Source organism: Lissotriton vulgaris, unplaced genomic scaffold (assembly GCF_964263255.1).
Source record: "Lissotriton vulgaris unplaced genomic scaffold, aLisVul1.2 SCAFFOLD_2896, whole genome shotgun sequence".
Classification (NCBI taxonomy): Eukaryota; Metazoa; Chordata; class Amphibia; order Caudata; family Salamandridae; genus Lissotriton; species Lissotriton vulgaris.
In genome coordinates, this window is record NW_028244074.1 from 4301 (window position 1) to 148479 (window position 144179).

General features: G+C 42.1%; 1 long non-coding RNA gene across 1 annotated transcript; it reads right to left on the reverse strand.

Annotated features, from left to right (window-relative positions):
- Positions 1 to 1282: 1282 nt before the first annotated feature.
- On the reverse strand, positions 1283 to 62766 carry LOC147668162 (uncharacterized). The gene is made up of 3 exons (XR_015304150.1): positions 62469 to 62766; positions 51929 to 52048; positions 1283 to 1422 (listed from the first exon to the last, which is right to left on the reverse strand). It is a non-coding gene; the product is annotated as an uncharacterized LOC147668162 (long non-coding RNA).
- Positions 62767 to 144179: the final 81413 nt, after the last annotated feature.

A 144179-nucleotide genomic window follows, 5' to 3' on the forward strand; every position in this document is an offset into this window, starting at 1 on the left:
ATGTTGCAAAATCCTTCCATTCACTATTGTTTACCATTTCACTTTTTGTATATAAATCCACTAACTCAGTCTGATTCTTATAATAAGTCCGTCGACAACACACACAAGTGAAATTAGGCCTCTCACTTGATTTCACCATAAAAGTGGAAATTTCCTTGTGAAACTTATCTGTACTGAAAATCTGTACAGTCTCTTCCACATTACCTTCTTCTACTGGGTCAATTTCAACATTGTTCTCTTTACTAGCAAAGTAACAAAACTCAATTTCTTCACAAATATTCTTCACATCTACTTCAGAAACATGCAAAAGAGCAGTACTTAATTGTTTAAGCATAATTGCTGGACTCTTAGCATAATACAACATTCTAACTAATTTCCTCACTTTATTATGATGCACTGCTAGCATCCTGAAATGATGAAAAACACTCTGGCATACTATTCTGGAAAGACAAGCCAGTGAATGACCATGCAAACCTGTCACTTCTCTCACTCTGCAAGGATGTAATTCTTACAACAACTTCATTTTCTGTTTTAAACTTTTCTTATTAAATGCCCGTACAAAATCACAAAGCAAATTGATGGAATCCTGTTGCACACTGAAAATACTACTACACTTCCAGGTGTACGCTGGTCCCTTAGGACGTCTTCCTAAAACTTCATTACCTAACACCTCTTCTGCCTCTGTTGACACAAGTTTTTCTTTTTCAACCGGACAACCGTCTTTCACCTCATAAGCTCAACCACTGGTGTCAACTGCATGCACCAAATCATTGTCCTGGAAATAACTCTCCTCATTAAAAAATGCCTCACAACTTGAACTATGCATCCATTCTCCTGAAAAAACTTCACAAAAATTACTACGATTAACTGTTCTCTTCCATCTACTATTTGATTTGAAATCATAAATTGCCTTGTTTAGTTTCCTAATTCTATTGATTATCAAAATAAATAACTTTCGCTTAATTTCAAAAGCCTGATCAATAATTTTCTCTACATTTTTCTTTCTCCTATAAAAAGCCACTTTCTGTTGACCTTTCTTAATATTTTTTAACAAATTGCCAATTATCCTGTTGCGGAACATTCGTCTACGAATGTCTCTAAACAGATTTCTCCTTCTACTACCATGCACAGAGTTATCTCCTGCTCTAGCAGTAACATTTTTGAGGGGCTTTTCCTTCCCGTTTAAATTGGCTCTCTTTTTCTGAAGTAAAACATGTTCTGTAGTGATACTTTTTCGTCTGCAAATGTTTTTTAAAAAAGATTTTGTTGTCTTACCCGGAATTGTTTTGGTGACTTGACAAGTTTTTATTGTAGAGGACTGCTGCAATGCTTTACCAAGGTGGGGTATAAGTCGCTTTGCTTCTTTTCTTCTCCTTTGCCTTGAGGGCATGTTTGAATTTTTCAAAAAATCTTGAGTTGAATCTGTGGTAAATTTTAAAAAAATTTTTATTAAATACTATTACCAAACAGTAAATCAATAACAGTAAGCAAACAATTAACACACTAGATGTCAATTCTACCTATGGTAATTTAGCAGCATAGAAAGAATATGTACTGCTAGAATTTCATAGCCAGTATGGGGCATATTTACAAAGCCTTTGAGCCATTTTAAGTCAAAAAACACATTTTTAAAACACATCAAGTAAGTAAATTATTCTCCCAGATTCATGGGGAAGTGACTTAAAATGCCCTAACACACATGAGGGCATATTTACAAGGCCCTTGCACCACTTTTGCGTCACTTTTAACATGAGGAAAATGACGTGAAAGTGGCTTCAAGTCCTTATAAATATGCCCCATGCTGACTATGAAACTCTAGCAATACATATCAAGAAACCTAAAGTGCTTGAAGAAACATTTTTAAACACATCAAGTAAGCAAATTATTCTCCCAGATTCATGGGGAAGTGACTTAAAATGCCCTAACACACATGGGGACGTATTTACAAGGCCCTTGCACCACTTATGCGTCACTTTTAACATGGGGAAAATAATGTGAAAGTGACTCAAAGTCCTTGTAAATATGCCCCATGTTGGCTATGAAACTCTAGCAGTACATATCAAGACACCTAAATGACTTCAAGAAACGTTTTTAAACACATCAAGTAAACAAATTATTCTCCCTGATTCATGGGGCAAGTGACTTAAATTGGCCTAACACACATGGGGGCGTATTTACAAGGCCCTTGCACCACTTTTGCAACACTTTTAACATGGGGAAAATGACGTGAAAGTGGCTTCAAGTCCTTATAAATATGCCCCATGCTGGCTATGAAACTCTAGCAGTACATATCAAGAAACCTAAATGACTTTAAGAATCGTTTTTAAACACATCAAGTAAGCAAATTATTCTCCCTGATTCATGGGGCAAGTGACTTAAAATGCCCTAACACACATGGGAGCATATTTACAAAGCCCTTGCACCACTTTTGCGTCACTTTTAACATGGAGAAAATAACGTGAAAGTGGCTCAAAGGCCTTGTAAATATGCCCCATGCTGGCTATGAAACTCTAGCAGTACATATCAAAAAACCTAAATGAATTCAAGAAACGTTTTTAAACACATCAAGTAAGAAAATTATTCTCCCAGATTCATGGAGAAGTGACTTAAAATGCCCTAACACACATGAGGGCGTATTTACAAGGCCCTTGCACCACTTTTGCGTCACTTTTAACATGGGGAAAATAACGTGAAAGTGGCTCAAAGTCCTTATAAATATGTCCCATGCTGACTATGAAACTCTAGCAGTACATATCAAGAAACCTAAATGACTTCAAGAAACGTTTTTAAACACATCAAGTAAGCAAATTATTCTCCCCCATTCATGGGGAAGTGACTTAAAATGCCCTAACACACATGAGGGCGTATTTACAAGGCATACTAGTCTCTATCTAAATTAAATGAATCTTTCCTCTCCCTAGCAAATGCTGCTTGAATTTCAAAACAGTCTCAGACACACACCAATTTTTCTTTAGCAGAGCAAAGGGTATACACTCCAGAGGCTACAACCAGATTATTCTCCCAGATTCATGGAGAAGTGACTTAAAATGCCCTAACACACATGAGGGCGTATTTACAAGGCCCTTGCACCACTTTTGCGTCACTTTTAACATGGGGAAAATAACGTGAAAGTGGCTCAAAGTCCTTATAAATATGTCCCATGCTGACTATAAAACTCTAGCAGTACATATCAAGAAACCTAAATGACTTCAAGAAACGTTTTTAAACACATCAAGTAAGCAAATTATTCTCCCCCATTCATGGGGAAGTGACTTAAAATGCCCTAACACACATGAGGGCGTATTAACAAGGCATACTAGTCTCTATCTAAATTAAATGAATCTTTTCTCTCCTTAGCAAATGCTTTTTGAATTTCAAAACAGTCTCAGACACACACCAATTTTTCTTTAGCAGAGCAAAGGGTATACACTCCAGAGGCTGCAACCAGATTGTTCTCCCAGATTCATGAAGAAGTGACTTAAAATGCCCTAACACACATGAGGGCGGATTTACAAGGCCCTTGCACCACTTTTGCGTCACTTTTAACATGGGGAAAATAACGTGAAAGTGGCTCAAAGTACTTATAAATATGCCCCATGCTGACTATGAAACTCTAGCAGTACATATCAAGAAACCTAAATGACTTCAAGAAACGTTTTTAAACACATCAAGTAAGCAAATTATTCAACCCCATTCATGGGGAAGTGACTTAAAATGCCCTAACACACATGAGGGCATATTTACAAGGCATTCTAGTCTCTATCTAAATTAAATGAATCTTTTCTCTCCTTAGCAAATGCTTTTTGAATTTCAAAACAGTCTCAGACACACGCCAATTTTTCTTTAGCAGAGCAAAGGGTATACACTCCAGAGGCTGCAACCAGATTATTCTCCCAGATTCATGGAGAAGTGACTTAAAATGCCCTAACACATATGAGGGCGGATTTACAAGGCCCTTGCACCACTTTTGCGTCACTTTTAACATGGGGAAAATAACGTGAAAGTGGCTCAAAGGCCTTGTAAATATGCCCCATGCTGGCTATGAAACTCTAGCCGTACATATCAAGAAACCCAAATGACTTCAAGAAACGTTTTTAAACACATCAAGTAAGCAAATTATTCTCCCTGAATCACGGGGCAAGTGAAATATTTGTTTAAAGAAGCAGACACCATTTTTTCCTTCTCTTAAATTTAAAAAGCATTGCTTTTCCATAAAAACGATTTTCAAGTCAAAATTTGAAAACACAGCACAGCTCCTATGTATAAGCACACCCTGTCAGTACTAAAACTTCAATTTATCTCTAATTACAATTTCTCAAAGAAACAAAATCTTTTTGTAAAACATTTGACACAAAGCAACATTTTAAATACACAACTTTCTTCCTAATTTTCTCCCTAAAGCATACTAGTCTCTATCTAAATAAATGAATCTTTTCTCACCTTAGCAAATGCTTTTTGATTTTCAAAACAGTCTCAGACACACACCAATTTTTCTTTAGCAGAGCAAAGAGTATGCACTCCAGAGGCTGCAACCAACAATGCCACAGAAATGCTGTAATTCATCACACATATCTCTCATGTCACCCAATCAAAACTCTTCCCTCACTTATTTCAAATCAACACCCTTCCCCCTCTGCCCTTTCTGCTTTTTTTCCATAGCAACTACCTCCTGAAAGACCTCTCATGTTTACAAGTTCACACAACAATGTTTCAAATGAACTCTGAACTCTCAGTACACCTGCTTATCCAGTGCAATGTTTCTTAAAATGATTTTTTCTTAACCATTCGAATTACATCTTTCAAAGAACACATCCATGCACCCTAACTTTCTGTTTTCAGCAATCAAAATCCACCAATCACTGCTACTGAATCATTAGCACTAAAACTCCACAGTTTTTTTCATTACAAACTCCTACTGTTCCAACTGCCATTTAATTCCCACACTTCATCTAACTGCAGCAGAACCGCCTTTCACAATGTTTTCTGTCTGGATTCTTGGACATAGCTACACCCACTGGGTTCACAGGTATGCTGATAACAGAAATTTACACAACCTCAATTTACAAAATGTGGAAATCAAATGGATTGGCCAGAGAGGATTGAAATGTCACCAATTGATACCTTTGGTGAAAACCTTTTTGCATTTGCCAAACCCTGACCTCATAATAGTGCACTGTCGAGGAAATGATTTGGGCACTTTGACTGGGGTAGGTCTGGAAATGCTTTTAAAGGACACCTTTGAGCAATTGATGGCACTTTTTCCTTAAACTGCCTTGTATATTCCAATATATGCCAAAGACAGAAATGGAGGTGGTCCAATCAATTTTGTCCACAAATTGAGAAAGCGAGGAAGCATGTAAATAAGTCTGTTTCAGCTTACATGAGAGACCATGGAATGGGCTCCATCTACAACAATAACTTGCGTTACTAGATGCAAGATATCTACAGAGAAGATGGTGTGCACTTCACAGATGAGGGGAACAGAGTTTTCATCCAGAATTTAAGACTGTGTATTGGTACATACTTATAAGTACCTAAATCTTCCACAGACCCAAAAGCTCTTTTCAGAGCTACCCTAACTATGATTACTCTATATAAATTTTAAATGTAACTTTTTTTTTACTAATTTTCGCGATTTACGCTTTCCGGAGCGCTACATCGGGCGCTAACCGCGCGAAAATTAGAATTTTTTTTTTTAGACATATATGAGCCTCTTCATCCACCCTCACAAAACCTAGGGCGTCAGGATATGTCTCCCTTGCCCCCTTTTACACAAACCCAGCATTGTTTATCATCCATCTTGTGTCCAAATTAGACCCTAACGCAAGATGGCGGACTCCCGTTACACTACCGGTAAGCTACCCGGTTCGCGTACTGGGTAGCGCTTCCACCGCAAAAAATCGAATTTTTTATTTTTTTAATTTTTTGTCCGCGGGGCCCTTTAATAGCCCCCACATCAATCCTAGGGGGTCAAGAGGGGTCTACCTTGCACCCTTCAATTCATTTCCCCCTTCGTTTATTTCCACCTCTTGTCTCTCGATCCTACCGAGAGACAAGATGGCGGCCGCTCCGAACTGTTTAGAATGTTCACAGTCACCAGGGAGCCAATCCGCTTCTCCACGCGAAGTTCCGTTACACGTCTGGTACGCGAAATGGGGTGCTAACCGGGACGCTGTCACAGATATATATATTTTCTTGAACGTTAATTTCTCAAAATCCACTGGAGCACATATCTTGAGACCTAGCAAAGGCACATCGGGCTACCAGTCCCTACAATTTTGCCAAGTTTCATAAAAATCCATTCAGCCGTTCGAGCTAAAAGTGAGTCCAACCGCCCTATGGAAATTAACATGGGGAAAACACGTTTTTAGACCCCCTTTTTACTCGGCCCCCACTTCACGAAACCCCCCCAAACTTTCAGGGGACGCTCAGAAACAAAATGTGCCATTTTCCTGAAACTTTCAGCCAACTCCGTCTTTCAACGCCAAAGTTATTCAACATAGAATTTTCAGAAATCCCTATTCAAAAAAATCCTAACTATATATACCTACTGGCGACCGCCAGTAGGTATATATATATATATATATATATATATATATATATATATATATATATATATATATATATATATATATATATTACCTACTGGCGGTCGCCAGTAGGTATATATAGTTAGGATTTTTTCTCTATGGGATTTTTGAAAATTCTATGTCTAATAACTTTGGCGTTTGTGGACGGAATTGGCTGAAATTTTCAGGAAAATGGAACATTTTGTTTCTGAGCAGCCCCTGACAATTTGGGGGGGTTTCATCAAGGGGGGGCCGAGAAAAAAGAGGGGTCTCAAAACACGTTTTTCCCATGTTAATTTCCATAGGGCGGTTGGCCTCACTTTTAGCTCGAACGGCTGAATGGATTTGCACGAAACTTGGCAAAATTGTAGGGACTGTTAGCCCGATGTGCCTTTGCTAGGTCTCAATATATGTGCTCCAGTGGATTTTGAGTAATTTAGGTTAAAAAAAAGATATATATCTGGGCGGAGCCTAACCACACATCTGATCTGATTGGCTGTCAGCACTTCATCCAAGAAGTGTTGGCAGCCATCTTGGGACCAATATACATGATAGCACCTCATTAAAAAGCATTGTAGTTAATAGAGGGTTTTAGGACTTTAGTTACATTATAAATCATTTGTTGATGGTACCATACTCGTTTTAGGAATTGTGGTGGGTTCTAAGGTGATTTTACCATGTGAAAAAACCTTCTGCTGTGATATCATGAATATTGTTTGAAAGAAAACTAATATCTCATGATTTTCCCACAGTGGTTTGGAAGGGGATCTATAAGCTAAACTGAAAGCATATTTTCTGTAAATTCACATTATCTTTCTCAGTCATGTGAAAATGAAGTCTGACATTCTCAGTAAAACATGTACATCCAACAAGGACAGAGACTGTCAGTTGATTCCTTTGTGTTCTACTGCAGCCTCCTAGAGTGTTCTAAAGAACAACTAGAGCGCTAACAGTCCTACTTATTACAAAGGTATGGCACACCTGAAGCCATCTTCATTGGAATAAAGTGGTAACTCTTAAAACATTTAATTTAAAAAAAAACAACATGAGGGGGTATATTTTGCCATAGAAAGTATGATTAGTGCTGCAGAATGAAAAATTAGGGCACATTTTGAGTGACTTCTCAAATCCTTTTCTATTTCATTAAAACATTCTGACATGCAGTCTCCCAAAATGGCCACCAGAGACAAAAGAGCCCAAATGTAGCCCAAATATCACCCAGATGTAGCCCAAGTATAGCCCAATGACAGAATGTCCCAGAGTGTTCTAAAGAACAACTAGAGCGCTAACAGTCCTACTTATTACAAAGGTATAGCACACCTAGAGCCATCGTGATGGGAATAAAGTGGTAACTCTTAAAACATTTAATTTAAAAAGGAACAAAATGAGGGGGTATATTATGCAATAGAAGGTATTATTAGTGCTGCAGAAAGAAAAATTAGGGCACATTTTGAGTGACTTTTCAAATCCTCTTCTATTTCATTAAAAAATTCTGACATGCAGACTCCCAAAATGGCCACCAGAGACAAAAGAGCCCAAATGCAGCCCAAATATCACCCAGATGTAGCCCAAGTATAGCCCAATGACAGAATGTCCCAGAGTGTTCTAAAGAACAACTAGAGCGCTAACAGTCCTACTTATTACAAAGGTATGGCACACCTGAAGCCATCTTGATTGGAATAAAGTGGTAACTCTTAAAACATTTAATTTAAAAAGGAACAAAATGAGGGGGTATATTTTGCCATATGAATTATGATTAGTGCTGCAGAAAGAAAAATTAGGGCACATTTTGAGTGACTTCTCAAACCCTCTTCAATTTCATTAAAAATTTCTGACATACAGTCTCCCAAGATGGCCACCAGAGACAAAAGAGCTCAAATGTAGCCCAAATATCACCCAGATGTACCCCAAGTATAGCCCAATGACAGAATGTCCCAGAGTGTTCTAAAGAACAACTAGAGCGCTAACAGTCTTACTTATGACAAAAGTATGGCACACCAGAAGCCATCTTGATTGGAATGAAGTGGTAAGTCTGAAAACACTCAATTTAAAAAGGAACAACATGAGGGGGTTAATTTTGCCATAGAAAGTATGATTAGTGCTTCAGAAAGAAAAATTAGGGATCATTTTGAGTGACTTCTCAAATCCTCTTCTATTTCATTAAAAAAATTCTGACATGCAGACTGAAACATGCACTTTGAATACCAGCAGCAGACGTCCCTGGTGAGCAGTAGCTTTACTACAGTGATCTAATGTGCAACTAGAGTGCTAACATTCAGAATTTATGGCAAATGTGTGACACATCTGAATGCCTTCTTGATGGAACCAAAGTAAACAAGCATTGAAAATGCAATAGATCTCGCCCTCGTTTAAGTTAAAGCCACTCTGTTTGTAATGAGGTGGCTTTTTAGCTTTGCTTTTATTAGTGTTTTTTCAACTTTCATGTAAATAACATGCATCTGTATGCATATAAGTATATGTATGCATGCATTTATGTTTGTATTTATATAGATATACAGATGATATATGTTTATATATGTATGTATATATATATATTCACTGAAAAAACCATAGGCTATAGACCATATATAGTTAGGAATTAGCATTTACAAAACCTTGAAAATTCACTGAAAAAACCATAGGTTATAGACCATATATAGTTAGGAATTCGCATTTACAAAACCTTATTTTACTCACACAAAACCATTGAAATTCGATATATAGTTAGTTGCACTAACTATATATTGCGCACCCGCAATCCACTGCTGATGATGTCACATATTACATCATTCATGACATGGTCAGTGACATCACTGATGACATCACTGATGACATCTCAAATGACATCACTGATGACATCTCAAATGACATCACTGATGACATCACTGATGACATCTCATTTGACATTACTGATCACATCACTGATGATATCATTCATGTGATAATACGATGAACCTCTTCAGACTCTAATATAACCTTAGATACAATCAGTGTAAACAGACACTCACAGACTGTCACTCATCCATGGAGTTACTCACACACCTAGTCAGTCATGCAAAGAATCAATCACACCTCCATTTCCTCAACTATACAGTTATACAAACTTTACTTATTCAAACATATACTAACACATATTTACTCTCTTATACAATCCCTGATACAAGTTCACAATGATCCATACAGCCACTCATACATTCACTGGATCTTATGCACAGTTATTTATATATGTCAACTCTCACATGTACTGTGTTTTACATATGTACTTACTTTGACATGTAGCACTGAGATATCCATTCACTCACCAATACACTCATGCACACAGTCAACCGCCCATACAGCTGTTTCCACATGCACTTTTGAAACCATACATCTAGTGAATCAACTGCTCACACATCTATGCACAGAGTCATACACCTCCCAGCCACCCACACACACTCAGTCTCCCATACAAATACTTGGGCAACCAATCAATAACCCATATAGTTACTCATATAGCTACCAACACATGCAACAGTTTACAGAACAACAGACATAATGATGCACAAATTAAGACAGTTTAGTCACTAACCCATGCACTCAGTGAGACACATTTAATCACTCACTCATACAGTCAGTCATGCACCTACTAAATCCTTCATCCAGACACTTATACATCCACTCATTCTTCAATATGTAAGACATATTTTAACTTTACAGAAACATACAGTCACTGGATGTTGTCATCAGTGATGTCATCAGTGATGTCATTTGAGATGTCATCAGTGATGTCATCAGTGATGTCACTGACCATGTCATGAATGATGTAATATGTGACATCATCAGCAGTGGATTGCGGGTGCGCGATATATAGTTAGTGCAACTAACTATATATCGAATTTCAATGGTTTTGTGTGAGTAAAATAAGGTTTTGTAAATGCGAATTCCTAACTATATATGGTCTATAACCTATGGTTTTTTCAGTGAATATATATATATATATCTGAGGATTCCCACAGGGGGAAATGAAAACGCACTCTCTCGTTTCAATTCAGTGATAGCGGTTTATTTAGTAACCAGTACCCAACGCGTTTTGCTTCTTACAAAGCTTGCTCACGGGATGTTGAGCCAGTTTCTAAGTCCTCCTTTTAAAAACCAGGTCATGTGACTTCCTGTGTTGTTGTTACATGCATGCTGGTTAATGTAGTTCCAATACATTTTAGTGTTTCCCACTCTTGTTTTGGGTTCTCTTGTGCCTCAGTTCTCCTGAAAAAACAAGATGGTGGCCAACACTTCCTGGTTCGGGCTGTAGCCGTATCTAAAGGTCCCATAGAAAATGCTGTTTGAAAAATTTCTAATTAAATTTTCTCAAGAACTACTAGAGGGATGTTCACCAAACATAGCAAAGGCACATCTGCATACCAGTCCCTACCATTTTGCCAAATCTGGTATAATTCCGTTCAGCCGTTCGAGCTGTAGCCTTGTCAGAATGTCCCTATTTAAATTAACATGGGAAAAACACATTTTGGGACCCCCCTTTTTTCTCGGCCCCCACTTGACCAATTCCCCCAAAACCTTCAGGGAAGGAGCGGAGCGCAGCGAGGCAAATTTAAGGAAAATTACAGGCAGATCCCTCAATCGGCGCCAAAGTTATTCATCAGTGATGTCATTTGAGATGTCATCAGTGATGTCTTCAGTGATGTCACTGACCATGCCATAAATAATGTAATTTGTGACATCATCAGCAGAGGATTGCGGGTGCGCGAAATATAGTTAGTACAACTAACTATATAGGAGCAATTTCAATGGTTTTTTAAATGCTAATTCCTAACTATATAAGGCCTGGAACCTATATATATATATATATATATATATATATATATATATATATATATATATATATATATATATATATATATATATATATATATATATATATATATATATATATATATATATATATATATATATAACCTACTGGCGTGTTGCCAGTCGGTATATATAGTTAGGATTATTTGTCTATGGAACTTTTGAAAATTCTATGTCTAATAACTTTGGCGTTTGTGGACGGAATCGGCTGAAATTTTCAGGAAAATGGCACATTTTGTTTCTGAGCAGCCCCTGAAAATTCGGGGGGGTTTCATCAAGGGGGGGCTGAGAAAAAAGGGGGTCCCAAAACATGTTTTTCCCATTCATTTTTCCATAGGGCCTTTGGCCTCACTTTTAGCTCGAACGGCTGAATGGATTTGCACGAAACTTGGCAAAATTGTAGGGACTGTTAGCCCGATGTGCCTTTGCTAGGTCTCAATATATGTGCTCCAGTGGTTTTTGATAAATTAACGTTTTAAAACAAGATATATATCTGTAACAGCGCTCCGGGCTGCGCTCCGGTCCGCTTACTTTTCGCGAAACGGAACTTTGCGCGCAGAAAGCTGATTGGCTCTCCGGTGTCTGTCAACATTCTAAACAGTCCGGAGCGGCCGCCATCTTATCTCTCGGTAGGATCGAGAGAGAAGAAGAGGTGAAAAACGAAGGGGGAATTTAATGAAAGGGGGCAAGGTATACCCCTCTTGACCCCCTAGGAATGATGTTGGGGTTAATAAAGGGTCCCGTGGGGAAAATAAAAAAAAAATTATTTTTCACGGTAGAAGCGCTTCCCGGGCCGCGAACTGGGCCGCAAACTGGTAGCGAAACGGGAATTCGCCATTTTGTGTTTCATTTTAATTAAATTACTAGGTATAAGGGGGTGCCGGAGACGTATCCTGACCCCTTATGTTTTCTGAGGGTGGCTGAGGAGGCTCATATATGTTGATACATGTCTTCCAGCGGCTGTGCGTGAGCTTTTTTTTTTTTTTTGCTGCGTGACGTCTGTTAACGTTCGATTCGATGGAAATCAGGAAGTGTTGACCACCATTTTGTCACTGCGAGTAAATATTTTGTTATAAATGAATCCTTATTGATAAACATTGTCTGCGCCATCTTGCCTTTTTGTCCAATGCCACAATTTTGTCGTGCACGGCAGCCATTTTAGATGCCTTGACCAGACCCACTCTCTGCACGCCGTCGATTCTCAGCACGGCTCCCCACCCTCGCAAGCATCTCCTCCACGCACTGGTCACCCCCGCTCTCTCTCTCATGCATGGGCCATATACTTCCCCCCATCTGCGCTGCTCTTCCCTGAGAATCACACCCTGTGCCCGCCCGACACCTCCCTTTCACCCTATTCACTACCGCACCCTCTGACACTCTTCTTCCTCTGTGTCCGATTGTCCAGGCCGGACCCAGGCTATCACCTAGCCCTGCGGATGTAGTTTATGGCCCCAGCTGTAGAGAATCCAGACATACCAATCCTCCCGATTCAGGCGTGAGACTACTGATTTCAGTGCTAGTCTTCCGCCTCCCGATTCCTGCAAGGAAAAACCCGGGGGCATATTACCAACAACTAGCGATAATTTTTGTCTCTAACTTGTTTAGAGACAAAAATTATCGCCGCACATCGGCGAATTTTATCGCAGATAAACCTTGCTATTAGCAAGGTTTATCGCAAATGCGATAAAAAACGGCCGCAATGCATTATTATCGCTGAAAAGTCAGCGATATTCATGCATTATCCAGCAAATGCTCTTAGCCATGTTATCCACCTTCCATTGGATAACATGGCTAAAAACTGCTCAGGGCAGGTGTTAGCTTTTGGAGATATTCGCGCTTAGCGCGAATATCTCCAAAAGTTGGTAATAGGAGATAGCGATGTTAGGGACTGTTTCCAGTCGCTAACATCTTGGCACGCCCACTTTGCATGTCATTAGTGATAAATATCACTGACATGCAAAGCGGGGCCCAAGATGGTCACTATCTCCTTTTAGCTGTCACTAACTGGTGTTAGCGACAGCTTGGTAATAGGGAGATAATTTTATCTCCTTTTTTTTGGCTTTTAAAGCCAAAAAAGCGGAAATAAACCCCCTTGATAATATGCCCCACGATTCCTCGGGGGTTTCAGCTGACAGGGCTTGGTATTGTGTTATGTGCTAATTCTTCCAGGAAACGTCAGAGGGTCGATGCAGGGGTTCTAGAAGGGGTGATAAACCATTTAAGCCTCATGAACAAGCGCATGGTCTTTTAAAGATTTGTGAAGTACTCGGGGCAGCGGTGTGTGTGTGCACTCTTTCAGGAGCGGGCGGGGGGGGGGGCACTGCCAGCAACTTGCCAGGCCAGGCAGTGTTCAACACGTGCATCACCCTTTGTCTGCCTGCTATTGCGCTCCATGCTTCGGAAAGGTAAGAAAAAGAACGTGCATTTGAGTTTGAAATGTCCGATCCTGTAGCAGTACACTTGCAAAGCCCACACATGACAATAACCTGATTCAAGGCCCCATTCACCCGATTTTAAAAAAAAATATAGTACTCCAAGAAAGTAGGATTATAAAACTTTATTAACTTTTAAATATAACGAACGCAACAAAAACTGTAAATATATTTAAACATTTTTTGATTAAAAAAAACAACAATGGTCAGAAGCTGTCTTTTGTGCGAATAGTCCCAAGGCAGCACAACGTGCTGAGTTGTGGAAGGCACCCAGGTGAAGAACCATCCCTTCTTTAAACCCCATGGTGACCAACTATAGTTTCAATGAGTGCTATGTCCCAGGTTTTACATAAAGTAGTGTTTACCTAGAGTGGTGCTGTGTAGGACACTCTGAATGGAAATTAACCAGAACTATAACGATAACAACAACAACAACAATAATATAACTTTTATGCCCAAATTACGCAAACATTTAGCTAATCTGCTAAAGGGGGGAGTCGCCATATCTTTTGATAATTTATTCACCCATCCGTAGCCTCTCTAATCTCCATTACAATGTGTTTCTTGCTGAAATTAACCAGAACTATAACCATAACAACAACAACAACAATAATATAACTTTAATGTCCAAATTACGCAAAGATTTAGCTAATCTGCTAAAGGGGGGAGTCGCCATTTCTTTGGATAATTTATTCATCCATCCGTAGCCTCTCTTATCTCCATTACAATATGTTTCTTGCTGTCGCTAGCTGATGAAAAAACTAAAGTGATAACTTCCTCATCCATATTTTGTCTTTCTTTGTTCCTTAAGATGTTATCTGTGTCAACCTCTTCCGAGAATGCTGATGCGTTAGGGATTTCCTTGTGTTTCTTAATAGCATTGGTGTCTGCACACTTCTTTGTCAATTCTGTGAACATGATAACTGCTTCATAAACAGACGATATCTTTGTTAAGTCATTAGTGTTAAGTGTGTCTGAAACTACAGTGCCCTTCTGTTTTTCTTTCTTCAGGCTCTACAGAGTTTTGTGTGTTGTTCTTTTGAGCGACAATTATTCCAGAGGTTTCAGGTTCACTTGTTTTGTCCTGCAGTGAGTTAACAGCTTTAGAGACTTCATGTTTATTTGCTATGTCCTGCTGTGCGTCAACTGCTTCAGAGACGTCAGCCTCATTTGTTATGTTTGACTAGATCCTGGACCTGCCCGGCCGCGCCCAAAATGGCGCCGGTGTAAATGGGACTCGTAACTGCTTGTTGTGTACTGGTTGCCCAACTTTGATATCACGAGATACGTATGCAGTTTTGAAGCACATGGCGGAGGCTCGTCTGCTGTAGTGGGGTGCCCCTTTATCGTTTCAGTTGCCATTCCGCCCGCTTTTGCTACACTGTGCCTTTTCCGCCATTCAGCTGTTTACCACCCGCTCTTACGGCTACAGCGTCTCGCTCACCATGTAGTTGAGTTGCTCCCACTCTTGCGGTGCAGCGATAGGCGGCTGCCACAGGACTCTTAAAATGGCGGCCGGCTCTTCGGATTTGGGCCTGGTCCAGTAAAATGGCCCTGGGACACCTTGGAACTCAGACGCTTGTCTGCCAGGGCTTGGGTCCCATTCTCGAAAGCGTCCCCTCAGCCTTGAAGATTCTACAAAAGTCTTGGGGGCCCTCGACTCCCGCAGGCTTCCGGTGGGGAGCGGCTGCCATGATTGCTTGCGGAATGGCCACGACGGAGCTACGAGATGGTGGTGCTCTCATGGTGACGCCAGCTTCAGTCTGAAACATCCAGAAACAAGGTGGGGCTTTCATCGTTTGGGAAAAAAAATGTTTTAATCCAATGAAAAGTGTTATTTTTAGGTCACATGACCTAGTCTTACATCATTAGGAAAACAAAAGTAAAATGAACCAATGAAAAGTTTTATTAACAAGTCACATGACCTGTTATGCTTACGTTACGCGCTGCGCGGCGCGCTCTGGATCGTTTCCGGGAAGCTGCGCCTTGCGCACCAGAGCACTTCCGGGTGCGCTAACGCGGCGCGTCATATGACGCATTACGCGACAACGCAGGTCCAGAATATAGTCAAAATGTCTCCACCAACCAGCGGTCGGAATACAACCGCTTTCAGCAGTCCAAAAAGTTCTGTTAAATCTTAAGAGCGGGAGCAACTCAACTACATGGTGAGCGAGACGCTGTAGTCGCAAGAGCGGGCGGTAAACAGCTGAATGGCGGAAGAGGCACAGAGTACCAAAAGCGGGCGGAATTTCAACTAAAACGGTAAAGGGGCGCCCCACTACAGCGTGTCTTCAGGTCAAACGGATTGTGGGACAAGGTCCAGAATGGAAGAGTCATCAAAAGGCAAAAAATTCCGCCGGACCCCGGGAGCCGGCCGCCTATGTCGGGGGCGATCTCAGGCCACACCAGGGCAACACGACTTGGGGAGGGGGCAGGAGCCAAGCGCCCCCTCCCAGTCCGCGCCATCTCACCGCCCCTCGGGGGCCTCCGTCAAGCGGTTTAGGGAGGCACCGTATCACATTGTTTTCCAATGCAGTCAGGTCCACAAACGGACCCCACTTACTTTGAATAGTGAAGCTGCAGCAGGTGCAAATAAGGTTTAGACAGTGTTACAAGCGCTGCTTAGAACTCTGAAGTATGGCACTCAACATCCAGGACTTATGCATTTTGTGTAAGGCAGTGACATCGAAGCAACTCAGGGACCAAAAGCATGAACGAACACTCACGTATGAAAATCTTATTTGGGGAAGGGGCAGGATCCAAACGCCCCCTCTCAGTTCGCGCCACTACACCGTATGTAGAAAATCTGAAGCCATCGTTCTACAAACTCTCAACGCTTGCTATCAGTGCATGAGTTTTATGCTCGATCGATTGAGCTAGCCGGATCGGGCAACAAAAAGTATAAAATAGTTATGTAAATAGTTATTTAATAAAATGTTTTACCCTGTTTCTTTGCTGGTGTGTTGTCTATATTTATAATATTTGCATAGGGTTTGTCGTTATTTTGGGCGGGGTGGGTGGCGGAGTCGAGCTGTCTTGCAGCCCTCATGGTGTGGAGCTCAGTTCATTTCACTATTTTCGTATTTCTCATGAAGGGTTGTTCCTAATGTTTGTATTTTAGCGAGGTCAAAAAGAGATCCAATTAGTGGTCTACTGATTTTGCTCGATTACTTTTATTTTTTACACGATTTTTCACTATCTGCAAAGACTAAACAGAGTATTGCGACTTTGTGCTTGGTTGTAAATAGAGAATGATCCAAAGAGAACCAATTCTAAAACAGTAAATGCTTGGATAACAATCAATCAAATGGAGAGACAAGCAGGTACGACGGATTACAACGGGGGTAAAGGTCTGCGTTAACTACCCTTCACTATCTGCAAAGAGAGAGTACTACTAAGAGAAAAGAGGGGAGGGGGGGCAGCGTTCAAAGCACATCAGCGTGCATAAACACGAAAACGTTTTTACCTATCACGTACTTGACATTTGACAGCTTTTGATATTTGCTATTAAAAAACCATTGAAATTCACAGAAAAAACCATAGGTTATAGTCCATATATAGTTAGGAATTTGCATTTACAAAACCTTGAAAATTCAATGAAAAAACCATTGGTTATAGAACATATATAGTTAGGAATTTGCATTTACAAAACCTTATTTTACTCGCATAAAACCATTGAAATTCCATATATAGTTAGATGCGCTAACTATATATCGCGCACCCGCAATCCACTGCTGATGATGTCACATATTACATCATTCATGACATGGTTAGTGACATCACTGATGACATCACTGATGACATCTCAAATGACATCACTGATAAAATCACTGATAACATCTCATTTGACATTACTGATCACATCACTGATGATATCATTCATGTGATAATACCATGAACCTCTTCAGACTCTAATATAACCTTAGATACAATCAGTGTAAACAGACAGTCACAGACTGTCACTCATCCATGGAGTTACTTACACACCTAGTCAGTCATGCAAACAATCAATCACACTTCCATTTCCTCAACTATACAGTTATACACACCTTACTTATTCAAACATATACTAACACATATTTACTCTGTTATACAATCCCTGATACAAGTTCACAATTATCCATACAGCCACTCACACATTCACTGGCTCTTCTGCACAGTTATTTATATATGTCAACTCTCACATGTACTGTGTTTTACATATGTACTTACTTTGACATGTAGCACTGAGATATCCATTCACTCACTAATACACTGATGCACACAGTCATCCGCCCATACAGCTGTTTCCACATGCAGTTTTGAACCCATACATATAGTGAATCAACTACTCACACATCTATGTACAGAGTCACACACCTCCCAGCTACCCATACACACACACTCAGTGTCCCATACAAATACTTGGACAACCAATCAATAACCCATACAGTTATTCATATAGCTACTGATCAACACATGCAGCAGTTTGTAGAACAACAGATATAATGATGCACAAATTAAGATAGTTTAGTCACTAACCCATGCACTCATTAAGACACATTTAATCATTCTCTCATACAGTCAGTCATGCACCTACTAAATCCTTCTTCCAGACACTTATACATCCACTCATTCTTCAATATGTAAGACACATTTTAACTTTACAGAAACATACAGTCACTGGATGTTGTCATCAGTGATGTCATTTGAGATGTCATCAGTGATGTCATCAGTGATGTCACTAACCATGTCATGAATGATGTAATATGTGACATCATCAGCAGTGGATTGCGGGTGCGCGATATATAGTTAGCGCATCTAACTATATATGGAATTTCAATGGTTTTATGCGAGTAAAATAAGGTTTTGTAAATGCAAATTCCTAACTATATATGTTCTATAACCAATGGTTTTTTCATTGAATATATATATATATATATATATATATATATATATATATATATATATTCACTGAAAAAACCATAGGTTATAGACCATATATAGTTAGGAATTAGCATTTACAAAACCTTGAACATTCACTGAAAAAACGATGGGTTATAGACCATATATAGTTAGGAATTAGCATTTACAAAACCTTATTTTACTCACACAAAACCATTGAAATTTCATATATAGTTAGTTGCACTAACTATATATCGCGCACCCGCAATCCACTGCTGATCATGTCACATATTACATCATTCATGACATGATCAGTGACATCACTGATGACATCACTGATGACATCTCAAATGACATCACTGATGACATCACTGATGACATCTCAAATGACATCACTGATGACATCACTGATGACAACATCCAGTGACTGTATGTTTCTGAAAAGTCAAAATATGTCTTACATATTGAAGAATGAGTGGATGTATAAGTGTCTGGATGAAGGATTTAGTAGGTGCATGACTGACTGTATGAGTGAGTGATTAAATGTGTCTCACTGAGTGCATGGGTTAGTGACTAAACTGTCTTAATTTGTGCATCATTATATCTGTTGTTCTGTAAACTGCTGCATGTGTTGATTAGTAGCTTTATGATTAAGTATATGGGTTATTGATTGGTTGCCCAAGTATTTGTATGGGAGAGTGAGTGTGTGTGTGGGTGGCTGTGATGTGTGTGACTATGTGCATAGATGTGTGAGCAGTTGATTCACTAGATGTATGGGTTCAAAAGTGCATGTGGAAACAGCTGTATGGGCGGTTGACTGTGTGCATTAGTGTATTAGTGAGTGAATGGATATCTCAGTGCTATATGTCAAAGTAAGTACATATGTAAAACATAGTACATGTGAGAGTTGACATATATAAATAACTGTGCATAAGAGCCAGTGAACGTGTGAGTGGCTGTATGGATCACTGTGAACTTGTATCAGGGATTGTATAACAGAGTAAATATGTGTTAGTATATGTTTGAATAAGTAAGGTGTGTATAACTGTATAGTTGAGGAAATGGAAGTGTGATTGATTCTTTGCATGACTGACTAGGTGTGTGAGCAACTCCATGGATGAGTGACAGTATGTGTGTGTCTGTTTACTCTGAGTGTATCTAAGATTATATTAGAGTCTGAAGAGGTTCACCGTATTATCACATGAATGATGTCATCAGTGATGTGATCAGTAATGTCAAATGAGATGTCATCAGTGATGTCATCAGTGATGTCATCAGTGATGTCATTTGAGATGTCATCAGTGATGTCATCAGTGATGTCATTTGAGATGTCATCAGTGATGTCATCAGTGATGTCATCAGTGATGTCACTGATAATGTCATGAATGATGTAATATGTGACATGATCAGCAGTGGATTGCGGGTGCGCGACAAATAGTTAGTGCAACTAACTATATATGAAATTTCAATGGTTTTGTGTGAGTAAAATAAGGTTTTGTAAATGCTAATTCCTAACTATATATGGTCTATAACCCATGGTTTTTTCAGTGAATTTTCAAGGTTTTGTAAATTCTAATTCCTAACTATATATGGTCTATAACCTATGGTTTTTTCAGTGAATTTCAATGGTTTTTTAATAGCAAATATCAAAAGCTTTAAAATGTCAAGTACGTGGTAGGTAAAAACATTTTCGTGTTTATGCACGCTGATGTGCTTTGAACGCTGCCCCACCTTTTTTTTCTTTTAGGAGTATTCTCTCTTTGCAGATAGTGAAAGGTAGGTAACGAAGGCCTTTGCCCCCGTTGTAATCCGTCGTGCCTGCTTCCCTCTCCATTTGATTGATTGTTATCCTAGCATTTATTGTTTTTGGAATTGGTTCTCTTTGGTTCATTCTCTATTTACAAACAAGCACAGAGTCGCAATACTCTGTTTAGTCTTTGCAGATAGTGAAAAATCGTTAAAAAAACAAAAGGAATCAAGCAAAATCAGTAGGCGACTAATGGGATCTCTTTTTGACCTCGCTAAAATAGAAACATTATGAACAACCCCTCATGAGAAATACGAAACTAGTGAGAGGAACTGAGCTCGACATCATGATGGCTGCAAGACAGCTCAGCTCCGCCGCCCACCCCACCCAAAATAACGACAAACCCTATGCAAATATTATAAATATATACAACACACCAGCAAAGTAACAGGGTAAAACATTTTATTAAATAACTATTTACATGGCAGCCTGCTGCAACATCGATCCAAACAAGCCTTTGTATTTGGGGCTCCAAATCAACAAGTAACAGGGTAAAACGTTTTATTAAATAACTATTTACATAGCAGCCTGCTGCAACATCGATCCAAACAAGCCTTTGTATTTGGGGCTCAAAATCAACCAGCAATAGTAAGATTTTCATAGGTGAGTGTAGGTTCATGGTTTTCTATCCACAGACTAAAAGCCTGGAGTGGGAGTGAAAGAACAATAACTAGGTAAGAAGGAAGGCAGAGGCTGTGGGAAGGACTCTGGATATGGTATGTTGCTTGCTCCCTGAGATGCTTCGATGTCACTGCCTTGCACAAATGGCATAAGTCCTGGATGTTGGGTGCCATAGTTGAGGGTTCCGAGCAGCGCTTGGAACACTGTCTGAAGCTTATTTCCACCTGCTGCAGCTTCACTATTCTCAAAGTAAGTGGGGGCTGTTTGTGGACCTGACTGCATTGGAAAACAATGTGATGCGGTGCCTCCCTGAACTGCTTGACGGAGGCCCCCGAGGAGCGGTGTGATGGCGCGGACTCGGAGGGGGCGCTTGGCTCCTGCCCCCTCCCCAAGTCTTGTTGCCCTGGTGTGGCCTAAGACCGCCCCCGACATAGGCGGCCGGCTCCCGGGGTCAGGCGGAACTTTTTGCCTTTTAGTGACTCTTCCATTCTGGACCTTGTCCCACAATCCGTTTGACCTGAAGACACGTCCTGCAGTGCCCTAGTCCGACCATCACATATTCCTGCACCGGGAGACGGCGTGGGGTGCACTAGAAGGGAGAGGTGGCGCGAATGAGCCTCCCCCACCTCCCCTGGTGGAGGTTTCTCAGCAACACCCCAGCGCTTCACTCAACCAGCTGACTTGCGCCCACTCTTGCGACACAGTGCCTCGCTCGGCCAGCTGAATTGCGCCTGCTCTTGCTATTACAGCGTCTCACCCGCCATCCAACGGAATTGCACCCAATCTTGCGGTTCAGCAACAGGCGGCTGCTACGGAGCTCAGGAAATGGCGGTCGGCTCCACAGACTTGGGCCTGGCCTGCAAGGATGGCTCTGGGCAACCGTGGAACTCAGACGCTTGGCTGCTAGGGCATGGGCCCCATTCCCAAAAGAGTCCCCTCAGCCTTGAAGATTCTACAACAGTCACCGGGACCTCCCACTTCCGCAGACTTCCGGTGCAGAGCGACTGCCATGATTGCTCGCGGAATGGCCACGACGTAGCCACGGGGTGCTCTCATGCTGACGCCAGCTTCAGTCTGAAACATCCAGAAACACTGTAGACTACCAATTCGATCAGTTCTGGTGGAGCCCCAACGTGACCCGGTAAAGAAGAACTTGCCCTCCCCTCTTTGACTGATGGTTCTTGTTGCCTGTCCCTTCTGTTGTCATCTAACGGAACCTTTTTGGACTGCCGAGTGAGAAAAAAAAAGGTGGGGCTTTCATCATTTGGGAAAACATTTTTTTCCAATCCAATGAAAAGTGTTATTTTTAGGTCATATGATCAAGCCTTCCATCATTAGGAAACCAAAAGTAAAATGAACCAATGAAAAGTTTTCTAAACAAGTCACATGACCTGTTATGCGGCTTGGGGCTATAAAAAGCCTACAAAATCCGTTGGCCTGTGAGGCGGCGTCAGTAGCGGACCGATGTGCGAATAGGCCGAAGGCAACACAATGCGCCGAGATCCGGATGGCACCGAGGTGGTGTCCAGCAAGTTGCACTGGTGTGGCCATCCTACAATGCTGCGCTGAAAGACGGCGTGGGGTGCCCCGGGGGGGGGAGGCGGCGCGAACTGGCCTCTCCCGCCTCCCCAGGTGGAGGCTCCTCAGCTGCAGTGGGGCGCCCCTTGGCGTTTCAGTCGCTATCCAGCTGAGTTGCGCCCGCACTTGCGGCTACAGTGCCTCACCCGCCATCCAGCTGAGTTCCGCCCCTCAACACTTCCTGATTTCCTTCGAATCGAACGTTAACAGACGTCACGCAGCAAAAAAAAAAAATCAGCTCACGCCCAGCCGCTGCAAGACATGTATCAACATATATGAGCATCCTCAGAAAACATAGGGGGTCAGGATACGTCTCCCGTACCCCCTTATACCTATTTCCCACATTGTTTTTCCTCCATCTTGTAATTTAATTGAAACAAAACACAAAATGGTGAATTCCCGTTTTGCTACCGGTTCGCGACCCGGTTCGCGAACCGGGAAGCGCTTCTACCGCGAAAAATCAAATTTTTTAAATTTGCCCCACGGGACCCTTTAATAACGCCAACATCATTCCTAGGGGGTCAAGAGGGGTCTACCTTGCCCCCTTTCATTAAATTTCCCCTTCGTTTTTCTCCTCCTCTTGTCTCTCGATCCTACTGAGAGACAAGATGGTGGCCATTCCGGACTGTTTAGAATGTTGACAGACACCGGAGAGCCAATGAGCTTCGCTTCGCAAAGTTCCGTTACGCGAAAAGTACGCGAACCGGAGCGCTACCCGGGACGGTGTCACAGATATATCTGTTTTTTAAAACGTTAATTTCTCAAAATCCACTGGAGCACATATATTGAGACCTAGCAAAGGCACATCGGGCTAACAGTCCCTACAATTTTGCCAAGTTTCGTGCAAATCCATTCAGCCGTTCGAGCTAAAAGTGAGGCCAACCGCCCTATGGAAAAATGAATGGGAAAAACGCGTTTTGGGACCCCCCTTTTTTCTCGGCCCCCCCTTGACGAAACCCCCCCAAATTATCAGGGGCTGCTCAGAAACAAAATGTGCCGTTTTCCTGAAACTTTCAGCCGATTCCGTCCACAAACGCCAAAGTTATTAGACATAGAATTTTCAAAAGTCCCATAGAGAAAAAATCCTAACTATATATACCTACTGGCGACCGCCAGTAGGTAATATATATATATATATTCACTGAAAAAAACATAGGTTTCAGGCCTAATATAGTTAGGAATTAGCTTTTAAAAAACCTTTGAAATTCACTCAAAAAACTATAAGTTTTAGGGGTGTTATAGTTAGCTGGACATTTCACTCATACAAAACCATTGAAATTGCTCCTATATAGTTAGTTCTACCAACTATATTTCACGCACCCGCAATGCACTGCTGATGATGTCACATATTACATCATTCATGACATGGTCAGTGACATCACTGATGACATCTCAAATGACATCACTGATTACATCACTGATGACATCATCCAGTGAATGTGGTTTGCTTCGTTATTTAAATATGAATTATATATATAGCAATTTGCATTGAAGAATGAGTGGATATATATATAAATAAATATTTGGATGGAGGATTAGTAGCTGTGTAATTGACTGCTTACTTGACCAATTTATAGTGTCTCACTAAATAAAGTGGATAGGGATTAAACTGTGTGAATATCTGTATCACTTTGTCAGTTGTTGTGTAAACTGGTTCTACAGTTGGTTACTAGCTATCTGAAAGTCTATAATAGTTATTGATTAGATAACTGAGTATTTGTATAAGAGAGTGAAAGTGTGTGTGGTTCGGTGGGATGTGTGTGACTGTCCACAGATGTGTGAATAGTTGATTCAGTAGAAATATGAAGTTACAATTACATGTTCTAACAGTTTGGGTGAGTGAATCTCTTTATGGGTGTGGTGATGAGCAAATATATTTCTCAATGGTACATGTCTAACAAACTAGAAAAATAAAAGGCAGTGTATGTGTCAGTTGTATATAAATAAGTATACACTAGACTCACTGATTGTGTGAGTGACTGTATGGATAACTATATACTTGTAATAATGATTTTATAATTCACTAAGTATGACTTACTATCTAAATGAATAGATGAAGTGGTGTTTGTATAAGTGTGTAGTTAAGTAAATATGTAAGTATGATCCATTGTTTTCATAAGTGAGTAGGATGACTTCATATGTGAATAGGATGTGTGCTGTTGTTTAATGTCGATATAGGTGTATAAGTATTTTTAGTAGTGTTCTATTGTTCATTGACAGCATGTATGATTGAATCTACAGGTAAGTGATTAGATGTGTGTATACATCTATGAATCACTGAGTGGGTTTTTAGATACTTGTATTGCTGTGTCAATGGATTCAATTATGATACTCTGTATTTTACAAAGAGTGATGAAAGATTTTACTAGTGTATGAAAAGGTGTATGTGATTGTCACGTGGATGATGTCATCAGTGATGTCATCAGTGATATCATTTGAGATGTCATCAGTGATGTCACTGACCATGCCATGAATGATCTAATATGTGACATTATCAGCAGTGCATTGCGGGTGTGCAAAATATAGTTAGTACAACTAACTATATAGGAGCAATTTCAATGGTTTTGTATGAGTGAAATGTCCAGCTAACTATAACACCCCTAAAACTTATAGTTTTTTGAGTGAATTTCAAAGGTTTTTTAAAAGCCAATTCCTAACTATATAAGGCCTGAAACCTATGGTTTTTTCAGTGAATTTCAAAGGTTTTTGTAATGCTAATTCCTAACTATATAAGGCCTGAAACCTCTGGTTTTTTCAGTGAATTTGCAAGGTTTTTTTAATGCTAATTGCTAACTATATAAGGCCTGAAACCTATGTTTTTTTCAATGAATTTCAAAGGTTTTTTAAATGCTAATTCCTAACTATATAAGTCATGAAACCTATGGTTTTTTCAGTGAATTTCAATGGTTTTTTATATGCTAATTCCTAACTATATAAGGCCTGAAACCTATGGTTTTTTCAGTGAATTTCAAAGGTTTTTGTAATGCTAATTCCTAACTATATAAGGCCTGAAACCTCTGGTTTTTTCAGTGAATTTGCAAGGTTTTTTTAATGCTAATTCCTAACTATATAAGGCCTGAAACCTATGGTTTTTTCAATGAATTTCAAAGGTTTTTTAAATGCTAATTTCTAACTATATAAGTCATGAAACCTATGGTTTTTTCAGTGAATTTCAATGGTTTTTTATATGCTAATTCCTAACTATATAAGGCCTGAAACCTATGTTTTTTTCAGTGAGTTTGCAAGTTTTTTTAATGCTAATTCCTAACTATATAAGGCCTGAAACATATGTTTTTTTCAGTGAATTCGCAAGGTTTTTTAAATGCTATTTCTATTAGCGGATAACGTTTAAATATGTTAATATCCTTGTGGGACCACCTGAGCAGCCCTAGGGGGTCAGGTTGTTTCTACCCTGCCCCAACACTTTCAAACTCACATAATCTTCAACCTACACCCACTGCTCTCTATCTATTACCATACTAACTCTCCAGAAAACACCTATCTAAACTTAAAGGTGAAAAAGTCACCACTCAATATTACACTTAACCAACATCTAAACACTCAAACTTGTTATTTAAATGTATTTTTTTCTCTTTTTAGACCACCGTCCATGCACGGTGCGCAGACCCTGCAATATATTTTTTTTGGGAACTTCGGGTCCTTTAGAGACCCCATGACAAAACCTAGGGGGGTCAGGAATCTCTACCCTGCCCCCTTTTCAAGTACTAGTCTTCTGTTTACAGCTACCTTCTGCCACAAAAACAAGATGGCGGACAGCACTTCCTCATCTTGACTGAATGGAATGTTGACAGACGTCCAAAAGCTAATCAGAATTCCGCTCGCACACGCTAGGGTCAGCGCACAGTGCAAGGACCGTGCATGAACTGTGCGCGGCCGGTCTCCCGCCCATAGATATATAATTTGGGAAAATTAAATTTTCTCAACAACTACTGGAGCGATTTTCACCAAATATAAAAAAGGCACTACTGCATACCAGTCCCTACCATTTTGCCAAGTTTGGTGTAATTCCATTCAGCCGTTCGGGCTGTAGCCGTGTCAAAAGGTCCTATGGAAAATTGCATTGGGCTACATTTCACATTACATTTTTACGAAAACTCCTGGAGGGATTTTCACCAAACATAGAAAAGGCACATCTCCATACCAGTCACTACCATTTTGCCAAGTTTGGTGTAATTCCATTCAGCCGTTCGGGCTGTAGCCGTGTCTAAAGTTTCCTGCGTAAATTAACATGGGCAAAACGCGTTTTGTCACCCTCCTTTTTTCTGGGCCCCGCTAGACGAATCCCCCCGAAACTTTCAGGGAAGGAGCGGAGCGAGGCAATTTTAAGGAAAATTACACACAGATTCCTCAATCGGCGCCACTAGAATGTTGGGGATTTCCTATGGTAACTAGGTCCTAACTATATATACCTACTGGCTATCGCCAGTAGGTAATATAGATATGTGTATATATATATATATATATATATAAAAAAAAATATATATATATATATATATATATATATATATATATATATATATATATATATATATATATATATATATATATATATATATATATATATATATATATATGTTGGGGATTTCCTATGGTAACTAGGTCCTAACTATATATACCTACTGGCTATCGCCAGTAGGTAATATAGATATGTGTACATATATATATATATATATATATATTAAAAAAATATATATATATATATATATATATATATATATATATATATATATATATATATATATATATATATATATATATATATATTTTTTTTTATATATATATATATATATACACATATCTATATTACCTACTGGCGATAGCCAGTAGGTATATATAGTTAGGACCTAGTTACCATAGGAAATCCCCAACATTCTAGTGGCGCCGATTGAGTGCTGGTCCCATAATGCCTTGTGACAAATTATGCCCAGCTGATGGCGATAAAATGGCGAAATAGCGGACTGGTTGCCTTCGCATCTGCCCGTATGCATGCTGTCCCGTGAACAAGCGGCAGGAGCTGCGAAACGCATTGGGAATGCAGAAAGAAATATTCCTTGGGGCATGCCGGTTTTTGCTGAAAATAAAGGACTTTTCCTAGTCTGGCCGGGTCTTTCCTGTCATTGGGTGTGCTCTCGCACGGAGGGTGTCATAACGGAACATATTACCGGCCTGCCCAGGTCGGGAGAGTTGCACCACCACGCTGAAGAAATGTGGGCTGTTGATTCCAAAAACTACGGAGTCAAACGGAATGACAGGGTTGCATGTAATCGAAACTGACTGCACTTTGGGAGGCTCGTCAAGAGTTTTATAAAACTGTGTGCAAGGCAGAACCAAACATTGGTCGTATTGCAGCGAAGGAACTACTGGTCCCATAATGCCTTGTGACAAATTATGCCCAGCTGATGGCGATAAAATGGTGAAATAGCGGACTGGTTGCCTTCGCATCTGCCCGTATGCATGCTGTTCCGTGAACAAGCGGCAGGAACTGTGAAACGCGTTGGGAATGCAGAAAGAAATATTCCTTGGGGCATGCCGGTTTTTGCTGAAAATAAAGGACTTTTCCTAGTCTGGCCGGGTCCTTCCTGTCATTGGGTGTGCTCTCGCACGGAGGGTGTCATAACGGAATATATATATATATATATCAGGAACACCTCCTCCCACCGTTCGTGAAGCAGCAGAGGCCAACACGGGGACATTGGAGGAAGCACTTTATTTGACTTCAGGAATAATGCATTTCGGCCAAGGCGTGGCCTTCCTCAGATGCGTTCAAATTACTTTCTGGTGATTCAGTCCTTCATTTAAATCTCACTGCCACAGCCTCATTGGATGCAGATCGTCACACCCCCTCATTGGAATACAGCACTCTGTTTGGGATTCGACGGAACTACACACCCCAGAATCCATTGTACATGTAGGTTTTGCTAGTGGTGTGTCCTTATGGATTGCGACATTGTGGCAGTTTTCCTGAAGGCCGACAGTCCATATATATATATATATATTCACTGAAAAAAACATAGGTTTCAGGGACGTTATAGTTAGTTGGACATTTCACTTATACTAAACCATAGAACTTCCGCTGTTATAGTTACTTGAGCTAACTATAGCTCACGCTCCCGCAATGCACTGCTGATGACGTCACATATTACATCATTCATGACATGGTCAGTGACCTCACTGATGACATCACTGATGACATCATCCAAGAAATGTGTTTTTCTTTCAAATTTAAATATTTATTATATAAATAACAAGCTGTATTGAAGAATGTGTGGATGTTTAAGTGTCTGGATGGAGGATTTAGTAGATGTGTGACTCACTGTTTAAGTGAGTGAATAAATGTGACTTACTGAATACATGAGTTAATGACTAAACTGTGTGAATGTATGTATAAGTCTGTCTGTTGTTGTCTAACCTGCTGCATCAGTTGGTCAGTAGCTCCATGGTTGTTTTTATGGATTATTGATTAATTGCCTAAGTAATTGTATAGGAGACCAGGGGGCCCATTAGGATGGCGGGCGAATTGCCCCCCCAGGCCAGCGGTGGTCACCGCTGACGTACCTATGGTACCCGCCTGCATTACAAAGGACAACATGGCAGGCACTGCGCGTTGCCTGCCACGTTGTGCTTTGCAATGTAGAATGTACTTTTTACCATTGCAGCGGGCGGTGCTTTTAGCACCGCCTGCCGCAAAAGCACCGCCCGCCGCAATGGTAAACATACAAGATGTGCTCACCCCTGTGGTGGGTGCATCCTATTACCCCCCACAGGACCCCCGCCCTTATGGCGGGCGGTCCCCTTACATGATGGGATGGCGGCCCCTAAGTGTGTGTGTGTGGTTGGGTGGGGGTGTGTGTCATAGATGTGTGAGTGGTTGATTGACTGGGTATATGACTTTAAAAGTGCATGTGGAAACAGTTCTGTGGCTGAGTGAGTGTGTGTAGGAATTAACCCTGGGCAAAGCACTACGCTACGCTCGCATAGTTTGCGAAGTTTCGCACAAGCGTAGCGTAGCGTAGTGTAGTGCAGTGGTCATTTTTTGCTTGCTTGCGGTCCTCAACGTCAAGTTGGCGACCGCGAGCAAGCAAAATTACATCCTGGCGAGACTTTTTCCTCATTCACGGTCAAGAACATCAAGTTGTCAATCGCGAGCGTGGAAAATAAACCTCTGGCGATATTCTCAATGTGTTGAGGTCAGGTTTCTCATTGCGAGTGGTCGCGTATGCTTGCGACCGCTCGCGATGAGAAACCTCCAGTCCGCGTTGAGAAAGCTGCCGCTCGAGTAAAAATCTACTCGAGCGGCAGTAAAAGACAGCGCGCATTGAATGAATGAATGAATGAAACGGATCTTATCTTGCGCAAACTTAGCCCAGTGGGCGTCAAGGCGCCTAAATCAAATATAGTGGCTAAGCCCCCCACTCAACAGCATTCTCTCATTGATAGGCCCTCTTAAAGAGGCAGGTTGTAAGAGCCTTTTTGAATGACTCAATTGTGGGAAGGGTTTTTATTTCGATAGGGATCGAATTCCAGAGCTGAGGGGCAACCATGGAGAAAGCTCTGGCTCCCCATCTGGCTAGTTTAAAACGCGGAACAACAAGTTGACAGAGTCCCGCAGAACAAAGGCCTCTTGTAGGGACATAGCGCGTAAGGAGAGAGTCAATAGCACTAGAGGAGCCTTCTGTCAAAGCTCTGTGGGCCAAACACAGAATTTTAAAAGAGATTCTGTGCTGGACAGGTAGCCAATGGAGTTCTTTCCTGGCTGCAATAGCGGAGGAGGTTTTTGGAAAGGCCAGGACAAAGCGAGCTGCAGCATTCTGCACAATCTGCAGTCGATATATGAGGCTTTTATTGGCTTCCATATACAGAGAGTTGCAGTAATCTAACCTCGATCCTACCAAGGCAACTGCAACCTGTTTACGTGCCTGGGGGGAAAGATACCCACGGATTTTGTTGAGTATCCTGATCACACCCCAGCAAGTAGCCACGGTCCTCTTGACTTGAAGAGAAAGGGAAAGCGAGGTGTCGGAAATTTCGCCAAGGTTTCTGGCAGATTGGGAGGGGGTGGGGCAGATGCCAAGAGAAGGTGGCCACTACTCACTTGACCAAGCATCTTGGTCCTTCCCGAAGATCAACACCTCCGTCTTTTCGCCGTTCAGTTTCAGGGAATTTATAGTCATCCAGTCTGCCACATACTGCATGCATACCCTGAAACTGGTGGCAGATGTCCTGACAGAGGAGTGAGCCAGCGACACCATAATCTGGGTGTCGTCTGCATAGGACACCACCTCCATCCCCTGCGATCTTACTAGTCTTGCCAGGGGAGCCACATAGATGTTAAACAGGGTCGGACTTAAAGCCGACCCTTGTGGCACCCCACACTGCAATGACTTGGCAGGGGAGAGGTGGTTCCCGAGCATCACTCTCTGCTCCTTTCCAACAGAAAGGAGTTGAGGAGACTCAAGGCCGGTCCCGTGACACCAGCTTCCCTGAGCTGAGATGTAAGAATGGCCGGGGACAGGGTGTCAAACGCGGCCGTGAGGTCCAACAAAACCAAAACCGTAATTTGGCCAGAGTCCACTTTGCGTCGGATGTTATTGACAACACAAGTGAGGGCGGACTCAGTACTATGATGTGCAAGATGCCGTTTTCAATGATTGCACAGTGCGGATAAGCATCCGGCACTGTGCAATCATCGTGAACAGCGCACTACACAGTTTGCTTCGTAGTGCGAAGTGCACTTTGTGTAACTCCTTAGCAAACTACGCCCAGGCTTAGTACGGATGTGTTGGTGAGTGAATGGATGTCTCAGTGTAGATGTCCAAGTAACTACAAAAGTAAAAGGCAGTGTATGTGAGACTTGGAGTATATAAATGACTATTTGTGAGAGTCAGTGATTGTAGGAGTGGCTGTGTATACTTGTATTAGTGATTACATAAGAGAGTAAGTCTGCATTAGTATCTGTCTGAATAAATGAGATGGTGTGTGTATAACTCTGTAGGTGATTAAATGGAACTGTGATTGATTATTTGCTTGACTGGCTAGGATGAGTGCATGGCTGACTAGGATGGGTAGTGGTGTGTGAGTGTCTGTATAGGTATATGAGTGCATATCATAGTGTTGTATTGATCAGCGACTACATATATGAATGGTTGTATGGATGGGTGAGTGTATGTGTCTGTAGACCTAGAAATTAGTGAGTGCGTTTGTAGCAACTGGTATTGGGGTGTCGGTGATTTTGAAAGTGATGGTCTGTATTTTACAAGGGGTGTATCAAAGGTTATATTAGGTGTAAGGAGGTGCATCAGATTGTCACATGGATGATGTCATCAGTGATGTCACTGACAATATCATGAATGATGTAATATGTGACGTCATCAGCAGTGCATTGCGGGGCGCAAGTTATAGTTACCTCAACTAACTATAATTGCGGAATTTCTATAGTTTTGCATGAGTGAAATGTACAACTAACTATAACGTTCCTGAAGCCTATGGTTTTTTCAGTGAAGTTCAAAGGTTTTTAAAATGCTAATTTGTAACTATAAGATCCCTGAAACCTATGTTTTTTTTCACTGAATTTCAAAGATTTTTTAAATGCTAATTTGTAACTATAACGTCCCTGAAACCTATGTTTTTTTCTGTGAATTTGAAAGGTTTTTTAAATGCTCATTTCTAACTATATCCTCCCTGAAAGCTACTATTAATAATAATATCAGATACTTGTGTAAGTAGCTACTCTATTTCATAAGTACATGACTAGTAACTGGAATAATTACAGTGTTGCAAACAGAGTACATGGTGAATTTATAAGTATTTACACATTGGCTAGATGGATGATTGGACAAGTGCATCAGACTCGCAGGAGGATTCCTACACTGCATAGGTAGTAACTGTATATTTAGATGAGTGTTTCAATAGTATATTGGTGGTTACAGGTCTGTATGGCTAGTGTTCAGAATATTGTATCTGTATTTATATTCGTCATTAGGTCATTCCATTAGTTCAGTGAGTAATAATTAGATAATTATAGTGCTGTAAAAAGAGTGCATAGTGTATTTATAAGTGCTTGGGAATTAGTGGACAGATGGCATTAGTATATAGCACTGGCTGGGTGACTGGAGATGGGAATGGGGAGTGACAGTGTCTTTGATAGACTGTAAAGGTAATACCTGGGTGAAATAATCTTACCTGTTTTCAAGTAGATATAAAATTAATAGTAATATATATTGACTTCTTTTTTTATGCAAATTTAAAATATTTTAAACTGTAGTAATAAGGTCTGTAAAAGAGAAGAAACACAAGTATGTCTTTACATATAATGTTATAGTTTTTACAATACAACATAAGTATACAATTACATCACATATTCAATTTGCCTTTTTTTGCTGTCTTCAGAATCTATTGAATTTCACCATGCAAAGTGATTTCAATTTTGATCATCAGTTGACAGAGACAAAAAAAATACAATCAATAAGATTGTTAAAAAAAACACATCTATCTTGAAAATATCTACTACAAACTCAATTCTCTATTTCCATTTTCACAAATGAACATCCTTATTAACATTGTATATAACACAAAGATCACATATATCATCACCTTCCTTTGAACACATTCTTCAAAATGCATTATGAAAAAACACAATCAATTATTTAAACCGTAATTCTGAACATCTTTCCGAAAGGCCAAATAATGTTTCTGAAAACATTTGCATTGAGGATATCCAAAATAAACTTCTGAATTCATAGTAACATCTTCCCTAGAGGCAGAAAGATGTTTGTGAAATTGTTTGTTGTGAATATATCCAAAATATACTGATTACTTCATGTTGACATCTTCTCAGAATTTTGGCATTAAAAATATTAAATATGAATTTGGTAATTCATTAGGCAACCGAAATGTATACTCTAAATGTGCATTATTACATAATGTTTATCCTTTATTTCATTTTAAATAAACAGTATAGTGTCCAGATGTTGAATTAGTTCCACCGTGGAAAACAATAGCCACTGTTTAAAAAGTTCTTCCTGAAATTGAAACTTGACCTGCCACAACATTTTTTATTTTGTTTTCCATTTTTGTTCCACCTGTTCTACAACATTGCAGCATTAAAATAATATATTGTCCACATCTTTGTATAAATAATGTTGACAACATTTCTGAGTTCAACTTCCATACATTGATTAGCTGATTTTACTACATTGTTAAAAGACACTGGGGCAGATTTATGAGGCCCTTGCGCCACGTTTACGCCGCTGTTGCGTCACGCAAGGCGGCGTAAACGTGGCGCATCCCTATGAACGATTTACAACGTAGCGCATCTAGGCAGATGCGTCACGTTGTAAAGCCCTGCGCCGCTTGTGGGTGTTCCGGCGCAGGGTGAGCGTTCCGGGGCAGGTGCGCCTCGCAAAAGTGGCTGAGTGAAATCCATGTGATTTCACTCAGTCACTTTTAAGCCAATGCTGCGTCAAAAGCCTGCGCCTGCTTGAAGCAGGCGTAGGTCTTGACGCAGCATTGTTAAAATGGGGCACCCCCGAGCCTTGCTGGAGCTGCGTCGCGCTTGCGACGCAACTCCAGCAATGCGCCACATTTTCGGCACAGATGCGTCACGCATCTGTGCCGTTTTTGCACCATGGTGCGCCGCATTATTAATGCGGCGCACCATGGCTGGCGGAGCTGTGGCGCACTGTAGCGCATGTTAACTGGCGCATCCCTGGGGATGCGCCAGTTAACATAAATCTGCCCCACTGTTTTCTAATCTGGCACTGTCAAATATATGAAACGTTCAGTATCTATTTTAGTAGTAGAGGTAAATGAACAGCTGTCACATCTATGATCCCATCTGTAACGTAGTCCAAACAGATTTTCAATTTGTATACCTTCCTCTTCTAATACTGCAAGCAGAAACATATGAAATTCCTGAGCATCTTGCTGTACATTCTGTATAAATTGTGAAGATCCAGTACATACATCCAGAAAATTCCGCACAGCAGAAGCAGTATGGAATTTCGTTTTATCCGTTTTTAACTCAGAAATATAATGCAACAAAGAACAAAATCTTTCTTCTCGATTTTCCATAATTGCATGCTGTAGATTTTACTAAAAAACACAACGTTGACGATTACATTAGCATAGCATTTGATACCTGAACTATTTTCAAACTATATCCTACAATATTACCAACCGTGTTCTCTTCTATTTATTTCCAGACTCATCATTCTTTTCAATTCATTTTTTCTTTGCAATCTCAGTAAAATCTTTACCATATTTTCGTTTTGGACATATTAAACGTTTTTCATAAATAGGATATTCACCTAAACTAGCAGCATAGAGTCTTCTTAACCTAATGTACTCTTTTACACAATTTACATCTGCACTAACCTTTTCTTCATTGAAATCAATCAAATACAATCCGGATAACGATCTTACTCGAGACAATGCAGCAGTTGCCATACCCGTCTCAAACACAGAACTTCCAATATTTACCAAAGCACTGTCTACGCTTAAACCTTGAGATTTATGAATAGTCACTGCATAAGCTAAGCAAAGAGGAAACTGTTTTCTACGAACGTACACATCTTTTACAAGCAAGAAACAAACAGAACAGCGTCCAATCTGTTTCACCTCTTCAATCTGATCAAATGTAATCTTTAAAATTTCAATCGCATCTCTGTTTGCATAACTAACAAAGTCAACAACTTTCCCCATTGCTCCATTTACTAATCCTTTCTCAACATCTAAATTTCGTCGTAATATTACCCAGCAGTTTAGAGATACATATAAGGTCTTTTCCATACCAGCAGTCTTAGATATTGATTTTTACAAAGAGTCTAATTTTAACTGCAATTTCTCTGACAAAAGAATAGTTCCTCCTTTATGTTATATTTTATCAGTAGCTACCATTTTCATTATCGGTTCATTCTCCAGTTTCAACAGTTCTTCATTGAATGTACAGCATTCTTTAAGTGTTGGCTTAAGGCAAAATATAGATTTGTTTTTGCAATTCTTCAGTAGATTGTTTCAGCTGCAACGTTTTCTATTGGAAACAAGTTTCTTAGTATCCGACTTTCTAAAGCATTTTTTCCATCCTTTGTTAAGACACCAATTCTAATATCTAGAAGTATGTTTCCATAATCTTCGTCATTTGCTTGTCGCATGTTCTTAGTAAGTTACTTATATTCAAAATAACTCCAAATGTTCACATTTCCAATACTTCCCAAAGATTTGTTAGTGTCTTCATTAAGAAGGGTTTTATTTAAAAACTGGCTGTCCTTTCACAGGTGTGAGTTGTAGTAGATCACCAAATACAATTACATGTTTTCCTCCAAATAAAACATCGTAATTTGTTTTTAAAATCTGCTGTATCCTCAAATGTAGATATGCAAGCATTAAGTTTGAGACCATGCTTACTCAATTACCAGAAGTTTAGTTTTCTTCAGTACTTTTGCAACTTCAAAACAAGCTCCTCCAGATAGCTTGTGCTATTCCAACTTATTTTCATGTTCTACTGGTAACATAAGTAGATGAAGTAAAGTAATCCCTTTAATGTTGTGTGCTGCTAACCCAGTTGGATCAGTTACAACACAAGAAAAATGTGAATTTGTTGTTTTCTGTAGATCAGTTGACAAACATTTAATCAAGAAACTTTTCCCCATTCCAGCTTGTCCACTGATGTACATTAGAATAGATCTGAAAGATGTACATTGGCAATCATTCTTTTCATGCAGTAATCCATGTTGTATCTGTTGTGTAATTTGGTGATATATTTCTTACTGTTCAGTATTCAGACGTTCCTCCAAATTTCCAATCAAGCATATGCTTCTATGGATCAAGGATGAACCTAAATTTGGAAACGATTCTGATGAAACAGTATTGTCTTTCATTGAATAGTATGTGGCATGTGAGATACCAAGAGAAGAAGGAGATAGAAGCTTGAGATAGCAAGTTTTACGTTTCCAAAGTCACAGTTGTTGAAAGCATTGCAGAAGAATATACAAGTCTAAAGGAAAATTTTACACCAGATGTCGGTTTGGTTTTTCCTGTCCAGTCATTTGTAAAGAAAGAATCTCCAAAGAATAACTACAAGTTAAAAAGAAGAGAAGTGTCAAAGTATAGCAATGATTACAATCCAGCCATTTTAAAATTGTGGAAAGCAAACATGGACATTCAGTATGTTGCAGATAACTCAATTGCTGTTGCATGTTATGTTACATAGTACATAACAAAATCAGAAAAAATAGAGATGAAAGATATGTGGGAAGAAATTGCACAAGAGAAAAACCTTCGTAAAGAATTGTGCAGCTTCACTTTGAAAATGCTTTCCCACTGAGAAATTGGATTGTATGAATGTTCAGACTGCTTGTGCTCTTCAAATTTAAATTCAAAGTCACGAGGAATCATTTGGGTAAGTTTAGGTCTTGCCTGGGAACGAAATAGAGTTTTGAAATCATTTGAAGAAATAGAAGAATTTGCTGTAAATGAAACAGACAGTACAAACAATCTTAAAACTAATATGTTGGACACGTACTAACCAAAAAGGAGTCAACATCTGGAACAGCTATGTCTGTATGAAGTACTTCAACAATACAACTTGAAAAGAAATGTTAAAGAGAATGTAAAAGAAGGAAAATATGCAGTAGTTGGATGTCATGGTTGTTTAGTAAAACATGCAAAGAGTAATCTCATAAACCACAAGAAAGTTAGTTGTGAACCTTTAGATAAGCGAGAATGTTACTATTTATCACTTCTGCAAACTGTTTAAGGCATGGTGTAGTAAAAGTGAATTATTTGGAGACTTTGACTGTTACAAAGATTCTTGTAATACATGTAAAGGTAGCGTTGCATACACAATTTTTGCTATATATTTAAAAATGTTGAATGATAAAGTTTAACAGGAAAAGAGTATTACAGCTGAAATGAGTAAGGAAAGTTCTCTAGATAGGGAAACTAGTGGTCCATGTCGTCACGATCTTCTTGGACGACCAATACTGGAAAATGAAGCAGCCATTTCTATGCATGAAGTTGAAATTGCAATGTGGTACAGCAGGTCCAAACAGTGAAACGGGGTCTTTATTCTATGATTGAGGATGTCAGAAGTTAAAGTCTGTGATAATTTCTGTGTACCCCCTCTGACCAGGTGCAACCAACTGTAGTTCCCAAGAGTGAAAAAGTGTCTTGATTCCACAATGGACGATGTTTGAACTGCATCTGAGAGTGGAGAGGAAGGTACTCCCTTCAACCAGGTTAATACTACTCTAGGTTCCAACAGTGGAACGGTGTCTTGATCCCACAATGGAAGATGTCCAATATTACTTTTTGCTTGGTTTTCCATAGAACTCCCTTCGTTGAGGTGCATCAGACACTGTGCTTGGAGGCTAACTGTTGCACATGATTATTGTGCTTGGTTGACACCAGTCGGTGGATTACACCGCAGTACAGCAGGTCCGAACAGTGAAACTGGGTCTTGATTCTATTATTAAGGATGCCAGAAGTTAAACTGTGTGTGTTGATTTTTGTGTACCCCTTCTGATCAGGCACAACGAACTGTAGGTCCCAACAGTGGAACAGTGTCTTGATCCCACAATGGAGGATGTTAGAACTGCATCTGAGAGTGGAGATGAAGGTACTCCCTTTGACCTGGTGCAACCAACTCTAGGTCCCAACAGTGGAACGGTTTCTTGATCCTAGAATGGACAGTGTCCGATACTAACTTTTGCTTGGTTTTCACAGAACTGTCTCTGTTGAGATGCATCACACTTTGTGCTTCTGTAGTTAACTACTGCACATGATTATTGGGCTTGCTTGACTACTGTTGCAGGAATAGACTGCTGTATAGCAGGTCCAAACAGTGAAACGGGGTCTGTGATTCTATGATTGAGGATGTCAGAAGTTAAAGTTTGTGATGATTTCTGTGTATCCCCTCCAACAAGGTGCATCAAACTCTAGGTACCATTAGTAGAACGGGGTCTTGATCCCACAATGGATGATGTTAGAACTGCATCTGAGAGTGGGGATGAAGGTACTCCCTTTGACCATGTGCAATCAACTCTAGGTCCAAACAACGGAATGGTGTCTTGATCCCACAATGGACGATGTCCGATATAACGTGCAAGTGTTTTCACAGAGGTCCTTCTTTTGAGGTGCATCAGACTTTGTGCTTCCGTAGTTAACTGCTGCACATGATTAATGGCCTTGGTTGACTGTAGTTGGTGGACTACAACACGGTACAGCAGGTCCGAACAGTGAAACAGGGTCTTGATTCTATGATTGAGGATGTCAGAATTTAGAGTTTGTGATGATTTGTAGTAGCCCCTCCAAAGATGTGCATCAAACTCTAGGTCCCAACAGTGGAACAGTGTCTTGATCCCACAATGTGGGATGCTAGAACTTCATCTGAGAGTGGAGATGAAGGCACTCACTTAGACCAGGTGCAAGCAACTCTTGGTCACAACAGTGAAATGGTGTCTTGATTCCTCAATGGAAGATGTCTGATATTACTTGCTGCTTGCCTTTGAAAGAACTCCCTTTGTTGAGGTGCATCAGACTCTGTACTTGAGTAGCTAACTGCTGCACTTGATTATTGTGCTTTGTTGACACTAGTCGGTGCAGTACACCATGGTACAGCAGGTTCGAACTGTAAAACGGGGTCTTGATTCTATGATTGAGGATGTCAGATGTTTAAGTTTGTTATTATTTCTGGGTATCACCTCTGATCTGCTGCCACCAAGTCCATGCTTTCTAATTGAATGGTACATGGCTGTCAAGCATTAATGTATAGTGGGTCTGGCCTACAACGCAGACAGAAATGTTCACAATTCAGATTGATTGCTGATTGTTTAATTATAGAATCCAGTAGTCAAGTAACTACAATGTCTGTTGGAATATACATATTATGTTTTTGGTACACTTGCTTGAAGACATCTTTGAAATGACTTATAGGTTTACTACAATGACCCCATTTAATTTGCAAGGGCAAAGGACCACTGAATAGTCTACACTGTAGACAGCAGAAATGGTATTTGAATTGTTTTGTTTTATTGCAGATTTTTCTGCAATTTATGTTGTTGTCTTTTGTGAAGAGGAAGTGAGAGAAAGTATTCCTGAATGTCTGTGTGAGTACTGTCTACAATTAACACTGCAGATAGCAGTGTTCACAATTCAGATCGAGTCGGCCTTGTAGATGACGCAGTTCTGTAGGAAAAGACATTGCTCCAGTACACTCTGTCTACACCATGCATACGTATTATTACAGGCTCCAGACGCGCTTTTTGTTGCTTCACGTATGGCAAACAGTGTAGCTGAATTCCACCCTACGTAGCTGTGGGCCCTTGCTGACCACTCTCTCTGGCCTACACTGTAGACATCAATGTCCACAATTTAGATTGATCTACTATTGCAGATATTACTCCTAGTACGGCCTGCCTATCTGCAGCATACATCATCGCTGGTTGTTGACATGCTGAATGATTTTGATGTGGCTATCTGAGTGCACTAGAACTGATGGATTCTTTATAGATTCCTAATGACTGGAAAAAGGCAGTAGTGAACCCAGTCCGCAAAAACACCACGCTTCCATGGTCTGACCTCAACAATCTCCGCCCCATATCCCTCCTACCCCATCTGAGTAAGATGACTGAGAGACATGTCAACTCTCATCTCTCTAAATTCATCGAGGCAGAGGACGGTCTGGACCCTTATCAATCTGGGTTCAGACCAAATCATAGCACAGAATCAGCTCTCCTCTCCGTGACCAATACCATCCGGATGGCACAGGATAGAGGAGGCTCTGTGATTCTGGTGCTATTAGATTTGTCCGCTGCCTTCGACACAGTGTCTCATGACACCCTCATCAGTCGCCTGGAGGGGGTAGGAGTGGAGGGAACGGCCTTATCATAGCTAAAAAGCTTTATCTCTAACCGCTCTCAAAATGTTCGCCGGGGCTCCCACTATTCCATCTCTAGGGAGCTCACAAAGGGGGTTCCACAGGGCTCATGCCTAAGCCCCACATTATTTAATGTGTATGTGGCCCCCCTGGCGAATATTGTAAGGAAACATGGGTACACGCCAATATCCTACGCCGATGACACCGAGCTATTATTTCCATTCCAGAACAACCCCAGCAGTAAAAAGTTCCTTCGCTGCAGGAATGAGAGCGATAGCCGGATGGATGACCTCCAATTGCCTACAATGTAACGTAGGTAAGACGGAGGTCATGCTCTTTGAGGATGCCCCACTCCTCTGGTCACCTGAGTGGTGGCCACCTGAACTAGGTACGGCCCCATGCCCAAAGGAAAACGTAAAAAATCTAGGTGTCAAGCTTGACCAACCGTTGGTGCTCAAAGACCATGCCATTCAGGTCACAGTAACTTGTATGAGGGTGATTGGCTTACTTAGGAGAGTTTTCCCCTACTTAGCAGATCACCATAGGAAAATATTAGTGCATACCCTAGTAATTAGCAGGTTGGATTACTGCAATGGACTTCTCATATCTGCTAATGAGGAACAGCTAGGGAGGCTACAGGTAGCCCAGAATACGGCCGCTAGGCTGATTCTTAATGCCCCTGCCAGATCTCCCTCTCGTTCCCTGCTTAACAAGCTACATTGGCTTCCCATTCGCCAGAGAGTAAAATTTAAGATCTGCTGCGCAATCCATAAATGCTTGTTTGGAACTGGCCCCAGATATCTAACTGAAATTTTTAAACCCTACCAACCAGGTCGAACCCTACGTTCTGAAAACCAAGCCTTGCTCCAGATCCCCAGGATCAAAAGAGAGAGACAGGGAGGCCGAGCCCTCTCATACAAAGGCCCTACTCTCTGGAACTCACTGCCCCTCACTCTTAGATTAACCCCTTCGCTGCGGCGGCTATTCCGACGCAGCGCTAAAGGGGAGTGGCGGCCGCGCGGCGGCCGCATGCTGGTGACGTAGCCGCTCCGTCACCAGCCGCGGTTGAGCTATGCTGGTGACGGAGCGGTTCCGTCATGACCCGCCCCGCTCATTAGAACGCCCGCGCAGGCGCGAAATCAGCGCCGCGCAGGCGCGGCGGCCGGGCCATGACGGAACCGCTCCGTCATCAGCACAGCTCAACTGTAGCTGATGACGGAGCGGTTCCGTCATCAGCATGGGAGGGGTTAAATTCCAATATATCCGCATTCAGGAAATTTCTGAAGACGTACCTATTCTCCACTCAGTAACTCCAGTAATGCCACCCAGATATCACTGTCTAGTCCTGCTTTCGGAAAGAACAAAGCGCGGAGAAATCTCCTTGGAGAACGAATTCCAGCGCTATATAAGAATCGAAAATAAATAAATAAATAAATATGATACATTTGTTTGTGTATTATTTCAGATCTAATAATTGTGCCTCAGTATACCACAAATTGTGTTTCTTTTACAATAGAATACTTTTCTGTATTATTTCACATCTACTGTCTCTACCTTACTGCAGCACAAACTATTGATTCTTTTCTTATTGAATGTCTGTGTGTGATCCAATGATTATTGTTGTAGTTGATAGCAGCAACTATTCTCTGAGGGCTGGTTTACTCTGACTCCACACGCATCCACCACAGACGTCACTGGATATGTGACCCTGGTAATAAAAAGGTGTTGAGTGAACGTGCCCATACCCACTTCCACTATCTATCTGTGTCCGTATGTTCATTATCTATGGAAGATACTTCATCTGGGCCGTATTACATTACATTGTGCTGTGGGCAGTGTATGTAACTATGTTACCTCTGGTAGTGGGGAAAACTTTGGGTATGTAACTTTTAGGTGTACAGCTATCATAGGTGGAAGGCTACTTTACAGACAAAGAATATTGATGAATATGGTCGTTGAATATTGTGTGTAGTGCAAGATATGTGTACATAGCAAAAAGTTTCAAAAAAGCTCTCTAAGCAGAAGAGGTGTGTCTCATGAAATGCTGTAGAGAGAATGACTAAAATGGGTGGCGTCCTTCAACTGCTACAATGGGAAATGTTATGAACTAATCAAAAGCTTTTTATTAAGGTCATATGGTAATCGCGCACTCAGTGCGGAAGGAGATCGCACCCAAAGCAATTTTGAAACAATATATTTACTATAATATGTTTATTACAGTTAGAAATATATAAATGTTTGAAATATTTTAGATTATCGCTTGCTGTCATATACACATTAAAGTTAATTACATATAATTTTGAGACATAAAAAACTGAGGGAATGGCGTACCCGTCGCAACACCATACATCTATGATGTAAGACGGGGCCTGGCAGTGTGCACTCATTGCATACGCAACACGCAGTGGGCGTGATCCCATATGTACATGATGTAATGCGCGGCTTGGTACAGCATATCCGTCGCATACTAAACTAGTAGGTGGCGCAACCTCATCCCTATATGTTGTTATGCGGGACGTTGTGTCACGAATGCACAAATGCATTGGATTCCAAATGCGCATTATTTCAATATGGTGGATAGGATTTGCGTGCTGATGGAGCTTGGTAGACTACCGGTACGGGACTTTAGTTTTCTCTAAAAAAAAGAAAAATTGATATATATATGTTTTGGGGGAAGGTATCAAATATTACATATTTTTAAGTAAAAAAAAAGGATAATAGAGTTGCAAAATAATAAAAAAGAATTTAAAAAATATAGGTTTTATAAAAATTTAAATATGAAATTAAGATTTAAAAAACCTTTGAAATTCACTGAAAAAACCATAGATTTTACAGACGTTATAGTTAGGAATTAGCATTTGAAAAACCAAAGAAATTCACACCAAAAAACATGGGTTTCAGGGACGTTATAGTTAGTTGGACATTTCACTCTAACAGGGAAATATCTATTGTTTTGTATGAGTGAAATATCCAACTAACTATGACGTCCCGGAAACCTATGTTTTTTTTTGTGAATTTCTAAGGTTTCTTAAATGAGATAAGGCTTTATGGAAGACACCGGATGAACTTCAGAAGAGCCATGGACTGAAATAATTGGATTACGTTGCATATTGGGACATACTGGAACTCCCTCACCAAGATTTAGTTTAATCTGAATATAGAAGGATTCCTGGGTTTGAATGACCTTACATTCTTGGATATTAATTCTTGTAGCTGGCCATACAATGAATCATAAAAATAAAAATAAATATTTTTTGATAGAACAAGATAAACATGTAAGACATGATTATTGTATTTCTGATTAGTGATTCATTGACATTGAAAAATGTATGGTACAAACTGAGATAAATGACCTGTTTCCATTTACAATGTTGCGGTCACTCAGGAAGAGTACTGAAATTATGACAAAAAGGGTGTAAATGTTAAGTTTATTAATTTCATCCAGAAGTTAGACTTCACTTTTAGCAATTCCATTAACTGAATCATTTTTGAGCTAGTTTACATCGGACAAAGCCCTTTTCAGCTAACCAGAGGGCCTTCTCAGTGGCAAAACTATCACTAAAATGCAACAAACTACAATACACTTCCACAGAAAAACTCTGACCAAACTGGAAATAAAACAGGTCACATTGTATTTAATAGATTCTTATGTAACTCTGTACAGATAGCAAGAACTGATAGAAAGCATGAGTTGATGGTAATGGGCAAAACCTTTTGGCTTTGCAGATTGTTTTATTTTTTTTATTTTTGGATTTTTTTCAAAATTAAAAACGAAACTGCTTTGCACAACTGCCATGCCCTTCCATGTAATGAGACTGAGCCCAGTCTCACAGCAATTTCTCTATGTGAAATCGTAGTCTGGCTAAGGTAGACATCCCCAATAACTGGTGTCAAAAGTGTAATGCCTGAAGGCTTGATGTGTCAACCCTTTGCACTGATTTCTATTGCTGTCCTATTCTTGAAAGTTCCCTATAATCTCATTCCATGAGGCGGACCCTGGGTCTCAGGCATACTCCTACCCCAGCAGCTGCGCTCCTCCTGATCCGCTGCTGAGCCTCCAGCCTCTCTTATGAAGTGTTCGAGACTGCTGCCTGCTGGTTCCTTCGTGCTTGACCCTTTCCTGCCTCTGCCTGACTACCTCGCCTTGGTGGGTCTATTGTATCCCTAATTCTCACCACTGTCACTGTATAGTTTATGGGTTAAATGTACTGTACTGCTTGTTTAGTTTATTTTGTTCTGTGTGCTCTGTTCTCTAATTTCTCTGCCCGCTTTGCTTTCCTACCACCATCCCGCCACATCTGTGCCTGTGGCCCCTCCCCCTGTCCATGCCCATTTTCCCACCCTCCAGATGCTCGTCCCGCCCCTACCCTACTTCATGACGGCCATGCCAGGGACTCTGGATCTCCGACCAACCACCGCTACAACACTACCACCCTCCTCGCACTCAAACCAGGAAGACTCAGAGACTGCAAACAGGCCTCGCCGAACACAATCAAGGGCCAGTTCTCCTGCCTCCGCTGGTGCCTGACCCTCACCACTACCCCTGCCTCCAACACCGCCGACATCAGCACCGGGAACACCCTAAGATGCATCCTCCTCAACGTGTTCTACGTTCACAAACATGCCTTGGAAATATGGGACCTACTCAACTCTCTCTCGTCCAACATCACCTTCTTCATAGATACCTGGACTAAAACCTTCTCCGCCCCCGACATCACACCGCTATCCCAGATAGATACAAGATCCAGAGGAAGGACTGCCTCAATCACCCAGGAGGGGGCCACACTATCCCCCATAAGAGCACCCTATGCCTCACCACCTCCAGCAAAACCTTCCCCTCCGCCGAGCACCTGCACTTCCAGATCCAACCAGCACCAACACCACACTCTGGGGAACAATCGTCTACAGACCCCCGGCCTCTGGACTCCCTTCACCACCCCATCACTGACTTTATCGAACCCCACACCACCACCTCAATGAACTACATACTCATTGGAGACCTGAACTTCCACCTCAACAACCCCAGCGACCCCAACTCCACCCTTCTTCGTGACAACCTCGCCAACATCAGACTTAAACAACTTCTCAACACACTGACCCACAGAGAATGCTGCGACGCAACTGGCCTGGAGAGGGCTCGGGCCCCACCACACGGTGCGCAGTGGGGGGACCATTGGGCTCGCACCTAGGTTCGCCTACATACTACTGTTCTCACTGCCATATTTGGGCCTACGTAGTTGGCGCTGTGCGTGGCTGGTACCGGATGGAGGTTCTGTTGGTGGTGAACTGAAGTAAGGTGGGCTGAGCAGCTGCTCGGAATCTTGGAGGACCTGCCGAGCTGAATCCTGGCCCCTGTGCCCATCTGGCAAACGCTGACCGGTTGAGCTCCATAGGCACTTCCCCTGAGTTTGGTCCGGTGCCGCCATGGCCAAGCCCCGAGCGAAGAAAGACGAGGACCCCCTGCCCTCTGATGCGGAATCCCTGTCTTAGGCCAAGCAGGACGCGCCTGCCCTGGTGCAGGAGCCGGGACTGCAGCAGCAATTGGATAGGGTTCTCTCTGCCATAGCTAATTCACGTACTGCCCTACAGCAGGACATTGCACATGTGGCGGCGGGGCTGGGCCTCCTGTGAGCAGACCACTCGAAACTATCAGATCAGATGAAACAAGTGGAAGATGTGATACAAGAGGTGGCGCCTGCGTAATCAGCACTGACCGCAACGATGTCGAGCGCACATGACCAGATTGCAGCGCTGGAGAAATGCACGGAGGATGCAGAAGTAAGATACAGGCGGAACAATATTTGCGTGCTGGGCCTGCTGGACAAAACAGAGGGATCAGACATGGTGGGCTACCTGGAGGGGTGGCTGCGCTCGGAGGTGGCACCTGAGGGCTTGTCGGCCTTCTACACCCTCGAACGAGCACACTGTGTTCCTGCTAGACCCCCACAGCAGGGACGCCCTCCTTGACCGGTGGTGGCGCGCCTACTGCATTTCAGAGACAGGGACTTGCTCCTTCAAGAGGCTCGCACGGATGGACCCTATCAGGTCGGCACCAGCAAAGTCACCCTGTTCCCGGATTATTCGTTTGAAACTCAGCGGCTCCGAGCGAACTTCTCGGCCGTTAAGAAAGAACTGCGCACAGAGGGAAAAAAATACTCCCTGCTATTCCCGGCCAGGCTTCGCATCATGCTGGATGGGACCACTAGTTTTCATGACACACCGGAAGATGCGTGGACATGGCTAGAATCCTATCACGCTAGCAGGGATGGCCCGGAACGTGAGGCGAGGGCTATGGCTGAAGAATTGCTGCCCCGAAGGTCACAGCATATAAGACGTAGGCGGCGAGGCCTACGGAAGCAGTAAATCTCGCAAACTGGGGTGGAGCGCAAAGGGGCGTTAGCGGCGGTGACGGCGATCTCTGGTGAACTGTTGTTGACTTCTCCGAAAGGTTCGGACCAAGAGAACGACAAGGAAGCATCAGAAACATCAGAGGCAGATACTTCGGCGTCGGACGGCGTGCCTTTGCCACTGGTCACACCGGTAACGGCGGACAGCCTGATCAATGATTAGACATTGTGTATGGTTGGGGGGGCTGATGGGTTTCAATACAGTGAGACAGTACGGGGGAGGTGGATGCCGGGTGCTTTTTGGGGGTCTTAGTGGCGCTGTAATGAAGGTAGACTTGGTCTCTGCTCAGGGCAGTTGGCGCGCATTGCAGCTTAGGCTATTGCGAAAGTGAAACTATGCTTGGGGGGAGCTGGGTGGGAAGGGGAGGTGAGGGGTTCTTGGAGCGGAGCTGGGTGTTGTACTGACTAATTTTTTTTTGGATTGCTTGCTAGGCCCTATCCAGCCCCACCGGATGGTTCCCGGTTAGTTGGCCTTAGTATTGATTGAGGCATTTGTTGGGTTAGTTTGGATGGGATTCACTATGTTAGTGCCTGTTCTGGGGGGGAGGGAGGTGTTGTGGGAGGGGTGGGATAGTTGGGAAATTGGGCAGGATTGGATGGGGGGTCCACCGGCGTGGCTACAGGGCATTGTGCAATTCCTGTGTTTTCTACACCAATGTTATGGGGCCGTTACCTGGTGTAAAGTGTGTGACTTTGAACGTGAGGGGATTGCACTCGATGCAGCACAGATACAAATTTCACTCTTACTTAGTATGTAGGGGCACGCAGATAGCCTTGCTGCAAGAGACACATTTGACTAAAACGGAGGGGCTAGCACTGCAGCGCAGATGGCGAGGGCAGCTTTATTATACTACTTACTCAGCCTTCGCGCGAGGGGCGCTGGTTTGGATTAGGGTTGGGGTTCCCTTCCAAGTGGTCTACCACATGATAGACCCTCGAGGGCCGATACGCTGTTGTCTGGGGACACCTTTAGGGGTGTGAAGTGACACTTTGCAGTGTCTACGCCCCTAATGTGGAGCAAGCAATCTTCTTGGAGAGCTTATCTGTTGCCCTGGCTGATTACTTTACGATCCCGGTCCTGCTGGGGGGGGACTTTAACTCTGTTGTGGATGTGACCATGGACAGGTCGCACCCCCGCTGCCCACGGCCCCGATTCATAAGCTAGCGAAATGCAGGGCCCAATGGCAAGACCACTGGGGCCTCGTAGATGTGTGACGAGTGCAGCACCCAGATGATAGAGACTATTCGTTCTATTCAGCTCTGCACGATCTGCATGTACGACTGGATGCGGTCTCAAGCAGTCCCGGAGTGGCGGCTATGGCGCTAGGTAGCAAATACGTGTCGCGCACCATCTCTGACCATAATCTATTATTGGTGCGATTCTGCTGGTTTGCGGAGCGCCCCATTGTTCCGACTTGGATGTTGCGTCCAGAGTTACTGGAAGACCCACCCTTCTGCACCGAGCTGGGGGTTAGTGTTGAGCGATATTTTGCCGAAAATGATGGCTTGGCCTCAACGACTGCCCTTGAATGGGATGCTTTTAAAGTAGTGATCCGAGGGATTTGTATTAATAAATGGGTGGGGGTGCGGAAGCTATTGCTGCAGGAAATTGAAACTGGCAGGACAGTTGGAATACACGCAACAACAAATAAACAATAAGTTTCAGTCCTTCCATGCGGACTTATATACCAGTCACCTGCAAACAAGGGAGAAGGATGTGCAGGCGATTCTGGGGGAGCTTGAGCTACCTTCTGTCGATTGGGAGGAGGCGGAGTTCCTTGGTCAGGACATCACGATCACTGAAATTGGTTGTGCCATTAAACAACTGGCGCACAACAAGACTCAGGGCAGCAATGGTCTGCCAATAGAATTCTACCTAACGTATATCGACCTCCTGGCCCCCGACTGTTGATGATATACAAAGAGGCAAGGCAGCGGGGCGTGTTGCCGGCCTCCACTAGGGAGGCCATCATCATTCTTAAACCAGGGAAGACCCCAACCGACCCGTCCGCGTGCCAACCTTTATCAATACTCACCAGAGACTATAAAATACTGAGTCTAGTTCTCCCCTTCATGACGCGACTGGTACACTCTGACCCGGCCGGCTTCTTACCGACTCGCAATACTGCCAATAATATTCGCAGATTAATTCAAATTTTAGATGAGTGCTCTGGTATGGAGGGGCAGGCAGTCATTCTTTCAGTGGACATTGCAAAGGCGTTTGACAGCCTGGAATGGCCCTACTTGTTCTTAGTCATGAAAGCCTTCGAGGCTTGAGGAGGGATATGTACGCTGGACTGAAATATTTTATTCGTCGGCAAGTGCCAGAGTGAGGGTTGGTAGAGTGGTATCATCCTCATACTTGGTGGGGCGTGGTACCAGGCAGGGTTGCCCACTCACCCTGCTACTCTTTGCCCTAGCGATGGAACCGTTAGCGGTGACGGCTAGGATGGGGAGGGAGTTCCGAGGCTTGAGGCTTGGTGGTCAGTTGCATTATATTTCCTTGTATGCCGACGACCTCCTGCTGTTCTTGAGAGATGCAGTGGGAGCGCTGGAGGGGGCGCGTTCCTTACTCAGTCGTTTCTGCAATATCTCCGGGCTGAGAGTGAACTGGGCGAAGACATGCGTGTTTCCGGTGGTCGGGGAGCGTGCCCAGCCTGTCCTGCTGCCTGACTTTGTGTGGGAACCTAGGTGCCTTCCCTACCTAGGGACGCACATTTACCACAAGCAGGAAGATCCTCTCGAAGGTAACATAGGCAGAGCGCTGAGGGGACTTAAGGGCTGCATGCATTTCTGGGGGACCCTTCCACTATCGCTGGCAGGATGAGTGGCGCTGCTGAAAATGGTGGGGTTCCCTCTGCTTTTGTATTTCTTTTGGACCTTGCCTATACGGATACCCGTCGCTTTATTTTGGCAACGCCGAGTAGCGTTGGACACTTTGATCCATCCAAGAGCCGATGGGGGCCTAGCCGTCTCTGATTTTGAATTATATTATTTAGCCGCACAGTTCCAGGACCTCACCCAGGCAGTGGCGCAGGAGTTCCGATTCCCAGAGCGAGAGACTGGACCAGAAGTCCTACGGCACGTCCTGTCATTCGTGGTCCTGCAACAAAGGTTGCGGGCCAATCACTTGTCCTCTGCAGAGCGTGCCCTGAGGCACTGCTGTAACCGCTACCACAGCCGAGTTGGGGTACAAAGACCTTATGCCCCGGTAATACCATTGGGCATGTGCACGCCCTTCCACATGGCGGGGATTGGTCGGCTCTGGCGAAGTGGGAAACACTGGGGCTTCATATGGTGGGTGACCTATTTGGGTGCGGTGCACTACTGCCTAATGACGCATTGCAGGATTCCTTCGGGCTTCCGCTGGGTCACTTCTTGTTGCATGCAGCCCTGGTTGCGGCCATCCAGAGGCACTGGGGCACTGGTCTGTCGGAGCCGCCCACAAGGGAGGCGTTCCAATATGTGGTGATGGCAGCGGGCACATACAAGGCGGTCACTTGCTTATACAGGCGAATGTTGAGAGAGGGGCTGGCACCGCTGCAGAGACTGCGTGAACAGTGGGTGGCGGATCTAGCTAAAGAGATACCCGATGAGGCCTGGTCACAGATACTTAGGAGGGCGTGGAAGGGCACTAGAAACGCCAGATTCCAGCTGATCCAATTTTTTGTGCTGCATACACCCTGTATCTTACGCTGGCTAAAATCAATCAATACTTCCATGTTAATATGGCACTCTGTCCCCGCTGTAGATTGGAGGGTGCAGATCTCCTACACATGCTCTATCAACAGGCTCTAATGAAAAGTCAGAGGAGGAGGACTAAGCAAAGATCTAAACAGCCCACAGGTAGACAGGAGACTGCTTCAACAGACTTACTGCTTCAGATTTTACTTAATCTCCTTATGCCCCAGCCATCTCCTGCCCTGCCTTGGCAGGGCAGGAGATGGCTGGGGCATAAGGAGTTGGCCCAGTCCAACTCTTGAGACCCAGGTAGAAGGCAGGTTACAACTCTCCCATCCCAAACCACCCTGGTCACACAGCCCTTTGTTTTCTGTAACTCTGGTAAACCAAGAGGATCACAGGACCAGCACACCAACTCCAGAAGTCAAGCTAATTTACATTTTAACCCCACTCGCCTCTGCCAAGGACTGACCAACACAGCCTGACCTACTCTTCCATCTTTCCTTCAGACTAGGTTTCAGTGATAATCAGTGTCCAAGGCATAGTTGGTTAGGAAAGGGTTGGTCATTTCATTTTGCAAGGCATTGACACTGCAAAGGAAGTAGTTTTCAAAGCTGCAGTGTTTATAGCCTTGACCAATGTTATGGTCCCTTATCAGCTTCAAATGGTTACCTTACTACACATACTTCCAAAAATGAGCCCCTTGATCTGAATCCAGCAGTGTTTCATGAAAGACTGTGATCTGCAAATGTGGGACACGATTTTCGTGGTGTCCGGGCCTGTTTTTGATCCCAAACGACCCTAGATGCAGTGCTTAGCAGTGTGGCGAATGAAGAGGCGTGAGAGATAGATGCACAGTTTATGTTTTTCAGTAACCTTGCAGATTTGAGCTGCTCGTATACCCCTTTATGGTATTTCTATGATTGTAGTCCACTTAGCAGGCTACCCACCGGGTTGTGAAACCTGAGATATTTTGTCTACAATGTTCTGGTCCTGAGACTTCTTTAACTCGGCTGTGTAACAAGGATAGTATGGCAGGCACCGGTGGCTGTCTGAAAAGGCATACTTAGATGGTACCAAGTAATATTCAGAAAACATTCAGACCAGCAAATCCTTTCAAACCTTGTGCGTTGAACAAGAGGTGCTGTTGTTGGTACATTCCCTCCTCTTCCCCATACCACCCTCCTCTCTCATGGGAGCACTCAACTCACGCGATGGTTTCCTCGTGAGGCTTGTATAGCACACCGATTCCGGCTCTAGGCATGTTATAGGGAAGGCACTGCAGATCTGTTTGCTGGGGCAGTGGATGTACTGACATTGGATTGTGGAAGCTGCAAGAGAGAGGAGGGTTAGCGACAATCAGTGCACCTACAGGAGTATGTTATTGTGATCATTATTTCTCACTCTGTAGAGTGCATGTCTACCACTGTTATCATTTAATCATGCATTCAGTCATTCCCAGCAAGACTAGACTAGATAGCTCAGCGGGTGTCTGCCCCGCTGTACAAGTCCGAGCATAACTACTCGTCGAAAAGCTCCAATCCGACTGATTTGCCGGCTGCAGAGCCCCATGGACCATGAATTCCAGGCCCAAAATATAGATCAGAGGTCAATGCCCCTACCACAGCAATCCGTACCTTCCCTTTGGGTTGATTAGTTGTGATTTTAGTAACTTCTACTAGGGATTAATAGGTTTCCTACAAAAGACCTGCGTGCTATTTGACTGTCCTCCTATTTCCCAATTTTGGAAACTAGTTTTGTTCCAAATCCAGAAGATCTTTCAATTCCAAGTCCCCTACTCCAGTTGCCACATTTTTCTAGGCTCCTTATCTCCTGACCTTCCTCATGCCCACCATCAAAAAACAAAACAAAAACAAACTAGGAGGGGAAAATGGGAGAAATGAGAGGGTAAGAGAAATTACTATAAAGTCTAGCGCCTTATTCCTCTTTAGTATCTGTTTTTCACACATACTCACACATACTCACTTTAAGATAGGGATTTTCTTTGTTTTTTTCCAGGGGCGGTAGGGGTAGCGGCAACCTGAGGTAGGGGTGCCATCTACTGGACTCGATCCGGTTAGATACAGCACAGGTTCTCCATGGGAGCGAGGGTGGAGGGTGGAGAGAACACAGGGGTGTGGGGGGGTTAAAAATTATTAGAAAATTCCTCATTTGCCGATACTACGAGGTATTGTATTTAGTCAGTTATATATTTTTTTGGGATGTGTTGATAACCTTTGAAAGGGAGGTTCAGTTTAGTGCTGACTCTTATTTTGAGTTGAATTGGGGAGGTCTTTGGAACAGTTATGATGACTAAACTAAAGATAATTTCTTGGAACGTTAATGGCTTATGTACTAAACCTAGAGCTAGAACACTTCTGCAGTATCTTCGTGACTCAGACGCTCAAATTATCATCCTCCAAGAGACGCATCTGGTTCAGGCTGAAATCGATGAACTGGTCAAGGCTAATAAATGGATTGACTTTGCGATCTCTACTTCTCAGTCCCTGACCTCTAGAGGTGTATCAATTATTTTTAACCCCTTCGAGGCTGATGACGAGCTGGGCTCGTCATGGTGTAGCCTCCTCAAACACTGATGACGAGCCCAGCTCGTCATGAACAATGGGTTTTTTAAAAAGTCAGCATACTAGCAGAAGAAGTGCAGCACGCATGTGGTTAAGAAACATCTTAAAATTAAGCTCTTAGGCTCAAATGTGGACCCAGATGGTAGATGGGTTATTGCTTCTCTATCTATTTTGGGCTTCCAACTAACAGTAGTGGGGTATTATGGGCCTAATCAAGATGATCCATCTGTCTTGAGAACTATCTTTTTCCATCTTTTGTCTTTCCCAGAACCGGCAAAATTGGCAGGGGACTTTAACATGGTTCTGGACCCTATATTGGATAAAACTCCTAATAACACGTCCAAAGTCCCGTCGAAGTCAAGATCCTTTTTAATAAATCCAATGAAGCAATATGGATATGTGGATATCTGGAGGTTAAGGGCAGGCCAACAGCAAGGTATTTCATTTAGGAATTATAAGTATCACCACCAATCAAGAATAGATTATATTTTATTTAACCAGTCGTTGGTAGATGCCGTTAAGATCATTAAATACCTTCCACTACATCTATCAGACCATTCTGCCGTGCAATTGGAACTCACAACTCCTTTGACATCGCCGGCAAGGATCTGGTCTTTTGACCGTTCACTACTCTCTCATTCTGAGGATATACTATTTATAAAAACTGAGGTAGTGCATTTCTTGAGTACAAATGTTGGCTCTGCTGATATTGGAGTTGTCTGGGACTCTCTTAAAGCATTTCTGAGAGGCCTAATTACAGCTAAAGTGGCCTATAGAAGAAAGGAGTATAGAGAGGCCGTCGCCTCTGTGGAGGCGAATATAGCCATGGTCTGGAGATTGATTCCAAGGCTAGTTCCTCGGATGATGTCTTGATACCTTTGATGAGCGATTACTCTCCTTAAAGGGTCAATTAGCCTCAACTCTCAACCTGAGATTAATAGAAAGATGGGAGGCCAGTAAGCTGGCACATTTCCAGTATGGGGAGGGGGCCGGAAAATTACTGGCATGGAAAGCAAAAACGGATCAGGCGCGTAACAACATTGACCTGATTAAAATTAATGACCGCCCCTTAACTGTGGATGCTGATATTAGAGCAGCGTTCAAAGAATACTTCCAAGCCATATATCGGGAGGACAAAATATCGGATCCTGTTACCATTAGGGATTGGCTTGGTAAAATTTCCCTCCCATGTCTATCCGTAAGCCAGAGTGAGAGTTAGAGACCGAAATTTCAGTATATGAAGTGAGGAGAGCTCTCCAGAATGCTAAGAAAGGAAAGGCATCTGGCCCAGATGGCCTGCCAGCAGAAATTTATAGATCATTGGAGCAGGAGCTTGCCCCCTTTTTGACAACCCTGTTTAACCAGATTCTTATGTACGGGGCGCCTCCTACGGTGTCATGGGACAATGCCTCTATCACTGTAATATTAAAACCCGGGAAGCCATCAACGGCATGTGGCTCTTAAAGACCAATCTCTATTTTAAACGGAGATTACAAGATATTCTCATCCATACTTGCAAATAGATTATCCGAAGTTGCACCCTTCATTTTACATCCGGATCAGAAGGGGTTCATCAAGGGGCGTCAACTATTCCAACAGACACACGACTTAATAGGAGCTATAGATCTGGTGCTTCTGAAGTCTCTCAACTCGCGGCTCTAACGATGGATGCCACCAAGGCCTTCAACAGGGTAAACTGGTGGTACCTGTCGGAGGCCTTGGCAAAGTTCAACGTGGGAGGTAGATTCTGTCGTGCTATTGAGCTTTTATACAGGAATCCTAAGGCCACTGTTCTGGTAAATGGGGTATTATCTGACCCTATTGACATTTCTAGCGGAACTCGGCAGGGCTGCCCTCTCTCCCCACTTCTTTTTGACTTATATGATGAACCATTTGCCCAGAGTTTGAGGGATAGTGTTGACATCAAAGGGTTCACATGTCGGAGTTGGGAGAGAAAGGTGGCCCTATATGCGGACGATATCCTCATCTTTACATCCGCACCTCACCTGGCCCTTCCTGCAATATTCAAACTGGCATCGGAGTTTGGGGAGATGTCCGGATACGAGGTCAACACATTAAAAACTGAGATGATGACCTGGAACATTGATCAGAGCTCCTTTACTGCAGGCATTCGGCCAGGTAAGGAGTTGAGGTACCTAGGCCTTGATGTTGTTGGTGATATAGACCAGATTGCTACTAAACATTTCTCGGAAGTGGCTAAAGAATGTCGCAAATTGTTCCAGAATTGGTCCCATCTCCCGCTGTCTTTGTTAGGTAGAATTCATCTTGTTAAGATGTCTATTCTACCGAAGATTACTTTCTTATTTAATATTATTCCTTTATTCTTTGAACCTCTTCCTATTAAAAAATTACAGGCTGATATTAATACTTTCATTTGGAATAATCACCTTGTGAGAATTTCTTGGAAGAAAATCAGAAGACGCAGAGATAAGGGTGGGCTGGTAGCCCCCGACCTGCAGATCTATGCTTGGGCTTTCCAGCTGTCTCATGCTAGGATTTTATTAAAGAATCCATCAGATTATGGAGTTGGTTCTATTTTTACTACTTTATTGGAGGAAGAGGGGGTGAGCCTGTCAGGTTTTCTTTTTAAATGTGGACATCCTAAGTTTTAAAAAAAAGTCAAACTGAAAGTTTTACGGGTATGGCAAGAATTTGGGCCCAGTTAACAAAAGGTATAAAAATAGGGTACTATGGTGGTAGAACGCCTCTGCGGGGTCTTCCAGAATGTCCGCCGTGGCTGGGAGATACACTGGCTCAATGTATTAGAAATGCTGGACTTCTGGTATGGGGAGAATTATTCGATGATGGCACTCTGCTACCATGGGACTGTTTAAGAAATAAAATTGGCCCAAACTTTTCCAGATTTAAATACACGCATATATCAAGTTGGTCCAGTGCATATAAAGCTTCACCATCTCGAGGAACTATATTTCCACTGAGTAGACATAGTAACCTTATCATTCTTCTAGTTGACAAATCTCCCACTAAGAAGGAGGTTTCATTTTGGTATAAACTAATCCTGGAAGAACTGGATGGTGAATTCTCGCTTCCGGAAAAGCTTTGGTTACCGCATTAACTACCCCCAACCTCCAAGACCTTTGGACTACATCATACGGTATGATGTGGGACATTGTCAAACCAGCATGGCTACGTAGAAACCATATCTTCACCATCCATCGAGTTTATTATTCGCCCGAACGACTTTCCAAATTTAATCAGGGAAATAGGGTGACTTGTGCGAGATGTGGGTTGTTAGCCGCAGCCGACATACATATGTTTTTCGAGTGTCCTCATCTTTCTTTGTTCTGGGAAGACATAAGTAAGACCCTCACAATATCACTTGGCACTAACATTGTTCTAGACCTCACCTCTGTAATCTTTGGCATTGTGGACAGTGTTCCGGCAGCGGCAAGGAAGTTGATTTTCTACACTATTCTGCTTGCTAGGAGAGAGATTTGTAAGAAGTGGAAAGACTCTCTTCCTCCCTCAGTTAATGATTGGTACACTTCTGTACTACAGGTCTCCAAGTTAGACTTGGCTAGAGCTGGGAACAGCGACAAAAGATCATTTTGGTATCTTCTGGGGTGGGACCATTGACAGCCTGGGTTTTTTTTTTAGGTTTTTTTTCCCCAGGTCCAATGATTAAGCCATCAACCCCATCACTGGGCATAGCCGGACAATAATGCTACCCTAGCATTTTTCTTGGCTGCACTCCTGGGATCTCCATATGGTTTTCTGTGTGTGCAAAGCTAGTCTATACGCTATTGCTGTGGGATGAAGGCCCCGTTCCGTCTTTATACTCCCCACCAGTCGAAAGAACTGAGCCAGCATAGTGTTTGCATATCGGCAAGATGCACAATCAGAACCTAGGTGGCATATGAGGATAAAAAAAAAAAAGACTAGACTAGATAGCTCAGCGGGTGTCTGCCCCGCTGTACAAGTCCGAGCATAACTACTCGTCGAAAAGCTCCAATCCGACTGATTTGCCGGCTGCAGAGCCCCACGGACCAAGAATTCCAGGCCCAAAATATAGATCAGAGATCAATGCCCCTACCACAGCAATCCGTACCTTCCCTTTGGGTTGATTAGTTGTGATTTTATTAACTTCTACTAGGGATTAATAGGTTTCCTACAAAAGAACTGTGTGCTATTTGACTGTCCTCCTATTTCCCAATTTTGGAAACTAGTTTTGTTCCAAATCCAGAAGATCTTTCAATTCCAAGTCCCCTACTCCATTTCCCACATTTTTCTAGGCTCCTTATCTCCTGACCTTCCTCATACCCACCATCATGACCTGCTCATTGACCTTCTAATAGCTATTGTTTTTCATCACATTACTTCTAACTGGAAACAAGCCACTAATGTTTCTTTCCGTTCGTGGTGGAATGCGGTCTGTTTTCCTCACCGATTAGATACCAACTATGTTTCCCCCGTCTCTCTGGCAATTAAAAGAGATCTCCTTTGGCTCCCTTTAGTAAATTATCTCTCCTCCTCTGCCCCTTCAGTCACTACCTCTGCTGTTAGTTCTGTTGAGGTTCAAAAACCACCTTGAATTCTTCATTGCCTTTTTTTCCAATATTAACTGTTGAATGATATTTATTGTTGTATCCAATATGATTTTTAATCTATTCCATTTTTGTAATTTCTTTTTTTTTAATACATTTTTTATTGTTATCAGGCTGACAAAGAGAACAAAAAAAACAAATCCAGGGAAAAGTAATGATAATACATAAAACACAATACATATATATAATGATTATCATACAGAATGTATACAAAATCAGGTCTGTTCGGCAATAGAAAGCGAAAGAAGGGGGAAAAAAAAGAAGAAGAAAAAAAAAAAAAAGAAAAAAGAAAGAAAGATAGAGAAAAAGACAAGAAGGAAATAAGGGCAAAGACGATAGAAAAAAGAGTAATTTCTCGTTAACAGTCTCGAAACACAATAGTAATTATCAGATAACATAGTCTTTCATAAGTATAACATCAACGTTCAATAAAATTTCCCCAATTTTTTTTCATATTTTTTCATTGCCTTTATGCCCCTAATGTTTGCTAAAGCAAGCTCCATTGAGTGTATTTCAGTTACCAATGCCCACCAGTCCCAGATTTTTGGTGTTTCTGGACTAATCCAGGCTCTTGCCAGAGTTAGTTTAGCACAAGATATTAATATTGTAATCAAAGCAGCATGTGGGAGTGGAACTGGGTAGATATCTAATAAGACAGACGCGGCTGTTAGCGTGGGCATCTGAATCTGCTTCATATTCAAAACTTTTTCAATATCGCACCAGAAAGTTTTCAAATTCGGGCATGAGAACAACATATGTACCAGGTCTGCTGCTTCAGTAGAGCATTTAGGGCATTTAGTACGATCGCTATAGGTATTGTTGGGGGACCATTTAGAAATTCTTTCAGGGGTGTAGTATAGCATACATGTTGTTCTAAATTGTTGAAGTCTTAAGCTGGATGATCATACTCGTTTATTGATATTCATAAAGGAGCTTGTTATCTGTTTAGAAGTTATATTTGATCCCAATATTCTGCTCCATTTGTCAGCAAGCTTGCTGCAATCATTAGATTTAATAGCAGTAAGAGTTCTATATGTCTCACTTATAACAGATTTATTTTTTGATGAATGTAGGCAAATCCAGATGTCACATTCAGAGACTTTCAAAACTTGTTTTTTGTTAATCAGATAATCATGTATCTGTAAGAATTTGTATCTCATATTTTCAGATAGATTGTATAATTGCTTAAGAGTGTTGAAATCCATGAGGCCCTGTGTATTATATAAGTCCCCTAAGGTAGTAATACCTAATCTGGACCATCCACGGACAGTGTTGTTGTTGAAAATATTTGGGAGACCAGGATTTCCCCATAGGGGTAAATTTGAGTGGAAAAAGTTGGTATCACAAAAAGAAAGGATATTGCCCCATATCTTTGTTATATGTCTGGCTGTCTTAAATTTGACTCTTTTGTAATAATTAGGATCATTAGTTCTAAATAAAAATAGATTTGAATCAGATTTCAACATAAAGTGATGGAAAAATAAAGCCCTTCCTTCATTGAGTAGGGAGCGTAAGCGGTTGATGAAAGCAGACCAAAAGTATAATTTGAAATCAGGAAAATTAAGCCCACCTTCATGTGTATCATTTTTCATAAGATTTAGTGATCTTCTCGCTTTTTTATACCCCCAAATAAAACTGCTAAATATTCCATCCAGTTTCTTAAAAAACTGGTTATTTAATGCTAATGGTATAGATCGAAATAGGTTTACATATTTGGGTAGTACCTTCATTTTTATCAGATTAATTCTGCCAATTATATTTAGAGGTAGTCTATGCCATTTTTTCAATAGTAAGCTAGTAGATTTGAATAATTCATTATAATTTATTTTGTTAATGTCTTGTACTTTAGCTGTTATTCTTATTCCAAGATAAGTGGCTATTTTGCATATCTCAGGCACTATCACAGGTGGGACATAGTTGACTATTATTTGCGTTTTTTGTAAATTTAATTTATAGCCCGCTACCTTGCCATATTTCTCTGCTTCTAAAATTATTCCTTTTTGGGCCTCTACAACGTCTTCCGTATAAACCGCTATGTCATCAGCGTATGCTGTTAGTTTTTAATTCTTGGAGTCCTGATTTAAAGGGTATGATCTGGGTTTGAGATTGAAGGGCTAATAAAAAAGGTTCCAAAGAAAGTGCAAATAAAAGAGGTGAGAGAGGGCAGCCCTGTCGAGTTCCTCGTAGAATCCTGAAATCTGAAGATACCAGCCCCCCATAGCTAGTAAAAGCAGTTGGTTTGTCATATAATGCTTGAATACATCTCAAAAATTCCCCCCCAAACCCTAGTTTGGACAGTACGCACCAGAGAAAATCCCACCCCACTCGGTCGAAAGCTTTTTCAGCATCTAACAAGATCATGCCGAGTGGGGTGGCATCCGTCTCTGCGACGTCGAATGCTTTTATGGCCGTATTGATATGTATTGTGGTGTCTCTCCCAGTGATGAAGCCATGTTGCTGTGGGTGGGTAATCATGGGCATAATAGGAGCCAGTCTTAAAGCTAGAATTTTGGCAAAAATGTTCGCATCTGTATTTATTAACGAAATGGGGCGAAAAGACCCTCTTTCTTCTTTCGGTTTGTCCTTCTTCAAAAAAAATACTATTTTAGCCCTGTTCCAAGATTGTGGTGTTTTTCCTTCAAGGCCTACAGATTGGATTACTTTCAGCAAGGGTTGTTCAAGTTCTTTTAAACATATTTTATATATTTCTAATGGTATGGTATCTTCCCCTGCTGCTTTTCCTGAGGGCAATGAGGCAATAGCTTGGTGTAGTTCTAGCATTGTTATCTCATCAGACAGCGAGTCTATCTCTGTGATATTTTGAGTATCTATGGTGTAATTTTCAATATATTTCTGTATGTCATCTATGCTAGGGATCGTTTCTGGGGTGTATAAGTTTCTGTAATAGTCAGCGAATTGTTCTAAAATGTCTTGGGGTTTATTGTAGATTTTGTTCCTTCTCCCCCGTATATTTGTGATTGTGGCATTTGCTCTGTCTTCAGCAGTTTTATAGGCCAGGATTTTCCCAATTTTGTCCCCACCTTCATATTGAGTTATTTTAAATTTATGTAGGCTATTTATACTTTTTTTGAGAAATTTAGACTTTACTTCATTTTTAAGTGACGTAAGTTTGAGTCCTATTTCTATGCTCGTTGGCGAATTAGACTGGAGAGCTGATGACAATAGTTCCTCTTGGGTAGTTATTTTTGACATCAAAGTGTCATTTTTTTTAATTCTATGTTTTGTCTAATCACATAAGTTTGAGTATAGCCTCTAATACTAGTTTTACAGGCATCCCATACTATAGCTGGTGATGCTGAATTTGAGTTTATAGTTATGAATTCTGTGAGATGTAGTTTTAACTGTGTTATATAATCTGTATCTGATATTAAGTGTCTTGGGAAAGAAAAAGGCCTAGGCGTGGTTCTAACGTTTGTTGTTTTAAATGATAAGATTATAGCATTGTGGTCAGAAGAAATGCGTGGGCATAGGATCATAGAGCTTGTTTTCAATAAACTGTCGCTTATAAATGCCCCTTCAGACACTACCTGTGCTGTTAGTTCTGTTGAGGTCCAAAAACCACCTTGAATTCCCCATTGCCTTTTTTTCCAATATTAACTGTTGAATGATATTTATTGTTGTATCCAATATGATTTTTAATCTATTCCATTTTTGTAATTTCATTATGCTTGCTTTGTCGCTCTACTTTTATAATTTTGATAGCATCTTCTTTTTATTAATTGTATTTTGTATTTACGAATCCATCATAACGCTCCCGATTTTATAACTTAATGAGTTATAATGTTATCTGTTTCTTCTTTTCTGTTTCTGATCTTTATTGTTTCAATAAACTCAAACTTGAAAAAAAAAAGACCCGTGTGTAACCTGTAGGTTACTCATTACAATCCCAGGTAATTAACAAAGTTTTGGGGTTAATGCACCCACTGTTGAGCTCTGTGGGGTAACCTACAGCTCACAGTCTACTTTCTCTGAAACTAACTCAGAGGATTAATGTACCTGCCGCAGAGTCCTGCTTTTCCCCTGCTGGTACATTACTACATTACATTAGACCAGCTGCCAGTGCGCCTGCTGCAGACCAGAGGCCCCAGAGCACAATGCATTCTGGTAGTTTGAATCTGCACTAATGTGATGATTCATTTGAAGATAGGAAACAGAGAAGCCCAATGCTGACAGTGCTTTTCCAAAAGGACAGACATGCCGCCTTCAAATATGATCAAGACTTTTAATTTTATGTACTCTTGCAAAATATTTCTAGGTAAAGTGTTGCGCTCCTGGACTATCTTCACTACTGCTCCAGTCCCACTTGGGCTATAATACCGGCCCAACCTAGAAAAGCAGGTGCTTCTTGGAGAGAGTGTGTTTCATAGAGTGAAATTTAGCAATGTAAATTCGCCTTTTCTTTCGTTGTGATTAAACCCTTTTGCTGCCCCTTTCAATGAATATAATTGCATGTAGCATGCATAATTAATAATCTTGTAATTAGGGGCGACACTCTCGCAGATTGGAGAACAGAATGCCACGCACCCCCTCTGTGGCAGGTTGTATCTGTGAGTACTCACCCTCCTGGAGGACGAATCCCAGCAGTAGCAGTTGCAGCAGAAGGCGCCTCATCCTCTTTCCGCTTTTCTGATTGGTTGATCAGAATTTGGTGCTTGGGCCCAGGGTCGGTCTGCCTCAATGTGGTGCGTTGAGTCCCTCTCAGTGTCTCCTCTCACTCACCCGCACACTGACTAAGATATACACACACACCACCCTAGGCGATTGCATCAACCTTCACTACACCTCACCTCAAGTAACTTAAATTTTGTTGCAGCATCACCAGGATACGTGTCATCCGGTACCAATAAATTGTCAGGGTTTGTGAAACATTCTGGCCTGGGCCTCCCTCTGCACACAGGCTTTATGTGTGTCTTGGACGCAGAACAGTACATACAACCCGCCCATGAGCTGCCATGCAGAGTACACACAGACCGCCCATGAGCTGTCATACACAGTGCGGACAGACCGCCCAAAGGCTGCTGTTTGTACACAGAACTTTGGAAGAACATTCTCTATTTATCCTGGGTACAGTACATGCAGACCTCCCAGTTGGACATGGCACACTTGGTACAGGGCCTGGGTATCGATGGGCCCCAGCTGTAGACAAAGGCCTGACAGAGTCAGGGAAATACACAACCTCTGTTCTATAGTTCACCTTGTTGTACAAGTACACAAATGTTTTTTTTCTTCAGAATTAGATTTGTAGAAATGGCATCTTCTGCCACCGCAGTGGAATATACACCACCCTCCTGCTGTACATTTAATCAAAATAAGCAAGTTGACAATTAAAAGAGTAATGAAAGTAGGGAATTTCAGCAGAACCAGCCAAACATCAAATATGGGCCTCTTTCACCCACTGTGCCGGAGCCGATCATGACTGGGCCTGTAATTTGGCAGCTATGTTCTTTACCAATATTTGTCTGTCAGGGCTTCGAGCAAAATGTATTAAGGGGCACAAAGAAGGAGTGTATTGCTCATGTGAGTGCCTTCAAATTGAACTCTCTCACCTAGGGTGTTGCAATATTTGGGCTGGAAGCCTTTTACGGCACAATAAGTTGAGTTTTACTGCAGTCTTGACGTGGTGCTGAGTGGAGGCCAGCTCATTTCAAACTTCCCCAATTGAAACAGCACAGAGTAGAGAAAGGCAGGCTACGCTACTGACATTCCAGCTTAGCTTACAGCTTTCACATATCTCCTTTCCTCAAAATCATGTGGACACAAAATTGAAAATGAGCATCAGCTGCACTATCAAAAATGGCAATACATGACAGCAAAAACGTTTTTGGGGAGTAAATTGTATACTCACTCCTCTTTCCCATTCTATTCGTCTCTTCAACTAGTCTCTTTCATTCTAATCAACCCCTCTCTCTCCATCGCCCACTCCACCCATCAATCTTCTCTCCCTTCTATTCTACTACTTTCCTCCAGTTGCTTCACTCTCCGTCGCTGGCTCCTGTCTCACTACTTATCATTCATCACCACCCTCCTCTCTAACTACTTTTCTTTCTCATTGCCACTCTCAACTAGCCTTATGCTCCATCTTCACTCTTCCCAACTCCTCTCCCTCTTCTCGCCCATCTCTTTGTACAGGCCTCCCCAGTGCCCTACTCCCATCATCCACTTGCTCATAAATCCGCTGCTCCAACCTCCTTCATCCAACTCTCGCACAATCTTCATCACCTTCTGTGCTATATGACATTCAACACCTGCAGCTGACCTCTAATAACGTAGTCTGAACCTAAATTCATCATAACTTTTTGCTCCCCATCCCATTCCAGGTTAAAACCATACATATGCAAATCAGTTTTGACCCTGCTTCCCATGGGAACAGTCCAGCCCGAACTGCCAGACCAGATCCTCCCTGGACCGGAAAGACACATCCTGGGACCGGTTATGAGGGTTTCACCCCTCATCAGCCAGGCTAGCTTAAGTCCAGTTAAGCAAACGATCACAGGGGATTGATTCAATTAAGGTAGACAGAGGCTGGAATCGAGTTAAATGATAGCAAGTAAGAAATGCCTCTGACACCATAGATTAGATACTTAATTTAGTTCAATGTCATAGTTTATTGACATTGTCATCAATTTTACTTTTGTATTTTACTTTAAAGTTATTCAGTAGTACACAATAGGGTGTTAGCACATTAGCTTGTCGTCATCTCCTTTGACAAAAAACATTCAACATATATCAAAACAGTGAATTCAAAGCATAGACATTTTAGACATTGTTCTACACAACATTTAACAATACTAAACATATATAGCAATTTTTTACAAAAATCTTTTATCAGGTCCTACTTAGAATCAATAGAAAAACTGTCTTTGGGATATGAATACTACTCCACAAAGAAATAATCGTTATAGTCCTGTATTAGGTCGGAGAGTCCTTTTTAAGAAAAGTTTTTTGTGGCCTATGTGTGAGATGCGTCTCTCACTGGATGTCCTGTTAAGTTATCAGGTCATTAGGCTTGCGTTTCTCCTGGCCTAGATGGTGGTAAGCCTACGCGTTTCGACCTTATATGTAAAAGACAGGAATTAAGTTGAAAAAGGTCTTCATCAGGGCTCAATCTTGTTGATGTAGGACTTTGGGTTACACCTATGGGGATGTAAAAGAAGGGGGTTTTTTGTTTAGGGTCGTTGGTATATGTACAATACTAAAACTCATTATAATAGCAGTTTATAATGAAAGGGGTCACGTACCCTGTGTGTAAAGAAGGAGGATTCTTCTTCACTTGTTGTTTTCAAGATGTGATATCGATCGCTGAGCCCAGCGTTGTGACGTTTTTTTTCGAGTAGACCAGCAGTGTAGGGTCTATACTGCATGTGGTTGTGTATACACTGGTCGGGAAAGAAGAAAGGGAAGTATTGAGTTACAGGCTGTGATACATTGTTTGGAAGCCTGTTTGGAGAAAGAAGTCGCTTTGGTGAATATTTGAGTTCAATTTGCCTCTAAGTTGCTCGGCAAATGGCTGATTTTAGCACTGGGGGACGAGGGAAGCCTTCCCTCGCTGTGTGCGTCAAGAAACCTTTTCCTGGCTGCATATTCGTACCTGCTGTCGTTCTTTTTGGGGGGTCCACCCGCAGCTCCTTGATTACTCAGCTTTCGTGCTTGACGGCGTCTGCTCGCTGTGCGGCGTTCCTCCCGTCGGACTCGCTATTTCCGGGTGCCGGTGGGAAACCTTTGTGATTGGTTCTTTTATTCAACTCAACTGTGTCCGTATTGGTCGGACGCTTTCATTGTGCTGAAAGCCCGTTTCTGATAGGTATCTCGTTACTAGGATACATGACGCTGCTCTCGGCATCTGAAGTCATGGCGGCATCGTACCGGCTGTGGATTTACAGATTGATAGAAGTCTGTAATGCGTACGATATTTTATGAATTGAACATATTTAGTTGGATTGTTCAGGGGTCGCTGAATCCTTTACTGCTGGGATCGTGTGATTCCGGATTGGCACATCTGAGTCCGTGTTGGTCGGGGATCTATGTTGGAGCCTGTTGTTGGTTGGTGGGTGGTTGCTAAGATACGGGACGCTGGCGGTGTCTGCTGGTTTTGAGATGGCGCTCAGGGCGTCCCAGCAGGCTGGTATCTTCATATAGTGGTATGTTCATATGCCGGATCTTTAGCGACATATCGTTCCATCTAGGGGATATATTCAGAACACAAAGTGTTATTTGCGGCTGGATACTTCTGTTGCTCTGTGAAGCTAAAGCCTTTGGAGGTTCCATCTGATGGTGGCAGGTGTTGTGCACAGCTATCGTCTTAGCTGTTTTGAATCACGGAGGATCCATATTGCTCAAGTGGGTTGGGTCCATTTGTTCTACTCATATTCGATGTGTAGGAATTCTTCAGATAAAACTTGAAATTTCGGCAAATTCGTTCAATCCATTTTCGACTGTTCCAAGATACATGATGATTTTAGCTTCCTGCTTAGAGAGGTTGTTAGCCACATTCTTACCCTTGATGTGTCTGACTACTGTCCATTTTATATCATCGGGTCCATGATTTTTAGCTATGCAGTGAGATACCATTGGTGCATTTTCTATTCTGCATCTGATCCTTGAGCGGTGTTGGGAAATTCTTGTTTTTATGGGTTGACTGGTTTTACCCACATATGTAAGTCCGCATGGGCATACAACACAATATATGACATTGTGGGTATTGCAGTTCGTAAACTCCTCATGTTTAATTTGTTTTTGACCATATGTGAATGTGGTTCCTTCTAATGTGCTTTCACATGAGACACAGTTACCGCATTTCCTATGCCCTTTTATAGGAGGTAGATTCAAAAATGACTGGATGGAAATGTCCTGTCTCGGCAGGGATGTATCCGCACGGACCAATTTGTTTCTCACACTTTCTTTTTTCTTCAGTGCGAATATGGGTAGTGCTTCAAAAGGTTTCAAGCCTTTTACTGTATTCCAATTTTTGGAAACAATCTTCTTAATTTCGGTGGTGACTCCGGAGAATGTGGTTACACACACTATTGGGCTTTCTACATTGGTCTTCTTTTTTGGGGTCAGAAGAGTCTCTCTAGGGATATACCAAGTTCTTTTCATGGTTCTTTTGAGTAGTTTCCTTGGGTAGCCCCTCTCAAGTAGTTTCTGCATCAGTTCTTGGGCGTTAGAAAAGTAGTCAGTTTTCTTCGAGCAGTTTCTGCGTAATTGGAAAGGGGCGACCAATCGGTCCCCCCGAACGTATGGTCGAGTACCACGATCCCCCCGGGAAGCCATCTTGGGCGGGAGGCGAGTCTCGGCTGGTATGCCCGAAGCGGCGTAGCCGAGGCGCGCCTTTTTCCCGCCCTAGAGTGGGCTGGCCTAGACACCAACACGGCCGGCCACGCCCTTGGAGGCAGGCGGGGGCAGGTTCACGCCCACCCCGAAGACGGATAAAAGGAGCGGAAGCCAACAGAGCATCCTCTTGTTCCTGTGCTCTGAAGCTGCACCTCCCCGCTGCACGTGAGCTCGAGACGGAATGAAGAGCAATTTTGAGCGTTGTAATCCCTCTTTTTGTCTTACAGATATCCCGTCTAAGAATGCCCAAGAAGGTCGGAAAGCGGGTCGGTACCGAGGAGATGCTCCGCATGCTCATGAAGGAGATAGCCGATCTGAAGAGAAAGGTTGAGGCTAAGGACGGGGAGGGAGGACCGAAACGGCCTTTACAGGGAACAATTCCCAGTGGAAAGAGCAAGAGGCCCAGGAGGGGAGCACTTGGGGGGGAGACCCCGGTTCCCGAAGCGCCACGAGAGGAGCCAACCCCGGCGCAAAAGGAGGGGAACCCAATCCCTGTGGTGGTCACCCCTGCGTACAGGGGGGATATGCCCCCCGAGTTAGCGGCGCAATTGGCAGCGTGGTTGGGGAACGATAGCGAGGGCGCCACGGCTGACGACGCCCGGGCAGTGATGAGGCAACTGCGGGAATCTAGGGAGGCTGCGAAGACTCCATCTCCTGTTCCCCCGCAGGTCCCAGCGGTTGGAAGTACAGCAGGCCCAAGTTCGGCGACAAGCGTGGGGTCTACTTCAGGTAAGCGGCCATTGCCGATTGCGGGGGGGGACTCTGCACCTTCTCGAAAGGAGAAGATTGCCCAGCACGTCCCACTAGAAGTCAAGGAATTGATTTGGGCGGACAAATATGTAAACATGTTTTCATTGCTTACCGACCATTACGAGATCGAGCATGTAAAGAGTCAAAAGGAGCTCATGCATCCGAGTGTTTGGCGCGCTAAAATGGCCGCCTTTAAGGTTGATGAGACCATTGGTACTTGGGGCAGAGCGTGGGGAATTTTTACTTCCATCATGGGGGAGCGCAGACCTGAGTTACTGACCGAGTTACCCATTTATCAGTCACGTATTATGGAGTATTCTGTGGCATATGGGGGCAATCAGTGGTTCTGCTATGATAATCTGTTTAGAAAAGCTAAGGAACACAACCCGTTGTTGTCCTGGGACTGTTACGACTCTGTGTCTTGGCAAAAAATGGAGAGTACAGGGATGTTGAAGGTGCCATTAGTAGGGAGTAACGGGGGGAATCCTCGCCAAAACTCTGGGACACCCTTTCGGACGGGTACAGGTAACGAGTCCCACACGAAGCCGAGTGGCAACACAGGTAAAAGGGGGATCTGTTGGAATTTTAACAGGGGCAAATGTACCAGGCCCCAGGGGTCATGCAAATTCAGACATGAGTGTGGGGGATGCGGGCAGCCATCCCATCCTGAGTCCATGTGCAGAGCCAAAACGGGTGATAACGGTGGTAAGGGAGGCGCCAAACAGGTCTAATATAGTCCGAGGGGCGCCTTTACCGACCCCGATTGATACCATGGCAATGATTCCTTGGCTCAGCGAATACCCAGATTATGCTTCCGCTGGGGTGTTGCGGAACGGGTTTTCATATGGTTTCCGCATCCCAGTGGGGGATTTTCAGGGGGTACCGGACTGTAAGAATCAAATGTCGGTCTTACAGCACACGGCGGTGGTGCAGGTAAAGATTAGGAAAGAGGTGACTCGAGGTCGTGTCGCCGGTCCATTCGATTTGCCACCAGTTGCTAATTTTGTGTGTTCTCCTCTAGGGGTGGTTCCCAAGAAGGACCCGGGTGAGTTTCGGCTGATACACAATTTGTCAGCCCCACATGGTCTTTCCGTGAATGACGCGATAGACCCGGAAGTATGTTCGGTGCGGTACGCATCTTTCGATGAGGCCGTTGCCATGTTGAATCGCCTGGGGCCCGGGACGCTGATGGCCAAATCGGACATCGAGTCAGCGTTCCGGGTTGCTCCCGGTACACCCAGACGATCAGCGTCTCCTTGGTTTTCAGTTTCAGGGTCGCTATTACATGGATAAATGTATGCCTATGGGATGTTCGATTTCATGTGCCTATTTCGAGAAATTCAGTTGTTTTCTGCAGTGGGTATTCACGAGGAAGACAGGTTTTCAACATGTTATGCACTATCTCGATGACTTTCTGTTTCTGGGGGCAGCCGGGGATTCTGAGTGTGGACAGGCCTTACATGAATTTTGTGTCCTAATGAATCAATTTGGTGTGCCATTGGCGCCAGGTAAGACGGTGGGTCCCTCGACCTTAATCGAGTTTCTGGGGATCGAACTCGACTCAGTGTAAGGTTGTTTTCGTTTACCTGAAGAAAAGGTGTAAAAATTCAGGTTATCCCTTGAGACATGTATTCGTGCAACGAAAGTGAACTTACATCAATTGCAACAGGTGGTAGGTCAGTTGAATTTTGCCGATGGCACGCCCCTTTTCCCGCTCGATTGCACAGTCCATGGTCGGCTTGAAGGAAGGACATCATCGTACGAGACTCTCGGCAGAGGTTCGCCAGGACATGCGCATTTGGATTGCGTTCCTGGCGGATTTCAATGGTCGAATTGTCTGGAATAAACCAGCAGTGTCTTCCGAGGAGTTGGGACTATGGACAGACTCGGCGGGGAGTGTGGGTTTTGGCGCCATATTGGGTACACAATGGTCGGCTCAAAAATGGCCGTCATGGTGGCATGAGTGCGGGTTGACGAGTAACATTGCTTTTCTCGAACTGTTCCCTATTCTGGTGGCCTTGAAGACATGGCCAGAAGGGTTTAGGGGTCACTCTGTGGTTTTCTGGTCTGATAACATGACCGTGGTTGAGTGTATCAATAGTCAGGCAGCACGTTGCAAATTGATTCTAAGACTACTCAAGGAAATTGTGTTGTTGTGCATGCAACTAAATGTACTGTTTAGGGCGCGGCATGTGCCGGGGGTGATGAACCAAGCGGCTGATGCGCTCTCTCGTTTCCGTATGCAGGCCTTCTGGGGTTTTCTGCCCACAGCGGACCCGGTGGCGGCACCCTTTCCCGAAGCTCTCTGGTCTCTCGGTGCCCCGAACTACAAAACCTCGTGGGAGAGAGTTTAGCACCCAGGACGAGGAAGGCATATGAAGGGGCGTTCCGTTCCTATTGGGCCTTTTTGGGTACTGCCGGGAGGGAGCTTTGGGGTCTGGAAGAGTCTGTAGTAAGATTCCTGCTCTCTTTACGTCACGCAGGCAAGTCAGTAGCTACGGCCCAGAGGCATCGGGCCGCCATTTCCTTCATGGCAAGGGCTCATGGGATCCAGGACCCGACAGCGTCTTTCGTTGTGCAGAAAGCGCTACGGGGGTGGCAACGCCTTGAGGGTCGCAAAGTAGACGATAGGCACCCGATAGGTTTGGATAGGTTGACCCTGTTATTATCCGTGCTACCGGTAACATGTTCATCCCAGTACGAAGCAGTGTTGTTCCGAGCCGCATTTGCATTAGCATTCCATGGGGCTATGCGGGTAAGCGAATTAGTGGCAAAGAACAAGCAGGATACGATGGGGGGACTGTGCCGGGAACACATTCAGGTCAGAGAGGAGACGATGACGGTCTCGTTTGTAAAGTCCAAATCCGATCAGGATGCAATCGGGGACTGTGTAATCATCCAGAGGATCCCCGGGTCTGCCATGTGCCCTGTTGGGTGCGTAGAAGCATATTTAGCGCAGAGGGTGGCAGCATGGGGGGGGACCTTGTTAAGACACGCTGACACCACCCCACTGACGAGGTTTCAGTTTCAGCGGGTGCTTGCGATGTCGATTTCTGCCGCGGGCTTGAACCCCGGCGACTTTGGGACCCATTCCTTTCGGATAGGGGCTGCTACGGAGGCTACAGCCAGGGGTCTGAATGTTGATCAAATAAAACGTGTGGGGCGTTGGTCCTCGAACTGTTATAAGAGGTATGTACGGTTGCACATGTTGTGAAGCTGTAACGATGTACTCACGCTTCTTGTTTTTGTTTGGTTTTCAGTGGCGCAAGCCTACGAGGCGGGGCGGACTGTCCAGTCGACCCGACACCGGGGGGCCAGCGGTCAGACATTACCGGCTGTGAAAAAGGAGGTGTGGGTCGTGGGCCACTCATACGTGAGGCGTGCCGCGGACGTATTCAAAGCAGGTGACATGACTCACGTGGCTGGGGAATACGGGTACAGGGTGTCCTTCTACGGAAAGGGCGGGCTCTGTATTGACCAGTTTCAAGCATTTTTCAAGGTTTTGTGAGGGCGGACAAGGTCACCGCCGTCTGTAGTCATAGTACATCTTGGGGGCAATGATTTGGTGACCACTGGTAGACGACTTCTTCTTGAGGCGATGCTTTCCACGGTAAGTTGGTTAGCGAGAAGAGTTCCAGGGTGCACAATTGCTTGGTCCCATATGATCCCACGGAAAGTGTGGCGGGGGGCTATTTCTGTTTCTGCACTGAATCATTCAGTAAGGAAAATTAATAATAAAATGAGTAGATTGTTTCGTTCAAGTACACTGCATTCTGTTTCGCATGGTTGTATTAAAGGGGACAGTATGTATTTGGGGGACGGTGTTCATTTGTCCCGGGTGGGGAACGAATTACTCATAGGAGACTTCATAGCATGGTTAAGGAGTTTACAGCATGACCTTTAGGTAGGAGTGTTTTGTGGGGGGTCCGGATAGCCGGTCAACTATCCGGCCTGTGGCGGTAAGGTCATGATCGGTGAGCAGTAATTGGAAGATCCCTATGAGGGGGCGTCACCCATTACGGATGGGAGCGCGCGGGGGAGGTGGCCAATTGGCCCCTCAATGGGGAGGCGGTCCTGTCTAAGGAGAGGCCGCCGGAAGGAAAGGAAAGGTGGTCAAGGCCCCTTCCTGGATAGGAGGGGCTACGGCCCCTCCTGGGGAATTTCCCGGGGCCAGGACATCTGCGACGGCAGATGGGTAAGTTGTGTGGGGTGCGGGAGGGGGTTTACGCTACCTTTTAGACACCTCACACGAGTCCTCGAACGACCGTTAAATGGCGTCGAGTTTATTTGGGCCCCCGTCAAGTACAAAGGGAAATTGGTAAATGCACTTGAGGTACGCCTCTGTGCGGTCGCCCCTCTCACAAGTGAGGGGGGTATTTCTGGTTTAGGGATCTGACACCCGTTACGACCTTGCCGTTGGCCCTTAACGTTAGGATGTACAATTTCAAGTCAAATGTTTTGTAGGATGTTAGTTCGGCTAGGAGAACCTTTGTATTAGAGATCTGTTAAGGTTAGCCAACATCGTAATGTGGAAATGAAATTGTACATTATATGAAACTGTTATTTTAATGTTTTCTTTTGTTTCATATTTTAATAAATACGGCCGGGAAGGGTGACTCCCTTCCCGCCTTCCAAAAGTTCAAGAACTGTTTCCGGTTTCCCAATTCTTGGGGATTGTGTTGAGAGGGGGTGGCGGGTATCTCGGCCATATGGAAAGGGGCGACCAATCGGTCCCCCCGAACGTATGGTCGAGTACCACGATCCCCCCGGGAAGCCATCTTGGGCGGGAGGCGAGTCTCGGCTGGTATGCCCGAAGCGGCGTAGCCGGGGCGCGCCTTTTTCCCGCCCTAGAGTGGGCTGGCCTAGACACCAACACGGCCGGCCACGCCCTTGGAGGCAGGCGGGGGCAGGTTCACGCCCACCCCGAAGACGGATAAAAGGAGCGGAAGCCAACAGAGCATCCTCTTGTTCCTGTGCTCTGAAGCTGCACCTCCCCGCTGCACGTGAGCTCGAGACGGAACGAAGAGCAATTTTGACCCACCCACCAGCCCCTGAGGACAGCGATTCGTTGTAAATACAGTTGATATAGTATCTTTGGTTTTCTCTGCTTTCTTACAGGTTGTGATGGTTGTCGTGAAAGTTCTTAGCGATGCAATAAAGATTGATTATTTTCAGTATGTTTTGCTAATAAAGTAATTTTGAACAAGGATCGATCAGTATTTACGCTTGGTAATAAATGCTGTTTTGCTTTAGAGATCTTAGTAACTTAGGTAGAACTGTCGTATTTATTTTGGTCGGGCGGTAAGGTCATGATCGGTGAGCAGTAATTGGAAGATCCCTATGAGGGGGCGTCACCCATTACGGATGGGAACGCGCGGGGGAGGTGGCCAATTGGCCCCTCAATGGGGAGGCGGTCCTGTCTAAGGAGAGGCCGCCGGAAGGAAAGGAAAGGTGGTCAAGGCCCCTTCCTGGATAGGAGGGGCTACGGCCCCTCCTGGGGAATTTCCCGGGGCCAGGACATCTGCGACGGCAGATGGGTAAGTTGTGTGGGGTGCGGGAGGGGGTTTACGCTACCTTTTAGACACCTCACACGAGTCCTCGAACGACCGTTAAATGGCGTCGAGTTTATTTGGGCCCCCGTCAAGTACAAAGGGAAATTGGTAAATGCACTTGAGGTACGCCTCTGTGCGGTCGCCCCTCTCACAAGTGAGGGGGGTATTTCTGGTTTAGGGATCTGACACCGGTTACGACCTTGCCGTTGGCCCTTAACGTTAGGATGTACAATTTCAAGTCAAATGTTTTGTAGGATGTTAGTTCGGCTAGGAGAACCTTTGTATTAGAGATCTGTTAAGGTTAGCCAACATCGTAATGTGGAAATGAAATTGTACATTATATGAAACTGTTATTTTAATGTTTTCTTTTGTTTCATATTTTAATAAATACGGCTGGGAAGGGTGACTCCCTTCCCGCCTTCCAAAAGTTCAAGAACTGTTTCCGGTTTCCCAATTCTTGGGGATTGTGTTGAGAGGGGGTGGCGGGTATCTCGGCCATACGCATAAATTGGCCTAGAGGTAAATTTTCACATAAGTTTCGTTGGTGGAAACTTGAAAAATGTAAAAATGTATTTCGATCCGTCTCTTTGGTGTATAGAGTGGTGTAAATGGTGCCTTCCTCATGTTTTATCAAGAGGTCCAGGAAATTGATTTCCTTTTTATTGTATGATAATGTGAATTGGATATTTGGATTTCTGTTATTGAGCCATACAACAAACTCTTTCAATTGATGTTCTCCGCCTCTCCAAAGCATGAAGACGTCATCGATATAACGACGCCATATTTTGATATTGCCGTCGTAAGGGTTATTGTAGTAAATCCACATTGCTTCGTACAGTGCCATGTACATAATAGCCATTTCTGGCGCAAAAGGACAACCCATGGCTGTCCCCATGATTTGTAAGTATTGGACATTGTTGAATTTAAAGAAGTTGAATCTCAAGCAGATTTCTGCTAATTGTAAGAGGAACTCCGTGGGGACATTGTGAGGTCTTTCTCTCTTATCTAAAAAGAATTCAAGGGCTTCCAAGCCTTCTTCCTGTGGGATATTAGAATAAAGGCTGACTATATCCATTGTCACCAATATTTCCATAGATTCATCAAAGCTTTGTCCATCAAGGAAGTTAATAGCTTCCATAGTATCTTTGATATAGCTAGTTGTTTGACCCACAAGCGGTTTAAGAAAGGTATCCACGTATTTGGCTGGACGCTCAAGTATGGAGTTAACTCCCGAGATTATTGGTCGGCCTGGAGGATTCATTGGGTCCTTATGCACTTTCGGGAGGGCATACATGAGAGGTGTTCTGGGATTCGTGTTTATTAAGTATTCTCCTTCTTTTTTAGATAGCCAGCCTTCTCTGCGACCAGCGTCAACAAGTGTCTCTAATCGATGTGTCAATTTTTTATTCCAATTCTCGTCGGTTCTTTTGTAATATTTCTCGTCAGAAATTTGCTTTTGAACTTCCGCTTCGTACATATCCCGTGGGAGGATGACGATTCCGCCGCCTTTGTCGGCCGGCTTGATGATAAGGTTTTTATTGTTTTGAAGTTCGTAAAGGGCGGTCTTTTCTTCTCTTTTTAAGTTCCATTTTGTGTATCTTTTCTTTTTCTTCTCAAGTGTGTCAAGATCTCGTAGAACATTTTTCTCGAATGTTAGTAGTTCTACAGGCATCTGGTTGGAATGAGGAAAAAAGGTTGAGGGATTTTTGAGTCCTGAATAATTTCGTGCTGTCATATCTTGTTGGTCTTGAAAGAATATCTTCAGCCTCATTTTCCTAAAAAGTTGGATTAACTCCAATTTTGTTTGGCAAATATCTGGTTTGACCGTTGGAATAAATGTTAAGCCTTTTTGTAGTACACTCATTTCGCTGGGTGATAGAGAATGGTTGGATAAATTGAATACTGCACAGTTATTCGTATTCACCATCTGTACACTCGTCTCCTCGTGGTGATTTCTCCTTGATACTGATCGTTGAACCGCCTGTTCCCTCTCTGGCGGCCGCGTTGTCTGCCTCTGCCTCTGTCGGAAAAAGGTGCCGGCTGGTAAAACTGGCGGGCTTGATCGTCTCTATTACTGGTGGTCGCGTCCGCGTCACTTGAGCTGTTTGACCCCGAGGAGTCTTCGGAGAATGTAATGTATTGTCTCCTGCTTCTGCCTCCGTATGTTCGTAAGGCACCGGTGTTTTGGGGCTGTTTGTAGAAATCCTTTTCCAAATATGGATACGTTTTTTTCTCAGAATAGTTAGTAATGTCTTTTTGTAATTTCTGCCTTTTGAAATCTTCAGTTGTTTTTTGGAAGGTTAGATTTTCCTTTTCTAGTTTAGCTAGAAGTGCTTGGGCATTCTCAACTGCACTGTTATTCAAAAAGGCTTCTTCCAATTCTTTGATCAGCTGCTGTTCTTTTAGTCCAAGCCGTTCGGCGGTTTTAATTGAGTGGAACATCCAATCTCTAGAGCATTTTGTCTCTATATGGCTGAATCCTTCTAGATATTCTGGATCATCTGTGAATATGACTGGCACATTCTTGACTTGCAGTCCAACCGGTGTGGTCCCTGCTCTTAGATGTTCTAGTAGTACCTCTCCATGTAAAGATGTTCTGATTTGTTTCTTTTTAAGGCGAGTGATTTTCTCTAGTTCTGTAGTTTGGCTGACATTAATTGTGGTATTGCCTGGATTCAATGTTGATGGTCTCCTAAGTAATGCTGCTATATCTTCCTCTCTAATACTTAGTGTTTTTGGTTCAGACATTTAAATGCCTATAATAAAGATGGTGTGATTAGCTTCTTCCTCTTTCTGGGTACGTGAATTTAAAATAAACCAAATGGAACAAAGGGATGACTGTGCCACACCTGCAAGTGTCATATGGTAATTTTGCCAGGTGGAGGGGGGTACTCCAGCTGGCTGGGGCAATAGTGCTCAGATTTGGAACTTAATGCCAAGGTTTCCCTCGTAGACGGATGTCTACACTAAGGTTAAGCAAACGATCACAGGGGATTGATTCAATTAAGGTAGACAGAGGATGGAATCGAGTTAAATGATAGCAAGTAAGAAATGCCTCTGACACCATAGATTAGATACTTAATTTAGTTCAATGTCATAGTTTATTGACATTGTCATCAATTTTACTTTTGTATTTTACTTTAAAGTTATTCAGTAGTACACAATAGGGTGTTAGCACATTAGCTTGTCGTCATCTCCTTTGACAAAAAACATTCAACATATATCAAAACAGTGAATTCAAAGCATAGACATTTTAGACATTGTTCTACACAACATTTAACAATACTAAACATATATAGCAATTTTTTACAAAAATCTTTTATCAGGTCCTACTTAGAATCAATAGAAAAACTGTCTTTGGGATATGAATACTACTCCACAAAGAAATAATCGTTATAGTCCTGTATTAGGTCGGAGAGTCCTTTTTAAGAAAAGTTTTTTGTGGCCTATGTGTGAGATGCGTCTCTCACTGGATGTCCTGTTAATTTATCAGGTCATTAGGCTTGCGTTTCTCCTGGCCTAGATGGTGGTAAGCCTACGCGTTTCGACCTTATATGTAAAAGACAGGAATTAAGTTGAAAAAGGTCTTCATCAGGGCTCAATCTTGTTGATGTAGGACTTTGGGTTACACCTATGGGGATGTAAAAGAAGGGGGTTTTTTGTTTAGGGTCGTTGGTATATGTACAATACTAAAACTCATTATAATAGCAGTTTATAATGAAAGGGGTCACGTACCCTGTGTGTAAAGAAGGAGGATTCTTCTTCACTTGTTGTTTTCAAGATGTGATATCGATCGCTGAGCCCAGCGTCGTGACGTTTTTTTTCGAGTAGACCAGCAGTGTAGGGTCTATACTGCATGTGGTCGTGTATACACTGGTCGGGAAAGAAGAAAGGGAAGTATTGAGTTACAGGCTGTGATACATTGTTTGGAAGCCTGTTTGGAGAAAGAAGTCGCTTTGGTGAATATTTGAGTTCAATTTGCCTCTAAGTTGCTCGGCAAATGGCTGATTTTAGCACTGGGGGACGAGGGAAGCCTTCCCTCGCTGTGTGCGTCAAGAAACCTTTTCCTGGCTGCATATTCGTACCTGCTGCCGTTCTTTTTGGGGGTCCTCCCGCAGCTCCATGATTACTCGGCTTTCGTGCTTGACGGCGTCTGCTCGCTGTGCGGCGTTCCTCCCGTCGGACTCGCTATTTCCGGGTGCCGGTGGGAAACCTTTGTGATTGGTTCTTTTATTCAACTCAACTGTGTCCATATTTGTCGGACGCTTTCATTGTGCTTAAAGCCCGTTTCTGATAGGTATCTCGTTACTAGGATACATGACGCTGCTCTCGGCATCTGAAGTCATGGCGGCATCGTACCGGCTGTGGATTTACAGATTGATAGAAGTCTGTAATGCGTACGATATTTTATGAATTGAACATATTTAGTTGGATTGTTCAGGGGTCGCTGAATCCTTTACTGCTGGGATCGTGTGATTCCGGATTGGCACATCTGAGTCCGTGTTGGTCGGGGATCTATGTTGGAGCCTGTTGTTGGTTGGTGGGTGGTTGCTAAGATACGGGACGCTGGCGGTGTCTGCTGGTTTTGAGATGGCGCTCAGGGCGTCCCAGCAGGCTGGTATCTTCATATAGTGGTTTGTTCATATGCCGGATCTTTAGCGACATATCGTTCCATCTAGGGGATATATTCAGAACACAAAGTGTTATTTGCGGCTGGATACTTCTGTTGCTCTGTGAAGCTAAAGCCTTTGGAGGTTCCATCTGATGGTGGCAGGTGTTGTGCACAGCTATCGTCTTAGCTGTTTTGAATCACGGAGGATCCATATTGCTCAAGTGGGTTGGGTCCATTTGTTCTACTCATATTCGATGTGTAGGAATTCTTCAGATAAAACTTGAAATTTCGGCAAATTCGTTCAATCCATTTTCGACTGTTCCAAGATACATGATGATTTTAGCTTCCTGCTTAGAGAGGTTGTTAGCCACATTCTTACCCTTGATGTGTCTGACTACTGTCCATTTTATATCATCGGGTCCATGATTTTTAGCTATGCAGTGAGATACCATTGGTGCATTTTCTATTCTGCATCTGATCCTTGAGCGGTGTTGGGAAATTCTTGTTTTTATGGGTTGACTGGTTTTACCCACATATGTAAGTCCGCATGGGCATACAACACAATATATGACATTGTGGGTATTGCAGTTCGTAAACTCCTCATGTTTAATTTGTTTTTGACCATATGTGAATGTGGTTCCTTCTAATGTGCTTTCACATGAGACACAGTTACCGCATTTCCTATGCCCTTTTATAGGAGGTAGATTCAAAAATGACTGGATGGAAATGTCCTGTCTCGGCAGGGATGTATCCGCTCGGACCAATTTGTTTCTCACACTTTCATTTTTCTTCAGTGCGAATATGGGTAGTGCTTCAAAAGGTTTCAAGCCTTTTACTGTATTCCAATTTTTGGAAACAATCTTCTTAATTTCGGTGGTGACTCCGGAGAATGTGGTTACACACACTATTGGGCTTTCTACATTGGTCTTCTTTTTTGGGGTCAGAAGAGTCTCTCTAGGGATATACAAAGTTCTTTTCATGGTTCTTTTGAGTAGTTTCCTTAGGTAGCCCCTCTCAAGTAGTTTCTGCATCAGTTCTTGGGCGTTAGAAAAGTAGTCAGTTTTCTTCGAGCAGTTTCTGCGTAATCGCATAAATTGGCCTAGAGGTAAATTTTCACGTAAGTTTCGTTGGTGGAAACTTGAAAAATGTAAAAATGTATTTCGATCCGTCTCTTTGGTGTATAGAGTGGTGTAAATGGTGCCTTCCTCATGTTTTATCAAGAGGTCCAGGAAATTGATTTCCTTTTTATTGTATGATAATGTGAATTGGATATTTGGATTTCTGTTATTGAGCCATACAACAAACTCTTTCAATTGATGTTCTCCGCCTCTCCAAAGCATGAAGACGTCATCGATATAACGACGCCATATTTTGATATGGCCGTCGTAAGGGTTATTGTTGTAAATCCACATTGCTTCGTACAGTGCCATGTACATAATAGCCATTTCTGGCGCAAAAGGACAACCCATGGCTGTCCCCATGATTTGTAAGTATTGGACATTGTTGAATTTAAAGAAGTTGAATCTCAAGCAGATTTCTGCTAATTGTAAGAGGAACTCCGTGGGGACATTGTGAGGTCTTTCTCTCTTATCTAAAAAGAATTCAAGGGCTTCCAAGCCTTCTTCCTGTGGGATATTAGAATAAAGGCTGACTATATCCATTGTCACCAATATTTCCATAGATTCATCAAAGCTTTGTCCATCAAGGAAGTTAATAGCTTCCATAGTATCTTTGATATAGCTAGTTGTTTGACCCACAAGCGGTTTAAGAAAGGTATCCACGTATTTGGCTGGACGCTCAAGTATGGAGTTAACTCCCGAGATTATTGGTCGGCCTGGAGGATTCATTGGGTCCTTATGCACTTTCGGGAGGGCATACATGAGAGGTGTTCTGGGATTCGTGTTTATTAAGTATTCTCCTTCTTTTTTAGATAGCCAGCCTTCTCTGCGACCAGCGTCAACAAGTGTCTCTAATCGATGTGTCAATTTTTTATTCCAATTCTCGTCGGTTCTTTTGTAATATTTCTCGTCAGAAATTTGCTTTTGAACTTCCGCTTCGTACATATCCCGTGGGAGGATGACGATTCCGCCGCCTTTGTCGGCCGGCTTGATGATAAGGTTTTTATTGTTTTGAAGTTCGTAAAGGGCGGTCTTTTCTTCTCTTTTTAAGTTCCATTTTGTGTATCTTTTCTTTTTCTTCTCAAGTGTGTCAAGATCTCGTAGAACATTGTTCTCGAATGTTAGTAGTTCTACAGGCATCTGGTTGGAATGAGGAAAAAAGGTTGAGGGATTTTTGAGTCCTGAATAATTTCGTGCTGTCATATCTTGTTGGTCTTGAAAGAATATCTTCAGCCTCATTTTCCTAAAAAGTTGGATTAACTCCAATTTTGTTTGGCAAATATCTGGTTTGACCGTTGGAATAAATGTTAAGCCTTTTTGTAGTACACTCATTTCGCTGGGTGATAGAGAATGGTTGGATAAATTGAATACTGCACAGTTATTCGTATTCACCATCTGTACACTCGTCTCCTCGTGGTGATTTCTCCTTGATACTGATTGTTGAACCGCCTGTTCCCTCTCTGGCGGCCGCGTTGTCTGCCTCTGCCTCTGTCGGAAAAAGGTGCCGGCTGGTAAAACTGGCGGGCTTGATCGTCTCTATTACTGGTGGTCGCGTCCGCGTCACTTGAGCTGTTTGACCCCGAGGAGTCTTCGGAGAATGTAATGTATTGTCTCCTGCATCTGCCTCCGTATGTTCGTAAGGCACCGGTGTTTTGGGGCTGTTTGTAGAAATCCTTTTCCAAATATGGATACGTTTTTTTCTCAGAATAGTTAGTAATGTCTTTTTGTAATTTCTGCCTTTTGAAATCTTCAGTTGTTTTTTGGAAGGTTAGATTTTCCTTTTCTAGTTTAGCTAGAAGTGCTTGGGCATTCTCAACTGCACTGTTATTCAAAAAGGCTTCTTCCAATTCTTTGATCAGCTGCTGTTCTTTTAGTCCAAGCCGTTCGGCGGTTTTAATTGAGTGGAACATCCAATCTCTAGAGCATTTTGTCTCTATATGGCTGAATCCTTCTAGATATTCTGGATCATCTGTGAATATGACTGGCACATTCTTGACTTGCAGTCCAACCGGTGTGGTCCCTGCTCTTAGATGTTCTAGTAGTACCTCTCCATGTAAAGATGTTCTGATTTGTTTCTTTTTAAGGCGAGTGATTTTCTCTAGTTCTGTAGTTTGGCTGACATTAATTGTGGTATTGCCTGGATTCAATGTTGATGGTCTCCTAAGTAATGCTGCTATATCTTCCTCTCTAATACTTAGTGTTTTTGGTTCAGACATTTAAATGCCTATAATAAAGATGGTGTGATTAGCTTCTTCCTCTTTCTGGGTACGTGAATTTAAAATAAACCAAATGGAACAAAGGGATGACTGTGCCACACCTGCAAGTGTCATATGGTAATTTTGCCAGGTGGAGGGGGGTACTTCAGCTGGCTGGGGCAATAGTGCTCAGATTTGGAACTTAATGCCAAGGTTTCCCTCGTAGACGGATGTCTACACTAAGGTTAAGCAAACGATCACAGGGGATTGATTCAATTAAGGTAGACAGAGGCTGGAATCGAGTTAAATGATAGCAAGTAAGAAATGCCTCTGACACCATAGATTAGATACTTAATTTAGTTCAATGTCATAGTTTATTGACATTGTCATCAATTTTACTTTTGTATTTTACTTTAAAGTTATTCAGTAGTACACAATAGGGTGTTAGCACATTAGCTTGTCGTCATCTCCTTTGACAAAAAACATTCAACATATATCAAAACAGTGAATTCAAAGCATAGACATTTTAGACATTGTTCTACACAACATTTAACAATACTAAACATATATAGCAATTTTTTACAAAAATCTTTTATCAGGTCCTACTTAGAATCAATAGAAAAACTGTCTCCCGTATCTTAGCAACCACCCACCAACCAACAACAGGCTCCAACATAGATCCCCGACCAACACGGACTCAGATGTGCCAATCCGGAATCACACGATCCCAGCAGTAAAGGATTCAGCGACCCCTGAACAATCCAACTAAATATGTTCAATTCATAAAATATCGTACGCATTACAGACTTCTATCAATCTGTAAATCCACAGCCGGTACGATGCCGCCATGACTTCAGATGCCGAGAGCAGCGTCATGTATCCTAGTAACGAGATACCTATCAGAAACGGGCTTTCAGCACAATGAAAGCGTCCGACCAATACGGACACAGTTGAGTTGAATAAAAGAACCAATCACAAAGGTTTCCCACCGGCACCCGGAAATAGCGAGTCCGACGGGAGGAACGCCGCACAGCGAGCAGACGCCGTCAAGCACGAAAGCCGAGTAATCAAGGAGCTGCAGGAGGACCCCCCAAAAAGAACGACAGCAGGTACGAATATGCAGCCAGGAAAAGGTTTCTTGACGCACACAGCGAGGGAAGGCTTCCCTCGTCCCCCAGTGCTAAAATCAGCCATTTGCCGAGCAACTTAGAGGCAAATTGAACTCAAATATTCACCAAAGCGACTTCTTTCTCCAAACAGGCTTCCAAACAATGTATCACAGCCTGTAACTCAATACTTCCCTTTCTTCTTTCCCGACCAGTGTATACACGACCACATGCAGTAAAGACCCTACACTGCTGGTCTACTCGAAAAAAAACGTCACGACGCTGGGCTCAGCGATCGATATCACATCTTGACGACAACAAGTGAAGAAGAATCCTCCTTCTTTACACACAGGGTACGTGACCCCTTTCATTATAAACTGCTATTATAATGAGTTTTAGTATTGTACATATACCAACGACCCTAAACAAAAAACCCCCTTCTTTTACATCCCCATAGGTGTAACCCAAAGTCCTACATCAACAAGATTGAGCCCTGATGAAGACCTTTTTCAACTTAATTCCTGTCTTTTACATATAAGGTCGAAACGCGTAGGCTTACCATCATCTAGGCCAGGAGAAACGCAAGCCTAATGACCTGATAAATTAACAGGACATCCAGTGAGAGACGCATCTCACACATAGGCCACAAAAAACTTTTCTTAAAAAGGACTCTCCGACCTAATACAGGACTATAACGATTATTTCTTTGTGGAGTAGTGTTCATATCCCAAAGACAGTTTTTCTATTGATTCTAAGTAGGACCTGATAAAAGATTTTTGTAAAAAATTGCTATATATGTTTAGTATTGTTAAATGTTGTGTAGAACAATGTCTAAAATGTCTATGCTTTGAATTCACTGTTTTGATATATGTTGAATGTTTTTTGTCAAAGGAGATGACGACAAGCTAATGTGCTAACACCCTATTGTGTACTACTGAATAACTTTAAAGTAAAATACAAAAGTAAAATTGATGACAATGTCAATAAACTATGACATTGAACTAAATTAAGTATCTAATCTATGGTGTCAGAGGCATTTCTTACTTGCTATCATTTAACTCGATTCCAGCCTCTGTCTACCTTAATTGAATCAATCCCCTGTGATCGTTTGCTTAACCTTAGTGTAGACATCCGTCTACGAGGGAAACCTTGGCATTAAGTTCCAAATCTGAGCACTATTGCCCCAGCCAGCTGGAGTACCCCCCTCCACCTGGCAAAATTACCATATGATACTTGCAGGTGTGGCACAGTCATCCCTTTGTTCCATTTGGTTTATTTTAAATTCACGTACCCAGAAAGAGGAAGAAGCTAATCACACCATCTTTATTATAGGCATTTAAATGTCTGAACCAAAAACACTAAGTATTAGAGAGGAAGATATAGCAGCATTACTTAGGAGACCATCAACATTGAATCCAGGCAATACCGCAATTAATGTCAGCCAAACTACAGAACTAGAGAAAATCACTCGCCTTAAAAAGAAACAAATCAGAACATCTTTACATGGAGAGGTACTACTAGAACATCTAAGAGCAGGGACCACACCGGTTGGACTGCAAGTCAAGAATGTGCCAGTCATATTCACAGATGATCCAGAATATCTAGAAGGATTCAGCCATATAGGGACAAAATGCTCTAGAGTTTGGATGTTCCACTCAATTAAAACCGCCGAACGGCTTGGACTAAAAGAACAGCAGCTAATCAAAGAATTGGAAGAAGCCTTTTTGAATAACAGTGCAGTTGAGAATGCCCAAGCACTTCTAGCTAAACTAGAAAAGGAAAATCTAACCTTCCAAAAAACAACTGAAAATTTCAAAAGGCAGAAATTACAAAAAGACATTACTAACTATTCTGAGAAAAAAACGTATCCATATTTGGAAAAGGATTTCTACAAACAGCCCCAAAACACCGGTGCCTTACGAACATACGGAGGCAGAAGCAGGAGACAATACATTACATTCTCCGAAGACTCCTCGGGGTCAAACAGCTCAAGTAACGCGGACGCGACCACCAGTAATAGAGACGATCAAGCCCGCCAGTTTTACCAGCCGGCACCTTTTTCCGACAGAGGCAGAGGCAGACAACGCGGCCGCCAGAGAGGGAACAGGCGGTTCAACAATCAGTATCAAGGAGAAATCACCACGAGGAGACGAGTGTACAGATGGTGAATACGAATAACTGTGCAGTATTCAATTTATCCAACCATTCTCTATCACCCAGCGAAATGAGTGTACTACAAAAAGGCTTAACATTTATTCCAACGGTCAAACCAGATATTTGCCAAACAAAATTGGAGTTAATCCAACTTTTTAGGAAAATGAGGCTGAAGATATTCTTTCAAGACCAACAAGATATGACAGCACGACATTATTCAGGACTCAAAAATCCCTCAACCTTTTTTCCTCATTCCAACCAGATGCCTGTAGAACTACTAACATTCGAGAAAAATGTTCTACGAGATCTTGACACACTTGAGAAGAAAAAGAAAAGATACACAAAATGGAACTTAAAAAGAGAAGAAAAGACCGCCCTTTACGAACTTCAAAACAATAAAAACATTATCATCAAGCCGGCCGACAAAGGCGGCGGAATCGTCATCCTCCCACGGGATATGTACGAAGCGGAAGTTCAAAAGCAAATTTCTGACGAGAAATATTACAAAAGAACCGACGAGAATTGGAATAAAAAATTGACACATCGATTAGAGACACTTGTTGACGCTGGTCGCAGAGAAGGCTGGCTATCTAAAAAAGAAGGAGAATACTTAATAAACACGAATCCCAGAACACCTCTCATGTATGCCCTCCCGAAAGTGCATAAGGACCCAATGAATCCTCCAGGCCGACCAATAATCTCGGGAGTTAACTCCATACTTGAGCGTCCAGCCAAATACGTGGATACCTTTCTTAAACCGCTTGTGGGTCAAACAACTAGCTATATCAAAGATACTATGGAAGCTATTAACTTCCTTGATGGACAAAGCTTTGATGAATCCATGGAAATATTGGTGACAATGGATATAGTCAGCCTTTATTCTAATATCCCACAGGAAGAAGGCTTGGAAGCCCTTGAATTCTTTTTAGATAAGAGAGAAAGACCTCACAATGTCCCCACGGAGTTCCTCTTACAATTAGCAGAAATCCGCTTGAGATTCAACTTCTTTAAATTCAACAATGTCCAATACTTACAAATCATGGGGACAGCCATGGGTTGTCCTTTTGCGCCAGAAATGGCTATTATGTACATGGCACTGTACGAAGCAATGTGGATTTACAACAATAACCCTTACGACGGCCATATCAAAATATGGCGTCGTTATGTCGATGACGTCTTCATGCTTTGGAGAGGCGGAGAACATCAATTGAAAGAGTTTGTTGTATGGCTCAATAACAGAAATCCAAATATCCAATTCACATTATCATACAATAAAAAGGAAATCAATTTCCTGGACCTCTTGATAAAACATGAGGAAGGCACCATTTACACCACTCTATACACCAAAGAGACGGATCGAAATAAATTTTTACATTTTTCAAGTTTCCACCAACGAAACTTACGTGAAAATTTACCTCTAGGCCAATTTATGCGATTACGCAGAAACTGCTCGAAGAAAACTGACTACTTTTCTAACGCCCAAGAACTGATGCAGAAACTACTTGAGAGGGGCTACCCAAGGAAACTACTCAAAAGAACCATGAAAAGAACTTGGTATATCCCTAGAGAGACTCTTCTGACCCCAAAAAAGAAGACCAATGTAGAAAGCCCAATAGTGTGTGTAACCACATTCTCCGGAGTCACCACCGAAATTAAGAAGATTGTTTCCAAAAATTGGAATACAGTAAAAGGCTTGAAACCTTTTGAAGCACTACCCATATTCGCACTGAAGAAAAACGAAAGTGTGAGAAACAAATTGGTCCGAGCGGATACATCCCTGCCGAGACAGGACATTTCCATCCAGTCATTTTTGAATCTACCTCCTATAAAAGGGCATAGGAAATGCGGTAACTGTGTCTCATGTGAAAGCACATTAGAAGGAACCACATTCACATATGGTCAAAAACAAATTAAACATGAGGAGTTTACGAACTGCAATACCCACAATGTCATATATTGTGTTGTATGCCCATGCGGACTTACATATGTGGGTAAAACCAGTCAACCCATAAAAACAAGAATTTCCCAACACCGCTCAAGGATCAGATGCAGAATAGAAAATGCACCAATGGTATCTCACTGCATAGCTAAAAATCATGGACCCGATGATATAAAATGGACAGTAGTCAGACACATCAAGGGTAAGAATGTGGCTAACAACCTCTCTAAGCAGGAAGCTAAAATCATCATGTATCTTGGAACAGTCGAAAATGGATTGAACGAATTTGCCGAAATTTCAAGTTTTATCTGAAGAATTCCTACACATCGAATATGAGTAGAACAAATGGACCCAACCCACTTGAGCAATATGGATCCTCCGTGATTCAAAACAGCTAAGACGATAGCTGTGCACAACACCTGCCACCATCAGATGGAACCTCCAAAGGCTTTAGCTTCACAGAGCAACAGAAGTATCCAGCCGCAAATAACACTTTGTGTTCTGAATATATCCCCTAGATGGAACGATATGTCGCTAAAGATCCGGCATATGAACAAACGACTATATGAAGATACCAGCCTGCTGGGACGCCCTGAGCGCCATCTCAAAACCAGCAGACACCGCCAGCGTCCCGTATCTTAGCAACCACCCACCAACCAACAACAGGCTCCAACATAGATCCCCGACCAACACGGACTCAGATGTGCCAATCCGGAATCACACGATCCCAGCAGTAAAGGATTCAGCGACCCCTGAACAATCCAACTAAATATGTTCAATTCGTAAAATATCGTACGCATTACAGACTTCTATCAATCTGTAAATCCACAGCCGGTACGATGCCGCCATGACTTCAGATGCCGAGAGCAGCGTCATGTATCCTAGTAACGAGATACCTATCAGAAACGGGCTTTCAGCACAATGAAAGCGTCCGACCAATATGGACACAGTTGAGTTGAATAAAAGAACCAATCACAAAGGTTTCCCACCGGCACCCGGAAATAGCGAGTCCGACGGGAGGAACGCCGCACAGCGAGCAGACGCCGTCAAGCACGAAAGCCGAGTAATCAAGGAGCTGCGGGAGGACCCCCCAAAAAGAACGACAGCAGGTACGAATATGCAGCCAGGAAAAGGTTTCTTGACGCACACAGCGAGGGAAGGCTTCCCTCGTCCCCCAGTGCTAAAATCAGCCATTTGCCGAGCAACTTAGAGGCAAATTGAACTCAAATATTCACCAAAGCGACTTCTTTCTCCAAACAGGCTTCCAAACAATGTATCACAGCCTGTAACTCAATACTTCCCTTTCTTCTTTCCCGACCAGTGTATACACGACCACATGCAGTAAAGACCCTACACTGCTGGTCTACTCGAAAAAAAACGTCACGACGCTGGGCTCAGCGATCGATATCACATCTTGACGACAACAAGTGAAGAAGAATCCTCCTTATTTACACACAGGGTACGTGACCCCTTTCATTATAAACTGCTATTATAATGAGTTTTAGTATTGTACATATACCAACGACCCTAAACAAAAAAACCCCTTCTTTTACATCCCCATAGTTGTAACCCAAAGTCCTACATCAACAAGATTGAGCCCTGATGAAGACCTTTTTCAACTTAATTCCTGTCTTTTACATATAAGGTCGAAACGCGTAGGCTTACCACCATCTAGGCCAGGAGAAACGCAAGCATAATGACCTGATAAATTAACAGGACATCCAGTGAGAGACGCATCTCACACATAGGCCACAAAAAACTTTTCTTAAAAAGGACTCTCCGACCTAATACAGGACTATAACGATTATTTCTTTGTGGAGTAGTATTCATATCCCAAAGACAGTTTTTCTATTGATTCTAAGTAGGACCTGATAAAAGATTTTTGTAAAAAATTGCTATATATGTTTAGTATTGTTAAATGTTGTGTAGAACAATGTCTAAAATGTCTATGCTTTGAATTCACTGTTTTGATATATGTTGAATGTTTTTTGTCAAAGGAGATGACGACAAGCTAATGTGCTAACACCCTATTGTGTACTACTGAATAACTTTAAAGTAAAATACAAAAGTAAAATTGATGACAATGTCAATAAACTATGACATTGAACTAAATTAAGTATCTAATCTATGGTGTCAGAGGCATTTCTTACTTGCTATCATTTAACTCGATTCCAGCCTCTGTCTACCTTAATTGAATCAATCCCCTGTGATCGTTTGCTTAACCTTAGTGTAGACATCCGTCTACGAGGGAAACCTTGGCATTAAGTTCCAAATCTGAGCACTATTGCCCCAGCCAGCTGGAGTACCCCCCTCCACCTGGCAAAATTACCATATGACACTTGCAGGTGTGGCACAGTCATCCCTTTGTTCCATTTGGTTATTTTAAATTCACGTACCTAGAAAGAGGAAGAAGCTAATCACACCATCTTTATTATAGGCATTTAAATGTCTGAACCAAAAACACTAAGTATTAGAGAGGAAGATATAGCAGCATTACTTAGGAGGCCATCAACATCGAATCCAGGCAATACCGCAATTAATGTCAGCCAAACTACAGAACTAGAGAAAATCACTCGCCTTAAAAAGAAACAAATCAGAACATCTTTACATGGAGAGGTACTACTAGAACATCTAAGAGCAGGGACCACACCGGTTGGACTGCAAGTCAAGAATGTGCCAGTCATATTCACAGATGATCCAGAATATCTAGAAGGATTCAGCCATATAGGGACAAAATGCTCTAGAGATTGGATGTTCCACTCAATTAAAACCGCCGAACGGCTTGGACTAAAAGAACAGCAGCTAATCAAAGAATTGGAAGAAGCCTTTTTGAATAACAGTGCAGTTGAGAATGCCCAAGCACTTCTAGCTAAACTAGAAAAGGAAAATCTAACCTTCCAAAAAACAACTGAAGATTTCAAAAGGCAGAAATTACAAAAAGACATTACTAACTATTCTGAGAAAAAAACGTATCCATATTTGGAAAAGGATTTCTACAAACAGCCCCAAAACACAGGTGCCTTACGAACATACGGAGGCAGAAGCAGGAGACAATACATTACATTCTCCGAAGACTCCTCGGGGTCAAACAGCTCAAGTGACGCGGACGCGACCACCAGTAATAGAGACGATCAAGCCCGCCAGTTTTACCAGCCGGCACCTTTTTCCGACAGAGGCAGAGGCAGACAACGCGGCCGCCAGAGAGGGAACAGGCGGTTCAACAATCAGTATCAAGAAGAAATCACCACGAGGAGACGAGTGTACAGATGGTGAATACGAATAACTGTGCAGTATTCAATTTATCCAACCATTCTCTATCACCCAGCGAAATGAGTGTACTACAAAAAGGCTTAACATTTATTCCAACGGTCAAACCAGATATTTGCCAAACAAAATTGGAGTTAATCCAACTTTTTAGGAAAATGAGGCTGAAGATATTCTTTCAAGACCAACAAGATATGACAGCACGAAATTATTCAGGACTCAAAAATCCCTCAACCTTTTTTCCTCATTCCAACCAGATGCCTGTAGAACTACTAACATTCGAGAAAAATGTTCTACGAGATCTTGACACACTTGAGAAGAAAAAGAAAAGATACACAAAATGGAACTTAAAAAGAGAAGAAAAGACCGCCCTTTACGAACTTCAAAACAATAAAAACCTTATCATCAAGCCGGCCGACAAAGGCGGCGGAATCGTCATCCTTCCACGGGATATGTACGAAGCGGAAGTTCAAAAGCAAATTTCTGACGAGAAATATTACAAAAGAACCGACGAGAATTGGAATAAAAAATTGACACATCGATTAGAGACACTTGTTGACGCTGGTCGCAGAGAAGGCTGGCTATCTAAAAAAGAAGGAGAATACTTAATAAACACGAATCCCAGAACACCTCTCATGTATGCCCTCCCGAAAGTGCATAAGGACCCAATGAATCCTCCAGGCCAACCAATAATCTCGGGAGTTAACTCCATACTTGAGCGTCCAGCCAAATACGTGGATACCTTTCTTAAACCGCTTGTGGGTCAAACAACTAGCTATATCAAAGATACTATGGAAGCTATTAACTTCCTTGATGGACAAAGCTTTGATGAATCTATAGAAATATTGGTGACAATGGATATAGTCAGCCTTTATTCTAATATCCCACAGGAAAAAGGCTTGGAAGCCCTTGAATTCTTTTTAGATAAGAGAGAAAGACCTCACAATGTCCCCACGGAGTTCCTCTTACAATTAGCAGAAATCTGCTTGAGATTCAACTTCTTTACATTCAACAATGTCCAATACTTACAAATCATGGGGACAGCCATGGGTTGTCCTTTTGCGCCAGAAATGGCTATTATGTACATGGCACTGTACGAAGCAATGTGGATTTACAACAATAACCCTTACGACGGCCATATCAAAATATGGCGTCGTTATATCGATGACGTCTTCATGCTTTGGAGAGGCGGAGAACATCAATTGAAAGAGTTTGTTGTATGGCTCAATAACAGAAATCCAAATATCCAATTCACATTATCATACAATAAAAAGGAAATCAATTTCCTGGACCTCTTGATAAAACATGAGGAAGGCACCATTTACACCACTCTATACACCAAAGAGACGGATCGAAATACATTTTTACATTTTTCAAGTTTCCACCAACGAAACTTACGTGAAAATTTACCTCTAGGCCAATTTATGCGATTACGCAGAAACTGCTCGAAGAAAACTGACTACTTTTCTAACGCCCAAGAACTGATGCAGAAACTACTTGAGAGGGGCTACCCAAGGAAACTACTCAAAAGAACCATGAAAAGAACTTGGTATATCCCTAGAGAGACTCTTCTGACCCCAAAAAAGAAGACCAATGTAGAAAGCCCAATAGTGTGTGTAACCACATTCTCCGGAGTCACCACCGAAATTAAGAAGATTGTTTCCAAAAATTGGAATACAGTAAAAGGCTTGAAACCTTTTGAAGCACTACCCATATTCGCACTGAAGAAAAACGAAAGTGTGAGAAACAAATTGGTCCGAGCGGATACATCCCTGCCGAGGCAGGACATTTCCATCCAGTCATTTTTGAATCTACCTCCTATAAAAGGGCATAGGAAATGCGGTAACTGTGTCTCATGTGAAAGCACATTAGAAGGAACCACATTCACATATGGTCAAAAACAAATTAAACATGAGGAGTTTACGAACTGCAATACCCACAATGTCATATATTGTGTTGTATGCCCATGCGGACTTACATATGTGGGTAAAACCAGTCAACCCATAAAAACAAGAATTTCCCAACACCGCTCAAGGATCAGATGCAGAATAGAAAATGCACCAATGGTATCTCACTGCATAGCTAAAAATCATGGACCCGATAATATAAAATGGACAGTAGTCAGACACATCAAGGGTAAGAATGTGGCTAACAACCTCTCTAAGCAGGAAGCTAAAATCATCATGTATCTTGGAACAGTCGAAAATGGATTGAACGAATTTGCCGAAATTTCAAGTTTTATCTGAAGAATTCCTACACATCCAATATGAGTAGAACAAATGGACCCAACCCACTTGAGCAATATGGATCCTCCGTGATTCAAAACAGCTAAGACGATAGCTGTGCACAACACCTGCCACCATCAGATGGAACCTCGAAAGGCTTTAGCTTCACAGAGCAACAGAAGTATCCAGCCGCAAATAACACTTTGTGTTCTGAATATATCCCCTAGATGGAACGATATGTTGCTAAAGATCCGGCATATGAACAAACCACTATATGAAGATACCAGCCTGCTGGGACGCCCTGAGCGCCATCTCAAAACCAGCAGACACCGCCAGCGTCCCGTATCTTAGCAACCACCCACCAACCAACAACAGGCTCCAACATAGATCCCCGACCAACACGGACTCAGATGTGCCAATCCGGAATCACACGATCCCAGCAGTAAAGGATTCAGCGACCCCTGAACAATCCAACTAAATATGTTCAATTCATAAAATATCGTACGCATTACAGACTTCTATCAATCTGTAAATCCACAGCCGGTACGATGCCGCCATGACTTCAGATGCCGAGAGCAGCGTCATGTATCCTAGTAACGAGATACCTATCAGAAACGGGCTTTCAGCACAATGAAAGCGTCCGACCAATACGGACACAGTTGAGTTGAATAAAAGAACCAATCACAAAGGTTTCCCACCGGCACCCGGAAATAGCGAGTCCGACGGGAGGAACGCCGCACAGCGAGCAGACGCCGTCAAGCACGAAAGCCGAGTAATCAAGGAGCTGCGGGAGGACCCCCAAAAAAGAACGACAGCAGGTACGAATATGCAGCCAGGAAAAGGTTTCTTGACGCACACAGCGAGGGAAGGCTTCCCTCGTCCCCCAGTGCTAAAATCAGCCATTTGCCGAGCAACTTAGAGGCAAATTGAACTCAAATATTCACCAAAGCGACTTCTTTCTCCAAACAGGCTTCCAAACAATGTATCACAGCCTGTAACTCAATACTTCCCTTTGTTCTTTCCCGACCAGTGTATACACGACCACATGCAGTAAAGACCCTACACTGCTGGTCTACTCGAAAAAAAACGTCACGACGCTGGGCTCAGCGATCGATATCACATCTTGACGACAACAAGTGAAGAAGAATCCTCCTTCTTTACACACAGGGTACGTGACCCCTTTCATTATAAACTGCTATTATAATGAGTTTTAGTATTGTACATATACCAACGACCCTAAACAAAAAAACCCCTTCTTTTACATCCCCATAGGTGTAACCCAAAGTCCTACATCAACAAGATTGAGCCCTGATGAAGACCTTTTTCAACTTAATTCCTGTCTTTTACATATAAGGTCGAAACGCGTAGGCTTACCACCATCTAGGCCAGGAGAAACGCAAGCCTAATGACCTGATAAATTAACAGGACATCCAGTGAGAGACGCATCTCACACATAGGCCACAAAAAACTTTTCTTAAAAAGCACTCTCCGACCTAATACAGGACTATAACGATTATTTCTTTGTGGAGTAGTATTCATATCCCAAAGACAGTTTTTCTATTGATTCTAAGTAGGACCTGATAAAAGATTTTTGTAAAAAATTGCTATATATGTTTAGTATTGTTAAATGTTGTGTAGAACAATGTCTAAAATGTCTATGCTTTGAATTCACTGTTTTGATATATGTTGAATGTTTTTTGTCAAAGGAGATGACGACAAGCTAATGTGCTAACACCCTATTGTGTACTACTGAATAACTTTAAAGTAAAATACAAAAGTAAAATTGATGACAATGTCAATAAACTATGACATTGAACTAAATTAAGTATCTAATCTATGGTGTCAGAGGCATTTCTTACTTGCTATCATTTAACTCGATTCCAGCCTCTGTCTACCTTAATTGAATCAAGCCCCTGTGATCGTTTGCTTAACCTTAGTGTAGACATCCGTCTACGAGGGAAACCTTGGCATTAAGTTCCAAATCTGAGCACTATTGCCCCAGCCAGCTGGAGTACCCCCCTCCACCTGGCAAAATTACCATATGACACTTGCAGGTGTGGCACAGTCATCCCTTTGTTCCATTTGGTTTATTTTAAATTCACGTACCCAGAAAGAGGAAGAAGCTAATCACACCATCTTTATTATAGGCATTTAAATGTCTGAACCAAAAACACTAAGTATTAGAGAGGAAGATATAGCAGCATTACTTAGGAGACCATCAACATTGAATCCAGGCAATACCGCAATTAATGTCAGCCAAACTACAGAACTAGAGAAAATCACTCGCCTTAAAAAGAAACAAATCAGAACATCTTTACATGGAGAGGTACTACTAGAACATCTAAGAGCAGGGACCACACCGGTTGGACTGCAAGTCAAGAATGTGCCAGTCATATTCACAGATGATCCAGAATATCTAGAAGGATTCAGCCATATAGAGACAAAATTCTCTAGAGATTGGATGTTCCACTCAATTAAAACCGCCGAACGGCTTGGACTAAAAGAACAGCAGCTGATCAAAGAATTGGAAGAAGCCTTTTTGAATAACAGTGCAGTTGAGAATGCCCAAGCACTTCTAGCTAAACTAGAAAAGGAAAATCTAACCTTCCAAAAAACAACTGAAAATTTCAAAAGGCAGAAATTACAAAAAGACATTACTAACTATCCTGAGAAAAAAACGTATCCATATTTGGAAAAGGATTTCTACAAACAGCCCCAAAACACCGGTGCCTTACGAACATACGGAGGCAGAAGCAGGAGACAATACATTACATTCTCCGAAGACTCCTCGGGGTCAAACAGCTCAAGTGACGCGGACGCGACCACCAGTAATAGAGACGATCAAGCCCGCCAGTTTTACCAGCCGGCACCTTTTTCCGACAGAGGCAGAGGCAGACAACGCGGCCGCCAGAGAGGGAACAGGCGGTTCAACAATCAGTATCAAGGAGAAATCACCACGAGGAGACGAGTGTACAGATGGTGAATACGAATAACTGTGCAGTATTCAATTTATCCAACCATTCTCTATCACCCAGCGAAATGAGTGTACTACAAAAAGGCTTAACATTTATTCCAACGGTCAAACCAGATATTTGCCAAACAAAATTGGAGTTAATCCAACTTTTTAGGAAAATGAGGCTGAAGATATTCTTTCAAGACCAACAAGATATGACAGCACGAAATTATTCAGGACTCAAAAATCCCTCAACCTTTTTTCCTCATTCCAACCAGATGCCTGTAGAACTACTAACATTCGAGAAAAATGTTCTACGAGATCTTGACACACTTGAGAAGAAAAAGAAAAGATACACAAAATGGAACTTAAAAAGAGAAGAAAAGACCGCCCTTTACGAACTTCAAAACAATAAAAACCTTATCATCAAGCCGGCCGACAAAGGCGGCGGAATCGTCATCCTCCCACGGGATATGTACGAAGCGGAAGTTCAAAAGCAAATTTCTGACGAGAAATATTACAAAAGAACCGACGAGAATTGGAATAAAAAATTGACACATCGATTAGAGACACTTGTTGACGCTGGTCGCAGAGAAGGCTGGCTATCTAAAAAAGAAGGAGAATACTTAATAAACACGAATCCCAGAACACCTCTCATGTATGCCCTCCCGAAAGTGCATAAGGACCCAATGAATCCTCCAGGCCGACCAATAATCTCGGGAGTTAACTCCATACTTGAGCGTCCAGCCAAATACGTGGATACCTTTCTTAAACCGCTTGTGGGTCAAACAACTAGCTATATCAAAGATACTATGGAAGCTATTAACTTCCTTGATGGACAAAGCTTTGATGAATCCATGGAAATATTGGTGACAATGGATATAGTCAGCCTTTATTCTAATATCCCACAGGAAGAAGGCTTGGAAGCCCTTGAATTCTTTTTAGATAAGAGAGAAAGACCTCACAATGTCCCCACGGAGTTCCTCTTACAATTAGCAGAAATCTGCTTGAGATTCAACTTCTTTAAATTCAACAATGTCCAATACTTACAAATCATGGGGACAGCCATGGGTTGTCCTTTTGCGCCAGAAATGGCTATTATGTACATGGCACTGTACGAAGCAATGTGGATTTACAACAATAACCCTTACGACGGCCATATCAAAATATGGCGTCGTTATGTCGATGACGTCTTCATGCTTTGGAGAGGCGGAGAACATCAATTGAAAGAGTTTGTTGTATGGCTCAATAACAGAAATCCAAATATCCAATTCACATTATCATACAATAAAAAGGAAATCAATTTCCTGGACCTCTTGATAAAACATGAGGAAGGCACCATTTACACCACTCTATACACCAAAGAGACGGATCGAAATACATTTTTACATTTTTCAAGTTTCCACCAACGAAACTTACGTGAAAATTTACCTCTAGGCCAATTTATGCGATTACGCAGAAACTGCTCGAAGAAAACTGACTACTTTTCTAACGCCCAAGAACTGATGCAGAAACTACTTGAGAGGGGCTACCCAAGGAAACTACTCAAAAGAACCATGAAAAGAACTTGGTATATCCCTAGAGAGACTCTTCTGACCCCAAAAAAGAAGACCAATGTAGAAAGCCCAATAGTGTGTGTAACCACATTCTCCGGAGTCACCACCGAAATTAAGAAGATTGTTTCCAAAAATTGGAATACAGTAAAAGGCTTGAAACCTTTTGAAGCACTACCCATATTCGCACTGAAGAAAAACGAAAGTGTGAGAAACAAATTGGTCCGAGCGGATACATCCCTGCCGAGACAGGACATTTCCATCCAGTCATTTTTGAATCTACCTCCTATAAAAGGGCATAGGAAATGCGGTAACTGTGTCTCATGTGAAAGCACATTAGAAGGAACCACATTCACATATGGTCAAAAACAAATTAAACATGAGGAGTTTACGAACTGCAATACCCACAATGTCATATATTGTGTTGTATGCCCATGCGGACTTACATATGTGGGTAAAACCAGTCAACCCATAAAAACAAGAATTTCCCAACACCGCTCAAGGATCAGATGCAGAATAGAAAATGCACCAATGGTATCTCACTGCATAGCTAAAAATCATGGACCCGATGATATAAAATGGACAGTAGTCAGACACATCAAGGGTAAGAATGTGGCTAACAACCTCTCTAAGCAGGAAGCTAAAATCATCATGTATCTTGGAACAGTCGAAAATGGATTGAACGAATTTGCCGAAATTTCAAGTTTTATCTGAAGAATTCCTACACATCGAATATGAGTAGAACAAATGAACCCAACCCACTTGAGCAATATGGATCCTCCGTGATTCAAAACAGCTAAGACGATAGCTGTGCACAACACCTGCCACCATCAGATGGAACCTCCAAAGGCTTTAGCTTCACAGAGCAACAGAAGTATCCAGCCGCAAATAACACTTTGTGTTCTGAATATATCCCCTAGATGGAACGATATGTCGCTAAAGATCCGGCATATGAACAAACCACTATATGAAGATACCAGCCTGCTGGGACGCCCTGAGCGCCATCTCAAAACCAGCAGACACCGCCAGCGTCCCGTATCTTAGCAACCACCCACCAACCAACAACAGGCTCCAACATAGATCCCCGACCAACACGGACTCAGATGTGCCAATCCGGAATCACACGATCCCAGCAGTAAAGGATTCAGTGACCCCTGAACAATCCAACTAAATATGTTCAATTCATAAAATATCGTACGCATTACAGACTTCTATCAATCTGTAAATCCACAGCCGGTACGATGCCGCCATGACTTCAGATGCCGAGAGCAGCGTCATGTATCCTAGTAACGAGATACCTATCAGAAACGGGCTTTCAGCACAATGAAAGCGTCCGACCAATATGGACACAGTTGAGTTGAATAAAAGAACCAATCACAAAGGTTTCCCACCGGCACCCGGAAATAGCGAGTCCGACGGGAGGAACGCCGCACAGCGAGCAGACGCCGTCAAGCACGAAAGCCGAGTAATCAAGGAGCTGCGGGAGGACCCCCCAAAAAGAACGACAGCAGGTACGAATATGCAGCCAGGAAAAGGTTTCTTGACGCACACAGCGAGGGAAGGCTTCCCTCGTCCCCCAGTGCTAAAATCCGCCATTTGCCGAGCAACTTAGAGGCAAATTGAACTCAAATATTCACCAAAGCGACTTCTTTCTCCAAACAGGCTTCCAAACAATGTATCACAGCCTGTAACTCAATACTTCCCTTTCTTCTTTCCCGACCAGTGTATACACGACCACATGCAGTAAAGACCCTACACTGCTGGTCTACTCGAAAAAAAACGTCACAACGCTGGGCTCAGCGATCGATATCACATCTTGACGACAACAAGTGAAGAAGAATCCTCCTTCTTTACACACAGGGTACGTGACCCCTTTCATTATAAACTGCTATTATAATGAGTTTTAGTATTGTACATATACCAACGACCCTAAACAAAAAACCCCCTTCTTTTACATCCCCATAGGTGTAACCCAAAGTCCTACATCAACAAGATTGAGCCCTGATGAAGACCTTTTTCAACTTAATTCCTGTCTTTTACATATAAGGTCGAAACGCGTAGGCTTACCACCATCTAGGCCAGGAGAAACGCAAGCCTAATGACCTGATAAATTAACAGGACATCCAGTGAGAGACGCATCTCACACATAGGCCACAAAAAACTTTTCTTAAAAAGGACTCTCCGACCTAATACAGGACTATAACGATTATTTCTTTGTGGAGTAGTATTCATATCCCAAAGACAGTTTTTCTATTGATTCTAAGTAGGACCTGATAAAAGATTTTTGTAAAAAATTGCTATATATGTTTAGTATTGTTAAATGTTGTGTAGAACAATGTCTAAAATGTCTATGCTTTGAATTCACTGTTTTGATATATGTTGAATGTTTTTTGTCAAAGGAGATGACGACAAGCTAATGTGCTAACACCCTATTGTGTACTACTGAATAACTTTAAAGTAAAATACAAAAGTAAAATTGATGACAATGTCAATAAACTATGACATTGAACTAAATTAAGTATCTAATCTATGGTGTCAGAGGCATTTCTTACTTGCTATCATTTAATTCGATTCCAGCCTCTGTCTACCTTAATTGAATCAATCCCCTGTGATCGTTTGCTTAACCTTAGTGTAGACATCCGTCTACGAGGGAAACCTTGGCATTAAGTTCCAAATCTGAGCACTATTGCCCCAGCCAGCTGGAGTACCCCCCTCCACCTGGCAAAATTACCATATGACACTTGCAGGTGTGGCACAGTCATCCCTTTGTTCCATTTGGTTTATTTTAAATTCACGTACCCAGAAAGAGGAAGAAGCTAATCACACCATCTTTATTATAGGCATTTAAATGTCTGAACCAAAAACACTAAGTATTAGAGAGGAAGATATAGCAGCATTACTTAGGAGGCCATCAACATCGAATCCAGGCAATACCGCAATTAATGTCAGCCAAACTACAGAACTAGAGAAAATCACTCGCCTTAAAAAGAAACAAATCAGAACATCTTTACATGGAGAGGTACTACTAGAACATCTAAGAGCAGGGACCACACCGGTTGGACTGCAAGTCAAGAATGTGCCAGTCATATTCACAGATGATCCAGAATATCTAGAAGGATTCAGCCATATAGGGACAAAATGCTCTAGAGATTGGATGTTCCACTCAATTAAAACCGCCGAACGGCTTGGACTAAAAGAACAGCAGCTAATCAAAGAATTGGAAGAAGCCTTTTTGAATAACAGTGCAGTTGAGAATGCCCAAGCAATTCTAGCTAAACTAGAAAAGGAAAATCTAACCTTCCAAAAAACAACTGAAGATTTCAAAAGGCAGAAATTACAAAAAGACATTACTAACTATTCTGAAAAAAACGTATCCATATTTGGAAAAGGATTTCTACAAACAGCCCCAAAACACCGGTGCCTTACGAACATACGGAGGCAGAAGCAGGAGACAATACATTACATTCTCCGAAGACTCCTCGGGGTCAAACAGCTCAAGTGACGCGGACGCGACCACCAGTAATAGAGACGATCAAGCCCGCCAGTTTTACCAGCCGGCACCTTTTTCCGACAGAGGCAGAGGCAGACAACGCGGCCGCCAGAGAGGGAACAGGCGGTTCAACAATCAGTATCAAGGAGAAATCACCACGAGGAGACGAGTGTACAGATGGTGAATACGAATAACTGTGCAGTATTCAATGTATCCAACCATTCTCTATCACCCAGCGAAATGAGTGTACTACAAAAAGGCTTAACATTTATTCCAACGGTCAAACCAGATATTTGCCAAACAAAATTGGAGTTAATCCAACTTTTTAGGAAAATGAGGCTGAAGATATTCTTTCAAGACCAACAAGATATGACAGCACGAAATTATTCAGGACTCAAAAATCCCTCAACCTTTTTTCCTCATTCCAACCAGATGCCTGTAGAACTACTAACATTCGAGAAAAATGTTCTACGAGATCTTGACACACTTGAGAAGAAAAAGAAAAGATACACAAAATGGAACTTAAAAAGAGAAGAAAAGACCGCCCTTTACGAACTTCAAAACAATAAAAACCTTATCATCAAGCCGGCCGACAAAGGCGGCGGAATCGTCATCCTTCCACGGGATATGTACGAAGCGGAAGTTCAAAAGCAAATTTCTGACGAGAAATATTACAAAAGAACCGACGAGAATTGGAATAAAAAATTGACACATCGATTAGAGACACTTGTTGACGCTGGTCGCAGAGAAGGCTGGCTATCTAAAAAAGAAGGAGAATACTTAATAAACACGAATCCCAGAACACCTCTCATGTATGCCCTCCCGAAAGTGCATAAGGACCCAATGAATCCTCCAGGCCAACCAATAATCTCGGGAGTTAACTCCATACTTGAGCGTCCAGCCAAATACGTGGATACCTTTCTTAAACCGCTTGTGGGTCAAACAACTAGCTATATCAAAGATACTATGGAAGCTATTAACTTCCTTGATGGACAAAGCTTTGATGAATCTATGGAAATATTGGTGACAATGGATATAGTCAGCCTTTATTCTAATATCCCACAGGAAGAAGGCTTGGAAGCCCTTGAATTCTTTTTAGATAAGAGAGAAAGACCTCACAATGTCCCCACGGAGTTCCTCTTACAATTAGCAGAAATCCGCTTGAGATTCAACTTCTTTAAATTCAACAATGTCCAATACTTACAAATCATGGGGACAGCCATGGGTTGTCCTTTTGCGCCAGAAATGGCTATTATGTACATGGCACTGTACGAAGCAATGTGGATTTACAACAATAACCCTTACGACGGCCATATCAAAATATGGCGTCGTTATGTCGATGACGTCTTCATGCTTTGGAGAGGCGGAGAACATCAATTGAAAGAGTTTGTTGTATGGCTCAATAACAGAAATCCAAATATCCAATTCACATTATCATACAATAAAAAGGAAATCAATTTCCTGGACCTCTTGATAAAACATGAGGAAGGCACCATTTACACCACTCTATACACCAAAGAGACGGATCGAAATAAATTTTTACATTTTTCAAGTTTCCACCAACGAAACTTACGTGAAAATTTACCTCTAGGCCAATTTATGCGATTACGCAGAAACTGCTCGAAGAAAACTGACTACTTTTCTAACGCCCAAGAACTGATGCAGAAACTACTTGAGAGGGGCTACCCAAGGAAACTACTCAAAAGAACCATGAAAAGAACTTGGTATATCCCTAGAGAGACTCTTCTGACCCCAAAAAAGAAGACCAATGTAGAAAGCCCAATAGTGTGTGTAACCACATTCTCCGGAGTCACCACCGAAATTAAGAAGATTGTTTCCAAAAATTGGAATACAGTAAAAGGCTTGAAACCTTTTGAAGCACTACCCATATTCGCACTGAAGAAAAACGAAAGTGTGAGAAACAAATTGGTCCGAGCGGATACATCCCTGCCGAGACAGGACATTTCCATCCAGTCATTTTTGAATCTACCTCCTATAAAAGGGCATAGGAAATGCGGTAACTGTGTCTCATGTGAAAGCACATTAGAAGGAACCACATTCACATATGGTCAAAAACAAATTAAACATGAGGAGTTTACGAACTGCAATACCCACAATGTCATATATTGTGTTGTATGCCCATGCGGACTTACATATGTGGGTAAAACCAGTCAACCCATAAAAACAAGAATTTCCCAACACCGCTCAAGGATCAGATGCAGAATAGAAAATGCACCAATGGTATCTCACTGCATAGCTAAAAATCATGGACCCGATGATATAAAATGGACAGTAGTCAGACACATCAAGGGTAAGAATGTGGCTAACAACCTCTCTAAGCAGGAAGCTAAAATCATCATGTATCTTGGAACAGTCGAAAATGGATTGAACGAATTTGCCGAAATTTCAAGTTTTATCTGAAGAATTCCTACACATCGAATATGAGTAGAACAAATGGACCCAACCCACTTGAGCAATATGGATCCTCCGTGATTCAAAACAGCTAAGACGATAGCTGTGCACAACACCTGCCACCATCAGATGGAACCTCCAAAGGCTTTAGCTTCACAGAGCAACAGAAGTATCCAGCCGCAAATAACACTTTGTGTTCTGAATATATCCCCTAGATGGAACGATATGTCGCTAAAGATCCGGCATATGAACAAACGACTATATGAAGATACCAGCCTGCTGGGACGCCCTGAGCGCCATCTCAAAACCAGCAGACACCGCCAGCGTCCCGTATCTTAGCAACCACCCACCAACCAACAACAGGCTCCAACATAGATCCCCGACCAACACGGACTCAGATGTGCCAATCCGGAATCACACGATCCCAGCAGTAAAGGATTCAGCGACCCCTGAACAATCCAACTAAATATGTTCAATTCGTAAAATATCGTACGCATTACAGACTTCTATCAATCTGTAAATCCACAGCCGGTACGATGCCGCCATGACTTCAGATGCCGAGAGCAGCGTCATGTATCCTAGTAACGAGATACCTATCAGAAACGGGCTTTCAGCACAATGAAAGCGTCCGACCAATATGGACACAGTTGAGTTGAATAAAAGAACCAATCACAAAGGTTTCCCACCGGCACCCGGAAATAGCGAGTCCGACGGGAGGAACGCCGCACAGCGAGCAGACGCCGTCAAGCACGAAAGCCGAGTAATCAAGGAGCTGCGGGAGGACCCCCCAAAAAGAACGACAGCAGGTACGAATATGCAGCCAGGAAAAGGTTTCTTGACGCACACAGCGAGGGAAGGCTTCCCTCGTCCCCCAGTGCTAAAATCAGCCATTTGCCGAGCAACTTAGAGGCAAATTGAACTCAAATATTCACCAAAGCGACTTCTTTCTCCAAACAGGCTTCCAAACAATGTATCACAGCCTGTAACTCAATACTTCCCTTTCTTCTTTCCCGACCAGTGTATACACGACCACATGCAGTAAAGACCCTACACTGCTGGTCTACTCGAAAAAAAACGTCACGACGCTGGGCTCAGCGATCGATATCACATCTTGACGACAACAAGTGAAGAAGAATCCTCCTTATTTACACACAGGGTACGTGACCCCTTTCATTATAAACTGCTATTATAATGAGTTTTAGTATTGTACATATACCAACGACCCTAAACAAAAAAACCCCTTCTTTTACATCCCCATAGTTGTAACCCAAAGTCCTACATCAACAAGATTGAGCCCTGATGAAGACCTTTTTCAACTTAATTCCTGTCTTTTACATATAAGGTCGAAACGCGTAGGCTTACCACCATCTAGGCCAGGAGAAACGCAAGCATAATGACCTGATAAATTAACAGGACATCCAGTGAGAGACGCATCTCACACATAGGCCACAAAAAACTTTTCTTAAAAAGGACTCTCCGACCTAATACAGGACTATAACGATTATTTCTTTGTGGAGTAGTATTCATATCCCAAAGACAGTTTTTCTATTGATTCTAAGTAGGACCTGATAAAAGATTTTTGTAAAAAATTGCTATATATGTTTAGTATTGTTAAATGTTGTGTAGAACAATGTCTAAAATGTCTATGCTTTAAATTCACTGTTTTGATATATGTTGAATGTTTTTTGTCAAAGGAGATGACGACAAGCTAATGTGCTAACACCCTATTGTGTACTACTGAATAACTTTAAAGTAAAATACAAAAGTAAAATTGATGACAATGTCAATAAACTATGACATTGAACTAAATTAAGTATCTAATCTATGGTGTCAGAGGCATTTCTTACTTGCTATCATTTAACTCGATTCCAGCCTCTGTCTACCTTAATTGAATCAATCCCCTGTGATCGTTTGCTTAACCTTAGTGTAGACATCCGTCTACGAGGGAAACCTTGGCATTAAGTTCCAAATCTGAGCACTATTGCCCCAGCCAGCTGGAGTACCCCCCTCCACCTGGCAAAATTACCATATGACACTTGCAGGTGTGGCACAGTCATCCCTTTGTTCCATTTGGTTATTTTAAATTCACGTACCTAGAAAGAGGAAGAAGCTAATCACACCATCTTTATTATAGGCATTTAAATGTCTGAACCAAAAACACTAAGTATTAGAGAGGAAGATATAGCAGCATTACTTAGGAGGCCATCAACATCGAATCCAGGCAATACCGCAATTAATGTCAGCCAAACTACAGAACTAGAGAAAATCACTCGCCTTAAAAAGAAACAAATCAGAACATCTTTACATGGAGAGGTACTACTAGAACATCTAAGAGCAGGGACCACACCGGTTGGACTGCAAGTCAAGAATGTGCCAGTCATATTCACAGATGATCCAGAATATCTAGAAGGATTCAGCCATATAGGGACAAAATGCTCTAGAGATTGGATGTTCCACTCAATTAAAACCGCCGAACGGCTTGGACTAAAAGAACAGCAGCTAATCAAAGAATTGGAAGAAGCCTTTTTGAATAACAGTGCAGTTGAGAATGCCCAAGCACTTCTAGCTAAACTAGAAAAGGAAAATCTAACCTTCCAAAAAACAACTGAAGATTTCAAAAGGCAGAAATTACAAAAAGACATTACTAACTATTCTGAGAAAAAAACGTATCCATATTTGGAAAAGGATTTCTATAAACAGCCCCAAAACACAGGTGCCTTACGAACATACGGAGGCAGAAGCAGGAGACAATACATTACATTCTCCGAAGACTCCTCGGGGTCAAACAGCTCAAGTGACGCGGACGCGACCACCAGTAATAGAGACGATCAAGCCCGCCAGTTTTACCAGCCGGCACCTTTTTCCGACAGAGGCAGAGGCAGACAACGCGGCCGCCAGAGAGGGAACAGGCGGTTCAACAATCAGTATCAAGAAGAAATCACCACGAGGAGACGAGTGTACAGATGGTGAATACGAATAACTGTGCAGTATTCAATTTATCCAACCATTCTCTATCACCCAGCGAAATGAGTGTACTACAAAAAGGCTTAACATTTATTCCAACGGTCAAACCAGATATTTGCCAAACAAAATTGGAGTTAATCCAACTTTTTAGGAAAATGAGGCTGAAGATATTCTTTCAAGACCAACAAGATATGACAGCACGAAATTATTCAGGACTCAAAAATCCCTCAACCTTTTTTCCTCATTCCAACCAGATGCCTGTAGAACTACTAACATTCGAGAAAAATGTTCTACGAGATCTTGACACACTTGAGAAGAAAAAGAAAAGATACACAAAATGGAACTTAAAAAGAGAAGAAAAGACCGCCCTTTACGAACTTCAAAACAATAAAAACCTTATCATCAAGCCGGCCGACAAAGGCGGCGGAATCGTCATCCTTCCACGGGATATGTACGAAGCGGAAGTTCAAAAGCAAATTTCTGACGAGAAATATTACAAAAGAACCGACGAGAATTGGAATAAAAAATTGACACATCGATTAGAGACACTTGTTGACGCTGGTCGCAGAGAAGGCTGGCTATCTAAAAAAGAAGGAGAATACTTAATAAACACGAATCCCAGAACACCTCTCATGTATGCCCTCCCGAAAGTGCATAAGGACCCAATGAATCCTCCAGGCCAACCAATAATCTCGGGAGTTAACTCCATACTTGAGCGTCCAGCCAAATACGTGGATACCTTTCTTAAACCGCTTGTGGGTCAAACAACTAGCTATATCAAAGATACTATGGAAGCTATTAACTTCCTTGATGGACAAAGCTTTGATGAATCTATAGAAATATTGGTGACAATGGATATAGTCAGCCTTTATTCTAATATCCCACAGGAAAAAGGCTTGGAAGCCCTTGAATTCTTTTTAGATAAGAGAGAAAGACCTCACAATGTCCCCACGGAGTTCCTCTTACAATTAGCAGAAATCTGCTTGAGATTCAACTTCTTTACATTCAACAATGTCCAATACTTACAAATCATGGGGACAGCCATGGGTTGTCCTTTTGCGCCAGAAATGGCTATTATGTACATGGCACTGTACGAAGCAATGTGGATTTACAACAATAACCCTTACGACGGCCATATCAAAATATGGCGTCGTTATATCGATGACGTCTTCATGCTTTGGAGAGGCGGAGAACATCAATTGAAAGAGTTTGTTGTATGGCTCAATAACAGAAATCCAAATATCCAATTCACATTATCATACAATAAAAAGGAAATCAATTTCCTGGACCTCTTGATAAAACATGAGGAAGGCACCATTTACACCACTCTATACACCAAAGAGACGGATCGAAATACATTTTTACATTTTTCAAGTTTCCACCAACGAAACTTACGTGAAAATTTACCTCTAGGCCAATTTATGCGATTACGCAGAAACTGCTCGAAGAAAACTGACTACTTTTCTAACGCCCAAGAACTGATGCAGAAACTACTTGAGAGGGGCTACCCAAGGAAACTACTCAAAAGAACCATGAAAAGAACTTGGTATATCCCTAGAGAGACTCTTCTGACCCCAAAAAAGAAGACCAATGTAGAAAGCCCAATAGTGTGTGTAACCACATTCTCCGGAGTCACCACCGAAATTAAGAAGATTGTTTCCAAAAATTGGAATACAGTAAAAGGCTTGAAACCTTTTGAAGCACTACCCATATTCGCACTGAAGAAAAACGAAAGTGTGAGAAACAAATTGGTCCGAGCGGATACATCCCTGCCGAGGCAGGACATTTCCATCCAGTCATTTTTGAATCTACCTCCTATAAAAGGGCATAGGAAATGCGGTAACTGTGTCTCATGTGAAAGCACATTAGAAGGAACCACATTCACATATGGTCAAAAACAAATTAAACATGAGGAGTTTACGAACTGCAATACCCACAATGTCATATATTGTGTTGTATGCCCATGCGGACTTACATATGTGGGTAAAACCAGTCAACCCATAAAAACAAGAATTTCCCAACACCGCTCAAGGATCAGATGCAGAATAGAAAATGCACCAATGGTATCTCACTGCATAGCTAAAAATCATGGACCCGATAATATAAAATGGACAGTAGTCAGACACATCAAGGGTAAGAATGTGGCTAACAACCTCTCTAAGCAGGAAGCTAAAATCATCATGTATCTTGGAACAGTCGAAAATGGATTGAACGAATTTGCCGAAATTTCAAGTTTTATCTGAAGAATTCCTACACATCCAATATGAGTAGAACAAATGGACCCAACCCACTTGAGCAATATGGATCCTCCGTGATTCAAAACAGCTAAGACGATAGCTGTGCACAACACCTGCCACCATCAGATGGAACCTCGAAAGGCTTTAGCTTCACAGAGCAACAGAAGTATCCAGCCGCAAATAACACTTTGTGTTCTGAATATATCCCCTAGATGGAACGATATGTTGCTAAAGATCCGGCATATGAACAAACCACTATATGAAGATACCAGCCTGCTGGGACGCCCTGAGCGCCATCTCAAAACCAGCAGACACCGCCAGCGTCCCGTATCTTAGCAACCACCCACCAACCAACAACAGGCTCCAACATAGATCCCCGACCAACACGGACTCAGATGTGCCAATCCGGAATCACACGATCCCAGCAGTAAAGGATTCAGCGACCCCTGAACAATCCAACTAAATATGTTCAATTCATAAAATATCGTACGCATTACAGACTTCTATCAATCTGTAAATCCACAGCCGGTACGATGCCGCCATGACTTCAGATGCCGAGAGCAGCGTCATGTATCCTAGTAACGAGATACCTATCAGAAACGGGCTTTCAGCACAATGAAAGCGTCCGACCAATACGGACACAGTTGAGTTGAATAAAAGAACCAATCACAAAGGTTTCCCACCGGCACCCGGAAATAGCGAGTCCGACGGGAGGAACGCCGCACAGCGAGCAGACGCCGTCAAGCACGAAAGCCGAGTAATCAAGGAGCTGCGGGAGGACCCCCAAAAAAGAACGACAGCAGGTACGAATATGCAGCCAGGAAAAGGTTTCTTGACGCACACAGCGAGGGAAGGCTTCCCTCGTCCCCCAGTGCTAAAATCAGCCATTTGCCGAGCAACTTAGAGGCAAATTGAACTCAAATATTCACCAAAGCGACTTCTTTCTCCAAACAGGCTTCCAAACAATGTATCACAGCCTGTAACTCAATACTTCCCTTTGTTCTTTCCCGACCAGTGTATACACGACCACATGCAGTAAAGACCCTACACTGCTGGTCTACTCGAAAAAAAACGTCACGACGCTGGGCTCAGCGATCGATATCACATCTTGACGACAACAAGTGAAGAAGAATCCTCCTTCTTTACACACAGGGTACGTGACCCCTTTCATTATAAACTGCTATTATAATGAGTTTTAGTATTGTACATATACCAACGACCCTAAACAAAAAAAACCCTTCTTTTACATCCCCATAGGTGTAACCCAAAGTCCTACATCAACAAGATTGAGCCCTGATGAAGACCTTTTTCAACTTAATTCCTGTCTTTTACATATAAGGTCGAAACGCGTAGGCTTACCACCATCTAGGCCAGGAGAAACGCAAGCCTAATGACCTGATAAATTAACAGGACATCCAGTGAGAGACGCATCTCACACATAGGCCACAAAGAACTTTTCTTAAAAAGCACTCTCCGACCTAATACAGGACTATAACGATTATTTCTTTGTGGAGTAGTATTCATATCCCAAAGACAGTTTTTCTATTGATTCTAAGTAGGACCTGATAAAAGATTTTTGTAAAAAATTGCTATATATGTTTAGTATTGTTAAATGTTGTGTAGAACAATGTCTAAAATGTCTATGCTTTGAATTCACTGTTTTGATATATGTTGAATGTTTTTTGTCAAAGGAGATGACGACAAGCTAATGTGCTAACACCCTATTGTGTACTACTGAATAACTTTAAAGTAAAATACAAAAGTAAAATTGATGACAATGTCAATAAACTATGACATTGAACTAAATTAAGTATCTAATCTATGGTGTCAGAGGCATTTCTTACTTGCTATCATTTAACTCGATTCCAGCCTCTGTCTACCTTAATTGAATCAAGCCCCTGTGATCGTTTGCTTAACCTTAGTGTAGACATCCGTCTACGAGGGAAACCTTGGCATTAAGTTCCAAATCTGAGCACTATTGCCCCAGCCAGCTGGAGTACCCCCCTCCACCTGGCAAAATTACCATATGACACTTGCAGGTGTGGCACAGTCATCCCTTTGTTCCATTTGGTTTATTTTAAATTCACGTACCCAGAAAGAGGAAGAAGCTAATCACACCATCTTTATTATAGGCATTTAAATGTCTGAACCAAAAACACTAAGTATTAGAGAGGAAGATATAGCAGCATTACTTAGGAGACCATCAACATTGAATCCAGGCAATACCGCAATTAATGTCAGCCAAACTACAGAACTAGAGAAAATCACTCGCCTTAAAAAGAAACAAATCAGAACATCTTTACATGGAGAGGTACTACTAGAACATCTAAGAGCAGGGACCACACCGGTTGGACTGCAAGTCAAGAATGTGCCAGTCATATTCACAGATGATCCAGAATATCTAGAAGGATTCAGCCATATAGAGACAAAATTCTCTAGAGATTGGATGTTCCACTCAATTAAAACCGCCGAACGGCTTGGACTAAAAGAACAGCAGCTGATCAAAGAATTGGAAGAAGCCTTTTTGAATAACAGTGCAGTTGAGAATGCCCAAGCACTTCTAGCTAAACTAGAAAAGGAAAATCTAACCTTCCAAAAAACAACTGAAAATTTCAAAAGGCAGAAATTACAAAAAGACATTACTAACTATCCTGAGAAAAAAACGTATCCATATTTGGAAAAGGATTTCTACAAACAGCCCCAAAACACCGGTGCCTTACGAACATACGGAGGCAGAAGCAGGAGACAATACATTACATTCTCCGAAGACTCCTCGGGGTCAAACAGCTCAAGTGACGCGGACGCGACCACCAGTAATAGAGACGATCAAGCCCGCCAGTTTTACCAGCCGGCACCTTTTTCCGACAGAGGCAGAGGCAGACAACGCGGCCGCCAGAGAGGGAACAGGCGGTTCAACAATCAGTATCAAGGAGAAATCACCACGAGGAGACGAGTGTACAGATGGTGAATACGAATAACTGTGCAGTATTCAATTTATCCAACCATTCTCTATCACCCAGCGAAATGAGTGTACTACAAAAAGGCTTAACATTTATTCCAACGGTCAAACCAGATATTTGCCAAACAAAATTGGAGTTAATCCAACTTTTTAGGAAAATGAGGCTGAAGATATTCTTTCAAGACCAACAAGATATGACAGCACGAAATTATTCAGGACTCAAAAATCCCTCAACCTTTTTTCCTCATTCCAACCAGATGCCTGTAGAACTACTAACATTCGAGAAAAATGTTCTACGAGATCTTGACACACTTGAGAAGAAAAAGAAAAGATACACAAAATGGAACTTAAAAAGAGAAGAAAAGACCGCCCTTTACGAACTTCAAAACAATAAAAACCTTATCATCAAGCCGGCCGACAAAGGCGGCGGAATCGTCATCCTCCCACGGGATATGTACGAAGCGGAAGTTCAAAAGCAAATTTCTGACGAGAAATATTACAAAAGAACCGACGAGAATTGGAATAAAAAATTGACACATCGATTAGAGACACTTGTTGACGCTGGTCGCAGAGAAGGCTGGCTATCTAAAAAAGAAGGAGAATACTTAATAAACACGAATCCCAGAACACCTCTCATGTATGCCCTCCCGAAAGTGCATAAGGACCCAATGAATCCTCCAGGCCGACCAATAATCTCGGGAGTTAACTCCATACTTGAGCGTCCAGCCAAATACGTGGATACCTTTCTTAAACCGCTTGTGGGTCAAACAACTAGCTATATCAAAGATACTATGGAAGCTATTAACTTCCTTGATGGACAAAGCTTTGATGAATCCATGGAAATATTGGTGACAATGGATATAGTCAGCCTTTATTCTAATATCCCACAGGAAGAAGGCTTGGAAGCCCTTGAATTCTTTTTAGATAAGAGAGAAAGACCTCACAATGTCCCCACGGAGTTCCTCTTACAATTAGCAGAAATCTGCTTGAGATTCAACTTCTTTAAATTCAACAATGTCCAATACTTACAAATCATGGGGACAGCCATGGGTTGTCCTTTTGCGCCAGAAATGGCTATTATGTACATGGCACTGTACGAAGCAATGTGGATTTACAACAATAACCCTTACGACGGCCATATCAAAATATGGCGTCGTTATGTCGATGACGTCTTCATGCTTTGGAGAGGCGGAGAACATCAATTGAAAGAGTTTGTTGTATGGCTCAATAACAGAAATCCAAATATCCAATTCACATTATCATACAATAAAAAGGAAATCAATTTCCTGGACCTCTTGATAAAACATGAGGAAGGCACCATTTACACCACTCTATACACCAAAGAGACGGATCGAAATACATTTTTACATTTTTCAAGTTTCCACCAACGAAACTTACGTGAAAATTTACCTCTAGGCCAATTTATGCGATTACGCAGAAACTGCTCGAAGAAAACTGACTACTTTTCTAACGCCCAAGAACTGATGCAGAAACTACTTGAGAGGGGCTACCCAAGGAAACTACTCAAAAGAACCATGAAAAGAACTTGGTATATCCCTAGAGAGACTCTTCTGACCCCAAAAAAGAAGACCAATGTAGAAAGCCCAATAGTGTGTGTAACCACATTCTCCGGAGTCACCACCGAAATTAAGAAGATTGTTTCCAAAAATTGGAATACAGTAAAAGGCTTGAAACCTTTTGAAGCACTACCCATATTCGCACTGAAGAAAAACGAAAGTGTGAGAAACAAATTGGTCCGAGCGGATACATCCCTGCCGAGACAGGACATTTCCATCCAGTCATTTTTGAATCTACCTCCTATAAAAGGGCATAGGAAATGCGGTAACTGTGTCTCATGTGAAAGCACATTAGAAGGAACCACATTCACATATGGTCAAAAACAAATTAAACATGAGGAGTTTACGAACTGCAATACCCACAATGTCATATATTGTGTTGTATGCCCATGCGGACTTACATATGTGGGTAAAACCAGTCAACCCATAAAAACAAGAATTTCCCAACACCGCTCAAGGATCAGATGCAGAATAGAAAATGCACCAATGGTATCTCACTGCATAGCTAAAAATCATGGACCCGATGATATAAAATGGACAGTAGTCAGACACATCAAGGGTAAGAATGTGGCTAACAACCTCTCTAAGCAGGAAGCTAAAATCATCATGTATCTTGGAACAGTCGAAAATGGATTGAACGAATTTGCCGAAATTTCAAGTTTTATCTGAAGAATTCCTACACATCGAATATGAGTAGAACAAATGAACCCAACCCACTTGAGCAATATGGATCCTCCGTGATTCAAAACAGCTAAGACGATAGCTGTGCACAACACCTGCCACCATCAGATGGAACCTCCAAAGGCTTTAGCTTCACAGAGCAACAGAAGTATCCAGCCGCAAATAACACTTTGTGTTCTGAATATATCCCCTAGATGGAACGATATGTCGCTAAAGATCCGGCATATGAACAAACCACTATATGAAGATACCAGCCTGCTGGGACGCCCTGAGCGCCATCTCAAAACCAGCAGACACCGCCAGCGTCCCGTATCTTAGCAACCACCCACCAACCAACAACAGGCTCCAACATAGATCCCCGACCAACACGGACTCAGATGTGCCAATCCGGAATCACACGATCCCAGCAGTAAAGGATTCAGCGACCCCTGAACAATCCAACTAAATATGTTCAATTCATAAAATATCGTACGCATTACAGACTTCTATCAATCTGTAAATCCACAGCCGGTACAATGCCGCCATGACTTCAGATGCCGAGAGCAGCGTCATGTATCCTAGTAACGAGATACCTATCAGAAACGGGCTTTCAGCACAATGAAAGCGTCCGACCAATATGGACACAGTTGAGTTGAATAAAAGAACCAATCACAAAGGTTTCCCACCGGCACCCGGAAATAGCGAGTCCGACGGGAGGAACGCCGCACAGCGAGCAGACGCCGTCAAGCACGAAAGCCGAGTAATCAAGGAGCTGCGGGAGGACCCCCCAAAAAGAACGACAGCAGGTACGAATATGCAGCCAGGAAAAGGTTTCTTGACGCACACAGCGAGGGAAGGCTTCCCTCGTCCCCCAGTGCTAAAATCCGCCATTTGCCGAGCAACTTAGAGGCAAATTGAACTCAAATATTCACCAAAGCGACTTCTTTCTCCAAACAGGCTTCCAAACAATGTATCACAGCCTGTAACTCAATACTTCCCTTTCTTCTTTCCCGACCAGTGTATACACGACCACATGCAGTAAAGACCCTACACTGCTGGTCTACTCGAAAAAAAACGTCACAACGCTGGGCTCAGCGATCGATATCACATCTTGACGACAACAAGTGAAGAAGAATCCTCCTTCTTTACACACAGGGTACGTGACCCCTTTCATTATAAACTGCTATTATAATGAGTTTTAGTATTGTACATATACCAACGACCCTAAACAAAAAACCCCCTTCTTTTACATCCCCATAGGTGTAACCCAAAGTCCTACATCAACAAGATTGAGCCCTGATGAAGACCTTTTTCAACTTAATTCCTGTCTTTTACATATAAGGTCGAAACGCGTAGGCTTACCACCATCTAGGCCAGGAGAAACGCAAGCCTAATGACCTGATAAATTAACAGGACATCCAGTGAGAGACGCATCTCACACATAGGCCACAAAAAACTTTTCTTAAAAAGGACTCTCCGACCTAATACAGGACTATAACGATTATTTCTTTGTGGAGTAGTATTCATATCCCAAAGACAGTTTTTCTATTGATTCTAAGTAGGACCTGATAAAAGATTTTTGTAAAAAATTGCTATATATGTTTAGTATTGTTAAATGTTGTGTAGAACAATGTCTAAAATGTCTATGCTTTGAATTCACTGTTTTGATATATGTTGAATGTTTTTTGTCAAAGGAGATGACGACAAGCTAATGTGCTAACACCCTATTGTGTACTACTGAATAACTTTAAAGTAAAATACAAAAGTAAAATTGATGACAATGTCAATAAACTATGACATTGAACTAAATTAAGTATCTAATCTATGGTGTCAGAGGCATTTCTTACTTGCTATCATTTAATTCGATTCCAGCCTCTGTCTACCTTAATTGAATCAATCCCCTGTGATCGTTTGCTTAACCTTAGTGTAGACATCCGTCTACGAGGGAAACCTTGGCATTAAGTTCCAAATCTGAGCACTATTGCCCCAGCCAGCTGGAGTACCCCCCTCCACCTGGCAAAATTACCATATGACACTTGCAGGTGTGGCACAGTCATCCCTTTGTTCCATTTGGTTTATTTTAAATTCACGTACCCAGAAAGAGGAAGAAGCTAATCACACCATCTTTATTATAGGCATTTAAATGTCTGAACCAAAAACACTAAGTATTAGAGAGGAAGATATAGCAGCATTACTTAGGAGGCCATCAACATCGAATCCAGGCAATACCGCAATTAATGTCAGCCAAACTACAGAACTAGAGAAAATCACTCGCCTTAAAAAGAAACAAATCAGAACATCTTTACATGGAGAGGTACTACTAGAACATCTAAGAGCAGGGACCACACCGGTTGGACTGCAAGTCAAGAATGTGCCAGTCATATTCACAGATGATCCAGAATATCTAGAAGGATTCAGCCATATAGGGACAAAATGCTCTAGAGATTGGATGTTCCACTCAATTAAAACCGCCGAACGGCTTGGACTAAAAGAACAGCAGCTAATCAAAGAATTGGAAGAAGCCTTTTTGAATAACAGTGCAGTTGAGAATGCCCAAGCAATTCTAGCTAAACTAGAAAAGGAAAATCTAACCTTCCAAAAAACAACTGAAGATTTCAAAAGGCAGAAATTACAAAAAGACATTACTAACTATTCTGAAAAAAACGTATCCATATTTGGAAAAGGATTTCTACAAACAGCCCCAAAACACCGGTGCCTTACGAACATACGGAGGCAGAAGCAGGAGACAATACATTACATTCTCCGAAGACTCCTCGGGGTCAAACAGCTCAAGTGACGCGGACGCGACCACCAGTAATAGAGACGATCAAGCCCGCCAGTTTTACCAGCCGGCACCTTTTTCCGACAGAGGCAGAGGCAGACAACGCGGCCGCCAGAGAGGGAACAGGCGGTTCAACAATCAGTATCAAGGAGAAATCACCACGAGGAGACGAGTGTACAGATGGTGAATACGAATAACTGTGCAGTATTCAATGTATCCAACCATTCTCTATCACCCAGCGAAATGAGTGTACTACAAAAAGGCTTAACATTTATTCCAACGGTCAAACCAGATATTTGCCAAACAAAATTGGAGTTAATCCAACTTTTTAGGAAAATGAGGCTGAAGATATTCTTTCAAGACCAACAAGATATGACAGCACGAAATTATTCAGGACTCAAAAATCCCTCAACCTTTTTTCCTCATTCCAACCAGATGCCTGTAGAACTACTAACATTCGAGAAAAATGTTCTACGAGATCTTGACACACTTGAGAAGAAAAAGAAAAGATACACAAAATGGAACTTAAAAAGAGAAGAAAAGACCGCCCTTTACGAACTTCAAAACAATAAAAACCTTATCATCAAGCCGGCCGACAAAGGCGGCGGAATCGTCATCCTTCCACGGGATATGTACGAAGCGGAAGTTCAAAAGCAAATTTCTGACGAGAAATATTACAAAAGAACCGACGAGAATTGGAATAAAAAATTGACACATCGATTAGAGACACTTGTTGACGCTGGTCGCAGAGAAGGCTGGCTATCTAAAAAAGAAGGAGAATACTTAATAAACACGAATCCCAGAACACCTCTCATGTATGCCCTCCCGAAAGTGCATAAGGACCCAATGAATCCTCCAGGCCAACCAATAATCTCGGGAGTTAACTCCATACTTGAGCGTCCAGCCAAATACGTGGATACCTTTCTTAAACCGCTTGTGGGTCAAACAACTAGCTATATCAAAGATACTATGGAAGCTATTAACTTCCTTGATGGACAAAGCTTTGATGAATCTATGGAAATATTGGTGACAATGGATATAGTCAGCCTTTATTCTAATATCCCACAGGAAAAAGGCTTGGAAGCCCTTGAATTCTTTTTAGATAAGAGAGAAAGACCTCACAATGTCCCCACGGAGTTCCTCTTACAATTAGCAGAAATCTGCTTGAGATTCAACTTCTTTACATTCAACAATGTCCAATACTTACAAATCATGGGGACAGCCATGGGTTGTCCTTTTGCGCCAGAAATGGCTATTATGTACATGGCACTGTACGAAGCAATGTGGATTTACAACAATAACCCTTACGACGGCCATATCAAAATATGGCGTCGTTATATCGATGACGTCTTCATGCTTTGGAGAGGCGGAGAACATCAATTGAAAGAGTTTGTTGTATGGCTCAATAACAGAAATCCAAATATCCAATTCACATTATCATACAATAAAAAGGAAATCAATTTCCTGGACCTCTTGATAAAACATGAGGAAGGCACCATTTACACCACTCTATACACCAAAGAGACGGATCGAAATACATTTTTACATTTTTCAAGTTTCCACCAACGAAACTTACGTGAAAATTTACCTCTAGGCCAATTTATGCGATTACGCAGAAACTGCTCGAAGAAAACTGACTACTTTTCTAACGCCCAAGAACTGATGCAGAAACTACTTGAGAGGGGCTACCCAAGGAAACTACTCAAAAGAACCATGAAAAGAACTTGGTATATCCCTAGAGAGACTCTTCTGACCCCAAAAAAGAAGACCAATGTAGAAAGCCCAATAGTGTGTGTAACCACATTCTCCGGAGTCACCACCGAAATTAAGAAGATTGTTTCCAAAAATTGGAATACAGTAAAAGGCTTGAAACCTTTTGAAGCACTACCCATATTCGCACTGAAGAAAAACGAAAGTGTGAGAAACAAATTGGTCCGAGCGGATACATCCCTGCCGAGGCAGGACATTTCCATCCAGTCATTTTTGAATCTACCTCCTATAAAAGGGCATAGGAAATGCGGTAACTGTGTCTCATGTGAAAGCACATTAGAAGGAACCACATTCACATATGGTCAAAAACAAATTAAACATGAGGAGTTTACGAACTGCAATACCCACAATGTCATATATTGTGTTGTATGCCCATGCGGACTTACATATGTGGGTAAAACCAGTCAACCCATAAAAACAAGAATTTCCCAACACCGCTCAAGGATCAGATGCAGAATAGAAAATGCACCAATGGTATCTCACTGCATAGCTAAAAATCATGGACCCGATAATATAAAATGGACAGTAGTCAGACACATCAAGGGTAAGAATGTGGCTAACAACCTCTCTAAGCAGGAAGCTAAAATCATCATGTATCTTGGAACAGTCGAAAATGGATTGAACGAATTTGCCGAAATTTCAAGTTTTATCTGAAGAATTCCTACACATCCAATATGAGTAGAACAAATGGACCCAACCCACTTGAGCAATATGGATCCTCCGTGATTCAAAACAGCTAAGACGATAGCTGTGCACAACACCTGCCACCATCAGATGGAACCTCGAAAGGCTTTAGCTTCACAGAGCAACAGAAGTATCCAGCCGCAAATAACACTTTGTGTTCTGAATATATCCCCTAGATGGAACGATATGTTGCTAAAGATCCGGCATATGAACAAACCACTATATGAAGATACCAGCCTGCTGGGACGCCCTGAGCGCCATCTCAAAACCAGCAGACACCGCCAGCGTCCCGTATCTTAGCAACCACCCACCAACCAACAACAGGCTCCAACATAGATCCCCGACCAACACGGACTCAGATGTGCCAATCCGGAATCACACGATCCCAGCAGTAAAGGATTCAGCGACCCCTGAACAATCCAACTAAATATGTTCAATTCATAAAATATCGTACGCATTACAGACTTCTATCAATCTGTAAATCCACAGCCGGTACGATGCCGCCATGACTTCAGATGCCGAGAGCAGCGTCATGTATCCTAGTAACGAGATACCTATCAGAAACGGGCTTTCAGCACAATGAAAGCGTCCGACCAATACGGACACAGTTGAGTTGAATAAAAGAACCAATCACAAAGGTTTCCCACCGGCACCCGGAAATAGCGAGTCCGACGGGAGGAACGCCGCACAGCGAGCAGACGCCGTCAAGCACGAAAGCCGAGTAATCAAGGAGCTGCGGGAGGACCCCCAAAAAAGAACGACAGCAGGTACGAATATGCAGCCAGGAAAAGGTTTCTTGACGCACACAGCGAGGGAAGGCTTCCCTCGTCCCCCAGTGCTAAAATCAGCCATTTGCCGAGCAACTTAGAGGCAAATTGAACTCAAATATTCACCAAAGCGACTTCTTTCTCCAAACAGGCTTCCAAACAATGTATCACAGCCTGTAACTCAATACTTCCCTTTGTTCTTTCCCGACCAGTGTATACACGACCACATGCAGTAAAGACCCTACACTGCTGGTCTACTCGAAAAAAAACGTCACGACGCTGGGCTCAGCGATCGATATCACATCTTGACGACAACAAGTGAAGAAGAATCCTCCTTCTTTACACACAGGGTACGTGACCCCTTTCATTATAAACTGCTATTATAATGAGTTTTAGTATTGTACATATACCAACGACCCTAAACAAAAAAAACCCTTCTTTTACATCCCCATAGGTGTAACCCAAAGTCCTACATCAACAAGATTGAGCCCTGATGAAGACCTTTTTCAACTTAATTCCTGTCTTTTACATATAAGGTCGAAACGCGTAGGCTTACCACCATCTAGGCCAGGAGAAACGCAAGCCTAATGACCTGATAAATTAACAGGACATCCAGTGAGAGACGCATCTCACACATAGGCCACAAAAAACTTTTCTTAAAAAGCACTCTCCGACCTAATACAGGACTATAACGATTATTTCTTTGTGGAGTAGTATTCATATCCCAAAGACAGTTTTTCTATTGATTCTAAGTAGGACCTGATAAAAGATTTTTGTAAAAAATTGCTATATATGTTTAGTATTGTTAAATGTTGTGTAGAACAATGTCTAAAATGTCTATGCTTTGAATTCACTGTTTTGATATATGTTGAATGTTTTTTGTCAAAGGAGATGACGACAAGCTAATGTGCTAACACCCTATTGTGTACTACTGAATAACTTTAAAGTAAAATACAAAAGTAAAATTGATGACAATGTCAATAAACTATGACATTGAACTAAATTAAGTATCTAATCTATGGTGTCAGAGGCATTTCTTACTTGCTATCATTTAACTCGATTCCAGCCTCTGTCTACCTTAATTGAATCAAGCCCCTGTGATCGTTTGCTTAACCTTAGTGTAGACATCCGTCTACGAGGGAAACCTTGGCATTAAGTTCCAAATCTGAGCACTATTGCCCCAGCCAGCTGGAGTACCCCCCTCCACCTGGCAAAATTACCATATGACACTTGCAGGTGTGGCACAGTCATCCCTTTGTTCCATTTGGTTTATTTTAAATTCACGTACCCAGAAAGAGGAAGAAGCTAATCACACCATCTTTATTATAGGCATTTAAATGTCTGAACCAAAAACACTAAGTATTAGAGAGGAAGATATAGCAGCATTACTTAGGAGACCATCAACATTGAATCCAGGCAATACCGCAATTAATGTCAGCCAAACTACAGAACTAGAGAAAATCACTCGCCTTAAAAAGAAACAAATCAGAACATCTTTACATGGAGAGGTACTACTAGAACATCTAAGAGCAGGGACCACACCGGTTGGACTGCAAGTCAAGAATGTGCCAGTCATATTCACAGATGATCCAGAATATCTAGAAGGATTCAGCCATATAGAGACAAAATGCTCTAGAGATTGGATGTTCCACTCAATTAAAACCGCCGAACGGCTTGGACTAAAAGAACAGCAGCTGATCAAAGAATTGGAAGAAGCCTTTTTGAATAACAGTGCAGTTGAGAATGCCCAAGCACTTCTAGCTAAACTAGAAAAGGAAAATCTAACCTTCCAAAAAACAACTGAAAATTTCAAAAGGCAGAAATTACAAAAAGACATTACTAACTATCCTGAGAAAAAAACGTATCCATATTTGGAAAAGGATTTCTACAAACAGCCCCAAAACACCGGTGCCTTACGAACATACGGAGGCAGAAGCAGGAGACAATACATTACATTCTCCGAAGACTCCTCGGGGTCAAACAGCTCAAGTGACGCGGACGCGACCACCAGTAATAGAGACGATCAAGCCCGCCAGTTTTACCAGCCGGCACCTTTTTCCGACAGAGGCAGAGGCAGACAACGCGGCCGCCAGAGAGGGAACAGGCGGTTCAACAATCAGTATCAAGGAGAAATCACCACGAGGAGACGAGTGTACAGATGGTGAATACGAATAACTGTGCAGTATTCAATTTATCCAACCATTCTCTATCACCCAGCGAAATGAGTGTACTAAGAAAAAGGCTTAACATTTATTCCAACGGTCAAACCAGATATTTGCCAAACAAAATTGGAGTTAATCCAACTTTTTAGGAAAATGAGGCTGAAGATATTCTTTCAAGACCAACAAGATATGACAGCACGAAATTATTCAGGACTCAAAAATCCCTCAACCTTTTTTCCTCATTCCAACCAGATGCCTGTAGAACTACTAACATTCGAGAAAAATGTTCTACGAGATCTTGACACACTTGAGAAGAAAAAGAAAAGATACACAAAATGGAACTTAAAAAGAGAAGAAAAGACCGCCCTTTACGAACTTCAAAACAATAAAAACCTTATCATCAAGCCGGCCGACAAAGGCGGCGGAATCGTCATCCTCCCACGGGATATGTACGAAGCGGAAGTTCAAAAGCAAATTTCTGACGAGAAATATTACAAAAGAACCGACGAGAATTGGAATAAAAAATTGACACATCGATTAGAGACACTTGTTGACGCTGGTCGCAGAGAAGGCTGGCTATCTAAAAAAGAAGGAGAATACTTAATAAACACGAATCCCAGAACACCTCTCATGTATGCCCTCCCGAAAGTGCATAAGGACCCAATGAATCCTCCAGGCCGACCAATAATCTCGGGAGTTAACTCCATACTTGAGCGTCCAGCCAAATACGTGGATACCTTTCTTAAACCGCTTGTGGGTCAAACAACTAGCTATATCAAAGATACTATGGAAGCTATTAACTTCCTTGATGGACAAAGCTTTGATGAATCCATGGAAATATTGGTGACAATGGATATAGTCAGCCTTTATTCTAATATCCCACAGGAAGAAGGCTTGGAAGCCCTTGAATTCTTTTTAGATAAGAGAGAAAGACCTCACAATGTCCCCACGGAGTTCCTCTTACAATTAGCAGAAATCTGCTTGAGATTCAACTTCTTTAAATTCAACAATGTCCAATACTTACAAATCATGGGGACAGCCATGGGTTGTCCTTTTGCGCCAGAAATGGCTATTATGTACATGGCACTGTACGAAGCAATGTGGATTTACAACAATAACCCTTACGACGGCCATATCAAAATATGGCGTCGTTATGTCGATGACGTCTTCATGCTTTGGAGAGGCGGAGAACATCAATTGAAAGAGTTTGTTGTATGGCTCAATAACAGAAATCCAAATATCCAATTCACATTATCATACAATAAAAAGGAAATCAATTTCCTGGACCTCTTGATAAAACATGAGGAAGGCACCATTTACACCACTCTATACACCAAAGAGACGGATCGAAATACATTTTTACATTTTTCAAGTTTCCACCAACGAAACTTACGTGAAAATTTACCTCTAGGCCAATTTATGCGATTACGCAGAAACTGCTCGAAGAAAACTGACTACTTTTCTAACGCCCAAGAACTGATGCAGAAACTACTTGAGAGGGGCTACCCAAGGAAACTACTCAAAAGAACCATGAAAAGAACTTGGTATATCCCTAGAGAGACTCTTCTGACCCCAAAAAAGAAGACCAATGTAGAAAGCCCAATAGTGTGTGTAACCACATTCTCCGGAGTCACCACCGAAATTAAGAAGATTGTTTCCAAAAATTGGAATACAGTAAAAGGCTTGAAACCTTTTGAAGCACTACCCATATTCGCACTGAAGAAAAACGAAAGTGTGAGAAACAAATTGGTCCGAGCGGATACATCCCTGCCGAGACAGGACATTTCCATCCAGTCATTTTTGAATCTACCTCCTATAAAAGGGCATAGGAAATGCGGTAACTGTGTCTCATGTGAAAGCACATTAGAAGGAACCACATTCACATATGGTCAAAAACAAATTAAACATGAGGAGTTTACGAACTGCAATACCCACAATGTCATATATTGTGTTGTATGCCCATGCGGACTTACATATGTGGGTAAAACCAGTCAACCCATAAAAACAAGAATTTCCCAACACCGCTCAAGGATCAGATGCAGAATAGAAAATGCACCAATGGTATCTCACTGCATAGCTAAAAATCATGGACCCGATGATATAAAATGGACAGTAGTCAGACACATCAAGGGTAAGAATGTGGCTAACAACCTCTCTAAGCAGGAAGCTAAAATCATCATGTATCTTGGAACAGTCGAAAATGGATTGAACGAATTTGCCGAAATTTCAAGTTTTATCTGAAGAATTCCTACACATCGAATATGAGTAGAACAAATGAACCCAACCCACTTGAGCAATATGGATCCTCCGTGATTCAAAACAGCTAAGACGATAGCTGTGCACAACACCTGCCACCATCAGATGGAACCTCCAAAGGCTTTAGCTTCACAGAGCAACAGAAGTATCCAGCCGCAAATAACACTTTGTGTTCTGAATATATCCCCTAGATGGAACGATATGTCGCTAAAGATCCGGCATATGAACAAACCACTATATGAAGATACCAGCCTGCTGGGACGCCCTGAGCGCCATCTCAAAACCAGCAGACACCGCCAGCGTCCCGTATCTTAGCAACCACCCACCAACCAACAACAGGCTCCAACATAGATCCCCGACCAACACGGACTCAGATGTGCCAATCCGGAATCACACGATCCCAGCAGTAAAGGATTCAGCGACCCCTGAACAATCCAACTAAATATGTTCAATTCATAAAATATCGTACGCATTACAGACTTCTATCAATCTGTAAATCCACAGCCGGTACGATGCCGCCATGACTTCAGATGCCGAGAGCAGCGTCATGTATCCTAGTAACGAGATACCTATCAGAAACGGGCTTTCAGCACAATGAAAGCGTCCGACCAATATGGACACAGTTGAGTTGAATAAAAGAACCAATCACAAAGGTTTCCCACCGGCACCCGGAAATAGCGAGTCCGACGGGAGGAACGCCGCACAGCGAGCAGACGCCGTCAAGCACGAAAGCCGAGTAATCAAGGAGCTGCGGGAGGACCCCCCAAAAAGAACGACAGCAGGTCCGAATATGCAGCCAGGAAAAGGTTTCTTGACGCACACAGCGAGGGAAGGCTTCCCTCGTCCCCCAGTGCTAAAATCCGCCATTTGCCGAGCAACTTAGAGGCAAATTGAACTCAAATATTCACCAAAGCGACTTCTTTCTCCAAACAGGCTTCCAAACAATGTATCACAGCCTGTAACTCAATACTTCCCTTTCTTCTTTCCCGACCAGTGTATACACGACCACATGCAGTAAAGACCCTACACTGCTGGTCTACTCGAAAAAAAACGTCACAACGCTGGGCTCAGCGATCGATATCACATCTTGACGACAACAAGTGAAGAAGAATCCTCCTTCTTTACACACAGGGTACGTGACCCCTTTCATTATAAACTGCTATTATAATGAGTTTTAGTATTGTACATATACCAACGACCCTAAACAAAAAACCCCCTTCTTTTACATCCCCATAGGTGTAACCCAAAGTCCTACATCAACAAGATTGAGCCCTGATGAAGACCTTTTTCAACTTAATTCCTGTCTTTTACATATAAGGTCGAAACGCGTAGGCTTACCACCATCTAGGCCAGGAGAAACGCAAGCCTAATGACCTGATAAATTAACAGGACATCCAGTGAGAGACGCATCTCACACATAGGCCACAAAAAACTTTTCTTAAAAAGGACTCTCCGACCTAATACAGGACTATAACGATTATTTCTTTGTGGAGTAGTATTCATATCCCAAAGACAGTTTTTCTATTGATTCTAAGTAGGACCTGATAAAAGATTTTTGTAAAAAATTGCTATATATGTTTAGTATTGTTAAATGTTGTGTAGAACAATGTCTAAAATGTCTATGCTTTGAATTCACTGTTTTGATATATGTTGAATGTTTTTTGTCAAAGGAGATGACGACAAGCTAATGTGCTAACACCCTATTGTGTACTACTGAATAACTTTAAAGTAAAATACAAAAGTAAAATTGATGACAATGTCAATAAACTATGACATTGAACTAAATTAAGTATCTAATCTATGGTGTCAGAGGCATTTCTTACTTGCTATCATTTAATTCGATTCCAGCCTCTGTCTACCTTAATTGAATCAATCCCCTGTGATCGTTTGCTTAACCTTAGTGTAGACATCCGTCTACGAGGGAAACCTTGGCATTAAGTTCCAAATCTGAGCACTATTGCCCCAGCCAGCTGGAGTACCCCCCTCCACCTGGCAAAATTACCATATGACACTTGCAGGTGTGGCACAGTCATCCCTTTGTTCCATTTGGTTTATTTTAAATTCACGTACCCAGAAAGAGGAAGAAGCTAATCACACCATCTTTATTATAGGCATTTAAATGTCTGAACCAAAAACACTAAGTATTAGAGAGGAAGATATAGCAGCATTACTTAGGAGGCCATCAACATCGAATCCAGGCAATACCGCAATTAATGTCAGCCAAACTACAGAACTAGAGAAAATCACTCGCCTTAAAAAGAAACAAATCAGAACATCTTTACATGGAGAGGTACTACTAGAACATCTAAGAGCAGGGACCACACCGGTTGGACTGCAAGTCAAGAATGTGCCAGTCATATTCACAGATGATCCAGAATATCTAGAAGGATTCAGCCATATAGGGACAAAATGCTCTAGAGATTGGATGTTCCACTCAATTAAAACCGCCGAACGGCTTGGACTAAAAGAACAGCAGCTAATCAAAGAATTGGAAGAAGCCTTTTTGAATAACAGTGCAGTTGAGAATGCCCAAGCACTTCTAGCTAAACTAGAAAAGGAAAATCTAACCTTCCAAAAAACAACTGAAGATTTCAAAAGGCAGAAATTACAAAAAGACATTACTAACTATTCTGAAAAAAACGTATCCATATTTGGAAAAGGATTTCTACAAACAGCCCCAAAACACCGGTGCCTTACGAACATACGGAGGCAGAAGCAGGAGACAATACATTACATTCTCCGAAGACTCCTCGGGGTCAAACAGCTCAAGTGACGCGGACGCGACCACCAGTAATAGAGACGATCAAGCCCGCCAGTTTTACCAGCCGGCACCTTTTTCCGACAGAGGCAGAGGCAGACAACGCGGCCGCCAGAGAGGGAACAGGCGGTTCAACAATCAGTATCAAGGAGAAATCACCACGAGGAGACGAGTGTACAGATGGTGAATACGAATAACTGTGCAGTATTCAATGTATCCAACCATTCTCTATCACCCAGCGAAATGAGTGTACTACAAAAAGGCTTAACATTTATTCCAACGGTCAAACCAGATATTTGCCAAACAAAATTGGAGTTAATCCAACTTTTTAGGAAAATGAGGCTGAAGATATTCTTTCAAGACCAACAAGATATGACAGCACGAAATTATTCAGGACTCAAAAATCCCTCAACCTTTTTTCCTCATTCCAACCAGATGCCTGTAGAACTACTAACATTCGAGAAAAATGTTCTACGAGATCTTGACACACTTGAGAAGAAAAAGAAAAGATACACAAAATGGAACTTAAAAAGAGAAGAAAAGACCGCCCTTTACGAACTTCAAATCAATAAAAACCTTATCATCAAGCCGGCCGACAAAGGCGGCGGAATCGTCATCCTTCCACGGGATATGTACGAAGCGGAAGTTCAAAAGCAAATTTCTGACGAGAAATATTACAAAAGAACCGACGAGAATTGGAATAAAAAATTGACACATCGATTAGAGACACTTGTTGACGCTGGTCGCAGAGAAGGCTGGCTATCTAAAAAAGAAGGAGAATACTTAATAAACACGAATCCCAGAACACCTCTCATGTATGCCCTCCCGAAAGTGCATAAGGACCCAATGAATCCTCCAGGCCAACCAATAATCTCGGGAGTTAACTCCATACTTGAGCGTCCAGCCAAATACGTGGATACCTTTCTTAAACCGCTTGTGGGTCAAACAACTAGCTATATCAAAGATACTATGGAAGCTATTAACTTCCTTGATGGACAAAGCTTTGATGAATCTATGGAAATATTGGTGACAATGGATATAGTCAGCCTTTATTCTAATATCCCACAGGAAGAAGGCTTGGAAGCCCTTGAATTCTTTTTAGATAAGAGAGAAAGACCTCACAATGTCCCCACGGAGTTCCTCTTACAATTAGCAGAAATCTGCTTGAGATTCAACTTCTTTAAATTCAACAATGTCCAATACTTACAAATCATGGGGACAGCCATGGGTTGTCCTTTTGCGCCAGAAATGGCTATTATGTACATGGCACTGTACGAAGCAATGTGGATTTACAACAATAACCCTTACGACGGCCATATCAAAATATGGCTTCGTTATATCGATGACGTCTTCATGCTTTGGAGAGGCGGAGAACATCAATTGAAAGAGTTTGTTGTATGGCTCAATAACAGAAATCCAAATATCCAATTCACATTATCATACAATAAAAAGGAAATCAATTTCCTGGACCTCTTGATAAAACATGAGGAAGGCACCATTTACACCACTCTATACACCAAAGAGACGGATCGAAATACATTTTTACATTTTTCAAGTTTCCACCAACGAAACTTACGTGAAAATTTACCTCTAGGCCAATTTATGCGATTACGCAGAAACTGCTCGAAGAAAACTGACTACTTTTCTAACGCCCAAGAACTGATGCAGAAACTACTTGAGAGGGGCTACCCAAGGAAACTACTCAAAAGAACCATGAAAAGAACTTGGTATATCCCTAGAGAGACTCTTCTGACCCCAAAAAAGAAGACCAATGTAGAAAGCCCAATAGTGTGTGTAACCACATTCTCCGGAGTCACCACCGAAATTAAGAAGATTGTTTCCAAAAATTGGAATACAGTAAAAGGCTTGAAACCTTTTGAAGCACTACCCATATTCGCACTGAAGAAAAACGAAAGTGTGAGAAACAAATTGGTCCGAGCGGATACATCCCTGCCGAGACAGGACATTTCCATCCAGTCATTTTTGAATCTACCTCCTATAAAAGGGCATAGGAAATGCGGTAACTGTGTCTCATGTGAAAGCACATTAGAAGGAACCACATTCACATATGGTCAAAAACAAATTAAACATGAGGAGTTTACGAACTGCAATACCCACAATGTCATATATTGTGTTGTATGCCCATGCGGACTTACATATGTGGGTAAAACCAGTCAACCCATAAAAACAAGAATTTCCCAACACCGCTCAAGGATCAGATGCAGAATAGAAAATGCACCAATGGTATCTCAATGCATAGCTAAAAATCATGGACCCGATGATATAAAATGGACAGTAGTCAGACACATCAAGGGTAAGAATGTGGCTAACAACCTCTCTAAGCAGGAAGCTAAAATCATCATGTATCTTGGAACAGTCGAAAATGGATTGAACGAATTTGCCGAAATTTCAAGTTTTATCTGAAGAATTCCTACACATCCAATATGAGTAGAACAAATGGACCCAACCCACTTGAGCAATATGGATCCTCCGTGATTCAAAACAGCTAAGACGATAGCTGTGCACAACACCTGCCACCATCAGATGGAACCTCCAAAGGCTTTAGCTTCACAGAGCAACAGAAGTATCCAGCCGCAAATAACACTTTGTGTTCTGAATATATCCCCTAGATGGAACGATATGTCGCTAAAGATCCGGCATATGAACAAACCACTATATGAAGATACCAGCCTGCTGGGACGCCCTGAGCGCCATCTCAAAACCAGCAGACACCGCCAGCGTCCCGTATCTTAGCAACCACCCACCAACCAACAACAGGCTCCAACATAGATCCCCGACCAACACGGACTCAGATGTGCCAATCCGGAATCACACGATCCCAGCAGTAAAGGATTCAGCGACCCCTGAACAATCCAACTAAATATGTTCAATTCATAAAATATCATACGCATTACAGACTTCTATCCATCTGTAAATCCACAGCCGGTACGATGCCGCCATGACTTCAGATGCCGAGAGCAGCGTCATGTATCCTAGTAACGAGATACCTATCAGAAACGGGCTTTCAGCACAATGAAAGCGTCCGACCAATACGGACACAGTTGAGTTGAATAAAAGAACCAATCACAAAGGTTTCCCACCGGCACCCGGAAATAGCGAGTCCGACGGGAGGAACGCCGCACAGCGAGCAGACGCCGTCAAGCACGAAAGCCGAGTAATCAAGGAGCTGCGGGAGGACCCCCCAAAAAGAACGACAGCAGGTACGAATATGCAGCCAGGAAAAGGTTTCTTGACGCACACAGCGAGGGAAGGCTTCCCTCGTCCCCCAGTGCTAAAATCAGCCATTTGCCGAGCAACTTAGAGGCAAATTGAAGTCAAATATTCACCAAAGCGACTTATTTCTCCAAACAGGCTTCCAAACAATGTATCACAGCCTGTAACTCAATACTTCCCTTTCTTCTTTCCCGACCAGTGTATACACGACCACATGTAGTAAAGACCCTACACTGCTGGTCTACTCGAAAAAAAACGTCACGACGCTGGGCTCAGCGATCGATATCACATCTTGACGACAACAAGTGAAGAAGAATCCTCCTTCTTTACACACAGGGTACGTGACCCCTTTCATTATAAACTGCTATTATAATGAGTTTTAGTATTGTACATATACCAACGACCCTAAACAAAAAAACCCCTTCTTTTACATCCCCATAGGTGTAACCCAAAGTCCTACATCAACAAGATTGAGCCCTGATGAAGACCTTTTTCAACTTAATTCCTGTCTTTTACATATAAGGTCGAAACGCGTAGGCTTACCACCATCTAGGCCAGGAGAAACGCAAGCCTAATGACCTGATAAATTAACAGGACATCCAGTGAGAGACGCATCTCACACATAGGCCACAAAAAACTTTTCTTAAAAAGGACTCTCCGACCTAATACAGGACTATAACGATTATTTCTTTGTGGAGTAGTATTCATATCCCAAAGACAGTTTTTCTATTGATTCTAAGTAGGACCTGATAAAAGATTTTTGTAAAAAATTGCTATATATGTTTAGTATTGTTAAATGTTGTGTAGAACAATGTCTAAAATGTCTATGCTTTGAATTCACTGTTTTGATATATGTTGAATGTTTTTTGTCAAAGGAGATGACGACAAGCTAATGTGCTAACACCCTATTGTGTACTACTGAATAACTTTAAAGTAAAATACAAAAGTAAAATTGATGACAATGTCAATAAACTATGACATTGAACTAAATTAAGTATCTAATCTATGGTGTCAGAGGCATTTCTTACTTGCTATCATTTAACTCGATTCCAGCCTCTGTCTACCTTAATTGAATCAAGCCCCTGTGATCGTTTGCTTAACCTTAGTGTAGACATCCGTCTACGAGGGAAACCTTGGCATTAAGTTCCAAATCTGAGCACTATTGCCCCAGCCAGCTGGAGTACCCCCCTCCACCTGGCAAAATTACCATATGACACTTGCAGGTGTGGCACAGTCATCCCTTTGTTCCATTTGGTTTATTTTAAATTCACGTACCCAGAAAGAGGAAGAAGCTAATCACACCATCTTTATTATAGGCATTTAAATGTCTGAACCAAAAACACTAAGTTTTAGAGAGGAAGATATAGCAGCATTACTTAGGAGGCCATCAACATCGAATCCAGGCAATACCGCAATTAATGTCAGCCAAACTACAGAACTAGAGAAAATCACTCGCCTTAAAAAGAAACAAATCAGAACATCTTTACATGGAGAGGTACTACTAGAACATCTAAGAGCAGGGACCACACCGGTTGGACTGCAAGTCAAGAATGTGCCAGTCATATTCACAGATGATCCAGAATATCTAGAAGGATTCAGCCATATAGGGACAAAATGCTCTAGAGATTGGATGTTCCACTCAATTAAAACCGCCGAACGGCTTGGACTAAAAGAACAGCAGCTAATCAAAGAATTGGAAGAAGCCTTTTTGAATAACAGTGCAGTTGAGAATGCCCAAGCACTTCTAGCTAAACTAGAAAAGGAAAATCTAACCTTCCAAAATACAACTGAAGATTTCAAAAGGCAGAAATTACAAAAAGACATTACTAACTATTCTGAAAAAAACGTATCCATATTTGGAAAAGGATTTCTACAAACAGCCCCAAAACACCGGTGCCTTACGAACATACGGAGGCAGAAGCAGGAGACAATACATTACATTCTCCGAAGACTCCTCGGGGTCAAACAGCTCAAGTGACGCGGACGCGACCATCAGTAATAGAGACGATCAAGCCCGCCAGTTTTACCAGCCGGCACCTTTTTCCGACAGAGGCAGAGGCAGACAACGCGGCCGCCAGAGAGGGAACAGGCGGTTCAACAATCAGTATCAAGGAGAAATCACCACGAGGAGACGAGTGTACAGATGGTGAATACGAATAACTGTGCAGTATTCAATTTATCCAACCATTCTCTATCACCCAGCGAAATGAGTGTACTACAAAAAGGCTTAACATTTATTCCAACGGTCAAACCAGATATTTGCCAAACAAAATTGGAGTTAATCCAACTTTTTAGGAAAATGAGGCTGAAGATATTCTTTCAAGACCAACAAGATATGACAGCACGAAATTATTCAGGACTCAAAAATCCCTCAACCTTTTTTCCTCATTCCAACCAGATGCCTGTAGAACTACTAACATTCGAGAAAAATGTTCTACGAGATCTTGACACACTTGAGAAGAAAAAGAAAAGATACACAAAATGGAACTTAAAAAGAGAAGAAAAGACCGCCCTTTACGAACTTCAAAACAATAAAAACCTTATCATCAAGCCGGCCGACAAAGGCGGCGGAATCGTCATCCTTCCACGGGATATGTACGAAGCGGAAGTTCAAAAGCAAATTTCTGACGAGAAATATTACAAAAGAACCGACGAGAATTGGAATAAAAAATTGACACATCGATTAGAGACACTTGTTGACGCTGGTCGCAGAGAAGGCTGGCTATCTAAAAAAGAAGGAGAATACTTAATAAACACGAATCCCAGAACACCTCTCATGTATGCCCTCCCGAAAGTGCATAAGGACCCAATGAATCCTCCAGGCCAACCAATAATCTCGGGAGTTAACTCCATACTTGAGCGTCCAGCCAAATACGTGGATACCTTTCTTAAACCGCTTGTGGGTCAAACAACTAGCTATATCAAAGATACTATGGAAGCTATTAACTTCCTTGATGGACAAAGCTTTGATGAATCTATGGAAATATTGGTGACAATGGATATAGTCAGCCTTTATTCTAATATCCCACAGGAAGAAGGCTTGGAAGCCCTTGAATTCTTTTTAGATAAGAGAGAAAGACCTCACAATGTCCCCACGGAGTTCCTCTTACAATTAGCAGAAATCTGCTTGAGATTCAACTTCTTTAAATTCAACAATGTCCAATACTTACAAATCATGGGGACAGCCATGGGTTGTCCTTTTGCGCCAGAAATGGCTATTATGTACATGGCACTGTACGAAGCAATGTGGATTTACAACAATAACCCTTACGACGGCCATATCAAAATATGGCGTCGTTATATCGATGACGTCTTCATGCTTTGGAGAGGCGGAGAACATCAATTGAAAGAGTTTGTTGTATGGCTCAATAACAGAAATCCAAATATCCAATTCACATTATCATACAATAAAAAGGAAATCAATTTCCTGGACCTCTTGATAAAACATGAGGAAGGCACCATTTACACCACTCTATACACCAAAGAGACGGATCGAAATACATTTTTACATTTTTCAAGTTTCCACCAACGAAACTTACGTGAAAATTTACCTCTAGGCCAATTTATGCGATTACGCAGAAACTGCTCGAAGAAAACTGACTACTTTTCTAACGCCCAAGAACTGATGCAGAAACTACTTGAGAGGGGCTACCCAAGGAAACTACTCAAAAGAACCATGAAAAGAACTTGGTATATCCCTAGAGAGACTCTTCTGACCCCAAAAAAGAAGACCAATGTAGAAAGCCCAATAGTGTGTGTAACCACATTCTCCGGAGTCACCACCGAAATTAAGAAGATTGTTTCCAAAAATTGGAATACAGTAAAAGGCTTGAAACCTTTTGAAGCACTACCCATATTCGCACTGAAGAAAAACGAAAGTGTGAGAAACAAATTGGTCCGAGCGGATACATCCCTGCCGAGACAGGACATTTCCATCCAGTCATTTTTGAATCTACCTCCTATAAAAGGGCATAGGAAATGCGGTAACTGTGTCTCATGTGAAAGCACATTAGAAGGAACCACATTCACATATGGTCAAAAACAAATTAAACATGAGGAGTTTACGAACTGCAATACCCACAATGTCATATATTGTGTTGTATGCCCATGCGGACTTACATATGTGGGTAAAACCAGTCAACCCATAAAAACAAGAATTTCCCAACACCGCTCAAGGATCAGATGCAGAATAGAAAATGCACCAATGGTATCTCACTGCATAGCTAAAAATCATGGACCCGATGATATAAAATGGACAGTAGTCAGACACATCAAGGGTAAGAATGTGGCTAACAACCTCTCTAAGCAGGAAGCTAAAATCATCATGTATCTTGGAACAGTCGAAAATGGATTGAACGAATTTGCCGAAATTTCAAGTTTTATCTGAAGAATTCCTACACATCCAATATGAGTAGAACAAATGGACCCAACCCACTTGAGCAATATGGATCCTCCGTGATTCAAAACAGCTAAGACGATAGCTGTGCACAACACCTGCCACCATCAGATGGAACCTCCAAAGGCTTTAGCTTCACAGAGCAACAGAAGTATCCAGCCGCAAATAACACTTTGTGTTCTGAATATATCCCCTAGATGGAACGATATGTCGCTAAAGATCCGGCATATGAACAAACCACTATATGAAGATACCAGCCTGCTGGGACGCCCTGAGCGCCATCTCAAAACCAGCAGACACCGCCAGCGTCCCGTATCTTAGCAACCACCCACCAACCAACAACAGGCTCCAACATAGATCCCCGACCAACACGGACTCAGATGTGCCAATCCGGAATCACACGATCCCAGCAGTAAAGGATTCAGCGACCCCTGAACAATCCAACTAAATATGTTCAATTCATAAAATATCGTACGCATTACAAACTTCTATCAATCTGTAAATCCACAGCCGGTACGATGCCGCCATGACTTCAGATGCCGAGAGCAGCGTCATGTATCCTAGTAACGAGATACCTATCAGAAACGGGCTTTCAGCACAATGAAAGCGTCCGACCAATACGGACACAGTTGAGTTGAATAAAAGAACCAATCACAAAGGTTTCCCACCGGCACCCGGAAATAGCGAGTCCGACGGGAGGAACGCCGCACAGCGAGCAGACGCCGTCAAGCACGAAAGCCGAGTAATCAAGGAGCTGCGGGAGGACCCCCCAAAAAGAACGACAGCAGGTACGAATATGCAGCCAGGAAAAGGTTTCTTGACGCACACAGCGAGGGAAGGCTTCCCTCGTCCCCCAGTGCTAAAATCAGCCATTTGCCGAGCAACTTAGAGGCAAATTGAACTCAAATATTCACCAAAGCGACTTCTTTCTCCAAACAGGCTTCCAAACAATGTATCACAGCCTGTAACTCAATATTTCCCTTTCTTCTTTCCCGACCAGTGTATACACGACCACATGCAGTAAAGACCCTACACTGCTGGTCTACTCGAAAAAAAACGTCACGACGCTGGGCTCAGCGATCGATATCACATCTTGACGACAACAAGTGAAGAAGAATCCTCCTTCTTTACACACAGGGTACGTGACCCCTTTCATTATAAACTGCTATTATAATGAGTTTTAGTATTGTACATATACCAATGACCCTAAACAAAAAAAAACCTTCTTTTACATCCCCATAGGTGTAACCCAAAGTCCTACATCAACAAGATTGAGCCCTGATGAAGACCTTTTTCAACTTAATTCCTGTCTTTTACATATAAGGTCGAAACGCGTAGGCTTACCACCATCTAGGCCAGGAGAAACGCAAGCCTAATGACCTGATAAATTAACAGGACATCCAGTGAGAGACGCATCTCACACATAGGCCACAAAAAACTTTTCTTAAAAAGGACTCTCCGACCTAATACAGGACTATAACGATTATTTCTTTGTGGAGTAGTATTCATATCCCAAAGACAGTTTTTCTATTGATTCTAAGTAGGACCTGATAAAAGATTTTTGTAAAAAATTGCTATATATGTTTAGTATTGGTAAATGTTGTGTAGAACAATGTCTAAAATGTCTATGCTTTGAATTCACTGTTTTGATATATGTTGAATGTTTTTTGTCAAAGGAGATGACGACAAGCTAATGTGCTAACACCCTATTGTGTACTACTGAATAACTTTAAAGTAAAATACAAAAGTAAAATTGATGACAATGTCAATAAACTATGACATTGAACTAAATTAAGTATCTAATCTATGGTGTCAGAGGCATTTCTTACTTGCTATCATTTAACTCGATTCCAGCCTCTGTCTACCTTAATTGAATCAATCCCCTGTGATCGTTTGCTTAACCTTAGTGTAGACATCCGTCTACGAGGGAAACCTTGGCATTAAGTTCCAAATCTGAGCACTATTGCCCCAGCCAGCTGGAGTACCCCCCTCCACCTGGCAAAATTACCATATGACACTTGCAGGTGTGGCACAGTCATCCCTTTGTTCCATTTGGTTTATTTTAAATTCACGTACCCAGAAAGAGGAGGAAGCTAATCACACCATCTTTATTATAGGCATTTAAATGTCTGAACCAAAAACACTAAGTATTAGAGAGGAAGATATAGCAGCATTACTTAGGAGGCCATCAACATCGAATCCAGGCAATACCGCAATTAATGTCAGCCAAACTACAGAACTAGAGAAAATCACTCGCCTTAAAAAGAAACAAATCAGAACATCTTTACATGGAGAGGTACTACTAGAACATCTAAGAGCAGGGACCACACCGGTTGGACTGCAAGTCAAGAATGTGCCAGTCATATTCACAGATGATCCAGAATATCTAGAAGGATTCAGCCATATAGGGACAAAATGCTCTAGAGATTGGATGTTCCACTCAATTAAAACCGCCGAACGGCTTGGACTAAAAGAACAGCAGCTAATCAAAGAATTGGAAGAAGCCTTTTTGAATAACAGTGCAGTTGAGAATACCCAAGCACTTCTAGCTAAACTAGAAAAGGAAAATCTAACCTTCCAAAAAACAACTGAAGATTTCAAAAGGCAGAAATTACAAAAAGACATTACTAACTATTCTGAAAAAAACGTATCCATATTTGGAAAAGGATTTCTACAAACAGCCCCAAAACACCGGTGCCTTACGAACATACGGAGGCAGAAGCAGGAGACAATACATTACATTCTCCGAAGACTCCTCGGGGTCAAACAGCTCAAGTGACGCGGACGCGACCACCAGTAATAGAGACGATCAAGCCCGCCAGTTTTACCAGCCGGCACCTTTTTCCAACAGAGGCAGAGGCAGACAACGCGGCCGCCAGAGAGGGAACAGGCGGTTCAACAATCAGTATCAAGGAGAAATCACCACGAGGAGACGAGTGTACAGATGGTGAATACGAATAACTGTGCAGTATTCAATTTATCCAACCATTCTCTATCACCCAGCGAAATGAGTGTACTACAAAAAGGCTTAACATTTATTCCAACGGTCAAACCAGATATTTGCCAAACAAAATTGGAGTTAATCCAACTTTTTAGGAAAATGAGGCTGAAGATATTCTTTCAAGACCAACAAGATATGACAGCACGAAATTATTCAGGACTCAAAAATCCCTCAACCTTTTTTCCTCATTCCAACCAGATGCCTGTAGAACTACTAACATTCGAGAAAAATGTTCTACGAGATCTTGACACACTTGAGAAGAAAAAGAAAAGATACACAAAATGGAACTTAAAAAGAGAAGAAAAGACCGCCCTTTACGAACTTCAAAACAATAAAAACCTTATCATCAAGCCGGCCGACAAAGGCTGCGGAATCGTCATCCTCCCACGGGATATGTACGAAGCGGAAGTTCAAAAGCAAATTTCTGACGAGAAATATTACAAAAGAACCGACGAGAATTGGAATAAAAAATTGACACATCGATTAGAGACACTTGTTGACGCTGGTCGCAGAGAAGGCTGGCTATCTAAAAAAGAAGGAGAATACTTAATAAACACGAATCCCAGAACACCTCTCATGTATGCCCTCCCGAAAGTGCATAAGGACCCAATGAATCCTCCAGGCCGACCAATAATCTCGGGAGTTAACTCCATACTTGAGCGTCCAGCCAAATACGTGGATACCTTTCTTAAACCGCTTGTGGGTCAAACAACTAGCTATATCAAAGATACTATGGAAGCTATTAACTTCCTTGATGGACAAAGCTTTGATGAATCCATGGAAATATTGGTGACAATGGATATAGTCAGCCTTTATTCTAATATCCCACAGGAAGAAGGCTTGGAAGCCCTTGAATTCTTTTTAGATAAGAGAGAAAGACCTCACAATGTCCCCACGGAGTTCCTCTTACAATTAGCAGAAATCTGCTTGAGATTCAACTTCTTTAAATTCAACAATGTCCAATACTTACAAATCATGGGGACAGCCATGGGTTGTCCTTTTGCGCCAGAAATGGCTATTATGTACATGGCACTGTACGAAGCAATGTGGATTTACAACAATAACCCTTACGACGGCCATATCAAAATATGGCGTCGTTATGTCGATGACGTCTTCATGCTTTGGAGAGGCGGAGAACATCAATTGAAAGAGTTTGTTGTATGGCTCAATAACAGAAATCCAAATATCCAATTCACATTATCATACAATAAAAAGGAAATCAATTTCCTGGACCTCTTGATAAAACATGAGGAAGGCACCATTTACACCACTCTATACACCAAAGAGACGGATCGAAATACATTTTTACATTTTTCAAGTTTCCACCAACGAAACTTACGTGAAAATTTACCTCTAGGCCAATTTATGCGATTACGCAGAAACTGCTCGAAGAAAACTGACTACTTTTCTAACGCCCAAGAACTGATGCAGAAACTACTTGAGAGGGGCTACCCAAGGAAACTACTCAAAAGAACCATGAAAAGAACTTGGTATATCCCTAGAGAGACTCTTCTGACCCCAAAAAAGAAGACCAATGTAGAAAGCCCAATAGTGTGTGTAACCACATTCTCCGGAGTCACCACCGAAATTAAGAAGATTGTTTCCAAAAATTGGAATACAGTAAAAGGCTTGAAACCTTTTGAAGCACTACCCATATTCGCACTGAAGAAAAACGAAAGTGTGAGAAACAAATTGGTCCGAGCGGATACATCCCTGCCGAGACAGGACATTTCCATCCAGTCATTTTTGAATCTACCTCCTATAAAAGGGCATAGGAAATGCGGTAACTGTGTCTCATGTGAAAGCACATTAGAAGGAACCACATTCACATATGGTCAAAAACAAATTAAACATGAGGAGTTTACGAACTGCAATACCCACAATGTCATATATTGTGTTGTATGCCCATGCGGACTTACATATGTGGGTAAAACCAGTCAACCCATAAAAACAAGAATTTCCCAACACCGCTCAAGGATCAGATGCAGAATAGAAAATGCACCAATGGTATCTCACTGCATAGCTAAAAATCATGGACCCGATGATATAAAATGGACAGTAGTCAGACACATCAAGGGTAAGAATGTGGCTAACAACCTCTCTAAGCAGGAAGCTAAAATCATCATGTATCTTGGAACAGTCGAAAATGGATTGAACGAATTTGCCGAAATTTCAAGTTTTATCTGAAAAATTCCTACACATCGAATATGAGTAGAACAAATGGACCCAACCCACTTGAGCAATATGGATCCTCCGTGATTCAAAACAGCTAAGACGATAGCTGTGCACAACACCTGCCACCATCAGATGGAACCTCCAAAGGCTTTAGCTTCACAGAGCAACAGAAGTATCCAGCCGCAAATAACACTTTGTGTTCTGAATATATCCCCTAGATGGAACGATATGTCGCTAAAGATCCGGCATATGAACAAACCACTATATGAAGATACCAGCCTGCTGGGACGCCCTGAGCGCCATCTCAAAACCAACAGACACCGCCAGCGTCCCGTATCTTAGCAACCACCCACCAACCAACAACAGGCTCCAACATAGATCCCCGACCAACACGGACTCAGATGTGCCAATCCAGAATCACACGATCCCAGCAGTAAAGGATTCAGCGACCCCTGAACAATCCAACTAAATATGTTCAATTCATAAAATATCGTACGCATTACAGACTTCTATCAATCTGTAAATCCACAGCCGGTACGATGCCGCCATGACTTCAGATGCCGAGAGCAGCGTCATGTATCCTAGTAACGAGATACCTATCAGAAACGGGCTTTCAGCACAATGAAAGCGTCCGACCAATATGGACACAGTTGAGTTGAATAAAAGAACCAATCACAAAGGTTTCCCACCGGCACCCGGAAATAGCGAGTCCGACGGGAGGAACGCCGCACAGCGAGCAGACGCCGTCAAGCACGAAAGCCGAGTAATCAAGGAGCTGCGGGAGGACCCCCCAAAAAGAACGACAGCAGGTACGAATATGCAGCCAGGAAAAGGTTTCTTGACGCACACAGCGAGGGAAGGCTTCCCTCGTCCCCCTGTGCTAAAATCAGCCATTTGCCGAGCAACTTAGAGGCAAATTGAACTCAAATATTCACCAAAGCGACTTCTTTCTCCAAACAGGCTTCCAAACAATGTATCACAGCCTGTAACTCAATACTTCCCTTTCTTCTTTCCCGACCAGTGTATACACGACCACATGCAGTAAAGACCCTACACTGCTGGTCTACTCGAAAAAAAACGTCACGACGCTGGGCTCAGCGATCGATATCACATCTTGACGACAACAAGTGAAGAAGAATCCTCCTTCTTTACACATAGGGTACGTTACCCCTTTCATTATAAACTGCTATTATAATGAGTTTTAGTATTGTACATATACCAACGACCCTAAACAAAAAAACCCCTTCTTTTACATCCCCATAGGTGTAACCCAAAGTCCTACATCAACAAGATTGAGCCCTGATGAAGACCTTTTTCAACTTAATTCCTGTCTTTTACATATAAGGTTGAAACTCGTAGGCTTACCACCATCTAGGCCAGGAGAAACGCAAGCCTAATGACCTGATAAATTAACAGGACATCCAGTGAGAGACGCATCTCACACATAGGCCACAAAAAACTTTTCTTAAAAAGGACTCTCCGACCTAATACAGGACTATAACGATTATTTCTTTGTGGAGTAGTATTCATATCCCAAAGACAGTTTTTCTATTGATTCTAAGTAGGACCTGATAAAAGATTTTTGTAAAAAATTGCTATATATGTTTAGTATTGTTAAATGTTGTGTAGAACAATGTCTAAAATGTCTATGCTTTGAATTCACTGTTTTGATATATGTTGAATGTTTTTTGTCAAAGGAGATGACGACAAGCTAATGTGCTAACACCCTATTGTGTACTACTGAATAACTTTAAAGTAAAATACAAAAGTAAAATTGATGACAATGTCAATAAACTATGACATTGAACTAAATTAAGTATCTAATCTATGGTGTCAGAGGCATTTCTTACTTGCTATCATTTAACTCGATTCCAGCCTCTGTCTACCTTAATTGAATCAATCCCCTGTGATCGTTTGCTTAACCTTAGTGTAGACATCCGTCTACGAGGGAAACCTTGGCATTAAGTTCCAAATCTGAGCACTATTGCCCCAGCCAGCTGGAGTACCCCCCTCCACCTGGCAAAATTACCATATGACACTTGCAGGTGTGGCACAGTCATCCCTTTGTTCCATTTGGTTTATTTTAAATTCACGTACCCAGAAAGAGGAAGAAGCTAATCACACCATCTTTATTATAGGCATTTAAATGTCTGAACCAAAAACACTAAGTATTAGAGAGGAAGATATAGCAGCATTACTTAGGAGGCCATCAACATCGAATCCAGGCAATACCGCAATTAATGTCAGCCAAACTACAGAACTAGAGAAAATCACTCGCCTTAAAAAGAAACAAATCAGAACATCTTTACATGGAGAGGTACTACTAGAACATCTAAGAGCAGGGACCACACCGGTTGGACTGCAAGTCAAGAATGTGCCAGTCATATTCACAGATGATCCAGAATATCTAGAAGGATTCAGCCATATAGGGACAAAATGCTCTAGAGATTGGATGTTCCACTCAATTAAAACCGCCGAACGGCTTGGACTAAAAGAACAGCAGCTAATCAAAGAATTGGAAGAAGCCTTTTTGAATAACAGTGCAGTTGAGAATGCCCAAGCACTTCTAGCTAAACTAGAAAAGGAAAATCTAACCTTCCAAAAAACAACTGAAGATTTCAAAAGGCAGAAATTACAAAAAGACATTACTAACTATTCTGAAAAAAACGTATCCATATTTGGAAAAGGATTTCTACAAACAGCCCCAAAACACCGGTGCCTTACGAACATACGGAGGCAGAAGCAGGAGACAATACATTACATTCTCCGAAGACTCCTCGGGGTCAAACAGCTCAAGTGACGCGGACGCGACCACCAGTAATCGATCAAGCCCGCCAGTTTTACCAGCCGGCACCTTTTTCCGACAGAGGCAGAGGCAGACAACGCGGCCGCCAGAGAGGGAACAGGCGGTTCAACAATCAGTATCAAGGAGAAATCACCACGAGGAGACGAGTGTACAGATGGTGAATACGAATAACTGTGCAGTATTCAATTTATCCAACCATTCTCTATCACCCAGCGAAATGAGTGTACTACAAAAAGGCTTAACATTTATTCCAACGGTCAAACCAGATATTTGCCAAACAAAATTGGAGTTAATCCAACTTTTTAGGAAAATGAGGCTGAAGATATTCTTTCAAGACCAACAAGATATGACAGCACGAAATTATTCAGGACTCAAAAATCCCTCAACCTTTTTTCCTCATTCCAACCAGATGCCTGTAGAACTACTAACATTCGAGAAAAATGTTCTACGAGATCTTGACACACTTGAGAAGAAAAAGAAAAGATACACAAAATGGAACTTAAAAAGAGAAGAAAAGACCGCCCTTTACGAACTTCAAAACAATAAAAACCTTATCATCAAGCCGGCCGACAAAGGCGGCGGAATCGTCATCCTTCCACGGGATATGTACGAAGCGGAAGTTCAAAAGCAAATTTCTGACGAGAAATATTACAAAAGAACCGACGAGAATTGGAATAAAAAATTGACACATCGATTAGAGACACTTGTTGACGCTGGTCGCAGAGAAGGCTGGCTATCTAAAAAAGAAGGAGAATACTTAATAAACACGAATCCCAGAACACCTCTCATGTATGCCCTCCCGAAAGTGCATAAGGACCCAATGAATCCTCCAGGCCAACCAATAATCTCGGGAGTTAACTCCATACTTGAGCGTCCAGCCAAATACGTGGATACCTTTCTTAAACCGCTTGTGGGTCAAACAACTAGCTATATCAAAGATACTATGGAAGCTATTAACTTCCTTGATGGACAAAGCTTTGATGAATCTATGGAAATATTGGTGACAATGGATATAGTCAGCCTTTATTCTAATATCCCACAGGAAGAAGGCTTGGAAGCCCTTGAATTCTTTTTAGATAAGAGAGAAAGACCTCACAATGTCCCCACGGAGTTCCTCTTACAATTAGCAGAAATCTGCTTGAGATTCAACTTCTTTAAATTCAACAATGTCCAATACTTACAAATCATGGGGACAGCCATGGGTTGTCCTTTTGCGCCAGAAATGGCTATTATGTACATGGCACTGTACGAAGCAATGTGGATTTACAACAATAACCCTTACGACGGCCATATCAAAATATGGCGTCGTTATATCGATGACGTCTTCATGCTTTGGAGAGGCGGAGAACATCAATTGAAAGAGTTTGTTGTATGGCTCAATAACAGAAATCCAAATATCCAATTCACAATATCATACAATAAAAAGGAAATCAATTTCCTGGACCTCTTGATAAAACATGAGGAAGGCACCATTTACACCACTCTATACACCAAAGAGACGGATCGAAATACATTTTTACATTTTTCAAGTTTCCACCAACGAAACTTACGTGAAAATTTACCTCTAGGCCAATTTATGCGATTACGCAGAAACTGCTCGAAGAAAACTGACTACTTTTCTAACGCCCAAGAACTGATGCAGAAACTACTTGAGAGGGGCTACCCAAGGAAACTACTCAAAAGAACCATGAAAAGAACTTGGTATATCCCTAGAGAGACTCTTCTGACCCCAAAAAAGAAGACCAATGTAGAAAGCCCAATAGTGTGTGTAACCACATTCTCCGGAGTCACCACCGAAATTAAGAAGATTGTTTCCAAAAATTGGAATACAGTAAAAGGCTTGAAACCTTTTGAAGCACTACCCATATTCGCACTGAAGAAAAACGAAAGTGTGAGAAACAAATTGGTCCGAGCGGATACATCCCTGCCGAGACAGGACATTTCCATCCAGTCATTTTTGAATCTACCTCCTATAAAAGGGCATAGGAAATGCGGTAACTGTGTCTCATGTGAAAGCACATTAGAAGGAACCACATTCACATATGGTCAAAAACAAATTAAACATGAGGAGTTTACGAACTGCAATACCCACAATGTCATATATTGTGTTGTATGCCCATGCGGACTTACATATGTGGGTAAAACCAGTCAACCCATAAAAACAAGAATTTCCCAACACCGCTCAAGGATCAGATGCAGAATAGAAAATGCACCAATGGTATCTCACTGCATAGCTAAAAATCATGGACCCGATGATATAAAATGGACAGTAGTCAGACACATCAAGGGTAAGAATGTGGCTAACAACCTCTCTAAGCAGGAAGCTAAAATCATCATGTATCTTGGAACAGTCGAAAATGGATTGAACGAATTTGCCGAAATTTCAAGTTTTATCTGAAGAATTCCTACACATCCAATATGAGTAGAAC